Here is a 125,166-nt window from a genome sequence, read left to right as displayed (position 1 = left end):
ATCCAGTGCTACTGCAAAAATGTTAGTGTTACAGTATAATCAGCAGGGACTGCAGCTCTCAATGTGCAACTAACAATTCTACCCATCCTACATAGAGTGATGTGGTGCAAAGAACCTGGGCTTTTGAGTAAGAGGAATTCTGTTCAACTATCCTTGTTACTAGAATTAACAAGTAAATGCAAACTCTGTGACCAAAAGCTTGGTCCTTAAGTTTCAAATTAAATGTCTTTCTATTAAAAATGTAGTAGGTAGATATCACCTTCTTCATTGGGTTGCCATGAGGATTGAATCAGACAATGTTTGTAGAGTATTGAGACATAGTACCTGCTCTTGCCGGGAGGCCTTTAAATCCAGTGTTAGTGCTTAGTCTCCATCTTACTCAACATATGTCAGCGGCATATGACATAGCTGATCACATTGTCCTCCTTGAAACACTTTCTTTATTTGTACTCTCAGACCTCTCTTTCCTACCTCCTGGATCTTTTCTTATAGTCTCCTTTGCTGGCTCTTCCTCATTTCCTCACCCCTAAATGTAAGCACACATCAGGCTTCTCTATCAACCTTTGCTACTAGATTATCTCATTCGGTATCATTGTTTTAAATGGCAACATTAAGATGATTACTCCAAAATTTACATCTCCAGCAGAGATCTCTTTTATGAAGCCTGGATTCATATTTGCAGCTGACCGCTTGACTTCTCCATTTGGTTCAATATTAAGCATATTCAATCTAATATGTCTCAAACTGAACTTTTCATCTCCACATCATCCCTTTTTTGGTAAATGGTAAATCTACTCTTCAGTTGCTCAGGCTAAAAAACCTTGAAATTATCCTAATTTCTCACACATCAGCCTACTAATAAATCCTTTTGGTTTGGCTCTCATCTGTTATATATATCTAGAATCAGACTATATGTTACCTCCCCTTCTGCTGCCAGTCTAGTGTGGGCAACTGTCATCTTCCATCTGGACCACTACAGTAGTCTCCTAACATATCTCCCTGCTTCCATTTTACCCTCTCTCCTCACAGCAGCCAGAAAGATTTTTTGCAGCATAAGCATAATATTATGTCACTTGTTACAGGTTGGGTTTTCCTGGAAGGAAACTGAGGTAGAATTTAGTATGTGAAACCTTTTTAAAGAGTGTCCTCTTTTAAAATGAACATTTATGAAAGGGAGGGGAAAAGATCTGGATTGGGCCAATAGATAAGTCGAGAGGTTATGCAGGCCCAAAGACAGGCTTAGTCAAACACATGTTGACCTGTAGAGCTAGAATGACTCTTTAGAGTCGTTTCAAGTTGGACTAAGATGGCCAGTCTTTATGGTCCCTCATCAGTCAGTCATGGATGTGGTCTGTCCTGTAAAGGATGCACTCTTAGGCAAGATAGCCTTCTGCAGCTGTGGCAGCCCCTGAAGGGGTTGTCAGCAGTCAGCCAATAGCACTCTCAGACAACAGGCATTTATCGAAGGAGTGTCTGAGCAGGACAACACAATATCCATGATTCCTATACCTATTTCACTCCAGTAACTTCCCTTCTCACTCAGAATAAAAGTCAAAGTCTTTATCATTTCTCTCTGACTTCATCATCTACCACTGTCCCTTCCTTTACCCCCAAAGCCACATTAGCCATCTGGAAGTTTCTTGAATCCCCCCATATCCTGCCTCCTACCAGTATACTCTCATCTCAGCACTTGCTATTCCTTCTGTCTGCAAAGTTCTTCTCCCAGATTTCTACAGGTTTGGCTCCTTCACTTTATTCAGGTCTCTGCTCAAATTTCTCTTTATCAAAGTGACTTTCTCTCACTAGCCTATAACAAACAGCACACTCTTCTTTCACTCTGTTCCCTTATTTCACTTAATTTTTCTTTTTAATACTTACATTATGACCTAATTGATTGATTGATTGATTGATTGATTTTCCACTCACTACTTATATCCACTTGGATATAAGCTCCAAATACCGCTGTCTTACTAAAGCAGAGCCATACCCCAGGTCAGCAGATATGGTTCACGGTCACTGCAAGTGACATCAATCGAACATAAGAAAATCACTGCTTTTAAAGAACGATGAATTATTAGCTCTCTTTCCAAAAAAGACAGGACTTTATTTTTATTCACTGCTAAATGCCCAGTGGCTATAACAGTGCCTGGCACATAGTAGATGTTCAATAAATATTTGTTAACTGCAATTATTTTGGGAGTGGGGCAGTATTCCATAGTAAGTAAGAGCTAAAGCATTGCTTTGAAACCAACCTAGGTTTTATTTGTGGTTATAAACTTATAAACTATGAAATGTAGGATGTTATTTGTTCTCTGTGCATCTGAGTTTTCTTAGTTGTAAAATATGGACGTTATAATATTATACACACAATAGGTTTTCTGGTGAGATCAAATGGAATAAGGTGTGTAAAGAACCATTAAGCACCTGATGGATAACACCGACAATCTAAAAATTGCCTATAAGCATGTTACCTAGCATGGAGTAGGTGCTCAATAGTTGGTAGTTTTTTTTTTTTTTTATCATTCATGATAAATATATGAAATGATTCGTGGTTACAGTTGATTTTGATGAACCTGTGATTGTTTAACTAACGCAAATAATTTTTTGGTTCTTCGCTTTAGAGTGCCTTTTAGGCAGCCTGGGCTGATTGATATCTCACTCTTTTCAACAGGAAGAAATTTGGTTTATTTTATGTCAGAAAGTTTCAACACTAACAAACATATTAATATGTGGTGTTGGAGAACATTTTCATTAAATGCGACTTCTTCACTTTACACGTGTGTTTATACATTATGTCTAAGTCCATTTAGAGTTGAATTTTAAGTGGGGGAAAATTACTAAAGGAATCTTGTGATTTCTTTTGCAAAACAAATTATCTTTTTGTAATAAGAATCATTAGCCTGTTTCGTAAATTTGAATGTTTGCATACTTGATTTTCTGAAATTCATTATGGGACTTGCTGTAATGCTTCTTTTAATGTATATTTACTGCATAAAAGGCTTCTTTAGTTTTACCGATGGTGAAAATGTAGAAGGGAAGTCAGAAAACGCGTGATTTAAGCGCTTGTCAAGTTGCATCCAGAAATAATTTAAATTTTAAAAGAAGAAAAATATCTTTGCAGATTTTGTTACCTCACAAATATACAAAACAGTTTTTACCTAATGAAAGTTCTTCTGGCCAATAGCAGCACGAGGTTAAAATGTGAAGGGCATAAAAAACGAGAAATAACTTTTAAGGTCCACTGTAGCACCCTCACCTTGCCCCCGCCTGGAACGGATTAGTTTAAAAGCAGGCGGGAAGGAAAGGCTCTGTGAAGTCGGAAGGTTTGCTGTCTTACTAAAGCAGAGCCATATCCCAGGTCAGCAGATATGGTTCACGGTCACTGCAAGTGACATCAATCGAACACAGAAAATCACTGCTTTTAAAGAGCGACGAATTATTAGCTCTCTTTCCAGTTAAGTCTTAGAGTTCACCATTCTGCGTGAACATTAACGAGAGATTCAAACAGCGACAGTAGAAAAATTAATGTGGACTACTTAAACCTGTAAGGAAAAGGCAGGTTTTCCGAAGACCGGAAAAAGAAACGGCATCCAATCGGCGCCCGTTTCTCAATGGCCAATCAAACTCTGTCTTACTTTGCGGAGCTGGGAAAAAAAAGACCTGAAGAGGTGCCTCCGGGGTTTTGCCGCTACTGTCACCTGGAGGGCGGTGCACCCCTGAGGCTGCATTTCATACCTGAGCAGTAAGGGACAAGCAGTTTAGCCCTTTTCTATGCTGGCTGGATCTGCTTGTCTTTGTTCCTAGTCACTGCTCATGTAATGCACTCCCTTAACCAGGAAATTAAAGCATTCTCCCGGAATAATCTCAGGAAGCAATGCACCAGGGTGACAACGCTAACCGGAAAGAAAATTATAGAGACATGGAAAGATGCCAGAATTCATGTCGTGGAAGAAGCAGAGCCGAGCAGTGGGGGTGGTTGTGGTTATGTGCAGGATCTTAGCTTGGACCTGCAAGTTGGCGTTATTAAGCCATGGTTGCTCCTGGGTAAGTATATCGATTTGTCATTGAGTCCTTTTAATCATAATACTTTCTCATTATTTCCCTTAATAGGTAATAGTTTTTACTATCAGCTATCCTGCCAAAAAATTGAAATGTTTCCTTTTTTGGATATGGAACTTCATTAGCTAGCCAGAGATGTTCCTGTCCCCACGATGTAAGAAGCACAGGTTCTGGTAGCACGTGGCACCTGGTATTTGCATTTTAGAAAAGACTTCGTCCTGTTTTTCTGACTTCTCTGGAGTATAACACATTGATGTTGTGTATTCTTGGCTTATAAAAGGATATAGCTGTTTTTTTAAATCATCTAATAAAAAAGAATGTTTTTATTAGTCAAAACTGCAAGTGACAAGTGTTAGTTATAGAAAGGTTAATACTTGAAATAGTCAAGTGCTTGTTTGCCCGCTCTGCTCTTACAAACCATATGAAATGCATGCCTCTTGTGGCCACATTTGTTTATGGTGGGTATTTATAGAATGTTAAGGAAAAGCTGGACTTTTAATTTATAGCTGTGAGTCTGATGGTTTTATGATATTTTGTATTATGGAATATTGATTTTCTAGACAAAACATAGTCTACAAATAGCAAACAAAACCGTTATAAAAGTACAATTTGTTAGTTTAGCAAGAATATGATATTCTTTTAAAACATCGACAATGTTTTCAAGTAGGTTTGAATTACTTTTTATTTATGAATAAAGACTTAGAAAGATTAATGATTTGTCAATATGCAGCCAAGTCATTCTTGAGTAAAAAGAACACTGAATTGGAAGTCAGAAATACCTTGGTACTATGTCAAGTACACACACATCTCACTCCTTTAAAAACTCTGGAAGGAGGGATTATCAGTTCCATTTTACAGATAGGAACTGGATTTAAAATTGGTTAAGTAAATTGCACAAGGTAACATACCTAGTAAATAACAGCTGGGCATCAAGATCAAGTCTGATCGACTCTTACTGTTCATTCATAAATAGACTGCCTTAGGGAGTCCAGGTTTTCAGCCCTGCTCTGCCTCTAACTTATCATTTGAGCTAGTGCAAGTCATTTATCCTCTCTGGTCCTCCAAAAACTCATCTGTAAAGCTGAAGTAACAGTGTCTGCTTATCTCATAGGGTTGTTCTGAGGTCGTTGTGAAAGGTTTTTTGAAAGAAGTCAACAGCAGTGTACATAAGTTGTTATTGTATTGTGTATTCTATGAATTGTTACATGAGCTACCTTTAAATTCACCAAATAAATATCTTCAACTAGTTTCTGCGGCCCAATGAAAATTTAAGTGGGTCATGTAGGTAGTCTGGAAGGTTCACCCAGGACTTACACAACATTTCTAGAAAAGAAAATATGTCCAGGCACAGTTTTCAGTTATTTGGCTTCCATTGTAATAATAGTGGTTTAAAATTATTGTAGAATTTTAAACTCTGCCTATTATTATTGTTATTATTATTATTATTATTATTATTATTATTATTTATCTAGCTTATCCAAAGTAAGATGATTGAGGTAGTGTTCTCAAATGGACATTGGAACCCTTGCCAGGATCCTGGGAGGGTTCTGGAAGGGGCCTGTGAAACTATTCCTTATATGGTCCCCTCTCTGGACCAGGAAATAGGATATTTTCATAAGGCACAACCGCCTTTCTTCTGAAAGGTAGATGGACCTTTTTCTGCCTAATTACAAGTGCCTTATTCCCAAGGGACTCATGAATGGTTACATCTACTGTTCTTCCACATGAATGATGCAGGGGTTGTTTCTGACCAGACTAGGTTTCTTTCTAGAAATGGGGGCGTTTCTAGGTTGCTTGGAAGAACTTCCTTCACCTCTTCAAAGCAACACAACTCCAACCCTGCACTACATGCCAAAGAACTTTTGTTTTTGGTGGGGAATAAAGACAATGGAGAACTGTTAAAATATAATCTTCTTCAGTTAGCTTATAAATTTAACCAAGTTTCTGCCTTTCAGAAATCTTGCGTAGGCCCTTTAACTATCTAACAGGTTGATAAAAGGTCTTAGTGAGCATTTTTTGTCCTAGGCTTTGTAAATTATATTTTACAACAAAAACTTCTAAGACTTTTCTTTAACTTGATTTGGAAAAGTAGAAAATTCTAATTCTCCTGGGCAGTTAAAAGATGCACACATTATTTGTCATATCCATTCTGTTAAGAAGTCCCAATTAGTGACATTTTGAGATCTTCAATTCTAAGTGAAAGTTTGGGATCTTTTATAAGGTTATAGAGGAGTCCGAGATCTAGGAAGCCTGATATTTGTGGGGGGCAGATAATACATTAAATTTGTATAGCTCTTCACAAATATTATATTACCTCGTTCTCATATTAATTTATAACACTTCTATCCATTTATGAATCTTTGTTCCTACTAATTTTCTTAAATAAAAAGATTTCTCTTTGGAGGATCATTTATTTCCCTTTCTGTAATGTACTAATGTTTTGTTTTGGTTTGGTTTGGTTTGGTTTTGATTTGTAAATTAAGGTATGCTACATCAGAATTTATAAAATACTTGCTATTTTAATAAAAAGGATCTCTTAAAAAATAGAAGCAGGATTCTAGAGGTCTTATGTATCTTGTTTTTTATGATGCATGTATTATGATTGCGAAACATTAACGTTGTTAGAAGTCTCAACTATAGCATGTAATATATATTCTTTCTAAATCAGCTATCTCATCTGTGTTTATTTTCATAATAAAACCTGGCCAAGATAATGAATATTAGTGATTTGTGTTAATGTACAGTATAACTGTTAATTGTTATTATTGGACCTCTTTGTTTAGTTGTATTCCTATTCATCAATGTTTTTATATTTTTAAAATTGTAATACAATAAAATTGACTTGGTATTTAGTTCTGTGAATTTTAACACAAGTATAGATTCATGTAGCCGCTGTTAAAATCATCAAAGTCTTAAAATTGATATGTTTTTTAATCTTAAAATAGTTTATAAAAGGATAACATTCTATTTTTTCAAAACAAAGATTTTTAAATAATATATCATAATGTATGATATAGTGTTTATTTCTTTCAATAATAAATGTTTTTCCAATAAAGTTTAACGTAAGACTGCAACATAAAGCAACCATTTAAAATTGGAGAAAAGCTGATGTTTATGTCTAGAATTTAGAGAGAATTAACTTGAACTGGGTACTACCAACTATTAGATGAAACGCACAAACCGATTTCCTGAAGTTCGTTTGTTTTTCACTAAAATTGTTCCCTTATACCAGGGGTCCTCAATACCCGGGCTGCAGACAGGTACCAGTCTGTGGCCTGCTAGGAACTGGGCTGCACAGCAGGAGGTGAGCGGTGGGTGAGCTTCATCTGTATTTGCACCCTTTCCCCAGCACCAGCATCACCGCCTCAGCTCTGCCTCAGATCATCAGGCATTAGATTCTCATAGGAGCATTGCACCCTAGTGCCAGAAAGGCTGGGGACTGCTGCCCTACACTATTAACGTTCTTATAGTTTTATTGTTCGAAAAGACAGAGCATACAAGCTGCATTTTTTAGTTTAGAGAATATAATAAATTTATGTCAATATAGTCATATTTGGAAGTCGCTTTCCAAATATGGCAGGCAACTCTGAAAAATAATTGACCTATTCCTTTTGAGTGGGTGTGTGTGTATGTGTGTATGTGTTTAATGAACTGAACAAAGTATCCGGCATTGATAAATATAATAATGACAGCCTAGGATATATAAAGGAAAGAATTTCATTCATGCATGTTTTTTTTTTTTTTATCTGAAGGATAAGGCAGAATAGAATTATTATTTAAAATACATACATATTAAACCACCAAATTTCAATTTATTTGATCCCATTTTTTCCTCTGAAGATGATTAGGACTTCTGATAGAAAACTGAAAAAATTTTCTAAATTATGAAGTACTTCAAATGTGTAGAAAAATATCAGATAATAATATAACAGATTTATCTGTCCACCATCCAGCTTTAATAAATGTTAATATATTGATAGACTGACTTTTAGGGAGAATACAGTCAAATGTAGGCTCAGTAAGGAGCCTGTGAGCTTTGTATTACCAAGAGTATAGTGACCAACCAGCAGCATACTTACTGGCCTTTCAACTACCTAAAATCATGTCATAAAAGGTGGCAGACTTCCAAGAAGGGTAAGGTAAGAAAACATTGTTTATCGAAATGGAACTTAATTCAGGAAACTAAAATACTTGAAATCTTTAAATAATTAACGCATTATTTTTTTCAATTGCATAATACACCTTAACTAATTATTCTTTTCTATGAACTTGCTTATAAAGTAGAGTAAATTTCCAGGTATGAGAAATCTGGAAAGCCAACTTTGACAAGAAGAAACTATAAAAAGAGTACAACCCCAGTGGTACATGGGATATAGGTGGAATTCTATAGGCCAACAGTGTTTGCTTTAAGCTACTGGGTGTTCCCAAAGCAGCTGGGACTAAGCCAGTTTGTGTCTTTTTAAAAATATTTTTTAAATTACAAAAAAATAGATATTTATTGTAAAGATTACTGGTGAGCATAAAGAAGAAAAAAAATCATCTATAATTCCACTGTTAACATTTCGTTCTATATACTTTCTGTCCATTTTAAGCATACAGATTTTTTGTTTTTACAAAAATGGATGATAGTATTTTGTAACCTGCTTTTATCACCTAACATATTGGGAATATATTTTCATGCCATAAATATTCTACATTTATCATTTCTCATACCTGTATATATTTCACTACATAATTGGACCATCTTTTATTTAACCTAACCCCTATTATTGGGCTTTTTTTGTGTGTTTGTTTTTAACAGATTAAAAAATAACCTATTATTGGGTTATTTTTTGTTTGTTTTATTTTTGTGGTATTACAAACAATACTATGATGAACATCTTGATGGCTGGTCTTTGTGACATCCAGAACTTTTAGGACCAATTCCTAGAAATGGGATTTCAGATTCCAAGAGTATATATAAGATGAATATTTGTAATGAATATTTCCAAATTGTCTTTCAGAATGTTGGTTTGAGGTCCTCTCAAGGTGTATTTTTTAAAATAAATGAATAACTAACAGAAATACTATAAAAAATGGATTAAAAAGATGATTATTTTTATATTCAAGGTGATATGATTTATTTTTTATAGGGTCACAAGATGCTGCTCATGATCTGGATACACTGAAAAAGCACAAGGTAAAAATGTTCAGGTCTGACACCATGTATAGGAAATATTTTAATTGTTACATTTATTTAGGAAAAACTGTATTGGTCCATTTCAGAGTTTAATTGATAATGTTTGGGGTTATCATTTTAATAAAGTTGTGAACATTATTACACCTAACTCAAATGTGTGTATTTATAATCCACGTTTTCAGTTTATATTCTTTTAATCTCCCTTCATGTAACCTCAGGAACCTGATTTGGAGGCACACGTTCTTGACTCTGCTCATGTAGTTCCCTTCTTCTTGTTTTTCCCTTCTTCTTGTTTAAGTCCCACCCAGGTCTTGAGTCTCAACTCACATATCACTGCCTCTCAATGCCATTTTCCTCCCACCCTCCTCCATACAACTAATGTAATTTGTTACTTATTTCAATATTTACACACACACAAAAAATTTTAGCCCTCTACTATTTTGTCAAGCACTGCTTTAGGGGTATTGAATTGCTGTGGTGTAAGGAATGCAAGAAGTTCTTGTTCACATGATGCTTATGATCTGAAGGTCAGAGAGGGGAGAAAGACAAATAAGTAGCTCCAGTGCAGTGCATTGTTGTGCTTTGATGTGGAAGAGCAGGATGCTGTTGGAATGCTTAGGAGATAATGCCCTTAATCCATATTTGTGTTGGGTTGGGCTTGAGATAGGAAGGACAGGGAATTCTTCCTGGAAGAAGTGATATTGAAGTTATGCTTTGACGGGGAATGAGGAGAGAGCAGATAGAAGAAATGGTTTATGTAAAGACCCAGAGACAAGAGAAAGGTTGATGCTTTCAGGTACAGAAAAGAAGTTCAGTAACCCTGGAATAGAAAGTGGAGAAAAACGTGTATCAGGAGACACAGCCAATCTGTGTAAACCAGTGTAAATTATTTGGACTTGGTCCAAAAGACAGTGGAAAGCATTGAAAGGTTTTACCCAGGGATCAAATACGCATTTTAGCAAAATTGTTCATCAGAGGCAGTATGGAAAATAGGTTGGAGGGTTGCTCAAGCTAGAGATGGGAGACTAGTCATGAGACTTGCAGTAATCTAAAAGAAGATGATAGTGGTTTAGATTAGGATTCAGTAGGGATAGAGAAGTAGATGGATTTGAGGGTTTTTTAAGAGAGTAGAATCCTCACAATTTAATGATAAATTACCTATGGAACAAGGTGAAGGGAGGGAGAGATTGAGGAAAAGGAGGAGTCAAAGCTGATATCCAGATTAGAGTAACTAATACGGTTGGTGTCATTTCATGAGATAGGGAACAAAGTAGGGAAGAATAGATTTTAGAGGAAAAACAGTGAGCTCAGTTTTGAACATTTTTAATTTCAGATACTATGAGTAATCTAGCTTAAGTTATTCAATAGACAGTGTGGACATATAGGGTCTAAAGTTCAGGAGAAGTAAAAATATAGATTTAGGAATCTTCAGCTTATAAGTAGTGATTGGAATCATTGGAGTAGACAAATCACTTGGGGAAAGTATAAAGTGAGTGGAGAAGAGGGCCTATAACAGAACCCTGAGTAACACCAAAACATGAAGAATGGTCAAAGGAAAAACAATTTACAGCCAGAAAGGAGGATCTAAGAGAGGTAGTAGGAATGTCAAAAAAATGTGGTGTCTTAATGTCACCCTGAACATGCCTGATCTTGTCTGATCTCAGAAGCTTAGCAAAGTAAGATCTGGTTGGTATGTGGATGGGAGACCACCGAGGAATACCAGGTGTTGTAGGTATTAAAAAAACAAAAACAAAAATGTGGTGTTTTAGAAGCCAAAGAAGGAGAGCATTTTAAGGAAGAGTCAATGATGTCAGATGCTGCCAGAAGTTTAAGTACAATTAGCACTAAATTACATCTATTGGACTTGTTAGTGATGTTTGTGGGAACAGTTGCATTTGAATTCTTGGCCAAAGCCAGCTCAGATTTCAGAAGAGAAATGGAAGAAATGATGGCAGAAAAAGAAAAAAAAGAAAGAAAAAAAAAAGGAGAGGAAAATGGGATGAGCCAGAGGAGGGAGATATGAGAGTTTTGAGCATGCTTTAAGGCTGATGGTAGAGGAAGGAACTGAAAATGCAGGAGAGCAAGAATTGTGGCTAGAGAGATGTGCCAAGAAAGTAGTAGTCATTTTGACCCTAAACAGAGGTGCCATAATGAGCATTATAAAGGATGTGGGAGCACATCATCCATTGCAGTAAGAAAGCAGAAGGAAAAGGTGAGTTCAGGTGTAGGCAAGTTTTTAATTCTGATGATAAGATGTGTGGGTTTCTATGATGGCTCCTCTGTTTTTACTTTAAAGTAGTAAGTGAAGTGATCTGCTAGAGTAAGGAAGAGATGGCACGGTTGAAAGTTTGGGGGAGGGGAGTGGGGGAAGTTTGAACAAGCTGTTATGAGGAATGAGAGAGAGCACCTACTAGGGGAATATAGTTGGTTAGCATTGCTGAGGGTCCAGTGAAGTTGGCTCTCATAAATTTATGGTCACAGTAACTGAAATATTGTGTGACTTTTCTCCAGCAATGCTTAGAAATCTGGGTATAGAGTCAATGTTTACTAGACAGGTGCAAGAGAAATGAACAATGGACTATAAGCTGAATAGAAAAGAAAGTAAAAGCAAGAGGGGGCTGATAAGAAGAAAATAGAAAGAGTTGACAGTTCTTGTGAAGTCTAGTGGGAGAGCTGAATGGAAGAGCTGGACCAATAAGAGCGGGATGCCTGAATATATGGTATCAGCCCTGGAGCAGTGTTGGGCATTGGCTTTAAAGGAGGGTGAATGATATGGAATGATGATGGAAGTCATTGGAAATGAGGTTGTCAGGAAACTGTTAAACCCAAGTGGAAATCGATGTTCCCCAGGATAATGGTAAGACTTGGGGTAGGGCACAGCCATCTGAGAGTCAGATGGAATAATGAGCAAGGATTTTTTTCTAGAGAGTAGAAAAGAAGTGATTTGGAAGAGGCAGGGAGTCGCCAAAATAATTTAACCCTGCATCTCACCCATGAGGTAAATGAGTGCTAGGCCCCTTTCTAGGTTCAGGAGATATAGAAATGAACAAGGAATAAGGTCCTTGCTCTTAAAATATGATACTTCGAGATGGGAATACATTCTTTGAAAGAGCTGAAACAAGGCAATGGGAGGAGTTGGGGGACAGCAACATGAGTTAGAGTAGGCCTTTCTAAGGGTATTTCATTTCAACCGAGACTGTATGACAGTCAGCCATGTTGGATCAGGGTGAAAAAACTTCAGGCTGGGAGAATGGCAAATATGAAGGCCTGTGGGGGAGGGGAGAGGACAAGTTCAGTAATCTATTCCTCCCTTCTGGTCTCATAACTTTGCTCTCCTGTAGCTCTTTATACCTGTACTTTGTGTCATTACCCTCAGTGGATGTGTTTTCCTTTCCTCTATTATTCAGCAAACTTATAGAAGATAGCTAGTGACCTTGTCCTACTTACTTTTATTTCCCACAGCCCTGAGAAAAAAAATTTGATTAAACTGAAGTTAAAAATTATGTGATATATACTTGTAACTAATTTCTCCAATTCATTAACTAATTTGATATGTTTATTTGTCATGTTTAAACTGGACTCTCCTTTTTTGTTACAATAATTTCTACCTGATAATAAGAGATAATGGTCTGGAATTGCATAAGGATATGAGAATTACTATAGTTCTTAACAGGAACCCTCTTAGATCAGTATCTGAACACAAGCAGAACAAGATTCAAAGTCTTACACTAATTAATATTTCTTGGTAAAAATGAAAAATAGCTGATAAATTTGTTCATTGGCAAGTGATATTATTTATCTCCTCTTCAAATACTAGTTCAAATCCCATTTTGTCCTGATGATATGACAAGAGACTATTTAAAAGATCCTTCTTTCTCTGTATTTATGACCTATTGAAAAGATAAACCTAAATAGAGGATGTCTAGAAAAATTTAAGGATGCTACAAAACAAAATCGTTGATTTAAATACATGGTACATTTCAAAGGAATATCCTAGCATTCAAATAAAGTGCTGTAACTAAAAGTTCTCTTGAGGATAATTTCAGAAATTTCTATAGGAATTTTATTTTAGCATTTAAATATGGTAATAATGGTTGCTTTATTAATAAGGTACTTGAGTGCCTGGTGTGTGCTGAATAAAGCACTGTATAGGACAGAAAACTGGGTGTGACATAAAATGTTCCAAGTTATTTATGGCAGTATTGTTTATGATAGCAAATCATTGAAAACAAACCATGTGTCCATCAATAGAGAATGGTTACATGAACAATAGTACACTCATATCATAAAATACTACAATATCGCTATGAAAGAACACAAAAAAAATCTCTAACTACTGATATGAAAAGATTTCCAGGATGTATTTAATAGAGGAAAAACTCTAAGGTGTTGCTTTTGTGTAAGAAAGGGAGTAAATAAAATATTTGCATAAACATACTCTAAAAGAATACACAAGAAACCAATAAAGGTGGTTATCATTAGGGTGGGAGATAATGAGGTGGATACAGACAGGGTGAGAGCAAGATTTCTTAATATTTCTTTTGATAATATTTTGAACTGTGCAAAAAATAAAATTTTATTAAAACTGGAAATTATAATGCATAAATATGAGGACTAAGGTAAACTCTATGCCTAGCACATACTAAGTACTCAATTAAGGGACTGTTCTTACTGTCTATTGTAAAGGGCATCCCAAGGGCAACCATTGTTAGGGCCTCTGCGACTGCATTTGGCAAGTATGCTTAATTACTAAAAGGGCTTTAGGCTGGGTTCTTGTCACTACCACCACCTGTGACTCAGTAGTACCATTCTTTTTGATCAAGACCATTCAGAGTCATAAATTGCATTTCCAAACAGTAAAACTACCTACACATTGGGTAGTTTAATAGTCCACAATATTTGTAATGCACTTTTACCTTTCAACAGGTTTTCCCAAGATTCTCATTGAGTCTTCTTCATTATCCTGTGATGTATAGGGAAGATATATAGGTAATACATATTTAATATACATAATGACATATATATATGTATATATATATATATATATAAATTCTGGACATGGAGGTGGTCAGACTTTATTCTTCATCTTTTGGGAATGTAGAATATAGTTGTAAAGACAAAGTAAACACATCAACATTATAAAACATAGGACTATATTATGTAATTAAGGGTAGAATCATACCATCCTTCCAGAAGTATACTGGGAGTGACATAGATTTCACTGGGGAAAGCAAAAGGGCATTTCAGATTTTATTTTCTGAAAATGTCCTTCCTTCTTTCTAGCTTCTCCCTCCCATCTCTTGTTTAAGAGTCTGGAATAGACATTTGAGGGTTTTTTTTTTTTTTTCTGTTGCCTTTCTTCCTCAGGGCAGTTAGGTTAGTCAATGGCCTATGGCTCTCTCTTCATGAGGTCTAGCTCTGAGTGTCTTAATATTCTTTTGGTTGGGAACCCCAGAAACCTGAGTAAGGAAAAAGAATGTATGATGGTTTAGAGGGATCTCTGGCACCGAGGGTAGAGAGTGGCCATAGAAGGCCATTGAAAATAGCCCCTCTCTCCCACTGGCGTCGTAGCCCCTCGTGGCACTTCTACTCTATTCATCTCAATTGGAAGCAGGAATTTTTCAGCTTCTCTGAGCACTTAATAGAAAATGACTGTCTTAAAGCTCTCAGGTTTGTGGATCATTCTAGCTGTCTTTTATGCCTATTTTTTAAATTTCTGAAGATAATATGATTAGCCTAGCTTAAGTCAGGTGTCCACCCGAATCCAGTCGGCTGTGCTTGGGGAGTGGTTGGGGGTGAAGAGGGGTGCTGCCAGAGACATACTTGCGAGGGTAGTGGGGCTAGAGAGGCAGGACTGGACAAGCACTCTAACATATGTGTGAACTACATAAGAATTTTGAGGTCAGGCAAAATTGAAGACACACACTAAGAATAAATACAATGAGAAGCATGTCATGACAAGAAACAGTGACTCATTTTTCTCATGCATTTAGCCTTTGGATTCTCTTAATGGCTTTCACTTTCCATGCCTCCTTCCATTATGCTTGGTGGACTCTAGGAAAGGGGCTCAAATGTGTACATGGAATAGGAGGTTGCTTATGTGTACCATTTGAAAGAAAATCTTTCATGGCTCTCGTGCTTTTCAACTAGACTAATTTGTCAGAACCTCTGGATTTGAGGCCTTGTGACATTGACATTTTTTAAAAAGCTCACCAAGTGATCCTAATGTGAAGCCACGCTTGAGAGTCATGGTACTTACAAACAATATGAAGGAAAATTGGGAAATAATTATTTAAAGGGAAATTTGTGCTGCTGATACACTCCTCTTAAGTTTTTTATGTGGACATTTAGTGATTTTTTTTCAACAAATATTTTAAGTACTTACTGTGCTAAGGTCACTGCTTATTGACAATGTTACTTATAATAGTGAGTATGTTAAACATGGTCCCTACCTTCATGGAGTTTCTAGTTCAGTGAAGGACAATGTCTAAGTGGTAACAGCTGTGATAGGGGAAGTAGAGGTTGCTATGGGAGGATAAAACACTTCTGTTGAGGGATGAGGCAGTCAGAGAAGCTTCCTAGAGGAAGTACTATTCAAGCGAGTCATGCTTAACTTGTTTATTCTTGTTACATATCTCAACATCCAGTCTCTTTTTAAATAACCTAATTCACGAGAATTTTTAAAAATTATCTTTTTCTCTTTCTTTAAGGTGACTCATATTCTCAATGTTGCATATGGGGTTGAAAATGCTTTTCTCAGTGACTTCGTATATAAGAACATTTCTATATTGGATCTGCCCGAAACCAATATCCTGTCTTATTTTCCAGAATGTTTTGAATTTATTGAACAAGCAAAAATGAAGGTAAGTTTTATTTTGATCCAACATTCTTCAAAAGCCGAAATTTTAAAATATGGCTTTATTAATCAATCTTTGTTCTTTTTGTAATGAATATTAAGAAAACTATTATGAAATTGCCCATCAATAATATTTCATTAATTCCTACTACAACTATTTAGTTCTCTAATAGCATTTTTTCAGTGAGATATTTAAGATTAATTTCTCATCTTCTAATATCTTCTTGAAAAATGTTAGGAGATAAAATTCTTCACTTAACTGAGTTTTTTTTTGTATATGTGTACTTGATTTCCTTTGACAGTTTATAATTACCTGACATTTGACCAGTTGCATAAAGATCAGGTGGACCATGGGATGAATGCTATTCTAGTCCTTTTACTATTTATGAGGATTAATATGCATTCATTTTTATGGCTGAGGTGGGGATAGTGATCTGTGCATTTTTAGTAATAGATTTTTTAGGGCGCTGTAAGGACTAAATGTATATTGCTTTACCGAGGTAGTATGAAAATGCAGATCCAAAGCTGTCTATTGGTTCTTCGACTTTAGAAGACCAACAGACAGTATAATACTTTGATCTTGGTACTGGATTCGGGTCAACACTCTGACAGGCAGGATTTCTAGGTTGGCTGTTACCAATGATAATACCTTGAAATGATATCATTTTTAGTCAGTATGTAATTTTCGCAAGAGAGTTAACTCTCTTGGAGCACCTGACAATTAGTGACAATTAACATTAGAATCCAGCTTAATTGAATTATGTCTAATGATCTCCTATCTTTTCTCCTCTTTCTCTCTCCCTCTCCCTTAGGCGGTTCTTTCACTTAGTAATTCATTAAGTGTCATATGTGCCCAGCACTGTTCTAAGTGCCTTCTCTAGATTACCTGGAAAATATAAAACTGTTCAACCCTACCATTCAACTTTATTTAATAACAGATATTTGGATGAAAGAAAAGAAAGAGGTTTTCTAATTCAAAGCCTAATATTGGCCACTTTGTTCTCCTGTTAAAAATTTGATAGGCTCTACATTGTAACATTCCAGGATACCAGTAATTCATAATAAAAGTAAAATGATAGTGTTTTACTTTAAGGATATGTAGAATATGCCTTTAGGCCCCTTTTTGTGTGTGAAAAGTTTTGTTTGCTAGTACGAAAATGTGTATTTGATATTCCATGTTTACTGTATTATTTGTTTTACGTGATTTTTAAAATATGATATAAGTAATCTTTATGGTTATAGAAAAATTGGAAAATACAGGTAAATAAAAATGAAGATCACCCTATTTTCGCCATTTAGACATTACCACTGGTAGCACTTAAATATATTTTTTTGTAAAACAGAAGACTTATTTACAAAAGGCCTGAACTTGGCTCAGTTAATCTGTCAACAAATATTAATTACTTATTCTGAAAAGATATGAGGACTCATATTGCTGCCTTCAAGAAGCTTGCAATCTAGTTGACAAGCTATTAATAACAACACAAGAATGAAGAAAGCTTGATAAAATGGAAATACTGTAACCTAATTATTACCTGCCCATAGCAAAATTGTGATTTGAATTTATAAGAGAATGCTTTCTTAGAAATGAAGAACAAACCTAATTTATTTGATTAGCAAACACATATGGAATATCTACTGTGTGCCAAAAATTGCACTAAGTTTGAGGCATACAAAGATGGCTAAGATAGTTCCCTGCCCTCATCTCACGTAGCAAGAGATAGCCTTCTTAGAGCAGAAGCCAGAGTTAGCTGGAGCAAGACAAGGAACAAAGGCCTTCCAGGCATAGGATAACAACAAGTACAAAAGAAAAAAATTGCTTTATAAATTATTTAATTTTCACTATTTTGAGTTCTGGAAAGGGGATATAAAGCCAATAAATTTTCTGGAAATACTTTAAAGGACAGCAGGATACCGAAGGAATAATAACAGGTAAATAGGTAAATTCAAAGTCTATGGAAACTAACAGAGCTAGCTGTCACATAAAAAATATGAGAGAAGAAAATACCAACATTATTAAACCTTAGCTAAATCTGTTTGCACAGTGTGTAAGACTGAAAATAAAGCTAGTTTCTTTTTCAGAGGCATAGGTATGGTTCATAAAATACAGGTGTCTAGTATGTAGTCAGAAAATATGTAAAATGACACAAGGGTATCTTATTAAGCTTATGATTCTAAGTTTCTTTGAAATATCGAATTTGTTTTGAGTTAAAAGAAGTTCATTAATAATTTTCATCAGTTACTATAATATGATTTTAAAATGTATTCAGTCTCATAAAAATGAACTATAGTACAAAATAAGAAAAGTTTCATATATGTGTAGTGAATATTTCTGTTTTACTTTTCTTAAACAGAAGATTAATATCTGAAAATTACTCAGAAACATGTATAAAATATATATTATATGTAAGAAAGCAATTGAAATTGTCTTTTTATATAAGGATTTTCAAAATATTACTGATTTTATTGTTAATCATTTGACTTTCTTGAAATGAGATGCATTTGCAAATTTGTTACAGCAGATCTAGGAGAGGAATTTTGCAGCATATTTATGAATCTGAGAAAACTGCCTTGCAAAAGTAAAATAATCCAATGAGCCATAAACATAATGCTGTTAATGTATGCTTTGGGTAGAGAGTTATAAATTTTGGTTTTTTTAGTTATAAGTTTTGTTTTTTTCCCCTTCCCTTGTTACCATCTTTCTATTGTTGTAAGTTTTTAGTTATAAGTTTTGTCTTTTTTTCCTTTCGCATGTTCCCATCTTTCTTTTGTACTATACCAAAAGAAGAATCAGGAAATGAAGCAACTAAAATGTCTAGTTCTGTAGGGTGTGCTCACAGTTCACTACATTTCATTTAGATCATTAACTTTTTAAAAGCCTGAAATAAGCCAACCTGTATCAATGGTGTTCCATCAGATCTATCACATTCATTATTAATGCAATATTACCCCCTCAGCATTGGTCTTGCACTGTGTACCTTTTCACTTGTAAAGTATCATTTGCAAGTTACCTGAAACGTTTTTTCATTTATTGACCTCATGCTAGTGTCTAATTACCTTTTCCACTTCACATTGTCGTGAGCTATTTGTGTCATCATTTTACTACCTTATAAGTTTAACTGTTTTTTAAGTTACTTCCCTCCAGAACAAATTACTTCTAAGGGGAGAAAATTCTTTCCTTGCTAATCATTCTACATGTAGATTTACAAGGTAGTGACACTAGTTTCTTCATGGGAACACTGTGTGTACTTAGAATGTCTCAGGCTTTCTGTTTAGTTATGATTATGGTTTTTTCATGTTTCCACATATTTTCTGTAATTTTTCTTTTTTTTATAGTCATGTGGCTGAGTTACTACGCTTTTATATATACTTAACTAGATTACTTCAATTTAAGAATGATACTGTTGTAGAATTATAAATACATCATCGAAGCATTTCAGTCCTGGGGGTTGGGAAGAGGAGGTATTGGTTAATTTATTGATTGTTTTTTTCATTCTTTCCTTACAACAAATTGTATTTTGATAATTGAATAAATCGAATTAAGTAAATTGATAGAAAGAATATTTTTATTTTATAACGTTAAATAGCATAAGAATGTATGATCGATTTAATAATCTTTCTCAAATGAATAATGAAGTTTTGTTTGATTTTATTGCAGGGTGGAGTGGTTCTTGTTCATTGTAATGCAGGAGTTTCCAGGGCAGCTGCAATTGTGATAGGCTTCCTGATGAATTCTGAAGAAATCTCATTTACCAGTGCATTCTCTTGGGTGAAAAATGCGAGGCCTTCCATATGTCCAAATGCTGGTTTCATTGAGCAGCTTTGTATATATCAAGGGGACAAAGAAAACATTAAGTGTGACAAAATACAGGAATTAGAAGGGGACAACAGTTCATGAGTTACATTCTTGAGATAATGAACAACTGTAATTTCTGACTTGGCTTCTATAGCTACCTTTCCCCTTTTTGTGGAGATTAGATGAATAAAAACTTCCTTTCTCTTGCCTTTTTTCAAGTGGAAATGGAAGTCAATTGATTGTCCCGTGTTAGTGTATAAATAATTTAAAAAATAATTTTATGTTTTCTTTGGTATGATAATGTATGATTAAACACTTCTTTGATTTGCTAAGGGAGAATAACAATGTATTACCAATAATTGATTTATGTAGAAGGAAAAGGTTTAAATTTGAAATCTCTGTTAGAACGTGGAAAGATTAAATCGGTTGATTAAGATTTAGTATTTTTCTGTTCCACAAATGTTTCCATGAAGGAAAAAACATGAAATTCTACTTGACTTACTGTTTAAGAGGGAGATAAATTTCTCTGTAAATAATTTAAGATTAAACCTTCCAAAGAGATAAACAAAGTATGAAGATTTACACTATATTTATATAGTGGTTACCATGGTCACAAAATTTTTATTGTCCTTTTATGAAAATGTACCCACTTTTCATTTTCATATTTTAAAAATCTGATTCTATCCCTTGCATTTATTTTTAAGTTTTTATATAGATTTTCTTTCTTATATAATTATGAGCTTATGGTTCTTTAATTAGGTGATCTAGTCTCCTACACTGTGTACTTTTTATCTTGGGTCCCTAGCATTCTGTTTTTGGGTCCCATGTCATTTTTTGATCTCCTTGGATCTGTGAGAAAATGTTTTATAGATCATTTTTCAGATGTAATTTGTTCAATGATCTGTTTTCTTTTTCAATATTCTACTAGAGAACATATTTTTTAAGGAAAGAAGGGTTATGGTTTTGTAAAAAAAAAAATTAAAGACAATCTTAGAAAGTATAAAATCATTTACAATTTTATCTCTGGCCAGAGGCTTTGAATAGTTTCTTTCTATAAAAAATTCAGTCTCCATAGTGGCAAGGATGAAACTGACATCATAAATTTGCTTAAAGATATTATTTTTTCAAAATAAAATGTACTTAAAATTACCTATAATAATTAAGATAGGATTTAATAGCTTTCAAGTAGCCTTTCATGACTTAGAAAATATCATTACCATTTAGATTGTATTAGGAAGGTCCCGGGCTCTTCTGAAATATGTATTATAGAGAGCAAGCATATTCCTGTACATAAGTGGGAAAGTTTAAATTGAGCACGTCCATGCATTTGATAAAGCAGGCTTTCTTACACTGTCAGGAGCAAAAAGTAAAAGTGATAAATGCAAAGTATGTTTCGAGATTGCTTATAGACGGACAAAACGCCATCACATGCAAAGCTATGAACATTGCTTCTGTTGAGAAGCAGCATAAATGTAATCAACCTACAGTGAGCTATTCGAGGCCAACCAAGGCAGACAGAATCTTCTTTATGAGACTGTATAATGTTGTCTCTGTAGTCAATATTGCTGAGGGTTTGCAGAGTGAACCTTTTCCATTCACATGACAACATTTATTTAAATACATTTTTTTTTTTTTTTTTGCTTGGTGCTGTTTTAAGCCATTAAATGTGACATGAAGCACTGAACAGAACTTTTTCACGATGGATAATGTATTACTTATGTCTGTAGCTTGTATGCTTAGTTGTTGCCTGTAATGATCTGGTTATGGTGTAAGCTCCTATCTTCTGAATTATTTACAGAAGTGCTGTGAACATTGAACATAGTAGTTTGCTGTATCTAAAATAGATCAATGAATGCAATTCAGTCTTTTAAATTAGGGGTATTATGTAAGGAAATGATGGGTTATATTTATAATATGTTTATTGTTTTCCTATAGATATGTCACCCTGCCATACCTATTTATAAAAAGGAATTTCACCATTATAATTCTTTATGTCACATATTATAAATGAAAAAATATATACCAAATATAGGTATGTTTTCAGGGAGAGGGAAATATTTTGAAGAGTTTTTCCTCTTTTAAAATAGATTTTCTGCCAACTTTATGCTTTAGGATAGGTGTATAATGACATATAATTTTAACTGAAAACCAAGAAATATTTAAATTTTTGGAAAAACTAAAGAAATCTTTTTTTAGATTCTTTAGGATAAAATTTATACCATTAACTCAAGACACAGAATCAGAGGAAATGGAGTACAGTATATGACATTGTTGCTGCAATTTTACTTTTGCATCCTTTCTTCCCCATTGAACCTTGATTGACATGTATGAATATAGCACATTGAAATAGTATGAATATGTATTACGTAACCTAGGGATTATACTTGGATTCTGATTGATAATTTCTGTGGTGATGGGGAAACCCTGAACTTGTTACATGATCTTAGTAACTAAGATCGGTCAAATGTATGTAGCAAGTCCCTCTTAAAGATAATTTCTTAAAGGTCCTTGAATGTAGCAAGTATAAATCAGACCTTATAACCTTACCCAGTGAGTTAAGCAAAGCTACAAAACATTTAAAAATAACATATATAGCACAATGAATTATTTATTTTTCCAAGTGACTCTAAATAGTTGATTTTTCTGCCCAAAGGATCCTGAACATATTTAGTCACTCTGTAGTTATTTAAGAATTTAAACTCAGAAGATGAAAAAGTTTTATATTCTTGTACAATAGAATTTACAGTTAACAAATATATGGTTTGTTTTCATTGATATACTTTAAAAATAACATAACCTTTCTATTTCAGGTGAAGTTTGACTTGTTTTGTATGTACCCTGTTTATAATGTACCATTTATAGTTTCTAAGTATTGATATACTTTAATAAAATGATAAATTTACTATTTCTCCTGTTAATATCTTTACTTCTTTGAGGTTGTTATAAAGATTTGACATTTATTTGCTGTTAAATCCTGGGCTAACAGATTTTTTGACAGGACACAAAATGGTACATTTTGCAATATAAATTAGTTTAAGGTCTATGGAGATTTGTTTGCGCCAGCCACTTCAAGCAATGAAAAAGCTAAAGTAAGAGCTTATAATTGGCATTACTGTGAATAAATTGTCAATGAAAATTCAATGGAACATCCAAGTATTTTAAATGGAGAGAATATGCTGAATTACTCTCAGATTAAACTACTGAGTATTCTAACCATGACAGCAGAGATTATTCCAACATTATCTGGCACCTGGCTCCCACACACGTTGTTACTTCTCCGACCTTGCTCATTGCTGATTGCTTTCCCTCTAGTTTTCTTTGTTTCAACCAAACAGGCCTCTGGGCTTTCTATTCCTTGAAAATGCATAATCAGGGCCCCATTTCATTACTTGCTGTTCCCTCTACTTGGAACACTTTCCCCCAGTAACATTAGATCTTTGCTCAAATTGCCATCTTGATAGAGCCTCCCTGACCACCTTATTTAACATTGCTCCTATTCCTAACATGTTTTTCTCCTTTCATGTTTTATTTATGGTATAGTCCTAGTTATCATCAAAATTCTACATATCTTACTTATTTTTTTTTGTTTTTGCCACCAAAACTTGAGCTCTCCATGAGGGCAGAGATTTTTACTATAGTGTTTATACGATCTATAAGATGTTTAAATATCTTACTATGTTTTTTATCTATTATGTACCCCATAATGGCATTCAAAATTGTGTTGGAAGGGAAGGAAGAAGGAAGGAAAAAAACTGATGCGTGTCTCCAAAAGTTATATATAAGTTTTGGTATTACTTTTTCACTTCCAACAGATACTAAGAACCATTTAATTGGTTAAAATGTAAGGAGCATCAGCTAAACTGATGTTTCCTTTGATGTCTGGCTGCCCCCTTTCTGCCAGTTGTTTGCTATAATGAAATAATTAGAAAAAAACTCATAAATTTACAAATGTAATATTTAATTTATATGAAGACATAGCTTCGTTCATAATTATTTATAGAGGTCAGATAATGCAAATAACTAATGGATTAGTATTTTTTCTGGACACCATTCCTACATCTTAAACACCACGAAACTCTTTTAGAGTTTCACTTGTCCCTCGGCTATGAAGTCATGGTTCCTCTGTGTGCTCTATGTGACATCACAGTCTAAGCGACTGACGATCCATGCTATACCAGCTGCCAGAGGCTGAGATGTTGAGGACATGAGTGATAAGATATTCCTTTCCTTGCTCTCTTTCTATTCTTTTCCTGAAGTCTTACTAAAGGTGGGTATCTTTTTTCTTCACTTCATTTAAAAAACAATCCTTTTTATTTTTAAAGTAGACTGAGAGTGGGATTTTAAACAAGTTGGATTTACTTTTATATACAAATATTGCATCTTAACAGACATAAATAGGTTGATGAGTATTCAGTATACATGGTAGTATACACAAGTAGTTTGAAAAAAATTTTTGAGGTTTCACATGACTTTGTAAAAATTTGTTTTAAGAAGAAAATTAAAAAATTTTATCTATCTATCTATATATATATATATATATAAAATTAGAAAGTTATAAAGTGGTCTTTCGGGAATGCTATAGTAGACAGTTTCAGGGGCAAGAACCCTGAGTTACTGGGGCTTGCATTCTTCCTGTTTTTTTTTTTTTTCCCAACAAGAGCAGTTCTGTGGTATGTATTAAGTACTGCACAATACTTTGTTTAAAGAAAGTGTTCCCCCATCTATATTTGAAAATCAATGACCTATAATAATAGCACTTTGAAGAAATCTTATGTCAGAAAAGGAATGGGAAACAGGTGTTCCACTTTGTGTGACATTTTATTTAATATGTTCAGAATAGGAAAGCAAGTATTGTAATTAAGATAATAATACTCATGTACAGAAGAGCATGGTGAACACACAATATTTCTAAAAATTATAGTTTAACAAGAAATATAAAGAAGTAAAATTGTGCCATACAAATATTTCTAATTCAAAATAATCCAAATTATGAAAATTTCATTTTACAAAGAATAATTAGAACTACAAATGGGTGTACATTTTATAATACATAAAAACTTCTAATAGAATTACTGTACAAAATTATAATTTAAAAAAATCTGAAGACATGCAAAATTACATCAAATAATTTATGTCTGATAATTACCCTTTATTCAATGTTTATTTATTTAGAGCTTGTCATTAATTCATTTATTTTTTCACCATATATTTACTGAAAGTGGTCTCTATCCTCAAGAAAATCTATCTAGTGGGGTATAAAAGAAAACTTACAAAATGAATATCTTAAGCAAATGAATTGCAGAAATTATACACTCGAAATGGAAAGATGACTGAGGGCTGGCAGGGCTAGGGCAAGTTTCATGGTGGAAGAGCTGCTACCTGGAGGAAGGACATGACATTATAAATTGGGGTGGAAAGCAAAGGAATGCTAGCCAAGCAGATTGCTGTGAGCAAGGAGTACAATGTGAAGATCTGTCACAAGAAACCGAAAGTTTGCAAAAGGCCATAATGGGAGAATTGATTGGAGCAAAAGGTTAGGGTGAGAGAATGAAGAGGCTTTATTTTTGAAGCCAGGGTTTTCAACCACCCTAGGTGAAGGTAGGTGACAATGTGTATTCCCTTTAGGGGTGCCTGTGGAAATCTCTAGAAGACATCCTCCTACCCTTATGTCTCAGTCCATTTGCATGTTGTAGCAGAATATTATAGAGTGGGTGACTTATAAATAGAAATTTATTTCTCAGAGTTTTCTAGAGGCTGGGAAATCCAAGATCAAGATACTATCAGATTTAGTGTCTGGTGAGAGCCTGCTTCCTGATTCTTAGATAGCAGTCTTGCTGCTATACCGTCACAAGACTGAGGAAGCGGGTGGAGGAACTCTCTGGGGCACTAATCTCATTCATGAGGGTTTTACTCTCACGACTTACCCACCCCAAAGTTTCCATCTCCAAATACCATCATATTTCAACATATGAATTCTGTGGGACAGCAATAATCAGTCTGCAGCACCTTCCACCCTGAGAGATTCTGATTTTCCCCTTCCCTTGCTGCCCAAGTGAAAACATATGTATTGTAATGAGGGGCTTATTGGTTGGCATGTGCTGCACATGTGAATTTGTGGAGCTGAAGAAAAGGAGGCTGCTGTAGGGAACAGGAAGTCTGTGAGGCTTTTTGGACAGCTGGGTAATGTGTGTACAGAGAAGGGAGTATTGGCTAGTGGTGTTTGGGATTTGGTGAGAGAGACTGAGCACAAGGAGATGTTAAGAGTGGACTACAACTGTCTAGGAATTAAGTATATAGAGAGACTAGGACTTGGTATCTGAATGTTTGATAACAGGGAAGAGGAGGCCAGAAAAAGCAAAGTGGACTAAGCATAAATGTTTTTCAAAGTAGGTATTGTTTCTACTTTACACAAAGTAAAATCTACAAAGGTATAATATCATTCCTTGTATTTTCTTCTTTTTCTTCTTCCCCTCTTCCTCCTCCTCCTTCTTCTTTTAATGCCTACAGCACCTGGTATTCCTAGGTGGTCTCTCATCCAAGTACTAACCAGGCCCAACCCTGCTTAGCTTCCATGATCAGACGAGATCTGGCACGTTCAGTGGGGCATGGCTGTAGACTCATTCCTTGTAATTCAGATTTAAGTGGAAAATTTAGGCTCTAAGTTCAGGTCTGTTTGACTTCAAATTTTGCTCTAACATACTGTGGTTTTAATTTCTGGTTTCTGAGAGACTAACAGGATAGGGACAACTGGAATGGGGCAGGTTTTAGGGGGTAAGATGAGTTTTTTTTTTTAAGGTTTGATATACTGGTTGGTTGTTCAGAAAGCATTTGGAAAAGTATAATTTGGATTAAAGAGATGGGAGGGGCATACAATGGAAATTATTTGCACAGATGTGACAATTGATGAGGACTTCAAGGGAAACCATAAAGAATTGATGGAGAGAAGACAAAGACTTCACTAACAATACTATGTCCAGGTTAGAATGACATGGCATAGGTATGGAAAAGCTAGGGAAAGAGTAGAAAGTTATGAGGAGAAATAGGAAGTATAGCATCACCAAAAATAAGGAATACATATATAGGAAATGATTATTAAATCTGTTGATGTCAAGGATACAGGCCTACTATGGAACTTAGGAGAAAAATCATTGGAGTCAGTAGTTTCAGAAAAGGATTTACACAGGAGCCAGTGTGTAATGAATTAAAAAGCAAGATAGTGAAGTTATAGAAATAGAACACTAAAGTCTGTAGACCCTTCTTTTGAGATCTTGAAAAGAGAACAAAAAGTAAGTTCTGGTGAAGGTTTTTGATAGAACAAACTGGACACCTTTATACTTTGAAGAGGGAAGAGACAGTTGAAAGGGTAGAAGTTGGAAATGCAAGTGAAGAAGGGAAAATGACTTTCTTAAAAGAAAAAAAAATTAATTGGAAGAATTCTAGAAAGGAGAAAAAAAATGGCATAGATGATAGAGGTTCTGTTCATTCCTCTGGTGACTAAATCAAAGTTGTGATGGAAACGAGGAACATCAAGCAAGGAAAAATCACCTGGGATCTAGTGGAACAAGCAAGCCATACAACTAGGGGGAAGTCCAAGAAATTACCCTGCAATTGCAGAAGGTAGGATGGGCGAGAATGCAGGGCTACCGGTCTGAGCAGCTGAGCAGCGGCAGGCGCCTCTTAAAGGGGCTGGGTCCATGAGCGGACTTTTGCGGTGATGGACCTGCTCAGAGCACAAGTGCTGACTTGGCTACGTGCAGGGGTCACCAGGGACTTACAGGGAGACACTGTCAGAGGGTGGAGGCAAGACTAGCTCTGTACAGAAGTGCTGGCTGTATCCATTGTTCCTTGTTGAGCCCTCCCCGGTCCCAGTGCCGCCATAGTCTTGATGTCATCGATGTTATCAAACTGGATAACAGAGGTCGCTCTGTCAAGAGGAATTCCCTGAAGTCCTACCTCCCCCAACTCGTGGCTCCAGCCAAGCCACATTCTGGTATAGCCTTAGCAAGTCAGGTGCTCCTTGCTGAGCAGCACCTACACTCACACTGGAGGCAGCTGGCCTCCGTTTCTGGTGTGGCCTTTTGAGGCAACTATAAGCATAGCATCTGTGGATTGCTTGCTGAATCTTAACAGGTGGCCCCACAGGGGTAGAGCCTTGGGCTAAGTTTGGCCTGCAGCTGAACCCCTCTCAGGATTGTGCCATTGGACACCTACTTCACAAATCCACACTAATAAGAACGGGAGACTTCAGAGCTTTGCTTAGGACATAGAAACAGACATGGAAAGGCAGCCAAAATGGGAAGACAAGCAGAAGCCATATGACAGAACAGAACAGAGATCCAGATATAATGGAGTCAAGCAATCTAATAGGTATAGAGTTCCAAAAACTAGTTATAAAGATACTCAATGAACTTTTGGGAAGTGTAGATAAATTCAGTGAGAACTTCAACAAAGAGATAAAAAACATAAATATGGAAATGGAAATTATAAAAAGGAACCAGTTTGAAATGAAGAACACATTATCTGAGATGAGAGGTATATTAAATGGAATAAAAAAGGAATAAATAAAGTGAATAAAGAAGAGGATCAAATGCCCTATCTAGAAGACAGGAAAGCCAATCAGGATACTCAATCAGAATGGCAAGAAAAAAGATACCACGACTATAAAAATAATTTAAGGAGGATATATGGGACACTCTTAAGGCTCCAGATATCTGTCTGATTGGCATAACTGAAGAAAATCAAGATGCTGAACAGCTGTTTGAAGAAATAATGATGGAAAACTTCCCTAACCTGGTGAAGGAAATGGACATAAAACCCCAGGAAGCTCAGTGAATTCCAAAAATCAGGGATCCGAAGAGGCCCACATCAAGACACATCATAATTAAAATGCCAAAGGTTAAATACAAAGAAAGAATATTAAAAGCAGCAAGAGAAAAACAAATAATTACCTATAAGACTGGCAGCTGATTTCTCGAAAGAAACTATGCAGGACAGAAGGGCTTGGCAAAAAATATTCTACAGGATGAAGACCCAGGATCTACAACCAAGAAAAATTTATCCAGCAAAGCTAACATTTAGAGTTGAAGGATAGATAAAGAGCAGCTTCACAGACAAAAATAAGCTAAAGGAATTTATCACTACCAAGCCAGTATTACAGGAAATGTTCGAGGGGCTTCTTTACAAAGTAAAAACATGTATCAAAAACAGGAATAAAGAATGGTAACAACTACATTCCTATCAATAAGTACCTTAAATGGAAAAGAATTAAGTCCTCCAACCAAAAAATAAGAGTGGCTGAAAGGATAAGAAAACAAGACCCCTACATATGAAAAGGAAGGAGATGGGAAAAGATATTGCTTTGATGGACCTAGAAGGCATTTAAGTCAGACAGAGAAAGATAAACACTATATGATTACACTTATATGAGGGATAAAAAAAACTAATCAAAAACAGACTCACAAATATAGTGGACAATTTGGTGTCAGACAGAGGTGAGGGGGGTTTAGGGGGTTGGGAAAATGGGGTGAAGGACTAAAGAAGTACAAATTAGTAGTTGATGGATGGTTACAGGGATGGGGAGCACGGCATAGGGAATGCTGTTAGCATTAATACGTTGACTAGGTGGAGGGTCAGGGGAGGGAGGGTGCAATTGGGGGGACAACTCTATAGTTGTCTAACCAGTCAATGTACTATATACTTGAAACTAAATAAAAATTTAAAAAATAATACTAAAAATAATAAACAACACGATCAACTGCTAAAAATTATATTAATTAAAGGCCTTCCTTAGTCCCTCCAATTTACAAACCCCTTTCCTACTCCATCTTTCCTAGTAGTTTGTCACAAATGTTTTCTGGTTTCTTTATTTTTTAAACAAGCATCTCTGTGTGCTTACACCTTTTTTGTTAAAATAAAACAAAGCCAATGGCTTCTTTCAGTATATCAACCCTGAAAATCTTTCTAGGTCAATAAAGACACTCATGTCAAATCCATCTTATTCTTTTAAATAGGTGCATAGTGTTCTTTTGTTTAGCTAGATCATAATTTACATGGAAATTTATTTTTTAATTAAGCCCACCACACCCAACGATCTCCTTAATTCTGAAAAGGAGATCGTTAGGTGTGGTGGGCTTAATTAAAACCACAAAGATATCCACACTCTGATCTCTGGAACCAATGAACATTTTCTTATATGGCAAAATATACTTTGTAGATATGACGATTAATTTAATCATGACTACTAGACATTGAAATGGTAAAATTATCCTGGATTACCTGAGTAGGCACTAAATGTGATTACTAATATTCTTATAAAAGGGAGACAGAGGGAGATTTTACTACAGAAGTAAAAAGTCATGTGATAACAAGCAGAGAGAAGCAGTGTTAGAGAGATGTTATGCTATTGGCTTTGAAGCAGGGAGGACAGAGGCTCTAAAAGCCAAGGAATAGAATTAGCTTCCCAAAACTACAAAAGGCAAGGAAACAGATTCTCCCCTCAAGTCTAAAGAAGAAACTAGTCTTGCTCACACCCTGATTTTAACCCCCATAGACTCACTTTAGATTTCTGGCTTTCAGAACTGTAAAAGATAAATTTGTGTTGGTTTAAAACTCCAAATTTGTGGTACTTCACTAGGACCTCATCTGAACTTAACTATATCTTCAAAGATTCATTTCCAAATTAGGTTGTATTCAAACATACTGAAGGCTAGGACTTGCACATATATTTTGGGGGCACATAGGTGAACTCACACATCTGTAAAGAAAGTCAATTCATCTATCATTGGTTTTAAATTTTGATCTCTGGGAACTTGTCATTAAATGCTGTAATTGTTATTGGCTCAGTCCAATTACAAATTCTTGTTGGATCTGAGATTTCAGGAAATCCCAGAGAAAATAGTGAGGGAGGATGGGTATTTTGAGGATAATGAGTTTGGTACAGATCGGAAACATCCCAGAATATATACATGTAGCATCTCATTTTTATAATGAGCAAAACGAAATAACTTATTTTTGGATACACATATATAGAATGTGTGTGATATTTTGAACACGCTCTAAAACGCAGTATAGTTAGGGGGGCGGAGCAAGACAACGGGGATGAGCTAGGGAGGAGCGCAAGGATTCTGCGGTGCGATGGGTTCACGAGTGTTTATTATTAGCCACCTATATTTAATATCTTTTGTATGTATCAATAGTAATAAAACGGCAAGTATGAATTATGCTTTATCAAATTGTGCCTATATAACACATTTTTAAAAATGGCATAGAGATGCTTTGAGAATGGAGCTTCACGAACTAAGCACTGAGATTGACATTGGAAAGCGGCATCAACCGTTTCTTCGAGCCAACTTTACCAGGTGTGACATTGGAAGGTGACAGAGCACTGGCTAAACTCACGCTAATTATCAAACCTTGAGCAAAAGAACTTATCCTTCAATGAAACTCAAGCACCAAAAAATTAGGAGGCTCACGGCGTGAAGAAAAGCATTCCCAGAACTGTAGTTTTAAAGCAGGTTCATCACCTACCCACTGAAATCCTCCTCCGAGATGCTGATTCTGCGCAAAGACTTTTGCCCGATTCCAAAATGACGGCCCCGGCGCCTGCAATTTAAGCGTTGGCGCATATCCGGAAGTTGCGCAACCCCATAAGGCAGCGCGCTCCTACCCGTGGGGAGTTTCCGCCATTTTTGAAAATTGGGAAAGTCCGGAGCTAAGTGTAATTGCAGTCGCGATGGCAGCCTTTGCTGTGGAACCCCAGGCACCCACGCTGGGTGAGTGAAAAGCTGCTTTTCCTCACTGGTACTGTGATCCACGCCGTAGGCCTGGAAGCGGGCAAAACTGAACGGCAGTAGTCATCATGCTCTTATCCGCTAGTTTCAGTCGCGGAGGGGGAGCCCTTGGCTCACCCCTCAAGTTCCTACTCAGCCCCCTGCTCGAGTCATCGCCACCCTGACGCTTCCAGAGCGGCTATAGGAAAGTGCGGGCCCTGGGGAGGCTGAGGAAATGACCACCGAATGTTGATTGAGCCGTTTAGTGCCCCTACACGCCTTACCATCAGACCTGCCCATACCTGCGACCACCCGCCCCTCTCCCACCGCCCTACCGGCCTGGAGGCGGTGCTGAGTTTGGGGATCTGGGGAAGCATTGGTGGGAAGGGTCTTAACTGGCGTACACGTGGGTGGGCGGTGCCCTGGGGTGAGGTTAGAGACTACCGCTCTTTGGTCACCTGGGCTTCTAGTTCCAGTTCGATTCCTTCGATTCCTGTTGGGCTTTGCCGAAGGAATCTTATTAATGGACGCGTGAATCGTACGACGTTTAATTAACCAGGTGATGGCAGCCATCGAGATATTGGCCATAGTAACAAGCCAGAATTCGCACGATTTCTCCCGCCTTCATCTTAAGAAAGTGATCAGGTATTGTTGGAGGTATTTTCCTCAAATCAGTCACATGAATTTTTAAACATTCATTCCCATTATGAATTGGGGAGCATTGCTGAAATGTGGCGTCGTTGGAAAAAAAGCTAAAAAGTTAATAGGGTGTCGATTTCCTTTTTGTCTGGGACTTGTGAGAATCGTCGAAGTGTTTGAAAATTAGGTTACAACTTTCTGAGTTTGGAGAAAGAGCAAGGGTGATATGACCTTGTATAATGAGGTTTTGTCTTTTTTAGATTGGAAGGGTATATAATACTTTCCATGTTTTGTGCAAAATAAGTTTCTTTTGAGAATAGAGTAACGTGAACTGCTTTAGTATTAGTCCTAAACTAAATGCATAATGTCAAGTGGAGAAACTGTGCTACATTTAAGTACAGATGTTGATCTAAGTATGTTTTGTACTATTTTAGAGATCAGAAAACTATACATTTCCAGTTCCAGTTTTCTACTCAAAACATTTTGGAGTGCATATTCCGTGGGGTTACAAATGTGAATAAACCCGTCCCTGTTTATTGCCTGGGCAGAAATCTGACATTAGCTGATATTAATCAAGCCCACATATGCAGATATTCTAGGTGATGAATAAACGTTTTCCAGCACCTAACTGTGTATTAGAACTAGGGGTTACTTCAACAGTTCTAGTGGATTAAGACTTGAACGATTTACTCTTTAAATGAAATTTAGCTTGAAGGGTGGTTAGTGACAGTTGGATTAGGAGTCCTTTGTTGCCCTCATTCTAGTGCTTTCTACTGTATCACAGTATATGTTCACATGTGTCAGAACTTTTCTTGACTTAATTATTTTTATAATTGCCATATTTTTGTTTCCTTCTGGTGGGTGGGAAAGTGAAGGTAGTTTGGCAGTACCTAAAACTTTGTTATTGCTGTGGGTTTTTAATATCTGTTGAGAAAATGTTTTCGTTTAGATTTTTGGTTTGAGTTTAGTGTACATTCTTTGGAAATCATAATGGCACCATAGTAACATAGTAACTAGCACTTTACAGTAATTACAATGTAATTATAGTTCTTCCTGTTTGCTTTATCTTTTTCCAAATTACTTTACCTTTTTTCTTTTTTATATAGTTGGATTGTTAAGACCTAGGTCTACTATAACAAGAATAAGAGGAAGAATAAAGAATTGACAGCATTTGAATGCAAGAAACAAATTTTTGAGGCTGTTTTAGAGTTAAGTAATAATTAATAAAGATGATATAAATAACATGCAAAACATTTGATTTTTCTGAGTGCCATGAATCACATTCAAGCTTGTTACATAGTTGAAAAATTAAATTTTCATAAGCAGAAATTGTAAAAATTTTCATTTATATATTAGTCACTCAGTTTTGGCTATTTAAGATACCATTGTAATAATAACTAATACTTGTTGAACATCTGCTATATATCAGGCACTGGGTTAAGTGCTTTACTTGCTACTATTATGCTGGTTTTACTTAGAGAGTTGAACCCAGGTCTCTGACTCCAGAGTCGATACTTAGTCTCTTTACTGTGCCATTTTGCTCTGAAATTAGATTAAATTATAGCTTCCTTATATTCATAATAGGAATAATAACAACCCTGTAAATTGTGAAGATTAAGTTTGGATAGATGATTGTAAAGTATCACTTCTCTTTTAAAATTTATTTTGTGTCAGACTTTTATCAATTATTCTTAACTTTAAAATGAATGGTCTTAAAAAAAAACGATCCCCAAAATGGACTTCCCAAGCTTTTTATATGTTTCTTAATTTGGATGCTATCATTACTATTGTTTCGTATGTGCTCTGTGTGCATGATTACACTTTTATTACAAAAACAACTTACAGTTTTTGTGGAGAAGAAAAAAAATAGGACATATTGCAAGCTAAACCCGTTGTGTTTGATTTTCTAAGACTTTGTGTAAGTGGCTTGTGTACCCTGTCCTTGTTTTTGGTTGTTACATAGTAGAAGCTGACCCAGAAAAGGAAAGAGGTTTTCCTGTATGTATTAGGGATTTTTTTAATATAGTAAATTAAAATTTTTTAATTTAAAAATAACTTGATTCTTAAACCTGTGAAATAATGTTAACAAAAATGGGTTAATGTTAATACAAAATACTCATATTTTTCTAGAAAAATTTTATTGGTTTTTAATAATAATAAATTTTACTGGTTCTGTAGTATTTAACATTATATTTTCAACATTATGCTAGATACTTGCATCTTTTTGTTAGATATTATAACATTAAAGTTCTTCCTTTTCTTTTTTTGATTCGTTTAGGATCTGAACCAATGATGCTGGGTTCACCCACATCTCCAAAGCCAGGGGTTAATGCCCAGTTCTTACCTGGATTTTTAATGGGGGATTTGCCAGCTCCAGTGACTCCACAACCTCGATCAATTAGTGGCCCTTCGGTAGGAGTAATGGAAATGAGATCACCTTTGCTTGCAGGTAGGTAAATAGCTTAAAATAGTTTCATAGAACTGTCAGTATATGTACTAGAGTTTTAAAAAATAATAGTACCTCTTTCACCTTTATCAACCCATTTATTAATTTAAAAATTAAGTATTTTTTATTTTAAGACTCTTGGAATAGAGATGTAAGCAGTAGTCCATGTTCCAAGACCCCCCAGTGGATACCTGAAACCACCGATAGTACCAAATCCTATGTATACTGTTTTTTCCTATACATACATATCTATGATGAAGTTTAATTTATAAATTAGGTACAATAAGAGATTACCAATAATTATAAAATAGACAATTATAGCAACATATAATAAAATTATGTGAATGTAGTCTCTCAAAATATCTTATTGTACTGTATATACAGTATAGATACACTAGACAAAGGGATGATTCAAATCCTAGGCTGGACAGTGAGAGACTTCATCATGCTACTCTGGACAGTGTGCAGTCTAAAACTTACGAGTTGTTTATTTCTGGAATTTTCCATTTAACATTTTCAGACTGGGGGTAACTGAGACCACAGATAACAAAACCATAGTTAAGCAGGGGACTACTATAATTCCAAGAATCACTCATTAAAAATATGCGTACTACATTTCATCCAATCTAAAAGGCCATCGATTGTAAAACTGTTATTCTAAGAACCACTAAGAAAGAAAAACACTAAATATAATACAATGCCAAGATCCATTTTTTGTAAATTATCCTTGTTTCAGAGATATTAAAGTGTATGTGTTGGTGGGGGGATGAAATTTGGTTGTTGAACTGAATTCGGTTTAAATAATTTATCTTAAATATAATAATAGTAAATAGTCAAAAGAATTATAATTTGAACATTTATAGATATGAATTCTATTTCTAGTCTGAGTGAATTAAGATTCTCACTTGTAGTGTGTTTAGTGAAAGGACTTCACAGACTACAGGATTTTTTTTTTTTTACAGAGAATGTGCAATTGTAAGTACAAAATGTTGTTACTTAAATGCAACATGTATCTTTTACAGGATGCCTTTAGCAAAGAAATAATTTAAAAGATAACTTTAAAGTTTTGACTATGAGTAGTGAGAATTAGCTACAAAATGGTGGAATTCCAATGTAATCTAATATTATTTCAGTAGATATTTAAATGTAAAATCTTATTACTTTAATCGTTTTGAAGATACTATTTGGTTTAAAGGGTTTATTTTATATAAACTACGTTTTTTTTGTATGTCTGTATATATACACATAATCAATGAGAATTATAAATTGTAATTGAAATAATTTGCTTAAAAATATTCTGGACAGGTTTTTGTTCTGTATATATTTCAAATATATTATTATTTTAGCTAACATATATTGAGTATTTATGAGCCAGGCAGTATGCTAAGTATTTTATGTTATTTTCAATCTTTTATCTAAGGGATACGTAGTAGTATCCCTATTTTTCAAAAGAGGAAACAGGTTAAATGCAATAAAGAACTTGCTGAAGTTTGCTTGTGACAGAGCAGGAGGTTAAAGCCCAGGTCAGTTTAGTGTCGTAGCCTGTGCTCTAAATAGCTTATGCTGTACTGTCTAGGCTCAAACATTAGTCTTACCGAGGGCATGGGCTGTTTCACTATTTGACATTGCTGATTTTCTGACTTCTAAAGACATTTTTATGTCCCTAAAAGTTGGTCCTTTTCTTATGTCTTTATTATGTACTTAAATCCGTTTTTGCTGTGAAAAACATGAATGGGACCTGTTTAATCTTGGCAAACTCCGCATTAGGGGATTTTGTTTATTCAGGTATATGCGTATATGCACACGGAGCTATTTAATGCCGACTTTCAAGTGAGAAATAAGATCAAGTTTTGTATTGAGATGTTAAGCATTTTGTAGAGAAAGCCAAAGTTGTGTGTGCTTACTAAAAACTAAAATTTCTATTTACTGATTCTGGAATCTTTTGCTCAAAGTTCATTCTGTGGATCACTAGCATTGGCATTACTAGGAGCTTGTTAGAAATTCATAATCTCAAGCTCTACCCACACATTCTGAATCAATCTGAATTTTAACAAGATCCCCAGGTGACTTTCATATTTATTAAAGTTTGAGAAGCACTGGGAGACAAGAGTTTAAGTCAGTGCTTTAAAAATATAAATTTAAAAAATCTTACCAGAAAGATTTAAGTCTTCTTTGTTTTCTCACCTAACTCTATTTTTATACATTGTAGGTGGGTCACCACCACAACCAGTTGTACCAGCTCATAAAGACAAAAGCGGAGCTCCACCAGTTAGAAGTATATATGATGACATTTCCAGTCCAGGACTTGGATCAACACCTATAACTTCAAGAAGACAGGTGATACACATACCTTCATTCGTGATTCACTGTTAATAATTTCATGTTTTTATGTGGCTTTACAGTGAGGGTCAGTAATTTGAAGTGTTTCCTTGAGGTCTATTTAGTGTAATTTTGTTGCACAGGATACGCATTAAGGACATTTATCATAGATAGAATCTGCTTAAATTGTGTTTATCATGAAATGTACTTAAAAATGTAATAAAACTCCAGATTATTTTCTCATATAAGTAATTCTATAGACACTTCACCTGTCCATGCCCCTAACCTATTTAATGTATATATGTAGAAATGATTATGGTTTAAGTCATTCCAGTTCTTTAAAAAGTTCAATGTTTATACATAATTCTATGAAAGAACGAGTGAATATTCGGGGTTTTATCCAGATATAGGGTACTATGTAGTGATGTGAAGTGTTTGTTTGAGGAATTGTTTTTAATATAAGACCACTGTCCTTTTAGAGCTAAGTTCACCGTTTACTTATTTTACAAAAAACACTGCCTCCTGCATATTTATGAGCTGATAGTTTAGTATGTTTCCAGGTTAGGTGTTCTGATGGTGATGTTAAGGTTTGGTTGGTGTAGGTGTTCTGGTGGTGTTATTTTTAGTCATAGATTATACAAGATAGAGATTCTCTGTTTTGATGGGACTGATTGCTGCAAGAAAGTATCTGATACTTATGAAGTTCCTATGGTGTACAGGTCCTGATCTTACAGTTTAAGTAATTTGTCAAGAGTCAGGCAGCTTGTCTAGCAGGGCTAGGCTTTCAACCCAGGGAGTCCTGAATCTAGAGCTAATGTTTGTAACAACCATGCTATGCTAATACTATTATGATAACTCTTGATCGTCACGGGAAAGGTAGTATGGATTTTTCTTTTAAATAGGAGGTTTAGTAGCTTTTATAGTAACAGGTGTTCTCTCCTATTACTATTGCACTTAGGACATATAAACAAAGTATGCCAGTTAAACTGATAAATTCTTTGTATTAAGATATTTTTACTGTTTAATTTGGAAAAATGTTTTATGGCTTTCCTTAAATCAAATATAACATAGTTGTTGGAAAGCTTAAGAAAGTAGAAAGCATTTTCAGTAAGTTTTGACTATTTATAGACTTGATATCCCTGGCATACTAGGCCTACTCGTCAAGCAAAGCAAAATTGTGTTAGACAGATTACTTTCTATTAGTTTGGTATGAAAACCCCTGGCTTATAAATTTATGTTAGTTTTCATTACTCTGATGATATATGACAAAGGTAGTTTACAGTTATTGCTATGTTCAAAATGTTAAAAGTCTTGTGGGTCAATTTATAGAGAATGTTTTTGACTTGAAACTTGATAAGAATATTATTGTTAGATTAAAGCCCAAATTAGTTTTGACCCCTAAGACTTTGCCTACCTAACCTCTCTAATTTTAAAAGGAGTTGGCATTAAAAAATTGAATGATAGACATTTTTATCTCTCTTAACATTCTTTCAACATTTGATTCTGGTTGTTAGATAATAGTAAGATTTTGATTTCCTTAGTTTAATTAGTCTGTTAAAAATGTATATTTACTTCTAGAGAAAGAGTGTCGTCATTCTTGATATTGCTTTTGTTTATAGGACTTTTAACTACTTGAGTCTTTAATTTTCTCATACTTAAAGGAACTATTATTGATAATTTTCCTGCTTTGTAACTTTTGAGTAGTAGAGGCTAAGGTATGCTGTCTTATATTGTATAGACTGATTTGAATCTGTAGTACTTCATGGTTTGTAAATGTTTATTTAAAAATAAAATTTTGCCATATTTCTGAACTTGGTAATTTGAATAATCACCATTATCTGTTACTCCCAGTATTGTACCTTAGGAACTAAAAGCAAATAGCACTGTTACTTTCTACTAAAAATAATGTCTTTTTTACCTAATGCAACCCAATTTATTTTAAACAAATAATATGCTAAGGGTCTAGCATACTTTAGATTAGTACTGTTCAACCTAAAAAAAAAAGTTGAATACTCTTTGATTTTGAGCTAATTAAAGATATGTCTTGTTATTGGTAGACATTCAGTTGTCTGTCAAATGAAGCCTTCTAACGCTTATTATGCTTATGTTATTGTTAGACCTTTGCAGTTTTTCTTTAATGCTTCTGTTTTTATGTAGCTAAACATGTCAGTAATGCAGAGTCCTCTTGTTGGAGTTATGACAACTACTCCTGGAACAGGTAAGCAATGCCTTTTAACACCAAAGACTGTTCTCTGCTCTTCAAAGATAATATAAAACCTTTGTTGATAAATGCCAACATTTTTTCTTTTGTATTTCAAACTTGGAGATGTTATCAAATGTCAGTAATTTCCTTAAGGAAGGAAATACTTTGTATATTGATTCTTTTCTGAATTTTAAGATAAGCTATGATGTTCTACTCATTGAACAACTGGTTTTATCCAGAAAAAATGGAAAACAAATAGGAGGAGGTTTGCCGTGTGTGGTAAGAAACTTTGGGGTAAGGGTAAAGGTGAAAGCAAAGAGATCGGATAGGAAGCTACTGCATTAATCCAGGTAAAGGATGGTGGTGGCTTAGATATAAAGGAAGGCAGGACAGGAAGAAAAGAGGAACAACAACAACAAAAATATGGAATGAAAGAAACAATAGAAAGAGAGTAGATTTAAAATGAACTAAGTCAATAATTATATAAATCAGAATATACTAAATACTGTAGTTGAAAGACAGAGATTGTCAGAACGGATAGCAAAAGCAGTATCCAGTAACAAATGAGATCTTTTTATTCTACAAATCTAGATTTCTTCAGTCTGTGAATCCTCACTGGCACTGTCCTCAAAGTCTAGATTTCTACTTCCAGTTTGTTCAGGGCTTTTTGGGCTTTTTTTCTGTCATGCTCCTTAAATTTCTTCCAGCCTCTGCCCACTGTGATCCCAAAGCTACCTCCACACGTTTAGTTATTTGTTATAGTAGCTCTGCATTTGTGGTACTAAAATCTGTATTACTCGTAAATTGCTGCCATAGCAAATTACCAAAAACTTAGTGGCTTAAAACAACACAAATTTGTTACCAGAGTTTCTGTAGGTCATATGTCTAGGCACAGTTTGGTCTTTAGAGCTCAGGTGCCAGCAGGGCTGTGTTCCTTTCTGGAAGCTCTGGGGATGAACCACTTCCAAGCTCATTTAGGTTGTTGGCTGAATTCGGTTCCATGTGGTTGTAGGCCTGAGGTCCCTTTGCTGGCTGACACCTGGAGGTTGTTTTCAGCTTCTAGAGGTTGCCTTCTTTCCTTGGCTTGTAGCTCCCCTTCCATCTTCAAAGACAGAAAATGGCAGACATGTCCTTTTTCATGCCTTGAATCTCTCTGACCTCCTCCTTTTGTTCGATCTCTTTGATTTGACTTTTCTGCCATCTGCTGCTGTTAGGGTTCATTTTATTACATTTGGGCCAACAAATTACAGGTTTCTGTTCCTATGAAACTTTTTGAAAGCTGAAATGGTCTAAAGCAAAGAAGCAATTATGTATCTCAGGACATGTCTTGCTAACGTATGCACAAAATAAATCGCTATAAAGCACATATGCTTATAGACACAGTTCAAAACTAAGGCTGTTTGATGCTGAGATGCTAAGTATAGTTCCCAGGGAAGGAGCTTGGTGATACAACTCTCACTGCTGCTCTGGTGTGTGCTGCCTCAGTAAGGGCTTGCTGCAAAACAAACGCTGGATGCTATTTTCAGTTTTTGCATTTTTCATGAAGGCGACCTTCTCTTTGGATTTCTTTCAGTTAGCAAAAACCAAAGTGGCGTACAGCAAACTTGTGAAAAGTGGAGATGCCTGTAATCTATGGTCATTCCTTATTTTAAGATCAGCTGATTATTAACCTTAATGCTACCTGCAAAGTCCCTTCACAGAAATATCTAGATCAGTGTTTGAATTACCAGTCAATGAAACTAAGGAACAGAAACTTTGGGTGGATATCTTTAGATTTCTGTCTACTACATATTTCTCTCTACTGAAAAATCTAGTCTCATACTTACATACTTGAGGTAGAATGTTTTAGGGGAATTAGTTCAGGTTTTAACAATCTTCATCTGATCAAATAGGTAGATGACAGTGCTTTGTTATGTGGCTGTTACTAATAGTGACTATTTAGCTGTTTAAAATTGAGTCAGTAAGTGATCGATCCCAAGGACTTTGAAAATGCAAAAACATGAAATGTTAAGTAATGTATTTAATGCTTTCAAGGATCTCTTAGGTGTCTGAAAAGCAAGCATTGTAATATTCTTAGTGATATTAAGTAAAAGAGCACAGGATTAACGTTAAGTAAGTTTCCTTTTAACTTATTTTTGTCTAATGTAACTTCTATGAGGTTCCTGTCATTTTGGAAATCAAATATGAAAATACAAGATAGGAAAACATACCTATCATAAATTGGCCACTGGGGGGCACTGCTGCTTCTGCTTTGACTTTAAGGAATTTTGTATAGAAAGTCTTAATGGAGCATAAGTGAAAAAGAATATTTTTGAAAAGATCTGATGGGCATGAGGACCTACCATTGCATGGCCAATAATAGTAAATGTTGACTTGAATAGATTGATGGATCTAAGTTAAAAGGGAGTTGAATGGTGGGCCCCTAAATTATATGACCACATCCTCATATTCAGAACCTCTGAATATTACTGTGTGGCCAGAACATAAGATTAAGGATTTTGAGAGGAGGATCTCTCAAGGAGTGTTAGACAATTAACAAAATAGGAGGAAATTAATCCTGGTAATTACCTGAGATGTCCTTAAATCCAGTATGTGTCCTTATAAGAAAGAGGTGAAGAAATCTGACACAGATTGGAGAGACATACAGAGGAGAAAGTGATGTGAGCAAAGATTGGAGAGTTGTTGCCACAAGCCAATGAACACCAAAACATGCCAGCAGTCACCAGAAGCTAGAAGAGACAAGCGTGGATTCTCTCTTAGTACCTTCAGCAGGTGTTTGGCCCTGCTGAAAACGTGATTGAACTTCTAGCCTCCAGAACTGGGAGAGAATAAGTTTCTGTCATTTTAAACCACCCAGTTTGTGATAATCATAGGAAACTAATATTATTTATATGTAGTATTTTTAGGCAGTGACATTCCAGCACATATATATAGTGTTTTGAGGCGATGACATTCCAGCGCCAAACGAGAGAGGATATGTGTCCAGCTTGTCATGAAATAGGTTTTCTTTAATAATAATTAAAATAAACACAACTTTATTCTAGATTACGTTGGTTTCTTATTGCTGCTGAAACAGTTTATCATAGATTAGTGCCTCAAAACAACTCAAATTTATTATCTTAGAATTCTGGAGATCCAAAGTCTGAATTGAGTCTTTATGGACTAAAATCTAGGCATTGGTAAAGTCGCATTATTTTCTGGAGTTTGTAGAGGAATATCCTTTTTTTTTTTTCTTTTTCTAGCTTCTATAACTACCCAGGATTCCTGGCTCATGGCTCCCTGCCATCTTCAAAGCTTGTACTAGCCAATTGAGTCTTTCTTAAGACTCTCTTTTCCCTCCTTGTTTTAAAGACCTTTGTGATTATGTCAGATATACTGAGTTAATCCAGGATAATCTTATTTAAGATCAGATGATTAGCAATCTTAATTCTATCTGCATCCTCTTTATTTCCTATTTACCATGTAATGTCACTTATTCACAGCTTCTGGGTATTAGGACATGATCATTTTGGAGGGACCATTTTCTGCTTACCACATAGACTTTTAAAAATTAGCCACCAAAATTTACTTAGTCTCATTCTGGAATAACTATAGTACCATTCAGTCGTCTTTAGTTTTGGTAGGGGTAATATTTTATATTTTAGTCAAAACAGTTTAAAAAAATAGTACTTAAATACTTATAATGAAATGCAGCAGTCTTTACTGTTATTTCTCCAGAACTAACCAGGTCAGATCTTAGAGGTATTCCTTTCAAAATTCCATTTACTTGAATGAGGTGCTGTATTAGTTTCTCGTTTCCACAAATTTAGTGGCTTAAAACAACTCAGATTTATTCTCTTACAATTCTAGGAGACAGAAGTCCAAAATCAATTTCATTGGGTTAAAGTCAAGGTGTTAGTAGGACTGATTCCTTCTAGAGGCTCTAGGGAGAACTTTTTTCCAGCTTCTAGCAGCTACCTTTATTCTTTGGTTATGGCCCCTTCTTTGATCTTCAAGGTGTATTACTCCAATCTCTGTTTCCATTATCAGATCACCTCTGTAGTAAAATCTGCCTCCTTCTACCTCTTATGAGGACACTAGTGGCAGTGTTGGGGGCCCAGTTGAATAGTCCTGGATAATCTTCCCAGCTGAAGATTCTTAATCACATCTGCAAAGTCTCTTTTGCCATATAAGGTAAGGTTCCATGGATTAAGGCTCTGGGGATGAGGTTCCAGGTATTATGATGTAGTCATCTTGGAGGGCTATTATTCAGCTATATATGATTATATTCCTAATTCTTGATTTTCAGTTTTTAAAATTGTTATATTTAAGGTAATTGAAGATACTATATCTTATCTCCACATTATCTGAACATAATTATATCAAATTTCATTCCTTTGTTTATATTATTATGACTGTAAACACTATCAGTGCTGAACCAAGTAGAATCTTATAATTTATCCTTTCTGTAAAATTTTAATTTTTCTTTAGTTAATAATTGTCACTTCTTTCCATTTGTCTAATTTTCTATGTGTTATTTGCTCCTTTTAAGTAACTGTTCTGTTGCTATGATACATATCTAAAAAATGCTCATAATTTCAAACACATTTTTTTTGTTGTTTTAAACTGAGAATTTCTCTCTTAGCCTTTCTTTTGGCTGTTTCCTATTTCAGCATAGAATACAACTATCATCCTAGGACTTGTCTTAGCAAGTTTCTAGAGCTGAGTTATTTTTCCTAGATAACATGTTTCTTTTTAGTGTATTTCCCCATTTTGGTGAAGAACATATTTGAGTAACTTTGTAAGAAAGCTCGTGTGGGAAGAAGTGAAGTTTAAGACCTCATGTCTAAAATACTTTTTTTTTTTCTATCTGTACACTGAATTGCTAGCTTGGACAGGTATAGTGTTTTACATCAGAATCTCGGAGGCATCATTCCATTGTCTTCCAACTTCTTGTATTCTTTGTAGTGATGATTCCTGAGTCTTTGTATGTGGCCTGGTTTTGAAAATTTAAGGTCTTTCTAGGATTAGTATTCTCAATTTCATGAATGTGCCTCGATGTGGGATTTTTTTCCATTTGTTTTTCTGGGGATTTAATGGATCTTTTAAATCAAGAAACCTTTAGTTCCGGGGTACTTCCCTATATTTTTTTGATAATTGTTCTCCCTCTATTTTTTTCTTTCTTTCTCCCACCCTCCCTGCCCCCTTCTGGAATCCCTTCTGATTGTGAATACTGTATACTTTTCTAATTTTCTACCTTTTCTCCCTTATATTATCTTTTACATATATATTATACTTTCTGAGAGTTATCCTCAATCTGTTTCCAACTCTTATAATAATTTTTTCTTTTGTCATTTTCATTTCCAAGAAGTTTTTTTTTGTTGTTTTCTGAATATACTTAAAAATGTAGCATCCTGTTCATGTTTCATGGGCATAATATCTTACCAGTGAGATTGATGCTGGTCTTTTTATTCCTGCTCATATTGTCTGTTTTCTTTTCGTTCTTATTTTTTATTTTTTTCCTACCTCTACTGTCTTTCTTATTGGAGGCATATTTATCGAATGAGGCACTGAAAAGCTACCTGGAATCTGTGTTTATATTTGCATCAACATTGGCAGGAAGGGGAAAATTGGTGGAGAAGGCTATTTGTCTCTTATTGGGCTTTACTGTGAGGGGATGAGACAGTTAGCTAGATTTTTGTTGGGAAAAATCTGATTTCAGCATATGTAGGTCTTTTTTCTTATAAATCTTCCCAAAGAGGAATTCTTTAGTATTCACCCTTAACGTCTAAGCTGGTATTCTGAATATAGAAAGGGAGAGGTATCCTTTTTAACATCTAAATTTTCACTTAATCAGTCTCCTTAGAGTTCTCTTCTGTGACTGGACTCTGAGTCCTGAGCTGTTTAGATTCCTTTTCTTCAGAGTTTAAGTCCTTGGTCTGTTGTGGGTGGAATGGATGAGTGACAGTCATCTGACTGCCTAAGATGAGGAGCCTGTCATCTCACCCTTCATTATACTCACTTTTAAACTTGTCTTCCTGGATTTCAACCAGCAGCCTCTTTTATACCTTTTATAGTCTTTGTCCTCCAAAACCTGAGACCTTATAGAATGACTGTCATTGTGTGTTTCAGGGGATTAGAGATGAATACAAGTGTTTAGTTCACATTTGATCACATGTTGTATTCATTGTTAAACATGTTTTTGGGTACAATGAGTTTGTCAAACTGAAAAGTCTAAGGAAATAGTCCCCACAAGATTACTCTCACTTCAGATGCCCGCCACAAATTTGGGGTTACCCAGAGCTGCCCTCACTTCTTCAAATTCAGGGCTTCCCCAATCCACCCTAATGTTTGATAATTTACTAGAAAGACTCAGAACCCACTGAAAATAAGTATGGTTATAGTTTTATTATAGCAGAAGGATACAAATTATAGCCAAAGAAAGAAATGCATAGGGCAAAGTCTGGAAGGGTCAAAACACAAAGGTTTCATGATATATTACCCTCCGGGCATTGATAGATGGCACTGTACACAGTGTTGCCAACTAGGGAAGTTCATTGGAGCCTTCATGTCTAGAGTTTTTATTGGGGTTTCATTATGTAAATATGATTTATTGAATCATTGATCAAGGGCTAAACTCAATCTCTAGCCTCCTCCTCTCCCCAGAGGTGGGATGATATGTGGCTCAAAACTCCATTCTTTGTATCACATGGTTGGTCTCTATAGTGAGACTTGCCCCCATCATGAGTCACCTTGTTACCATAAACTATCCATGGACCACTCTTAGTCACCTTGTTGTCTAGTGCGCTTGAGGGCCTACCATGAATGACAAAAGCACTGCTTTTGCAAGGGAAATTCCTAGGGTTTAGAGGTTCTCTCTCAGGAACTTGACAAAGGGCTGGCCTCTTTTTGCTCTGAGGCCTAATTCTTTATTATACATCGTACTACTTCGTTTCATGGAAAGAAGGTGACAACAGTGCCAAGGACCTCTTTTTTTCCCTGTTTCATATGTCATGTGTGTGTTTAAAATATACCACTTTTATCTCTTTTGTTTTCATTTGGTTTATTGTGAATAATTGAATATATTCTTTAATTGAGGACATTTTCATAAAGAGTAATAAGGTCTTTTGACCTCCACTTTAATCCAATTTTGTGAAGAGTGTTTGAATTGTGATTTACCAAGGGAGACATATTACAGTCCAATTTGATGTGGTTTGATAGGTGTACTTTATTTTCATCTTATAAAGCATAGCATGTGAGTACCAGAAAGCTGATTGAAAGGAAGTAGAATCAGTGGAGCAATTAAACATTAACGAGGTGGGGGGCAATTATGCTAAACTTATGTAAATAGTTTTAAATTATGTATAAGTAATTATGTTTTTCAGAGTAGTTGACAGGGCAAAAATTAGATTGCTTATTCATTTGAGACTTAATTTTGATTTGTTTTATTTTTAAAGGTCATAATGATTGTCTCATTTTGAGCCTTCATTTAATTTCTTGCTTGAAGGTTATTACATGATGTTGTATAATTAAATTGTACCTTCTTAATGTTAATACAGGACATAAAAAAATTTGAATTGGCTTCAGATTTTATGCTAAAATGCCTTTTACTACCTTTTATGTGTTAAAGCTTTGTCTCTGTAGTATTTAAGAGTATCTTTTATGTGCTTCTGCCTGTTTCTTAAAGGGATAGTTGGGAAGTTAGTTGATAAGCAGCCACTTGTCAAAATGGGATGTTTTTAATTTTAAATGAGACTCATTTTAGAAATATGTTTTACCTATTAAATGCATAATGCATTTGAATATTTGTTAAATGTATCATAGTATGCAGTTTGATGTTCATTTCAATGATTTACTTTGTATTCTCTTTTTAAAAACCAACATGACCTCAGTTTTAAAAGTTAGGTAAATCTATAGGACTGAGCTATATGGTAATCCTTGGATTGTTTCCTTCCTGTATACCTTTGTTTTCTCTAGAGCTAATAATTGTTGCATATCATCAATTGTCTGATTGCTTTTATAAAAATATTTGAATATTTGATTCTCAAGCTTGTTGGCTGATGAATTGTTGGCCTATTAACTTGATGACTAAAATAAGCAGTCAATCTTGAGCAACTTTTTTTGTTTTCTAGTAGGGTATAAGATAGTATTTTGAATTAAATAGATTTTTTAATAAGTCTAATAGGTCTGAGGTGATCTGAAACAAATTTTTTTTGGAAAGGCTGCATCAACTGGTTAGATTAATTGTGGTTTCTAAATTTGAATCTGAATGAAGTAAAGGGATTCACGTTGTGTGGATTACTTAAAGAGTTAAGCTTAAGTTTTGAAATCCTTGGGTGACCATGTATATATTTTTCTCTTTAGTTAGGATCACATCGTTGCATTGTAATTTTTACTTGATGGTTATTTTTAACTTTTGAGACTGTCAAGGGTGTAGTTTTGGTTTGGTATTGCTTGTAGGCAAGAGATGTACATCATTCCTGCGAGTCCTTTAGGCTTGACTCTGAATATGTTTGTACTGTTAATGCAAAAGAATAATTGTACCAAGTGCATTATTTATGTTGAAGTTATCTATTGTTAAAACAGTTAACTTTTTTGAGTTTTTGTCGACCTACTGTTTCATTTGATCTTTGGAGTTACAGGTAAATCTTGTGTTACAGGTCAATGTATGGATATATCTAAGGGAAACTAACATTTTTTTATTACAAGTTTATTGAAACATAATTGACATAAAATGTTGTTTAAGATATACAGTGTGATGATTTGATGCACTCACATGTTGCAAAATGATAATGGTGTAAGGTAACACCTACTTATTTCTTTTTTGTGGTGAGAACATTTAAGATCTATTAAGAGCTTTCAAGGATATAATACGGTGTTATTAATGATAATACTGTGCTGTAGCTTAGATTTCCAGAACTTAATCATCTAATGGCTAGAAATTTGTATCCTTTTGCCAACAGCTTATATTCCCCAGTTCCCAGCCCCTGGTAACTACCACTCTGCTCTCTGTTTCTGTGAGTTTGAGGTTTTTATATTCCACATATAAGTGAGATTTTACAGTAATTGTCTTTCTCTGATTTCATTCACTTAGTATCATGAACATCATGTTCTCAGGGTTCATCCATATTGTTGTAAATGGCAAGATTTCCTTCTTTCTCATGGCTGAATAACATCCATTGTATGTATGTACTGCATCTTCTTTATACATTCATTCATTAATGAACACTTAGATTGTTTTCATATCTTGGTTATTATGAATAATGCTATAATGAACATGGGAATGCTGCCGCCTCTTAGAGATTCTGTTTTCATTTTCTTTGGATATATACCCAGAAGTAGGATTGCCGAATCATGTAGTAGTTCAGTTTTTAATTTTGATTTGTATTTCCTAGATGTTTAGTGATGTTGAATGCCATTTCTTTGTACCTGTTGGTCATTTGTGTATCTTTGGAAAAATGTCTATTTAGTTCCTTTGCTCATTTTTTACAATAGGATTGTTTTCTTTGCTATTGAGTTGTATGAGTTCCATATTTATTTTGGATATTAACCTCTATCAGATGTGTGGTTTGTAAGTATTTTCTCCCATTCCAGAGGTTGTTTTTTCATTTTGTTAATGGTTTTGTAGATGGCTTTAAGAAGTATGGATATTTTAATATTAATTCACCTTATGCACGAACACATGATATTTTTCCATTTGTTTCTGTTTTCAATTTGTTTCGTCTGAGTCTTGTGGTTTTCAGTATAGAAATCTTTCACCTCAAATTTGTTGTTTTTGATGTTATTGTAATTGGGATTTTTTTTTTCTTTTCAGATACTTTATTGTTAGTATATTAGGATTTTCTCTAAATAAAATCATGTCATGTGCAAACAAAGACAGTTATACTTCTTTCTTTCCTCTTTGAGTGCTTTTTATTTCTTTTTCTTACATGATTGCTCTGGGTAGGACTTCTAGTACTATGTTGAATAGTGATGAGTAGGCACCCTTTTTATTAATGATCTTAGGGGAAAATGTTTCAACTCTTTCTCTATTGCATATGATCAGATGTAGGCTTGTTGTATGTGGCCTTTATTATGTTGAGGTATGTTCCTTCTATATCCAGGTTGTTGAGCATTTTTATCATGAAATGATGTTGTATTTTGTCAAATGTTTTTTTCTGCATCTATTGAGATGGTCATGTGATTTTTATCTTTCATTCTGTTAATGTGGTACATCACATTTATTGATGCTGAGTATGTTGAATCATCCTTGTATTCCAAGGGTAAATTCTGCTTGACCATGGTGTGTGATCATCTTAATGTGGTGTTGGATTTAATTTGTTAATATTTTGTTGAGAATTTTTGCATCTGTATTCATCAGGAATGCTGGTTTCCTTTTCCCATAGTGTCCTTATCTGGTTTTTGTATCAGGGTGATGCCGGCCTCAAAATAGAAACTAACATTTATTGAACCTCTTGAACATACTCTCTCAGTTAATCTTAACTAAGTTAGGTTAGATAGGCATTTTATGTATGTTTGTGCTTTGTGGTGTTCATGTAAAATGGTTATGGTAGTTATTTCTCATAGAACTGCTTTTAGAATTCAATATGAATACTATAGTCTCCCCTTATTTGCAGTTTTGTTGTTTCAGTTACCCACAGTAATTGGATCGCTAACATTCTGCAATCCAGACAAGTGTTCAACCCTCCATCTTACATACCTGCATTACAGGACTTAAACACAGCCGTGGTCCAAAAATATTAAATGGATAATTCCAGAAATAAACAGTTTATAAATTTTAAGTTGTACATTGTTCTGAGTAGCATGATGAAATCTTAGCCGTCCCACTCCATCGCTTAATCTCAGGACATGAGTCATCCATTTGTCCGGTGTATCCATGCTCTGTATGCCACCTGCTCGTTAGTCTCTTAGCTGTCTTGGTTATCAGATTGACCGTTGCAGTCTTAAAGTGTTCATGTTCAAGTAACCTTTATATTACTTAATGAAGTGCAAGAGTAGTGATGTTGGAAAGTCAGATGTGCCAAAGAGAAGCTGCAGAGTACTTCTTTAAGTACAAGGAAGAGTACAGTACAAAAATATATTTTGAGAGAGACCACATTTACATAACTTTTATTACTGTGTTTTGTTAATAATTATTTATCATTAGTTGTTGTTGTTAATCTCTTACTGTGCCTAATTTATAAATTAAACTTTATCTTAGGTGTGTATGTATAGGAACAAATATACAATCATGTGTTGCTTAACAGTGGGGATATATTCTACAAAATGCATCGTTAGGTCATTTTGTCATGTGACTATCATAGAATACAAATCTAGATGGTGTAGCCTCCTACACATTTAGGCTATGTGATGTATAGCCTGTTGCTCTTAGGCTACAAATCCATACAGCATGTTATTATACTGAATACTGTAGGCAGTTGTCACAGAATGGTAAGTATTTTTGTATTTACACATATCTAAACATAGAAAATATATAGTAAAAATATGTTATAAAAGATAAAAAATTAGTGCACTTGTATAGGGCACTTACTCTGAATGGAGCTTTTGGGACTGGGAGTTAGTTACTCTGGGTGATTCATTGAGTAAGTGGTGAGTGAATGTGAAGGTCTAGGACATTACTGTAGGCTACTGTAGACTTTATAAACACTGTATACCAGCATCACCACAAACACTTAAGTACTAATGTGTTGTGCTATGAGATTACAATGACTATGATATCACTAGGCAAAAGGAATTTTTCAGTTCCTTTAGTAATGTTATGGGACCACCGTCATATATGCAGCCTCTTGACTGAAATGTTGTATGTCACGTGGTTGTAATATACTAGGGTGTGGTATTACCCACAGTTTTAGGCGTCCACTGTGAGGGTCTTGGAATGTATCCCCTGAGAATAAGGGTACACTACTGTATAACTGTTGAGTTTATGCTGGCAGTCATTATCATTAATATCGTTACTGTTTTTTTTTTCTTTTTTATGGTAATATTTGGGAAGTGAGGCTTAATAACCACCGTTAGTTGTTTTAGCAATAGAACTGCAACGTGAACCGACTACAAAGCATATTATTTTTCCCGCTACATGATGCTCTCTGCCACGGTGAATTATTGGCCCAGGGCTAGCATTGCTATCTGCTGTCCAAGCCAAGCCAATTCTGGGCTCCTGACACAATTACATGTTGCCTTCTAAAAGCAAGGTTTAGTGCCGCCTTTCTCACCCCCCTATACTTTAAAGATATTTTCATTATTTTTTGTAATGCAGTGCAGTTGGAACATGAAGATCTCGAATAAAGTACTAATCTCCAAAAATAAATTATTGGGACCTATTTAATTTTTCACTTTTTAAAATTTTTATTTGACCTTTTGAGTGTTATATCTTGTGAGTAAATTGACTCTCCAGTCCTTTGGTATGGGTTAATAGTGGTCTCTGAGTCACCGTGACACTCTATTAGCTTGTTTGTTAAGAGAACTTATTTTCTTTTTTGTATGGTTCTGAGGAATCATTCTATATTCATTAATAGAAAGTTAAAACTCAATTGAAACCCTTTTTCTATCTCAGCTTTGGATATGAATAGTAGCTTTATTATTCATTTCTTGATAGGCTTGGTCCCTGTAAATTCTTGTGTTAGTCATGCATTTATAAGGCACATAGGAGGCACTTGACACAGAATCAGCATTTATCAAAGTGTTTTATTGAGGGCAAAATGTGGTCAAGTATAGTACAGGAAATTTTGAGTTGAAGGCAGTTACAAATATTTTAGATAGCCTTTGAGAGTTTTTTATATACATTGTAAATCTACCGTCAGGACAATATTGTATACAGCCTTTCATAAAACTTTTACCACAGTACCTTCCCCCTCCTTCTGTAGAGTATTTTTTTTATTTCTTAAGAATATACCTGAAAAAATCCATTTGACTATAAACAGTTTGGAAGAACTTGGGTGATTTTCAACTCAGTTAAGAAAAAAATACAAGGCAACAGGTTTATAGGTAGAACATGTTGAGCAGAGAGCCTTCAGAAAATTAGTAAACATGGAGTGTGAATCATGTGTAAGGTCCTATAGAACAGTTTTTCTCTGAAAAACTAAAGGCCAAAGAGCTTTGGGATTGTATATAGCTATTGATATTTACTGCATTAGAAATTACAATTGAGAACATTTAAAAATATATATTAATTCATTCAAAAATAATGTTTCATATAAATATAAGTAACCCTTTTAAAGTGAAAAATAACTTTTTGAGAAGAAAAGATTTTCATGAAAAGAGTGACATTTATGTTTTCAAATCTTACTTTCTGGCTTAAAATACAACTGAATTTTCATATCTGCTTCTTTTATATTCAATCTGAATTGATTGAATCAAATCAGGTAGCCTCTGGGCAGGTGAGAGTGAAAAAAAGGCAAATGAAATCTTAAATTAAAATGAAAATAGTTTTGGATTGGCTGATCCCATGAGAGGTTCTTGGGGAGCCCAGGATATATGGACCACACTTGCTTGTACAGCTGCTGTTGTAGTAATTATAAGTATTAATATTAACTAGATTATTGACTAAGAGTACATGGTTTGAAATTGAATTGCCTAGATTGGAATTCCAGCCTCCCTTCTGGATGTTATTTAATGTTACCCTGTTGCCTAATTTGTTAAATGGAGCTACTAATAGGATCTGTTATATAAGGTTGTTAGAATTAAATAAAATATACATGTCAAGAATGGTGTTATAAGCACTCAGTAAAATGCTACCATTCATTATCATTTCAAAATTGCAGTCCTGTTATATCATCCTTACTTACAATTTACCATTAGCTTCCCAGCTCATTTCAGATAAAAACCAAAGTCTTTACAGTGGCCTGTGAAGTTGCTCTTTATGGTCTGACATCTTGTTACCTCTCTGTGCTCATGTACTTGTTCTGACCTCAAATCTCCCTCCTCACTATGAGAATACTGGCCTTTCTCTTCATCAGACACTAATCATGTCCTTTCTCAGGGCCTTTGTACTTATTTTTTTCTCCACCTAATATTCATGTCTTCAGATATTGGAACGTTTTGCCTACTATCTCCTTCAGGATTTTGTTTTAATGGCACCGCAATGTATTTTCTTGTTGTTAAGCCTTTCCACATACATACATATATATGCCTTATCTCCCTTCTGTGCTTTATTTTTTTCTATAGGATTTTTTTGTTTTGTTTTCTAATATACTAGGTATTTACTCGTTTGACTCTTTCACTAGAATTTAAGTAACTTTAGAGATAGTTGGGGTTTTTTTTAAATTGTTTTTGTTTTTGTTTTATAATCTGATTTTTACTACTGTATTTTAGATACCTGAAAGGATGCTTGGTGCATATTTAAATGCTGGAGTAATATTTCCTTATGAGGGAATCACTACTACTACTCCACAGGCTAAAGAAAAATGTCTCTGTGCTCAGAAATATGTAGTCTTAATAGGACAGTGCCTCTGGGATAAAATAATCACGTAAAGCATTTATCCTGGTATATTAGATATATAGAAGGACTCAAGGATTAGTAGTAGTTATTGAGGGATAAGAGAAGAAAGGACAGAATCAGAAATTTCAGATAGAAATGACTCGAATCAAAACAAAAAACCTGCATTCACATCTGTGGTTAGGGTAAAGAACGTTTAGTGGCATATTGGAAAAATAAGAGTAGAACTATATTGTGGAGGCCAAGGCATTTGGATTTTGTTCTGTGGCTAATGAAGAATTATTGAATATTTTTAAGGCAAAGGTGCCATGATGAAAGTGGTAGGTTTGGATGATGAATCCAACAGAAGTCTTTGAGGTTGACTAGAGAGCTTTCTGGTGTAGGGTTAACTGGAAATTAATAAAACATTTGCAAAATTGTGTTATTCTCAATTATTAATGACTTCAAATTGTATGGTAGTATGCAATTATTCTATTATAGTTGTGTTTTTAAACTATGCAATTGCCAACTTTTAATATGCTTTTTCATTGAAAACTAAAAGCTTTGATAAAAAAATCAAGATGTTCATATTGGTAACTAACTTATTAAATGTACTAATATAGGGCAAAGTATGTTTAGTCCAGCAAACATTGGACAACCACGAAAGACAACGTTATCTCCTGCCCAGTTGGATCCTTTTTATACTCAGGGAGATTCTCTGACTTCTGAAGATCACCTCGATGACACATGGGTGACTGTGTTCGGGTAAGGTTTCTGGATTATTTACCATAAAAAAAAAAAAATCCTCTCCTATAATGAATATTATAAAACATGCAAAAAAATTAAAAGAATTGCACAGCAAACACACATATAACCACCACCTAACTTAACAATTTGCTACATTTATTTTATCTTCCATTAATTCATATTTTTTTGTTGTTAGTACATTTCAGAATAAGATAGACATTAGTAAAGATCACTCTGACACTTCAGCATGCATATTAAGTAGTATTCAATATGATTTATAGTTTTTTAAAATCATCTATGTTCGTCTCTTCTCAGATTATTTTCTCTCCAGCATATTTGCTGGAAATTGGGTTATCCCTTTAGACTTTAGGGAGCTCCTTTCTCTATTTCTAGTTAGTGACTTTCTTTGCCTATAGTGGACTTAATCATTTTGGAAGTAATTGAATTTCATTTGTGTATGTATTCTGTGTCACAAGCATAATACTTTCTAGTCACAGAATATTAAATGTTAATAGAAATTGTGCATGACAGGCCTAGATGCATTTTGAATAGATTTTTTAAAAATTACTTTAAAGCATCTTAGAGATACCGCATCATTTACAGATGAGGAAACTGAGGTGTAGATAGATGATTTAGATATTATATCTAGTTATTAGTAAAGCTTCAGCAAAAACTTAGGTCTTCTTATTTTTAGGCTGTTATATGTCACTATGGACCTAACTATATTTAGTTTGGGGGTAAAAATATAAAAATAACACATGAGCTCCTTGAAGGGAAAACAATGGAGAATAAATATTAGTGGACTTTATATATTCAATTTATTTAAAAGTTAAAAATTCAAAAGAATATATAAGAATATACAGTGAAAAGTTTTTCTTCCACTTTTGTCCCCAGCTACAATTTTCCTCTCTTGTAAAGCAATAATTGGCACCTATTCTTTATGTAGTCTCCCAGAGAGGTTCTATGTGTTATTGAAGCCAACAGTCTTTTTTTTATCTATAGCAGTTGGAGGGGTGAGTGGGTAAGAGGGTGTGTGTGTGTGTGTGTGTGTGTGCGCGCACGTGTGTAAATTTTTGTATCCTTTCATGAAATGGCTATATGTTTTTGAATTTGGGTATTCACTCTCAAGTTTGTTTTTTAGGCTCAATAGCAATGGTGTCACTTTTAAGATTCCTTATTAATTGGGTAAATTACTTACTTAAAGTACTTCTAGTCCTTTTAAGACATACGCTTTTCCAGCTATTTTCTTTTGATTTTGTGCTTTAATAACTATGTAAGAACTAAAACTTTTCTTCTAAGGGACAAAATATGTTATATGTGTTCTTTGATAATTTATCTTTTTCTGCTGACTCAGGGTCATCATGAGATTCTATTCATTTTTTAGGGTGATGTTTTTATAGGGTATTGGAATGCTTCTACTCTAAGTAGTCCTAGAGTCTTAAAATTATGTTTTATTTTCAAGTACTGCCTTTGTTTGTAACCATTATTTCTCCCCTTCATTTATATTTTATTTAGCTTTGCTTTGTTAGGCACCCTACCTCATTTGTTGGTTTTCTTTGGGGTTAGAAATCTTATATTCAGGTTGGTATAACATAAAATTATGGTCTTGAATGCAGTATTTTACTCACATAGATTTTAATATGTGAAGTTTTTCATTTATTTTTGTGACTTAGATTTTTCAGGGAGGTGGGAGGGTTCTAATCCAAGCTCCAGAAAACTACTGGTTAAGAGAACTCCATAGATTTTCAAATTGAAAATAGTTTTATTATTTGGACTGTATAAGTATTAATGTCTTGTAAAATATTCAGATTATACAAAACTTTATAAAGAAAGTACAAGTCACTTAGGATTTTCACATAGAGTGTATGGCTTAAAATTTTGGTAATCATCCTTTTAAATGTTTCTATACCATTGATACTGGTACTGACTTTTATTTTTGTTTTGAGACTAAATTTATGAATTTTTAGGTAGTGTTCAATGTATAATGTTAGGACTATATAATTTAAATTTCTTTTCCTTTTAATTACTGTAACATACCTAAGTATTTCTCTCCCTACACACATACCCTTGTAAAATAAATTATATACAGAACTGTAACTTCATAGTTCTTTTCTAAGGGTTATGATAATGACAGTAAAAGTGGAATTTTAGAGATTTTAGGGGTGGAATCAAGGGATTGCGTAGAATGGCTGAATCAAAACTAATTTTAACATATTTGCTTTTGGGTGATGGGCAGTGATAGATTTATCTGATGGAAAAACAGGATGATCAAGGGTCTCCTATTTTTCTAGACAATTGGGACTAATTTATCTTGAAACACTTGTAAGTATGGTAGTTTGCATTTTTATTTATTGTGGAAGATGACTTTTTGGACAACTCTTTTTTTCAGGTTTCCTCAAGCATCTGCTTCCTATATATTATTACAATTTGCACAATATGGGAATATCTTAAAACATGTGGTAAGGCTTAATTCTTTTCAATTCAAGATTTAGGTTGAGGAAAGATAATCTATGAATTGAGGAAATCTTTGCTGCTGAATTTTGTCTGTTTTTTCTTTCTTTCTTTTTTTTTTTTTTTGAGTGTTCATAGAATGTATCTGTTGGAGGCTGGAAGGCTGGAAGTTGCATAGTATTTGTCAAAAAGGGATAAAGAGAGAAAATGAGAAAGAGAATGAGAGTTTCAGACTCCCCTCATCCCTTTTCTTAGTTTATAGTCTCTTAAAAAAGATAGATTATGCCAAAATATTATTGTTTTCCAATTCGACCTTGTTCTATTGGGGATAAAGGAAAAGAGAGAAGTTCCTGACTTCTTAGGGCTTTATAGCTTATAAAGAGCTTTAAAAAATACCTTGCACAACAAGTTATAAATAACAGATCTTTTTTTCCATTACTAGAGATTGACTGATTAACTCCTACACAAAATCAGGTTGATGAATACAGTTTTTAAAAATTTCAAGCAAGTGTTGATAAGACCTTTTTATGAGAAACAATTATCTTTTGAGAATTCCTTTACTTTCAGAGACTATTTACCACCTATTCTTTATATTAGAGAATTAAGAGCCAGATAGAGATGATTGAAATTGTCTAATGTGATCTTTGTTGAATCCTAGTATATAGCTTTTTACAGGGCATCAAATAAAAAGTGGAAGCAGATTTATCTTTAGGTATTTTTGTTTTCTATGTATTCATTAAGTTTAGAGTTTATGTTTTTTTATTTTAAGAAACAACTTCATTCTTAACAGATGTCTAACACAGGAAATTGGATGCATATTCGTTATCAATCTAAACTGCAGGCTCGGAAGGCCTTAAGCAAAGATGGGAGGATTTTTGGAGAGTCCATCATGATTGGTGTAAAACCATGTATAGATAAAGTAAGTTACTGCTGATGTAAGGAAAACAACTTAATCTGTATGAAGTGCATAAGTCTAAGTATTGACATTGGTGGTTATGTTACTTTGCTTCACTGTGCCTCTTTTTCTTAGTTTATAAAATACGATATTGTTATGATACTCTTTTCATGGTAAGCCAAAGATATTTAGTCCCAAGGCTTTAAAATTTAGAGATAATCCATCCCGACCCTTTCATTTTATAGCTAAAGAGTCCAAGAGGACTTAAGTAACTTATCCAGAGTTATTAAAGTGAGGCCTAGATTCTAGGTCTCTTAACTTCTTAACTCATTCTCTTGTGCAAAGCAATATCAGATTCTTTTAAGTACTTTAGAGAAATGGTGCTATTTCAGAATGAAATATTTTATATGAGGGTTAAACTTAAATGGCTGAAGCTTTTTATTATTTCTCTTTTAAGATATTTAAAAATTATTAAATATATACTTATAAAACAATACTGAGCACAGTTTAAACTTTGTGGCTTTAAAATCATCATGATCATTCTTTAAGTAAATGTGAACTTATACCTGCTAGGGACTGTACTTGGTGCTTATGTATACACTAGTGCACAAAGCAGACATGGCTCCTATTCTTATAATCTAGGATTACTGTGTAGTTGTATAAGTATTATATTGTGCTGCATCAGATGTTCGTAGAGGCTAGATGAAAATTTGAGGTTACTGGGTACTAAGTACCACTGGACTTTGATTTTCCTCTCTCCCCAAATTTTTCCAAGAATTCTCTTTCTCTTTCTTGATGATTTTCTATAGTATTTGTTAGGAGATTTTTACTCTTGTGAGTCGTGAGTCTCACAAGAAGTTAGATTTCTGGCTGAACCTTAGATCCCAAATGCTAACTGAGAAGCATATATTGTTTTATCAAGCCTAAAATTATTTAGACGATTAATTAGATCAAATACAGTATGTTTCTTTTAATAAAGTTCTCTTTGTAAGTAGGATGTAATATTGGGAAATATGTATTATGTTTGTAAACAAAAATTTTTATATCTTTATTTCTCTAGAGTGTTATGGAGAACAGTGACAGATGTGCTTTGTCATCTTCACCTCTGGCCTTTACACCACCAATCAAAACCTTAGGTACACCAATACAACCTGGAAGTACTCCTAGGATTTCTACCATGAGACCTCTTGCTACAGCATACAAAGCTTCTACTAGTGACTATCAGGTATTTTAAGAGTTGAATACAAGGGATATACTTTAATGGCTGAAGTACATAGCATGTTTAATTTTTTCATTGGATTGATCTGTATTTGTACGCCATTAAATATTTCCTACTGTAGTGATTACCTTGTTGAAACCTGTAAACTTTACATTCTTAAATTTCCTATTTCAACATTTAGGATTTTGGCCAGTTGAATTAAAAAAAATTATTGCCATTTTAAAAATATTTTGAGAGTTTATTTTAATTTTTTTCTAAGTTATATTTGCATATGTAAGAATTATGTTAGTGAACATTTCTGACATGAGGGAATATTAAAAAGCTTGTTGATGACTAAATCTGATGGTATCACAAATGAAGAACCTCAGGTTGGAGTGGCCTTTCGTTATCAAAAGAAAACATTGACCAGTTCACATTCCAGAATTGTTTCAAAAAAGTTTAAAGGAAGAGTATATTATATTCGTTGAAGAATGGTAGAAGTATTAATGACTCTCATTCAATTATTGTTTTTTAATTAATTAAGCAGGGGTTCCGAACTTGCCTACCTACAGACATAGGTCTTGAAACAGGAAATGAGAGAGTCATGCTTTAGTAGTGCAGGTAGTAACAGTTTAGACTTCCCCCTGAAATTTGGAGATCATTCTAGAACTGCCTTTTTTACTATTAGTTTTTTTTGGGTTTTCTTATGAATATTTTAAAGCCCTCATCTCTTATAGCTTTTGTGTTGTTTGTTCAGTTTCCTAATTTAAGAAACAGATGCAATTTGCCTTGTCAAAGAAAAGAGATTTTCCCATTCTTAAGTGCTTAAAGATGTCTCACTAAAGGTGTATTTTCATTTGTAAATATACAGTTTAGTTCTACAAATGGATTTTTGTGTTTGGCTCTTTTAAATTAATCATTAACTCTAGAATTGACTATGACACTGAAGAAACCATAACCTAGCAATTATGTGTGTGTTTTTTCACTAGGTCATTTCTGACAGACAAACGCCAAAAAAAGATGAAAGTCTTGTTTCCAAAGCAATGGAGTACATGTTCGGCTGGTAGTGTAATAACAGCTAAGAACTGAACTACAAAGGAGGAGGCTGCTACACTAAAACAGTTAGCAGAGTACTGCCAGGTTTCCTTGGGTTAATTATATAACCACTCTTGGCAGTATTGGATAGCTATCTCATACTTTCTTTAGAAGCCTTTTTCTTTAAGGATACAACATATTTGTAGCTCGCACTTTAAAAGATGATTGAGATATGTTTTAAAGAAACAAAAAAATCCCTGTAAACAGGATTTTGTACTTTCCATAGTAGTGCATGCTTAAGCACAAAAAACTCAGCATTGATTACTATAAAGTATATAATTGAGTTTGAGGTGAGGCCTTGTAGTCTTCATGAGTTGGTGAGGAGAATTTCATGAAGGGTAACTGTACAGCTGCTTCTAACAAGACAGATTATAATTAACAATTTGAATTATGGCCTTTTAATTTAGGTATTATTTAATATTTTAATTATTCTTGTTTTTATTTGTCCTATCGCGGACTGTCATCTTTCAGTATTCTTAAAAAGCCAGAACAGTCTTTTTAAAAACCTACTAAAGTTCTTGATAATAAACTTATATGCATTGAATGTTTTTTGAAAGAGTGATTTATTTTATTACAAAAAGTTCTAAAAATGCTTTTTGAAGTAGAGAAAATATGTCATCAGCCTCCACATATATACCTTAATGCAGCTCTAATAACCATCCATATTTTGTCATACCCGTTTCTTCCTTTTCCCTTTTGTTTAATGACTTCAAATGTGATGTCATTTTAATCTGAATACTTGAGCACATGGCAAAAAAGAACATTTCCAAAAGTAATTACAATGTCAGAATCACACCTAACAGAATTAATAATAATTTGTTAATATCTAATATCCAGTCCTTTTAAAAATTTCTCAGTTGTCTCAAATGTATTTATAGTTAGTTTATTTGAATCATTATTTAGACTAGGTGTATTTGTCTGTTTGGTCATTTTGTCTTTGGAGTGTCTCGAAATCTAAATTAGTTTCCCTTCTCTTCCTCCCTGTCCCACACGCTATGACTTGTTGAAGGAACCATGTGAGTTTTCCGTAACGTCCCATAGATTGAATTTGTTCTATTGTTTTCTTGTTGTTCATCATTTATCCTATTTCCTAGAAGTTAGGTCTGGAGAGAATTAATTAGATTCTGATTTTATGTTTTCGAGCAAGAAAACTTTATATTAGTATGATGAACTTTATATCATATTAAATAAAGAGGCATTTAATGTTGTTTGCTCCACTTTTAATGATGTTCAGATTGGTCATTGGGCACATGGGCAGAAGTCTGACACCATCATTGGAAGGTTCCCTGTAATCTTTTTACATACTATTTTTAAAAGCATGCATCATTAATGCCTGCATTAGGTATTTCATTGAGTTTTGCAAAGTGATGATTTTCCAAATTTGTCATTCCTGTTGTATTTATTAGCTGGATTTTTTTTTTTTTTTTTTAATATGTAGAAGAACCTTGATCCACTAGGGCTGTTAGGTTATAATTCATACCAGAATAGCAGAATAAATATTTACTCTTTTTCCTTTATAGTTTTCAGAGTAATTTTTGGTGCCCTGGCAACCTTCATTGATGTCTTGTGAGTTAAAAGAAGTGTTTTCTCTTTGATATCACTATGAACTTATGACCTTTTTTTTTTTTTCCTCTCCTTAATTCACTGTTTCAATCGCTTGCAGTCATTATTCTTCTGTTCAGATTATCTCCTTTGGTTGGTAAGAACCTCATCAAGGTACCTCTTTGTATGAAAAGAAGGTTTTTAATTGAAATAATATTTCACCATAGTACATATATTTAGGTAATCTGTCTCATGTTTAAAACATCTTTATAAAGAATAACTGAAATAATACATTGTATGGAAGCAAGGTTTTGATATGCTTTTTAAATCACAGCAAACTACCATTGAAGACTTGTTTATTTCTCTGAGACGAAGTGATACTGAGAACTATATACTGGCATGGATGAAAATCAATTTATCATTAACATTTATAGAGTATTTTTCATCTAAAACTTTTATACTGAAGTCTTTCTCTTTCAACTTAAAATAGGATTATATTTTATGGTCTGTTTCATTACATGCAGAACTCAATTATTTAAGGTAGAAATGGCTATTAAATCTCTTTAAACTCTCTTGTATTTGTATTTGAGTTAGACACATTTTTGTAAAAGGATTAGGCTTTTTGTGTTTTGTTTTTTGAGAGGGCAGTTTTATTTCCATATACCTCTGTGGAGTATGAAGTTTACTTTCTGACTAAAAATATTTGTTTGCTATGTTTGGGTTTTTTTTTTTTTTTTTACCCAATCAATATTGTATCTTACCTATTTTTGTATGCATCACAGCATTTCTTTAAAAAGAGCTAGGAAATATATAAATGTTTGAAACCAACTCATTGAACACATCAAACTTACACAATGTTATATTTCAATTACATTTCAATAAAAAATACAATAATTAAGAAACTACTACCACCACCAACAGAACAGAAACAAAAACAAAGAAGCCAGGAAAATCTCAGAAGATAAGCTGCCCTATTTTTCAGTACTATACAAAAACAACAGAAGTGGGACTCTGAAGCTGGAAAAGTTACCCTGAACCAAGCCTCTTTCTAAAAAGTTAAGAAAAGCCTATTTCACACAAAAATAAGTAATATAGAACTATAGTTATACAAAGTTGTTATAGCCTGTAGACATTGAACATACATTAGAAAGGCATGCCCATAAAATGAAACTATAACTTATTATTTAAAAATGAGTTATAAGATGCTTTGAAAATCACATAAAATGTGAAAGAATACCAAAAAACAGAATTTGAAGAATTTGGAAAAATACTAGAACGGGAAAAATTCAGAAGTGAAGACTAAACTAGAATAAACACAAAAGCAGTTGAACAACAGATAATGCCATAAGGGAAATAGCATTTAAAAAGGATGATGGCTTTATAAATCTGAAAAAATATTGAAAGGATTCAGTGGGAAAATGACAGTTTTAGAGATTAAAAAATTCAGAACATATATACAGAACAAAATATGAAAAATATGTTGCCAAAAAAAATTATTTACGACTGCATATTGAAAAAACACCCTTCCTACCCAAGAATATTATCTCACATAAAATATTTGGGTTTAGCTATCTAGACAAAAACAGTGACTTAGAAGAGCGAGACTAGCGCTATGCCAGAAAAAAAAAAAAAAAGATTTTTGTGAAGAAAAAAGTGAGCAAAAGATTGTATACCTAAGAAAATGGGTTTTTAAGTATAAAAACCACTGCTCAGACATTCTCAACATGTAAGAATTCAGGAAACCTTTCCTTTGTCTACTTCCTGAGGAGTGAGCGAGCTGAGGATATGCTCAGGCACGGTGGCAGCCGGGTTTTGGCTTATAGTGACACATCAAGCTCATTTATCTGTGAACCAAGCCTGGAATTTTTTTTCCTTTGAACTCCAGTGAAGTCATAGATTATGAGTTGAGGGAGAGATGTTAGTGTCTTGAAGGTAAGTGACATTAGTTCTGGGCCACCTTTTTGTAAAATTTTGAGCTTCTGGACCAGCGTGGGCCCCATCCTAAATATATCATGGCTTATTACTATGTTGGCTCAGCCTTATGACTTGGTGGATCTGCCAATACCAAGCTTATGATGGGAAACTCTGCCCATCATAGTTATGCTATGATATAATTGATGATTAGGTGCTAAGTCACTTGTTCCAGTGCCCTGTCTTACTTTGGGCCCCACTAAAATCTTCTGAGTCATCTGATAAATGGTTTTGAAGCATTTTCCCCATGTGTATTTTGTGTTGCCTCCAAAATCCAGAAGCCTACCAAGTCAAGTGCTGTATCCCTTCTAGTGGTAGGAGGATCAAGGTGAATAATTTGCCTCAGACCACTGGCTAGAGAGATGTGGAATGAGTCTGAGGCCACATATGGTGGGAAAGGGCCTCCACTAAACCAAACCCAGCCTTTCTGTTGACCAAGGAAGGCATCAAGCATGAGGTTGTCAGACAGCCCTACTGCTAGCTCAGTATCACCAAGAGCCCATGCATATCACGTGAAGCAGAATTACCCAGGCAAGCCTTGTCTTAATTCTTGCTTCACAGGATTTTGAGCTATAATGAAATGATTATTTTAAGCTTAGGTAGGTAGGTAGGTCACATAGCAACTGGAACAAAGGATAATAACAGAACACATAAGTGGCTCGTCTAAGATCACATAGATATATACTGACAGCAATAGGACAGAAACCAAGATTCTTTAGAATGCAGTGTGGAATTAAGTCATTTTATTCAATAATTAGGTTATTTGATTAAATCAGTTAAATTTAAGATGTGCTAGAGTTGAGAAGTGTTAAATGAATCTGAGATCCGATTGCAGCTCTAGAAGTAACTAGTATGTAAAAGAATAGTCGAAAAGTATTAAGAATAACTTATAGTCAAGTAAATGAATTATTTTTGGCCAGATAAAGTTTACTTAAAATTTATAATGTACAAAGGGTTATCTCAACATAAATCACTGCACACATTTAATTCTGAGTATTTAAATATCATTACCATTTGCTGATTTCTTCATATATTTAGTTTGTATTAACATTATCTAAGCCTACGCATAGGGAAATTCTTAAAAAGGCATCTCTGGTCCATAGGACCCATATGCATCCTTTAACTCCAAGTTTCTGCAAACTGGGAGAAATCTCAGGGCAATGTGTTCTGGAGTAGGGGCAGTGACACTAAGACTCAGAACTTCTTTTTAAGAGGTAGGTCAGTAAAACAGGTTTCCTTAGAGCCTTTGAGTCATATCTTAAATTATTAGGTTATTTCTTGGTTACTCAGTGGAAGATAGTTTATAAACTTAAACTACCTATCTCTTCCTGGTTGTTTCTTATAGGTAGATATTAAGCTTTGCAGAAGCAGTTTTTGAAGCATAATTTCAAGTGGAATTTAAACAGATTTTCTATTGAAAACGGTGTTCATGTTCCTAATACTTCAGAAACATTTAACTCAGACTGCAGATGTACCTCCATCTTGTGGTGACTGTCAGAACTGTAACATGAAAAAAGTTAAGAGTAAACTAAAAATAGAAGCTAGAAAATCTGAAATTAAAAGCAATTTCTATCTTTAAGCTTTTGGAAATACAACTTTTTTATATCTTTGTTCCTTTGTGCCTTTTTTTGAGGCTTGGGTTTAGTCTTACTGTACATCTTTACTTTTTATCATAAATGATCAAAAATGTGTTTTGGAGGGAATGGACAGGTATAAATAAGCCATTTCTCTATTTCAAAGTTTTCTTTTGAGTCAGAATGAAAGGTTTTTTGATCTTGAAGAATTGAAATGTGGAAGCATTGAGTTAGGTCATTGATTTAAAAAGAAGAAATTGGAATCAGGGAGATATAATTTAGTATTTCAAGTACCTCTACTGCTTGTTTACATGACCTACAAAAAGAAAATATATTTTATGTACCTATAATCCCCCAAATCAGTCAATATTTGGAAAACTTTGTTCAACTACCAATATAAGTAGTAGTTATTGAGCTCCCAATATGTGTTAGGGTGTTGGAATACATCAAGGAATAAAGATAGGTACCCACTCTTGTGGAGCTAACGTGCTAGCAGAAACAGCAGGACATAATCATGGTAAATAAATTATTGTGTAGGTTAAACGGTAACAGGTGTTATGGGGAAAATGATCAGAAATGCTGGGGTATTAAACAGCACTTGTGTATGCCTCATTGAGAAGGTGAGATTTGAGCAAAAATTGAAGGTCAATGAGACTGTTAGCAGAGTGCAATCTGGGGAAGAATATTCAGGCAGAGAACAGCAAGGATAGAGGCAGGAGTTTGCCTGGTGTGATCAAGAAACAGCGTGGAGGAGGCTAGAGTTGAGTGAGCAAGGGGTAGAGTAATAGAAAAAGAGACCAGAGGTAATAGGGGCTCAGATTACATAGAATCTTCCAGATTGGCTTTTACTCTTCGTGGTAGGCAGAATAATGGCCCCCAAAGATGTCAGTGTCTTAATCCCATGTTACATTAACATGGCAAGGAGAATTAAGCAGATGGGATCAATGGTTTGGGCCTTGAGATGGGGAAATTATCATTGGGTATTTAGGTGGGTTCAGTCTAATCACATTAGCCCTCAAATGGAGGAACTCGCCTCTTTCCAAAGTCAGATAGATAGAGCCTCTGGACTCAGAGGACAGCCCTCATCTGATGGCAAGGAAATGGAGATAGCAGTCCTACAAGTGTAAGAAAATTCTGGCAACAATCTGAATGAGCGTTCTTTCCTAGAGCTTCCAAAAAAGAACACATCCCTGCTGACTTCTTGATTTTAGCTTTTTGAGACTAAGCAAAACTCAGTGGGGCTTGCTGGGCTTTTGACCTATAGGAACTATAAAATAGTTTGTGTTAATTTGATTGGCAGTAATAGAAAATGAAACGGAGTGATTGGATACTTTGGAGGAGTATCATATGATTCCTTTTTATTTATGTAAATTTCTATCATCTCTTGACGACAAATCGTTTTTACAGTTTTTTACTATGGGTAATCGCCTTTCAGCTTTGATAGTTATCAGCCAAGTAATTTATATCCTTGATATCAGACACTTGTGGTAGGCAGAATAATGGCCCCCAAAGATTCTGTATGAAAATTTTGACAGCATGAGAAGCCTTTTACACTTTCTGAATTTCAGCATTAATGTATGTCTTTTTCAGGAAATCCAGATTAATATGATCTGGAACAATTAAATGAATGTAAAGTTATTTGATTCATTTAGGGAAAAATTGATACTTATTAGCAAAACTAAGCCTAAATTACCTCTGAAGCTGATTATAATCTACTTTCTCTCTCTCTTTTTTTTGTTTTGCATTTTTCTTTCCACAATATAAGTTCTTGTTAAACCGAGTTGCTAAAGATTAAGTGAGGAATAAAAAGATATTAAGATTATCTTTAAGTTCCTATCTCAGTGCTTCTTAAAATTTAGGTATATTTTTGACAACATTCCATTTGGCTGCCTCAAGCTGAAGCAGCACCTGAGTTTTTTGTGGATCATGGTGTCCATGCTAAGTAAATAACCATTTGTCTTCTAAATTTGTATGGAATAGTAGCTCAATAAAACCTAACTTCATTTCAGGCAGCACATTTCAGTTTGGGACCACAGAGCTTCTCAAATCAGCTATGGATAAGAAGTTGTAGTAGCCGTGGTAAAATATGACAAAGGGAGACCTTTGGGCCAACATGCCGAAAGGTCAAAAAGGGGATTTAGCAGCTTTTAATAGAGTATTCTTAAAAAGAGATGTCCTTAAAATCATCTGTATTCGGTATAGTATACATATTGATAGAAGTGAATCCTCTGTTGTACTTTTTGTGTTTCAAGATAAATTTACCCAACTCTGCACTGGAAGGCCACTAGCTTAAAAAACTCACCTTTAAGTGATAGAACTATACTACGTAAGCATTCTTAGGGAGAAACTACTGTTCCTCTGGAGAAGAAAGAATTTAATCCTCTTTGTGGTAAAATGCTGGATACAACAGATATGCTATTTCCACACTACTTCCTAAAATAAAAAAGATGAAGTTACTTGACCTAAGATTAAGTTCACTTGTGTACTGAAAATTGCATCAAACATTAAGGCAATTGGTCCTCTAAGGGTTGGTAATGCCTGTTCACATTGCACCTTCAGCATAATGAAATTTCTCATAACAAGTTCCCATTCCCACTGAAACCCCAACCTAAATGTGACATCAGTTAAGACTTTTGAAATATTAATGATTAATATTATGTTTAATTAGGACACAAAAGTTAGTACTATGTAGTACTGAAAACCATGGAGACTGAGGGCTTGTAAAGTTTAATGTAAACTTAAGGAAAATGAATTAAGAGGCTTCCCTACAGGAATTTGTTGGGAAACCCAGACTGTATTGCAGTGATTCAAATCAGACCTAACGCATTCTATATTTTACAAATCAGGACTTCAGTAGGATGCTCATCTAATTCAGTTCTAGAGACACCATGATCAATTACTTATACCGAAGATATCTATGTATGTCATACATTAATGAATGCTTTGGCCATACTACCCATTATGGTAACCATATCAGCTTTGTCTTCAGCGATTGTTACGACTTGGTCCATATCACTGTGCCATTATCCCCATTTAATTTAAGGAGATGAGTTTGATGGTAGCAGTTTCCTCTGTTTTTCCTGGCCTGCAGAAAACAGCCATCATAGAGCTTTAAGGATGCTGGGACTTGCCTCATCAATGTATCTTGGTGAAAGAAGGGTCCTCTTAACCTTCGCAGGGGATATAATTAGGAAGTAGATGAGAAAATTCACTCTAGCATTTGAGTCTACCAAGCCTTTGGATATTTTCCTCTTCTAATTCTTAAAAGTATTGTTTGGGGACTCCTGGGTGTTGCTGAGAGCCCTTCAGGGTGTACATGTGCTCAAACCCTTTTTTCATAATACTGACATTATTTGCTTTTCCATTCTTAATGAGTGTACACTGGAATTTTTCAGAGGCTACATGACGTAATATTATCTCTATGATAGCCAATGGACTATGTGTTTGTATATACTTGTGTTTTAAACTTGAGGGCTCTCAATTTCCAGGAATGTTTAGGGGTCTTGAGACTAAAAACAATGCCCTCTAATATCTCAAGGCTATTCTGTTATTTCAGCTTCATTTAATGTGAACTGTCTTTGATTTCACAGATTTTCTCAATTGTTTTGTATTTTTAATTTCACTGATTTCTGCTCTAATATTTATTACTTCTGTTTTAGGTTTAATTTCTTTGTTTCTTATGGTAGAGCTTAAGCTATTGATTTTAGATCTCTGTTTTTTTCTAATATAGGCACTTAATACTGTAAATTTTTCCGTAAGCCTTGCTTTAGCTGTATTGTACACATTTTGAAATGCTGTGCAGTAGTCCCGCCTTATTTGTGATTTTGCTTTTTGCGGTTTCAGTTTTATGTAGTCAACCTGTCTGAAAATATTAAATGGAAAACTCCAAAAATAAACAGTTCATGATTTTAAATTGTGCATTGCTCTGAGTAGCGTGATGAAATCTTGTGTGGTCTCTTGCTCGCTCCGGCCCACGCTGGATGTGAATCATCCCTGCGTCAGCGTCTCCGTCTATGTACGATCCCAGCTCATTAGCCCCTGAATAGCCCTCTCAGTTATCAGATCTACTGTTGCAGTATCACAGTGCTTGTGTTCAAGTACCCCTTATGTTACTTAATAATGGCCCCAAAATGCAAGAATAGTTATGCTGGCAATTCGGATATGCCAAAGAGAGGCCCAAAAGTTCCTTCCAGTGAAAAGGTGAGTATAGTAAAATAGCATGTTGAGAGAGAGAGAGAGACCACATTCACATAACTTTTATTGTAATATGTTGTTAAAATTGTTCTGTTTTATTATTACTTATTGTTGTTAATCTGTTATATTGCCTGATTTATAAATTAAACTTTATCATAGGTATGTATAGGAGAAAACATAGTATATATAGAGTTTAGTACTATCTGTAGTTCCAGGCATTCAGTGGGGGTCTTGGAACATATTCACCATGGATAAGAGGGAAACTATTGTATTTTAATTTTCATTTAATTAAAAATATTTTAAAATTTCCTTTTTGACTCCCTCTTTGACCTATGGGTTATTTAGAAATGTGTTTACTTTCCATGTATTTGAGACACGTTCCTCTTACTGATTTTTAGTTTTGTTATGGTCTGAGAATGTACTTTTATGATTTCTATTTTAAATTTGATAAGATTTGTCTTACAGCCTTGAATATAGTTTATCTTGTTGTAAGGTTTATGTATTCTTGGAAATAATTGGGAATTGACCGTATGTTAGAATGTTTCAGAATAATGCAGATGAAATAGCATGTGAAATGGTAGGTAAATCACAAAAAAAGCCCAGCTGTTCACCTTGTGTCCATTCCCCCTTACAATGTGACTTTGTAGCTTCTTGCGTCATTGAATGGAGTCTATTTCCTCACCTAGTTGAATCTGGGGTGACCTAGTGAGTTGCTTGCCAATGAAATTAATGAGAATAATAGTGTAAAAGTCCCAAGTCTCTCTCTTGAAACCCTGCCATCAGTATAAGAGCAAGCCTGGGTTTGCCTAACAGAAGCTGAGAGAGTATGTAGAACAAATCCTTGGGTTGATATAAATCAACCCAAGCCTTGGGAAATCAGCAGAGCTCTGCCTGACCCACAGCTGATTGCAAAGGACTGAGTGAGGCTAGCTGATGCTAGAAGAGGCTGACAGACAGACTTAAGAGGAACAATAAATGGTATTTTAAGATTTTGCGTTTTGGGATAGTTTATGATGCTCCATTGTGACAATTGATAATCAATACATGGCCCAAGCCTAAATTTATTTCCCGAAAGTTTGCTTACATGGAAACGTATACAGACACTAAAGTTACAAAGACTTTCAAGTAATTAAATTCAAGGTACCACAAATTATATGGTGACAAGTGTTCCCTGCAAAAGGCACATATCTTCTTCATTCCACCTTTGATCACCAACATTGATAAAAAGACACCCCATTCAGTAATGTTTCTAAAAATAATACATGCTTCCCAAACAGAGACAAATGAAAGACAGTTTAGTGTAATGATTAAGAGTGTGGACTTGAGTCTGATTCCACTACCTGTATAATCCTGGGAGATGATATTAATGTCTGCCATCGAGGACTGTTGAAAGAATTAATTAAATTAATGTATATAAAGAGCCTACAACAGTGCATGGCATCTAAGTAAGTATTATATAAATAAATGTTAAATACACTATTAATATTGTTAAATGCAGACTTTCTATTAGTGGGATATTAAAAACATACTTTAAAAAAATTCATAAAGAGGTCAGTGTTCAAGAAATAATTTTACTAGTGAGTTGGATAAATATTAATGTGTATAAAATATTCCATTTTCAATCACTGTACTCAAAATGCTACTTAGACCAACTTGCTGATAGTATCAGTCAGGCAATAGAGAAGTAATGGCACTTATAGATCAGTTCAAGTAGCAAATGTACATTCTGTTAAGTGTTCTAAACCTTCCCTGAGTGTTTTTAGAGCTATAGAAATTTGAGGTTAGTAATTCTGATAGTACAAAAAATATGAACTTTTAAAGCTTTAAAATATCCTTAAAGTTTTAGCTTTGGTTCTTTGCTGGGCATGATGCTAATTATATTACCATTCAGCTAAAAGGCCCTTTGCATCCTACTGTAGATAGTAATATTTATTTATGTTTTTTTAAGCTTGATAGATGCTACTTTATAATATATATATTAAGATGCTACTTTAAATATATATATAAGATTAAGATTATATAATATATATATATATATATATATATATATATATATATATAAAAAACACTCAGTCTGTGTAAAAGAGAGGCTTTTTCCAAAGTGGGGAAAAAGAGAGGGATTGGAATGTGAAGAGTTAGAAGGAAATAAAATACAGCTGTATTACACAAGTATGTATGTCTATATTTATATTACGGTCTTTTCCAAGAATCATTTGAAATGGCTTCTAAGAATATATATAATAGGATAAAAATTACTTAAAGGGAACATCAGTTGAATAGCACAAAGAGGAAATTATTCTTTTCATCTGTCCTGGCCTTTTTAATGGAATCTTTCAGGTTATATTTACCGAGCACCTACCATTAAGGCACTTCATAAAAACTGTCACTATTCATAAAGCAAGCTTTGTATAATTGTTCCCATTTTACAGGCAAGGACATTGAGACAGTACAGTTAAGCAGTTTGCCACAGGCCATAGTCATGGTAAGGAGTAGAATTTGATTCACACTCAGATCTACTATCTTTAAAGTTAATGCTCCTTCCAGTGGTGGTTGTCAGGTCAGCCTTGCAGGACCCTCTGAGGAGATGCTTAACCAGAGCTTATCTCTTTTTATGTGTTTACACAGTAGGACTTTCACACAAGGCCACTTTTGAATACAGCTTACATGTTTTGAAACACACATTGCAACTTAACAGAAAGGGCACGGAAATGGAAATACATTATGTCATTATTTAACTGTTAAATGTGTTGGCTTCTTGGATGCTAGGTCATAGATAGCTCCTTGAGAACTAAAAGCAAATTAAAAAAAAAAAATCACTTTCATTACCTAGTGTTGTAGTACCTGCATATAGTAGGTGTTCACCAAATATCTGCTCTAATTAAGTAGAATCTAGCACGATGCTTTCATTGAGTAGGTACCATTAGTCCCAGCAAACTAGAAATTGGGGTTACCTGAGGGCAAGGACCATCTGCCACAACTGCAGACTAGAGGGTTAATCTGGCTGGCGGTGGGGGGAAGGGTGACGGAGGATTGAGAAAAACACAGAGACAGTATATACAAAAGCTGGGGCCAGGTAGGACACTGCACTCTGCTCAGATACAGTGACCCTGAGACAAGCGCAGCCAGTTTATTATATATGTTTGAAGGTTGAAGAGAGAGAGGGAGTCTTCTTCTCAGGACTTGAAACTTGCTGGCAGCGATAATTTCCCAAGGCTTGTCTGTACCCGGTTATCTATGCTAAACTACAAGCAGCTGTCTGTTAACTGTTTCGCTTCTCTGTCCTTGGCAGATTATAGCACAGCCAAGCATGGCTTTGCCAATGCTTCAGCCACAGGATCTGCAACACAGTTAAACATGGCCTTGCCAGTGCTTCGATCATAGGTCCAGCTCAGATCTGGCTGTTTATAACCATCAGTTATTTTTAATGTTCCTAGGGCATTTAGAAGAGGATGAGAACTTAATAAATGTAAAACGGTTTTGTCATATGTCTATCATCAATTAGCTAGATTGGGAAATATTTTCCGAAATCTTTTATGTTCAATGTGAAATAAAATAACCACAAATTATTAGTAGAAAAATTTTACTAATGAGATATAGCACAAGAACTACAATGGAATATAAAATTTTGGGTTGTTATAGACCCCATATCATTAAGTTTCTCCTGCTATACAGTTTAAAATTTGTCCATTATAAAGCATTAATATACTATACTACCTTAGCATTCTATCTGACCTTCAGTATTTGTAGTTGAGTTCAAAAAAGTCCACATTCTCATCACAAAAACACATTTAGCTCAAGTGAATTGACTTCCTTCTTCATAAAACAGCTGTACGTGATTAATGAATTAGTCTATTAAACCTTGAACTGAAGAGGAACAATCAATGGAGCAAACATTTTTGATCCATTAGGTACAATGTTAACTCTCAAGTAAGCCTCTTTAGTGAAGCTGTATTTTCACATAATGTTTTCAGTGTGTTTTTTTGACAAGAAGAAAAGTTCTCAGTAAGATTGTGGTACTTAAGTATTAATAAGCATTGAAGTTCTAACAGCATTGGCTGTCAAACCTGTGTGTATTAATGTGAATTAATGAGGTTTTCTTCTCTAAAGAGAAAAACAGGTTGTTAGAGATTAAACAGTGATGAGCAAAACACAGGCAATGTCAGTTTGATAGAAAGCCTTCAGTTTAGAGGAGTGACCTTTAAAAGGGAATACATAAATAATATCAACATAATCACTTGGTATAATATTTTGGGTTTACAGTTTAGGTAGCAGTAAAGCATATTTATTGATTGATTTGATTTTTAAAATTGTGCCGTTTGGGAAATCACATAATTAGAATAAAAAGGCAGTGATGACAACAAAACATGAGCAACTAACTCATAGAATGAAATACTGGTTTTAATGATATACTTACTACTGGGGAAAGTCAGATGTTTTAAACTCGGCTCCACATCACACAGAGCAACTAGAAAATAGTTGATGTGGAAGGGTTGGGCAATTCAACCAATACATTTTCATCTTTAGTAATTCATAATTCCAAGTTGATCCAAGGGTTCTGTTACTTAGATTCGTGCAAGAGTTCTCAGATCTTCTATAATATAGCACAAATAACCCTTCTACCATTCAGACTGAACAGTTAGGTTTAGTACTCAAAAGAAAAGAAGGAAGATGTTATGCTCTGGAAGACTCTGCCAGAGGAAAGTAGAAAGACTTTCTTCTGGTTCTAGAATGTGTGGGAAAGAGGTAATTAGACACAGGTGTGTGACTTATTCTCCAGGCTGATGAATATGTAAGAAAGCAAAAAATAGAGTAGTTTTTGTTCCTTTCTCTTTTTGGAATGTTAGCAGGAGGCTGCCACTTAGGGTGGCTCTGTGTGAACACTGGAGGCAATAGTGTGGCACTGGTCAATGAAGGCAGATAGAAAGTGAGTCTGAGGCAGCATTCCTGGCTCCCACAGAACAGCTGTATCTAGAAGGGATCTTGCTGGGAACGTGCTCAAAGTGGTTTGCTGCAGTGGTAGACTGGGCCAGACACTGAATGGGAGTTGCCTCCAGACTCCATGAGGACATCTTCACAGAAAGCAAGGTCTGATTGGGAGTTGAGCCACTGAGAGTTGGGTGGGGTGGGTGAAGTTTCTCTAAATCAGAACCAAGGAAAGATTGCAGCCCGTGTATTCTTCCATCATGCAGTTTGGTACAAACAAGGATCGTGCCAGCCATCCTATAGCGGGAAGCCCAAGACTAAGGTGTTGGCAGATGTGGTGTCTGGTGAGGGCCCACTTCCTGTCTTGTATATGTCCATCTTCTGCTGTTTCTTCACACGGCAGAGAGTCAGAGAGCCAGAGAGAACAAGCTCTCAGTGTCTCTTGTAAGAGCACTAATCCTATCATGAGAGTTCTTCCCTTATGATTTAGTTACCTTCCAGAGCCTACCACCTAATACCATTACAGTGGGGGTTAGGATTTCAAAATGTGCATGGGGGAGTGATGCAAACATATAATCTATAACATGCCCCTTGAAAACAGCAGCAGCAGCACTATCACATCCTCTTAATGCAATTTCACCCTTCTTCAGTCCCTTATCTCCCTTCATAGCAAAACTTTAAAATACCTCCAGTTTCTCTCTTCCAGTTTATTAAAAAATTCCTGTTGTGTGTTTTCGTCCCAAACATTCCACGGAAACTGCTTTTCCAAAGGTAACCAGTGTGTTCCATATTGCTAAATGCAATTGTTAATTCTCCATCTTTATCTGATTTGATCATCAACGGCATTTGACACAGTCGATCACTCTCTTTTTCTCTTTCTCTTACTTCACTGGCTGCCCCTTCTCACTCTCTTGTTCGCACCACCTCATCTTTCCGACTTCTCAGAGCTGGAGGTCCTAAGAGTTTAGACCTTGAATATATTCTCTTTTTTAACCTATACTCTTTTTTAACCTTTTGTGATCACATCTAGTCTCATGACTTTTAATGTCATTTGTATGCTGTTATTTCCCGATTTTTAAATCCAACAAAAACTGTCTTCTGAATGCCTAATGCCTACAGTAAATTGCCTATTCAACAGCTCTACTGGGATATCTAGTACACACCTCAGACACGTCCAAATGAAACCTTTTCAGTTCATGATAACTCCATCCTGTGCTTATTCAGGCCAAAAAGCCTTGGAGTTATCCTTGAATCTTTCTTTTCTCTCACAATCTATATCAAACCCACCAGAATATCCTAGAATCCAGCTCTTTTTTACTACCACCACTACCATTTTTTACTATTTCACTTTATCTCTCTAGAGTCTATTATGTAATCAGAGTGATGCCTTTGAAGATGAGGCCATGCTACTTCTCTGCTCAAAACCTTCCCATGGTTCCCTGTTACCCTCAGTAAAAGCTGATTCTTATCCTGGTTTCCACATAGTCTTCCGGCCCCTTTTCCCCTACCTTTTTAGCACATCTTCTACCACTTTCTCCCTTGCTCACTCTGCTCAGACTTGTGTTTGAAAAACGGGTCTCCTGCTTTCAGATCTCAGGGCTTTTGCACTTGATGTTTCTTTTGCCTGGAAAGCTCTAACTTTAATATCTGCGTGACTCAGACTCTCACCCTATTTGTTTTTATTTCTCAAATGTCACATACTCAGTGGGAGCTTCTCTGATTACCTTATTTAAAATTTCAATCTCTACCCTCAATCTAGCATTCTCTATTCTTTTTCTGGTTTTGCTTTTCTCATAGCCTTTATGACTTTATTCTATGCAACTTATTTTGTTTATAATAGGGTTCTACTTTAACATGTGAATATGTCTAAGAAGTAGAAGTTGATTGTAATTTGCTAAAGACACAGCATTCAGTTCACAGCCAGACAAGGGCAGGACTAAGTACGTTTAAAAGGAACTCTGCTATCTGGGAAAGTGAGAGGAAACATAATTTGTTTCTTGAGAAGTTTACAAAGGGAAATTTCTAAGGGATCTAAGGAATATTGTTGGTTTATATAGACATAAAACAAAAAGAGACCTCATGCAGAAACCTATGCTCTCTTCATTCTTCCTAGGTAAATTATATTTGCTGTAAATTTAAAGTTTATTGTCCTTTTGCAGGAGTGAGAAAGTCCCACAAAGGTTCTGTGATCCATTTTATTAGTGATATCATACTCTATCTAGACTAAGGCATAGGCAATAGTGAAGAATGCAGCTAAGCCTACCAAACCACAGTAGTTCTCGAAAATTAGTGTGGGTAAAAATCACCTGGAGCAGGCTGGGTGTGGGGCGTGGAGAAGCTTGATAAAAATGCACATTTCTTGGGTCTACTGTAACCCACTCTGAATTGGAAGGTTGGGGATCCAGGTTGGTAATCTACAGTTTTAATATCCTGCTATGGTGATTCTGATGCAGGAGGTCCATCTACCTTCCTTTGTGAAACACTGTCCCTTTGATTATCATTATAGAATTGAATTAGAAGAAATCCGAAAGAAATTTCTAGAGAATTTTATGTTTTGGTAGAACATTGAAGGATTTAGGGATCTAGATGGCATTCTTATTTCTTTCTGTTGATGATTGTTTTCTGTAAGAGAAAATGAGGAAATTGAATCGCTGGAAACATTGGTGATGTCTGAAATCTAGATTTTACTTCTTATATCACTGTTTGTAAAGTCAGAATGATGGAGTCCTAGCAAGGGACTAAGTGTATTTTACAAACACCAGAAAAAATGTGTTTGACTGAAGCTAGCACCTGATCAAAGTCAATATTTGACATGGAGAGAGAAATTTCCTGAGAAGGCTGTAAAACTGTACATTATGTAGTTTAAGAGAAAATGAAGCTGCATGATGGAGAGTGTTTGCAAAATAACACAGTGGTCTTTCTTTTGTTTGAATTGTTTACAAGTATGCAATACCTTTTGTAAGTAAAATATTTAAACAAATACATAGCTAACTAAGAAAATGGGTACAGGCCGCATTTCTGGTCAAGTGGATCACTTATAGGGACATGAAAGTTATCTAAGTTTAGGTTTGCATCCCAGGCAGGAGAAGATTCATCTTGGGACTAGAAATTTATTTCAACCTTCCACTTCTCAAATTCCTCAGCTTAAAACATCCCCAGGGTATCATATTTTTGGACAGAATATCCTAAACCCTGTTACAGACATTTCAAATCTGGAAGCTAGGAGAGCACGCTTCTTAATCCCAACTAACTAGCTGATCAACCTTAACAAATACTCAGTCTCTCTGGGCCTCTGTTTGCTCATCTGTGACATCACAGGAGTAGATTGCAAAATCTATATAAGACTCCTACCTTAAAGACAAATCTATGAAATTGAAATATGCATCTTTAAAATTAATTTCCAGCTCGGAGATAGAGTACATTCCTCTTTTCTTGCCAATCAACTTTTTAAAAATGTTTCTTAAAACTATTGGATGTTAAGATTCCAATTGTATTTTTAAGGAGAATCTATATATCTTACTCAGATAATTTTTTTTTGCCTCAAATTATTAGCTTGTTAATTTTGAGTTCGATATTATGCTTTTGAACACTACTCAATTCTACATATACCCTTTGTAGTTCAATAAAATTAAACTAAGTGTATGTAACTTCTCATGTAGGAATACATAAGCAAGTAAACAATGTATAGTCATGTCATATTTCAGTAGAATTAACTGAGCTGAAATTATTCTTCATGCTGGCACTATAATAGGCTATTGATCTCAGATTGCATTTTTCTGTTTCTTTGTAATTGAATTTTCTCAAATGAAAGAGCATGTTCATTTTCAGGTTGCATTTAGTGAAATAAAAGCTGCTCTGGGATCAGTTTTATCATGTGTTCAATGGAGGACTAAGCCTTTCATAGAATTAAGCATGGAATACTGTAACTATTAAAAAAAAATACACTGTCTTCTCTGAAGAGATTTTTTTCCTCCAAAAAGCTAAATTTTATATGTTAACTGTTTAAAAAATTCTGCACAATTATATCCACAAATCAAAATGTATGGATAACTGCAGAACTTTCCCCTGTGAAAACTAATGGAAGATAGTCTGCAATTACATAAATTAACCCATCTATAGGAACTAAAATAAATTAACATTAAAGAAAATAGGTCACAGAGTATAATAGAAAGACAACATGATCTTTAAGTAGAAAATAGTTGTCTGCTAAAACTAGAAGTGATTTTTCTTAGGCCTAGACCGTCCTTTGGTTTCTTTTTTTAACAGCAATGAGATGGAAATTTTAGTAAGTTAAGAAAAGACTTCTGTATGCCCTTTATTCATATCAAATGCAATGCTTCCAATAACATTCAGATATTAATCACACCACTTTCAGCCCTCTACCTGAAGGTGAGAGTCTACTGTCCACAAAGTCCCGGGTCCCAGAGCTCTTAAGCTACTTGTTGGTTATTGTGTGCAGACAACGGAGGCTCTGATTTTCATCCAGTGGCCTGTAGAGGGCACAGGGTTACTGTTGAAACAAAGCAGGGCATTTCTGACCCTTGTTATTGCTCTCCTTTGGTAGGGGAGGGAAGAGATAAAGTGCCTTAGGTAAAATTCAGTTACAAAACAGTCACTCTCAGGACTCTGTCCAGGCCTCAGGGAAAATGTCTCTACTTCTCCTGCCCTAAATCCTTGAAACAAAATGCCATGAAGGTTGTGTGTTGTGTTGTTCACACTGGAAAGAAAGGAGTTTCAGGACTTGGGGAGGATTTGAACGTAGGGAAACACTTTCTATCAGATAGCGCAAATTCAGTAGATCCCCCCGATGGCACCTGTCATTTTCTTGTTTCATTTTGTTTTCCAATGCGTGATTTTGGAGGTATAAAAGTTAGTGAAGTAGTCTCAATGATTGCACAAGGTTGCTTGGAAATATTTTGTGATAGTAAACAATTCATTTTTTATTCTTAAATTCATATGTATTTATGTTTAGATATAATATACATTAAGTATGATACCACATTGGCAACTGGGTGGCAATTAAAGGTTAGAACTGGGAATGCTTTTATTTTTCTAAAGTATTTCATATTAAAAATATTAGGCAAAACTATTGCCTTTAAATAATTTTGATTTAAAATTGATTCCATTAATAATTGTACCTTTTAATTTAAAAGTAGTTTTGAATATTTTAAGACAAAAATAAACTTTGAACATATATGAGTAATTTTTCAACTTTTTAACATTTACTTTAACTCACATGTTTGATACAAATATATCTACATTCAAACATTTTGAAAACAATGATATTTACTTTTTAATTCTTTAAATCTTTGGGGACTAATATGTCAAAACTGATAAAAATAGAATGAATAAAAATAGAAAAACGTGGCATCTTACTTTTTAAGTACTTCTTTCAAAAGTGAAACTCAGAAAAGAAAAAAATTGGGAAAAAATAGAAAATTTATAAGAGGCAATCTTCTTAAAAATTTAAAAGCTAGAAACACAGCAAAAAGTTTCTTTTGATCATTACCCCCATAAAAATTATAAATGGGCCATACATTTTTATTAGTGATGATTTAATTATTTATCAAGACAAAGAAAATGAGCAAGAAAATTATTCTTATCAAACTCACGACTTGAATACATCATGAAAAGTTCCTAAATTTCATTTTCTTTACTAAATAAATGTTTAATTACTAGTTAAAATTAGGAGAATGTTTATTAGCCTCCATTTGTATGTGTGCCCTGGTTTCTGAAATGTTAAGGATGGATCTTTCTTCCTCTTCCATTCTCTCTAAGCTCACCCTTTTTAGGCTTTTGTCCCCAGAACCCCACTGAAACTACAGGAGGCAGGTTACTAATGTCTTATATCTTCCTAATTCCATGGTCAATTCTCAGTCCTTATCTTACTTGACAAAGCAGCAGTCTATTCCGTTGATCAATTTACTCCCCTCCCCTGATATACGTTTTTACTCTCTTCTAGGACACCATACTTTCTTGTTTTCATCCTATCTTATTGTACTCCTTCTCAGTCTCTTTTGTTGGTTCCTTTTTTTCTTTCCCTCTTCTGTGTTGGAGTGCCCCAGGGCTCAATCCTAGGTCATTTCCTCTGCATCTGCACTCATTCCTTAGGTGATATCATCTCTTTTCATGCTTTTAAACAAGTTTATATTTCTTCTCCACCTTTTCTCCTGAGTTTCATATTCAAATATTTAACTGCTTAATTGACATCTCTCCTGGGTCTTCTAATTGATATGTCGCACTTAAAATGTCCAAAATTGAACTGCAGATATTAACCCCAAAAGTTGCTACCTCCGTGGTTCTCTCAGTTAATAACTCCATCTTTCTGGTTGCTCAGGCCAAGCACTTGTCAATTCTTGACTTCTTATTTTCTTATACCACTCATCTTGTTGATCCTTTCGTAAATCCTGCTAGCTCTATTTTCAAAATATATCAAGAATCCACCTAGCTCTTAATATCCCCTGTTCCAACCTACTATCATCTTTCACTGCAGTAGCCTCTTGACTAGTCTACCTTTACCCTTGGTGGTAGTTTAAAATATATTCACAAACTCTGACCCTTCAAAACAAAGAGTCTAATTCCCTTCTGCTTGAGTGTAAGCTGGACTTAGAGACTTTCCTCTTATGAATAGACTAAGGCAAAAGTGACAGTGTGTATCTTCTGAGGGCCGGGTCGAAGAAGACATTGCAGCTGTATGGTTTTTTTCTTGGAGCACTTGTTCTGGGGTAAACCAGCTGCCAAGCTTTGACGACATTCAAGTAACCTTATGGAGAGACCCCATGGCAAGGAACTGAAGCCTCTTGCCAATAGAGAACCGAGACCTCTTGCCAGCAACTACGTGAGTCAACCATCTTGGAAATGAATCTTCTGTCTCCAGTTGAGCCTTGAGATGACTATAGCCTGGCTGATGTCTCAACTGCAATTTCAGAAGAGACTCTTGTGACTTAGTAAGTTATGTAATGTGAAAAGCACACAGTCCCTTTCAAGTTGTTAAGAAGCGAGTTAAAAAAAAAAATACAGGTTTGGGCTGTGGCAAAAGTGAAGCTCTTGCTATTGCCATTTCATCTCCTCTCATTTACTTTGTAAACCTCAGCAACTGGCTTCTGATGCACTAATTTTTCCTTTCCCTTTTCCTTGCTCCCTTTGAACTTACGTACCTTTTCTATACCTCTGTACTCCTTCCTTTCTTTCCTCCTCCTTCCTCACTGCAGGCTTGCTTTATATGCTATCACAACTTCCTCCATCCTTTCTCAGTGGAACTTCTTAAAAGAGAAGCACATAATTTCAATTTGCACTTCTTCACCTCTTTAGCCTACTGCAAATTGACTTTTGACTTCATCAATCTACTGAAATGGCTCATGCCATTCAGTTCATAAAAACCACATATAATTAGTTTTTATTTTTTTTTACTTTTGACATAAATCTTTTCAGTTTTATGTTAAAATTAAATCATGCACACATTGCACGATTATTTGCTGAGTAATTCATTTTGTGTTAACCAAACAAAATTGAACCTGCCAATCAAACCGCATGGAATAAAAAATAATATATTTTTATTAGCAGTAAATGGAAACTTGTACAATAAAATTTTTGTGTCACTTAAAATAATTTTAATGGTGGCAAGTTTTAAAGATATGTAAGGTGTTTTCTTTCCTTACTTATTTTGGTAGGGATTTTGATTGCAGATAGCTTACCTTGTATTTTTTTCCTTTTGGCTTAACAGTTAAAATACTTGAGCACAAGTATTGAAGCTGTGTTCAATTTGAGACCTCTTAACAGTAAAATAATAATATTACAAAAATTTTTCACAAACATTTTCTCATTTAACTCTTTGAAAGGTATTTAATTTCCTCCTCCCAATGTACTGATGAAGAAATTGAAACTCAGAGGAAGATAAATTCCACTTTCACATTCCACAGGTTGTGAGTATGTGTTTGCTCAAATCTAGGTGTTCTGACTAGATTCTGTTTTGACTAGAGCTGTTTCTAATGAGCTTCAGCTAGTTGGATGCAGTACAAACACACAAGTAACATTATAGATATAGTGACACTTTAAATTTATTTTTTTAAATTGTCATTTTTGTTCAAACATTACAGGAGCATACATTTCCCATAATTTTAAGTTACTTGGATGCCTTATCAAAAAGTTATATATCGAATAAGTATAGATCTTAAATGAGTTTAGGTTGGCAATAAGGAGCTACCACATACTTTATTTAATAGATATTCTTTCGCACAACTCTGCTCTGAACAGACATGGTTCCATTGCCTTTATCACAGACATGGGTGTTTATTACTCTTTGGCAATAAGAAGAGGTTAAAGAGTTTGAGTAGAAATGGTGAAGAAAGTAATTGGATATGATTGTTATCTTAAATATAGCCACCAGGCTGTTGATTTAAGTTTTATTGTGTTCTGAAATATTAATAACAAAATTTCTTGGGCATCCCTGGATCATTAATTAGTGTCTATAAATGTACAAAATACTAATCTATTTGTAAAGGTCGAGATGTATATTACAAACTAAAATCTAAGCTTTCTAGAAACCTTTTAAAATTAAAGTAATAGATATGTAAACACTTAGATTAAGAGAATTGACTTTGCTTTTCCCTGTTTAAATTTATATTAATAAAATTTCTTTTCAAAGGGAGCCTCCTTGAGAATATACACAGCCTACTGGAAATAGTCAAGACAGTAACAGTAAGATTAAGAAGATTAATTGACCAGCTCAGCAAGAAAAGAAATTCAAGGAATTTGATTCTAGAAGGGAACCAGAGCAAGCAGGATGAGCAGCTACTTATTGGAATAAGTTTTTAAATGTTAGGCATATTTAAAGTAGTGAACTGAGTTTTTTTCAGAGCATGATCAAAAACCCGGAGCTGAAAGGATAGTACATGTGGGAGACAATGAGGCCACCTGCCTCACTGGAGCTGATGGGCAGGCAGGCACACCTCAAATAATTACAATTTTTTTTTTTTCCCATGATGAGAACTTTTAAGATCTATTTTTTTAGCAGCTTTCAAATAAACAATATAGTATTGTTCACTGTAGTCACCATGCTGTTCACTGTAGTCACCATGCTGTACATTGTATCTGTTCGGCCTGATCCTGGGTTTTGGAATTTGGGAGGAAGTAGCCAGATTTAGAGAGACCAGGTACTCTGTTTTACAGAATTTTGGATTTCATAGATCAATAAAGTCCCTTAAAAAACTGAGGACTAACATGTAGTTGTCAAATTATTTATTTTGCTATGGAATGATATTAAGAAAAAACATAACAAAACAAAAAGTAAGTTACTACATACTGTTTCCACTATTTTAATATAAAGGAATTGAATTTTAACATCAAATTAGTAGGAAAAACATACTGCCAGAGTAAAGGACAGAACATTAAAATGAATAAATTTGGTATTATTAAAGATTACTGCATTGTCCTTATTTTCTCATCTTCTCTTGTACCAGTAAAATTTTGACACATACCTGCATATCTCCTCATACTGGTGTCCTAGGCCCACTGTGCTAAGAGAATATCATAATTATTCAGTTACAAGATGATGAGAACCTGGGAAAGGAGAAGGAAGAACAAGTGAAAGAAGGAAGATGATGGTGGAAGAATGACAGCACTTGGCGCCAGAATAAAGATAGAAGACAAAGGGAGACAGTGAAAGATAACCTACAAAAATTAAAGTGTGACCTGACACAGTTTTTAATAGTTGATATTGCACGTAACATTGCCCTAATTTCGTCTCATAACAGATCTTTTGATATGTCGTATCAACTGATAGATGTCTTGCTATCTTCTTATATCAGAACTAGAAATGCAATTTCCATCTGTATGAAGGACATGTTTTTTATTAGTGATTGATTAGTTAAAATATTTCCCCATCTAAAGCCTAACTGATCTTGAGTAAGATTTTAAAAGAGGGGAGAAAGTTGATTTTAGAAGAGGTTAGAAAGTTCACTTTGATGAACCATCATCATATAGTTATGTCAAGCTTTCAAAGATTTTTTAAAAAAATTATCAGGATTCTTAGTGTTTATTACTGATGTTTTATTCTTGACTCTTGAGTATTGCCATTTAGCAATTGCCAGGTCTTAACTATGGTATAGTTTCTGATTCTTTTCTTTTTCAGTGGAATGATGTCATGATATAAATAGAGGTATAAGAATTGTTATATTCACTAATAAAACAAAGATGCTTTGTGATATGGAAGTTATTTTTCATAGTTACTCACAAGAGGATACCTTCTTTAGGAAAGGAGGTGAATTCTTTTCTTTCAAGCAGGAGATTTACTCGAAAATAGTTAATGGCAAATGTGTTCTTTGCCGAATGTCGATCTATAGCATTAATTTAAGATATTCTAAATCCATGTTTCTGGAGTTCTTTTAAATGTTAAACTCTAGAAAGGCTAAAGGGACCCACTACACTGCTAAATAATGACTAGTATTATCTTTGCTATAGGGCATTTAAAATGAAATTTTGAAGTATATTGAAAAGTTACCAGTTCACTTACTATATGATAGATTGGTTAATATCTGAAAGAAGAAAAATTCAGTTATATGACTGTGGAGTTTTTTGTTGGAAGTTACAACATAACAACAAAAGGTTTTGGTTTTGATCATAAAGGAAATGAGTCATTTAATTTTACCCTTAATAGTGGTACACAGTTTTAGCACCCAGTAAGAAGTCTGCATGTATTTAAATAACTTAAACAATTATTTAAAGAGAGTTGCAAGAAATAAATGACATTTATGTAAAAAGGAGACTGGGGCTTTAAAATTTCCATAAGAGCAAATCTCAGTTCAGAACAGGATTTAGGATCTAGAAACAATTAAATTTCAGTCCCTTAACCCTTTGGTGATGATTATATTCATTATTTAAATATTTTACAAGGAAAGGAATAAAAATGTTAATATTGATTTCTTTCAGCACTTGAGACTGAAAAATTTATTATATATTATAAATACTTATGGCCCCAAACAAGTATTTGATTTACAATTTAGGTATTGGAATGTAATGAAATATTTTCTAGTGTATTTGTTATCACTGGAAGAGCAGTAGGAATCATTCGTCAAATAAAAATACTTCCTTTTTTGACTTTTCTCAAAGATATTTCAGTCTAAGAACGTCTTTTCCTTTTGTTTGATGTTTCCAAACCTTTACTCATCATCTCATAGGTGATTATTTTCTAAGTTGATCCTAGTCTTGCAAAGAAGCTCTATCTAGAGATTTAAATATATTGTTAACTTAGAAAATAAATTTCAAACTACTCATACTGTTTTACCTAGAATTATTACATTATTAAGAGTAAATATTTTATTAAATTCAATAGGGAGCCATAAAATGAATAAATAAGATCTCTAAAATAATTACCTGAGTGTATATAAAATAACTAAAACAAATAAAAGCTAATAAAATGGGGCAGCTAAATCACATAAGTTAACAAAATTTATATTGAAAAGACCTTATAAATACTTTAATTTTCCTAGATTGCCAAATGGAATTGCTATTATTTGAAGTCAAAACAAACAGAAGGGATATCTGACATTTTATTTAAATTTATTTAATCAAAGTTTGTATCCTGAACCAGCTACAGTTTTTGAGACATTCCAAGTGCTCATACTTATTAACCATTTAATCCTCATAATACCATCATGATCTGGAAACCCTCATTTATGCCCATCTTATAGATTAGGAAGGTACAGCATAGAGCTCCAAATGGACAAATACTGTTTAGCAGTTGTGTGGTCTGGGTCTGAGTAGTGCCACCCATTGAGAGTTATAGTTCATGATTCCTTCCTATATCCTGTATTCCTTTTGTCACCAAGTGCTATAATTTCATCATCTCTTTGGATTGTTTTCCTTTTCTGAGTTTTCTGCACTTGTGCCTGAATGACCATCTCAGGCATCAGTTTAAGGATTTAAGCCATTTTGTGATGAGATTTTCGCACCATCCTCTTAAACCTATTAATCTAGTTCTAGGTTTTAAAAAATAGTCCATACTCAACAGCTATTATTTATTTATTGTTGCAGGAACCACTACTTGCATTCATTTATTAGCACTTACAAGGGCACTTTATAATCTCTTAAATAGTCTCCCTGCATCCACTCTCATTTCCTCTATTTTATTCTTTATTATACAGCAGCCAGAACTCCCTCCCATCTGGTAACCATCAAAATGTTCTCTGTATCTATGAGTTTGTTTCTGTTTTGTTTGTTCATTTATTTTGTTCTTTCGATTCCACATGTAAGTGAAATCATGTGGCGTTTATCTTTCTCTGTCTAACTTACTTCACTTAGCATAATACCCGTAAGGTCCATCAATATTGTTGCAGATGGCAATATTTTATAATATTTTATGGCTGAGTAATATTCTGTTGCATATATGTACCATTTCTCTATACATTCATCTACTGATGGACTCTTAGAATGCTTCCATATCTTGGCTATTGTAAATGATGCTGCAATGAACATATGGATGCATATGTCTTTTTGAATTAGTGTCTTGGGTTTCTTTGGGTAAATACCTAGAAGTGGAATTACTGGGTCCTTGTCTCTTGTTATAGCTTTTTATAAAAACTATTTTGTCTGGTGTAAGTTTTGCTACCCCAGCTTTTTTGTTGTTGTTATTTCCATTTTTATTAAATAACTTTTTCCATCCCTTTACTTTCAGTCTGTGTAAGTCTTTCAATTTGAAGTGAGTCTCTTGTAGGCAGCGTAAGTAAGGGTTTTGTTTTCTTATCGATTCAGCCACTCTATATCTGTTGATTGGAGCATTTAATCCATTTACATAGTTGTTGCCATTTTATTATTCTATTTTTGATTTTTTTCTTTTTTTTATTTTTAAAATATTTATTTATTTATTTGGTGAGGCAACTTTTGGTTGACTTCACAGATTGCAAGGATGTTGTCAGGTTACAATCCCTTATTTTTTTATTTTTTAATGCCTACAATACCTGGTCTTCCTGGGTGGTCTCCCATCCAAGTACTAACCAGGCCCAACCCTGCTTAGCTGCTGAGATCAGACAGGATTGGCCTTGTTCAGGGTAGCATGGACTGATTTTTTTACTTCTTTTTAAATAAGTCCCTTAACATTTCTTGTAGTATGGGTTTGATGGTGATGGCTCCTTTAGCTTTTTCTTGTCTTTATCTCACCTTCAATTTTAATTGATAGACTTGTTGGGTGGAGAACTCTCTGTTGTAGGTCCTTGTTTTTCATCATTTGATGTCAGTCCCTTTTGGCCTGCAAAGTTCCTGTTGAAAAACAGCTGATAGTCTTATGGGAGCTCCCTTGTAGGTAACTAACTTAACTAACTGCTTTTCTTTTTGTTGCTTTTAAGACACTGTCTTTAACCTTTGTCATATTAATTATGATGTCTTGGTGTGGGCTTCTTTGAGTTTATCTTGTTTGGGACTCTGCACTTTTTGGACTTATATGTCTATTTCCTTTGCTAGGTTAAGGAAGTTTTCTGTCATTATTTCTTCCAATAGGTTTTCAATTCCTTGCTCTCTCTCTTCTTTTTCTGGTACCGTTATGATGTGATTGTTGGTACATTTGATGTTGTCCCAGAGACCCCTTAACTATCCTCACTTCTTGGGATTTTTTGTTCTTTTTTTACTGTTCTGATTGGGTGGGTGTTTTCTGCTGCCTCATCTTCCAAATCGCTGATTTGATCCTCTGCTTCATCTAACCTACTGTTGATTTTCTTTAATGTATGCTTCATTTCAGTTATTGTATTCTTCATATCTGACTTTTAAAGAATATTTACTATATCTATTTTTATGTTTCCTATCTCTTTGTTGAAATTCTTACTGAGATCATTGAGTATCCTTATAATCAGTGTTTTGAACTCTGCATCTGGTAGATTGCATGTCTGTTTTGTTTAGTTCTTTTTATGGAGTTTTGTCTTCTTCTTTCATTTGGGACATGTTTCTTTGTCTCCTCATTTTTGCTGCCCCCTGTTTTTGTTTCTCTGTATTAGGTAGCTGCTATGTCTCCCGGTCTTGGCAGAGTAGCCTTATTTAGTGAGTGTTCTGTGGGGCTCAGTGGGTAGTCTTCCTGGTCACTTGAGCCAGGTGCTCTAGGTGTGTCCATTGTATGGTTGTGTGTGCCCTCCTGTTGTAGTTGAGCTTTGATTGCTGTTGGCATGTCAAGTGGCGGGACTGACCCTCAAGCTAATTGGCTCTGAGAATTGACTGTGACTATAGTGGAGGAGCTGTTGTGCAGGAGTTCACCCTATGGAACAGGATTTGCATTAGTAAGGCTCGGGTGACCACTGAGTCTGCCCTGTAGGTATGCTATTTGTGGAGGTAGTTGGGTAGTACTCTGGTGTGGACTGAAGCTGGCCACTAGGTGTGTTGGTTCTGGGGCCTCTTAGGAGGGACTCTGGTGGAGGCCAAGGTCAGTTGCAGCCTGTGCCCTGCCTGGGGCTACCTGGTATGAACTACAGAGTGATCTGCAGATGGTCGCCATTTATGCTGGGCTTGGAGGTAACTGGAACAGGCTAAGCTGTGAACTGAGGCCAGCTGCCACTAGTGCTGGGCTTGGAGCTGCTTAGTATGAGCCAAGACAGGTAGTTTGTATGGAAAAGCCACTGGAAACAGCTTGGGTGGGCTTGCAAGTTGGGTGGAGAGGCATCTCAGGAAATCACCAGGGAGGAGTGAACAGTGTTAACTAGGTTGATGGAGACTCAGATAGCCCCTGGCCTCTGTGTGCAGGCTGGGTTGGGGAGGGCTCAACAAAGGAAAAGTGGCCTCTGACAGCACTTCTGTCTGAGAGAAGGCTGCCCCTCCAGGCCTCTTCCCGAAGCCAGACAATTCGGTTTCTCCTTGTATGTCCCTGGTGCCTTTAGATCTGCTACCCCAGCACTGGGGCTCAGATGGAATGAGTCCGTTAGCGAGTAAGGCAATGAGTGGGCCTTTTAAGAGGAATGCCTGGGACTACAGCAGCCCTTCATCTCACTTGGCCTCAATCTCTGCTGGTTTTCATAGCCAGAAGTTATGGGGACTTCTCTCCTCAGTTCTAGAGCCCTGGGCTGGGGAGCTTGGTGTGGGGTTTGGACCACTCACTCCTCAGGAGGGACCTCCGAAGCTGAGATAGCCCTATCAATTTTTAACTACCACGTGAGGGTGTGAGATCAGCTCATTTCGCTGCTCTGCTCTTCCTACCAATCTCAACTTGTGTGCCCAAGACTTCTATTCAGCTAGCTTTCAGGCAATTTTCAATGATGGTTGTTTTGTAGTTTAGTTGTAATTTCGATGTGAATGTGAGAGGAGGGAAACACAGTGTTTACTTACTCTGCCATCTTGACCTGCACTACTTCATATTTAATTGTCATATACTTTTGAAAGATAATGGTAAAATGTTAACTATCTATATAAAACACTAAGGAGCAGGAGTTGTTTGGCCCAGACATAAAGAGGGACGAGATGATATTAATGTAATATTCAGAGGAAAGAGAAATCTACTGTAGATCTGTCATGCTAGAGTTGAGTTGGCTGATCCTGGTTGGCCAGGCAGGTGTTCATTTCCTCCCATGTCATTCCTGACCTCCCTAGTGAAAACAGTCTCTCAATGAACAGGATAATTGTTTGGGGAAAGATTTAAAAGTAGTATAGTTTTTCAGTATATGAGATTTATCTAGGAATTGTGTGGTTGATAGTGCTAGTTATAATTTAACCTGTTCTAAGAAATGAAGGGTAAATGGTAGAAAAATAATACATCTTTTCTTTTGCAGAACTTTCCTAAAAGAAAGCCATTGTTGAAGTTAAAGAGGTTAAGCCTCTGCATTTCCTCCAGCGAAATCTCAAGAAAAGATAAACTAGGCAGTTAAATAATCCTCAAGGTTAGATTATGTGAGCAGTTCAACTTGCTTCAAGTAAGCATTTAAAAAATTCTTATTAAATGAATAATCTGTTTTCCATTTGTAACTCTATTCAGATTTATCCCCATAATGAATGTTCGGTGAACAACTTTTTACTCTGATGAGTCTTGAAAAGTGATACCATTTTGATCAATGATTCTTCTTTTTTGTCCCCAAGACAAGTTGTTCACTAAAAGATACACTAAATAAATACACTATAAAAGGTGATATTTCAACATCACAGTTTCGGGCACAGACTACTCAACAATTTACTTAAAATAACAATTTCTAGTCAGAAGTTATCATATGGAACACATTTGAATTTTCTGCCATGAATGAATCCAAAACATTTGTGTGTGTAGGAAAGGAACAAATATCTTTTTCCTTTACCTTCCAGGTTCATTGGCTAGGAGGCCTATAAGTTAGACAAATTAACAAGAGAAAAACATAGAAGTTTATTAAATATAAGTTTTATGGCAATTGCCCATCATCAAACTTGCCTGCTTTTCCCATCTTGAGAGTGTATTATCCTTCTTTAATAAGCAAGCAGATCCCTTGCTTGGCTTAAAAAAAATATATGTATGTATATATATGTATATATGTATGTATGTATTATATGACATGGAAACCTTCATAAAAAAAATGATGACCCAAAGAAATGGTGAAATCTGAGTGTTTTTATTAGGTTTGATGAAAGTGGAGAGTAAATGCAAAAATGTGATAGAGCCGACTCTGCACTAAGGCTGGTAAACAGGGAAACATAGCAGGACCTGTTCATACTCCTCTCCATGCCCTTCTATCTTTGAAGATAAGGACTATCCTTTTCTCTGGGTATATGGAGGGCATCTGTCACGTGACAGTTTCATGACCTGCTTCAGGGGAGAAAGGAAGGTCAGAGAGTCTGGCACTTTCTGTTTCTCAAGTTGCTTAAGTTTAAAATATTCAACTTAAGTATTTTAGGGTAGCATATTCTGAACTTCATCATGCACATACTTGAGAGGGATAAAGATGTACTATCTTTTATGAATCTTCAGTCTGTTATACCCTCTCATACTTAGCCTATATTTTGCACAAAAGGTGTTTTTCTGTGATATGATTTTATATAAGTGCAGTTTTAAGTACAAAATAATCATGAGTCCCTAAATCTGAAAAATAAGTAAGGAAAATGTTTCAGAAATAAGATAAAAGGACAATAACAATAACATTACATGTTATGTACAAGCTGTATTTGTTTACTTTCAAATTTCTGTTTATTACTACTATAAACATGTTTTCATTCAACTGATATATTTTTCTAGCTGTGAAAATTGAGTATCTTGTATTGAGATGGAACACATCACAATTTTCCCATTAAATTTAATGGAAATACTTTTTTAAAAAAATTTAAAAGCTCTTTACTTAACAGCAGGGTTTTCAAGTACTAATGAAAATCATTTAGTAAGGGATAGGTATACTTGGAAAACAGCACTTTGATTGGGGCACGTAATGACTGCTAAGCCCTGAAGAAGATCCTGCAGCTTGAGAAACCATCTCTGTAAATGGAGAATCTTGACAATTTTGTTATGTTTCTGCCTAACATTTTATTTAGATTGAATTCCTTTGCCTAAAGCTGTCAGATTTTCCACTCTGCTTTTCTATCTGCCAGTTCTAATGGGCTTGAACAAAAGGAACAAGTTAGTGACATCACCCACTTTTGCTAACTTAACACTATTTCCATTCCAGTTCACTAACAGTTATGGAATAATTCGGATGGTTCAGATTTTTCTATTATTTCCACCATTTAAAATTATTCACCATAGGGGTGCACATATCTTTACAGATAAGTGTTTTCACATTCTTTGAATACCCAGAGTGGAATAGCTGGATCATATGGTAGTTTAATTTTTAATTTTTTGAGGAAGCTTCATACTGTTTTTCATAATGGCTTCACCAATTTATAATTCTACCAACAGTGTATGACAGACTGTAGCATTGTTAACAATAGCCACGATATAAAAATAACCTAAGTGTCCAACTGATGAATAGATAACTATGTAATATATATGTATACATATGTTTATGTGTGTGTGTGTATGTATGTATGTATATATATATATATATATATATATATATATATATATATATTAGAATACAACTCAACCATAAAAATGAAATATGGCCATTTGGGACATGGATGGACCTTGAGGGTATTATGTAAAGTGAAATAAGTAAGACAGAAAAACCAAAAATCGTGACTTTCACTCATATGTGGAATATAAAACAAAAAAGAAAGGAAGTAATAAGAAAGAAACAAAACAAAAACAAACTCATAGAGACAGTCAACAGATTGGTGGTAACCAGAAGGGCAGGGGGTGGGTGGTAGGGGTAAAATGGGTAAAGGGCTTCAAATACATGGTGGTGGATAGAAACTAGACTTTTGGTGCTGAGCATTCTATGGTGTATACAGATATTAAATTATTATGTTGTACATCTGAAACTTATATAATGTTACAAATCAATAAGAAAGTTCTACCTCAATAAGAAAGTTATTCACTACAAATACTTGTTTTCTATTGGTGAACATGTATTTAGTAACAAATTTTTCCTTGATGCTATTTTCTTTTATAAGAAATTTTTAATAAAGGACCAAAATACTTTTGAAAAATCTTTTGCTAATTGACTCACATGTTTCTTAACATATTTTTCAAAATAAAACAATTAAGATACTATATAACTATATATATTTATACATAAATATAGCTATAACTGTAAATGTATATATATTTTAGGTCATATTTTCAATAATCCTGTTTATTGTTTCTGATGTATGCAAATATATCTCTGTAAATCTGGTTTCCTGAGCTAGATTTTGAGGGCTAAATAAGTCCAATGAGCTTTTATTGTGGTTGAATATGAAATGTGCTTTGCTTCTTAATATGTAACTCTTCTCATATGCAAAGTAAGAAATTTTTATTACTCAGGAATAGTGACCATTTTATTGTGGTAGTTTATTTGTACCCCTAATACAACATTCAAGAGAAAATCAAATTATCTCACTCAGTTACTTATTTAATGGCGGAGGAAAGTTAAAGTTAATAATTACCTGGCTTCCTGGTCATAGATTGTTGAATAGCCCATTTTAGGTCTAAAATGTGAGACATTAATTTTATCAAAAATGACTTTAATCAGTGAAGGTATCACCTTGCCTTGTACAAAATAGGCCTTCAATTGATATTGATTTATTGATTTATAAACAAATTTATGTTATCTACTTTAATAGGCATTTTATTGATTAAATTTATTTACATAAAAATGTGAAAGACATTAACCAGTACTAAAATTAAATTATGAACATCATTGTTTAGGTACCAAAGACATGTCTTCAAGTAATTTCATATGATTTGCTTCTGATATTAATTTCATTTAGGGGCATTTTAGGATGTAAGAGTTTGGATTATAAACATTTAGGCTGTGCCTACATGAACTAATTAACTAAAGCAAGGGTGCAAAATACTTTGGCTTTTATCCGGGTAACTTTAGACCAAAATGCATCCATTATCAGGGAAAAAATTTTTCAGTCTAAGCTTTTAGGGCTTATATCGACTGAATTATATCTCATTTTCACATTTATTCATTTATTGTCATTATATCATATGTTCAGAAAACAATATTAACTGGCTGATTAATCCTATGCAAAATCTCTAATATTCTTAAATTTGTGGGTGTGGTTTTTCTGAATTAGCTTTTTATTATTATATAATTAACTCTAGCACAATCACATGCTAAGGACAATATTTTATTTTAATAAAGTACTTACTCAAATTTACACATTATAAATCAAGTTTTTATAATAAAGTATAAAATAGATTATTATCCAAACAATAAGGAAATTTACAGTTGTTTATTGAACACTTGACATTCTACAATCTGACATTTAAAAAATAGAATTATTTCAATTGTTGTTTAAAGACACTTGAACTACTATAATGTATCATTAAGAGTTTTATAGAATAAGAATATTTTCTTCAAAGAATTAAAAAATATCAAGTCTTTTTGCCTGTTATCTTAGAGGATAAGGTAAAAATGGGAGAGGAGAGTTAACTGTAAGACCAATTATGTTACCGTGTTAGAATGTAAATCTCACTTAATCTTCCCACTAGCCCTTTGAGGTAATTATTATCTCCATTTTACACAGGAGAAAACTGAAGTTCAATGTGGTTAATTAATTTGTTCAAGGTCATATAGTTAGTGAATGGTGAAGTCAGCATTTGAACATAGTTATGTGTGATACCGTGTTTTTCACATCTTAACACGTTACCTTCATTCCTTAATTATTGAAAAAAGATCTTTAAATTAGCTTTTGAAAACACATATGTCATTTCATTTCATATAATAAAGAATTCACTTTTTAAGCACTAATCTAAAACAGCCTGGAGAGACTTGCCCAGGTAGGTTTCCATAGCTACTTGTTTGATCCACCTCATTTCACCTCTATGATCCCATTTAGTCTTTAGCACAGCCCTGTGAATTAGGCATTATTTCCCTTTTAGAAACTAGGAACAGGTGAAGAGAGATAAAGTGACTTGTCTAAGGTGGTGCTCAGACAAAAGGCAGATAACTAGGGCTCTAATTGAGGTCTTTTGTACTTACTCCAAAGGCTTTATCCACTTCACTACAGTGGAGACACCTGGGAGAATTAAACACCTGAGAAATGCAAAAACTGAAACAAGTTCCTGACCATTTAATGAACCCACCTATTTACCTGTGGATAAAAATAATAATAAGAGAAATTAACATTTACTGAGCTCACCACTAAACTAAATATCTTCTGTCATCTCTCATTTAATCTTTACAACAAATCTATGAATTCCCCATTTTGGAAATGAAGAAATTTAGTCCTTTAGAGATTAAATAATTTGCCCAAGTTGACACAATTGGAAGAGCTAAGTTTAAAAAAACAAAAGCAAAATTAAAAAAAAAACCAATGCAATTCTCACGTTCTTGCAAGAACAGAGAAACCTATCCTATATTTAACCTCTTATATTCATCCTTCTCAATGATCTCCTCTTTATTAAACAATTTCTAATGGTTCCAACTTGACACCCCTCCCCACTTTTTTTTGTGTGCAAAAAGCTTTATTGTTTCAATCCACCGCAGGGGAGAGGGCTCTAGGGCGGTAAAGAAGCCTGCCTAGCGTTTGCAGGGAGAGAGAGGCTTAGGCACAAGGCCAACACTAGGCGGATGCAGAGGGGCCTCTCAAAAGCCTCCGAGTTCTAAAGGCTCCTAGTTATGCTTGAGGGGGAGCCTTTTGAAGAGATACTCATCCAGCCCAACTTGGGTGCTGGCCAGCCCATGGAAGTTAGTCAGATGTTCGCCCATCTGCTTGATGAGTTTCACCTCCTCCTCTAGGAAGTGGCTTTCCAGGAAGTCACAGAGATGGGCGTCTGCGTGCGCAGAACCCAGGGCGCGCAGATCCCAAAGGTCCTGGTTCAGATTCTTCTCTATGACCATGGCGGGTCCCACTCATATTGGGAAGGCTTCTGTAGGTCCTGGAAGAGAGCTCGGCTGCCACACTGGTTTTGCATCTTAAAGAGACGTCGGGCGCCATCACGTTTATCCTCTGCCAATTTGCGAAAGAAGTGGCCCACGGCTTCCCGAGCCACATCCTCTGGTTGAAATAGAAGCCCAGAGAGAAGTAGGTGTAGGAGGCCTGCAGATGCAGGTTGGCCAGGCGGTTGATGGCGGCCTCCACCTTGGTGGAATGGTTTTTTCAGATTTGAGAGCTCATGGTTCGGCAGCAAGGAGTTAAGCTTAAAAAACAGTGTTGGCTGGTCTGGGAGGCCAAGGATGGCTGAGAAGGTTCTGAAGGTTGCGACTGGAAAAGAGGTTGGAGGGTGGTGTGAGGCTGGAAGAAGTTGTATTTCTGGGCTGTTCCATCAAAGCACTGTTGAAGTAAGAGACAGATCCGGGGGACCGCTGAGGGCACTGCCTGGACATGGTCTTTTTAAACCTATATAATGCTAGTTCTGTTGTATCTGTATTTTGAAGTCTTTTTCTTTTTTGGGCATGGGTGTGGGGGGAAGCGGGGACATGGTGGTGGTTAGTGGTGGTGGTTAGTGGTGGTTATTTGTAATGAACAGTACTATTTGGCATATCATTTAATTTCATAGACTCAAGTTTTTAAAACTCTCAATGAAGTAGAAGCTCACAATAGCCTACTTCACCATAATGCACATTTGGATAAAATACAGTTGGTGTGTCTAACCACTCACTATGCTGTACACATGAAACAAGTATAATATTAAATGTCAATTGCAATTGAAACAAATACAATTGGTGACTGGGCCTCGTTCTTATCTTCTACAGGTGGAAGGACTATGAGGCTAGGAAGGGAAAGTGACTGGGAAATTGGGGTTAATGTCCAATAAGTCCTCAGTTTTCTCCCCAGATGGGGCTGATGGAATGCATATGAGCTAAGTAGGAGATTCCTGGAATCCCTGTCACTGTCCTGGTCTTAGTCAGAATTATGCCTATTAATATTTAAGCTTGCATTTACAACTACTACCAGGTAGTGCCAAAGCAAACTGACACTAGAAGATTTTAGGTTGTACAATTAGCTCTTTTTTTTTTTTTTTTTTAATTTTTTTAATGTCTACAGCACCCGGTATTCCTAGATGGTCTGCTTAGTTTCTGAGATCAGATGAGATTGGGCACATTCAGGGTAGTGTGGCTGTAGACAGTTGGCACAATTAAACTAACAGAAGTCTTGGATGGTTAGCTCTGCAGGCTTACATACTTAATTCACTTCACCATAATGTGAGCCGTGTTTTATGTGATTGATTTTTTTATGTCAGTTATTGCATTATGGCAGGATTTTACAGTATAAGTTTCTTCAGTTTTATTTAAATATAGCATTAAACTCATGTATTTGTTGAAAGATCAAGTGAAATAATTAGTGTAAATTGTTGTGATATAGCCTGACACAGGAAATACTTAATAATTGTTAGGTATTTCTATTATTAGTAATATTTGGGTAGCTGGTCAAAGTACAGATAGGTTTACCAGCGATGCTAGTCAAAATATTTAATAGTGTCATGGACACTATTGATCAGAACAAATATGCCCTAAAGCATTAACCCATTAGTCCCCATGGGAGGGGATGGGTGGTTGGGGACGTTAAAGGGGACACCGATGATTCAGCTGGTATAGAAGTGTTTCAGTATTTTAACAGTGTTGCATGTTACATTTTAATTTGTATTGCAAAAAGTATAAAAATTTCTTTTCCTTCTCACCTTAGTTTTGTTATCGCACATTCTTATTTCTATCTTGGCCAGTTGTACTTGTTTGGTCGTTTCTCAACATTGAAGAATGTCCACATTCTTTTTCTTTTAAAAATTCCTTTTGAAATAATTTCATTCTCTAAAAGTTGCAAAAATAGCACACAGAATTCCCATACATCTTTTCAGAGTCTCCAAAGTTAACATTTTATATACCACAGTATGATAGAAAACCAGGACATTAATGTTGCTATAATACTAATATCTAATCTAAAAAACTTACTAAAATTTCATCAATTAGATAAAGTATTGTCTGTAATGATCTTGACACTTTTGAAGTGCTGGCGAGTTATTTTATAGATTATCACTTCATTTGAATTGCCCTGATGCTTCCTCATGATTGAATTCAGTGAGTATTTTTGGCAAGAGTGCCATGGAAATGTTTTTGTGTTCTCAGTACATTGCATCAGGAGACACATGATGACAATTTATCCCGTTATAACCGAACTCAACTTTTATCACCTAATTAAGGTGGTGTCTGCCAGGTTTCTCAACCATAAAGTTACTATTTTGTAACCATTTTTAAAGATATTTTGAGACTATCTAAATATCTTTTCACACTTTTGGCCTATCAGTTGATGATTTTCTCCCCTCTTTAATTCCGCCTCTCCACACCCGCCTCCACTTCCACCTCTGACCTAAGGATGTTGCCATTTCCTCAAGAACTGGATCTCTAAAGGCGGAATGTCTCCTCCCACATGATCGTGTCATGCACCCAGAGGGCCTGGAGCACCCAGAGGGCCTGGCGTCCCTGGGGATATAGACCATGGCTCCACTGGGTCGCAAACCCAGGACCATCTGCGTGTAAAACAGACGTGCTAACTACTAAACTATGGAGCCACCTCAGTCGATGATTCTTGAGTGAAAATTTACTGTGATATTTTACAAATGGTGATTTTCCATTTCTTTCTTCTTTGTACCTTTATTAACTGGAATTCTACTTTAAAGAAGAGCTATCTCTTGTACTCTTTATTAATTTATGTCAGTCCGATTCTTATTTTATCTTATAGATTATAATCCATTACTATTATTATTGATGTTCAAATTTGCCCATTGCACATCGGGTGGTTGATGCCCCTGAAGTCTCTTTTCATATAAAGCAATCTCCTCATTAGCTTTTCCTCCATGTCAGTGATTCATTGTAAGTACCCTGTAGATTGCCAGTATTCTAGGTTTGTCTCTTTGCCTTCATTTAATGCTATAATTATTCCTCCTTTTCCAATTAGTTCTTGTAAATGAAAGATGTAGAGGTTTGCTTAGATAGATTTATTTTCAATATTTTTGGCTATACTATCTCTTAGGAGGACCTACGTGCTTTCTATTGCATAACATCTGGAGGGATGACATCAGGTTGCACCACCTTTTGTAAGACTGAGATTGATCCTTGGTTTCTGGTGGTAAAAACCTGGTGCCTCCTATTGAAGATTTTACTGCCAACCTGTTACTGAATGGTTTCATCTTTTCATGAATATTGCTTGAGTCAGTGTTTTCATTTGGGTTGCAACATGATAATATTCCAATGCTCTCATTCCTTTGACATTGGTTAGCTGAAATTTATCTATGAGGAAAAACTTTCTCTTATGCTTGAATAGAACTTTCATAAATATTGCAATCCAGTGTAGAAGAAAATGGAATCTGATACTTTTTATTGCTTTGGATGTGACCATCAGTGTTTATCTCCTTTTTCAATATTTAGACTCATGGTGGAGTCTTGGAGACTTTTCTTATTATAAATATCTATACATTAAAAGAGAATCCAGTCTTGCCACTTGGTGTAGTATTTTCCAATGATTCCATTTTTAGAACTGTCCTAAATTTTTCAAATCCATCATTTTTCCTCTCTAAGATGCAAGGTGAAAAGCAATCATCCTTATCTTATTGCCATAACACTTATACAAAGGGATATGGAAACCAGATTAATTGGTTAGATTAGCATATATCATTTTTCTGTCTTGCCTACCAGCTGTCTCCTCATGGAGGGAAATATCCAACATCTTTGCATCACTGCGCCTAAAGCAGCTCTGTTAACAGATGGTGACTTGAAGGAATCCCATAGTTCTTCATTAAATGTGGATGTCAAAATTTCTAAACATGTTGTGAGGAAATTGTTTAATTTTTTTCCATTCTGGGTGCTAACTCAGTTAAAAAAAAAAAAAAAGAAGAAGTGTTACAGGTTAATGTTGAGGGAATCTTAGGGAAAGAAGTGTGAAAAATAGGGACCTGACTTTATGGTCCCAGCAAGTGCTGTTATTCATCCCTCGCATGTCTAAAATCAAACTTCGAAGAAATTACACTATTCCTTGATATCACTAATGTCCTTAAAAACAAGTGAATATACGTGTGTTTGAAATTGTTCCGAGGTTGAGATAGAATAATGTTCTACAAAAGCCTTTTTAGTACAGGGCAGCAGATTGCCAAAAGTCAATTGAATGACTTTTTCAGAAATTAAATCCTTTCAGATAAATAGCTTTAAAATGAAAGTTTCTGGATATTAACTGAACTGCTAAATTTTGTAGCAATGTTCTGCTCTTTCTAAGTCACTGGGCTTCAGTCGTGCTGGTCATTTGCAGATCCTTGAATACGTCAGGCATTTTCTTGTCTCATGGCCTTTGTACACGCTCTTTCCTCAGCATGCCATTATTTCTCCAAAGCATGGTTTTGTTTCACATTTTGTTTAGGTCAAAGGTTACCTCCTTAGAGAAAATCCCTGAGCATGGCTTGTCACACAATTCATTCCCTTACCCTATTTTATTTTTCTTCATAACACTTAAAATTCTTCAGTTGTTTATTAATTTCTTTTCTATGAGAATTTAAGTTCCATGAGAACATTTGCTTTATTCAGAGGACCTAGGGAAGTGCCTGGAAATTAGCCAGCATATACATGAGTTAGAATTGTTTTTTGATTGTGAATTACAGAAAATGTAGCCAAGAGAACCTTTAACTGTAAGGACATTTACTGACTCTTTATAAGAAGAAGCATACATGTCGACTGTCACAGGGTTGGGTGGAGTTTTTCTCCACATCTGTACTGCCATCTTTGGTGTGTTGTTCTTTTATCCTTGTGTTTTTTGACTCTCAGATATAAGTTGGCTATCTCAGTTCTAGGCATTATGTTTATAATTCAGGCAGAAAGAGGAGGAAAAGGGTGGCACTCGCAGCATTTGTCACTTGTATCAGGCAGCAGAGATGTTTTTTACAAATTCCCCAGGTGACTTTTGCTTGCGTCTCATTTAATAGAACTGTTTCACAGCTACTCCTAGCTGAAAGGGAGTGTGGAAGGAGAATATTAAAAATATCCAAATGTCGTAGCAGAGATAAGCAAAGGGGAAGGGTCTTGGCAGTGGCCACTGGGACAAGTAGTTAATAGTACTACCACAGTAGTCAATAAAATTCCATTGAATGAATAAATGTTAATCAAAATGACAAGAGTTGCTTTAGCTCAGGAGCACAATAAATGGCTTAAATTCCTGCTTATCAACTTTAGCTTTTATAAGAAATTTGGATTTTTAGACAGCTAACTAAATCTCAAGAGAATATAACTACCCAGAATCAAAGAAAATGAGAAATGTTTGGTTTTTAGCACATCTATATGAGTTACCTAATTTCTTCAAACCTCACATCTTTCATCTTTAAAATGAAGATAATGAAGGATCTATTTCATTTATGGCTATAAGACTTCAACTGGAAAACACATACAAAATAGTACAGTCTAGCACCTTGCACTTTACTAAAAAAAATCCAAAATTTACTTTTTAAATTAAATAAAAACAACAACAAATACAATTATCCAGATTTACTTTTTGTGATCCTAACTATTCTTTAGAAAATAATATTCTGCTTGGCGTGGTGCATACCCCTTTTAACCTTTCGACTGAAATCTGGTCATATTTCCGTGTTCCTTATATACTCATTTTCGCAATGGCAAAAGTTACTTGAGTAGATTACTGGGCAGTCTTAAGGTAATTCTGCTTAAAAGAACAAATTGGTTGAATAGTTTAAATTATGCAATTTTATTAGGCTAAAAGAAAACAGTAGTCTGTCATTAGCTTTTGATGGTTCATTAGTTACAATGCTTAGATGTTGAATGCTACCTGGCTAAGGATGCATTATATTATTTTCTGCAGGCATGTCTATTTTGATACAGTGCTGACTCTGTTATTCTTGCATCTAATGTATTCAAGTTGGCATAGAAGTGAAAGACATAATTCTCATTACATGTGCTAAGCCAGGCAGCAAGGGAAACAAGCCTGACTAAATGCTTGGATTTTACCCAGTGGTGCAGCAAACTAATGTTGTTTCTGAAAATGAAAACTGTGTCTGTATTTGTCAGCTGGAAATGTCCAGAGCTTTAGAGAAAGTATTCAATAAATGGAGGACACTGTTCACTAAGTTAACCCCCTTTAATTCAAAGGCACTGAGATGAATTTCTCTATGAATAATAAAGGTGTTTGTTATTAATAACATAGAACACTTTTGTGATTTTATGCTGAAGGACAAATTGTGTGACATTTTTGTTTTAACTTGATGCATTCCTTGGCAGCAACAGCTAATAAAATTAGATTTTTAAAAAAGTTTCAGAAACTGTTTAAATAGCTCTCGTAGGTCAATTGTATCGTCTGTAGTTTAAAAATTGGCGTCTTTAAGTGTTTTAGTCATATTTCCTTTTTTTTTTATAAACTTTGAATTTGACCTATTTTTCTGTGATTAAAAAAATCATCCCACTGTATTTGTGGTTAGAGTTACTCTAATTGTAAGTACTGACCTGATTCTGAAATACCACTTCACAATTACACGTTTCTATTTCCTTCTTTGCTTAAAAGATTTCCCATCTTCTTTCTCACTGTCTTGTCTCCCACCCCCATTCACTAAGCTTATAAAGTGCATGATTGGTTATTAGAATATGGGATGTTTCAAATGCCTCTTATTAATAATTACCTATTAGAAAAGTAGTAGGTTTTATTTATGATCTCACAATGAAAACTGATTTCTATTAAAAATTCTTTATATTCCCTTAAAATATGGAACAGTATTGAAATGAATAGTGTAGTAGAATAATTAATTGTACATAAGTCAACATTTTCAATAGGATTAGGACTTTACTATTTCTTCAGGCAATTTTCATTTCATATTAATTTAATAAATCTTTAATTTTAATGTACCTGAACCTCTCTTTTCTAAATAAATTATTCTGAAATTTCATGCATAATTGCTGACATAAGGAATGTTTATATATGTAGAAAATGGGAAAGACACAAATGGTCTTTGACATCTTTAAAAAGAGTCCCAAATTTTATCTTTCGTGGAATGTCATAAGCATTCATAAAATTATCATGACTGGTTGTCTATTGATCCTAGAAGCCTCAGAGTAACTGTATGGAGTAAATGGTTAATGTGGCTCATTACAGTGTTTTGGAGCACAGTTAGTATTCAGCGGTCTTTAGTCAATGCTTCTAAAATCTATGTTTTATGGTAAATTTGTGAGTGGTTGTAAGGACTCAGTTGGGGCCATTTTTATTTACATTTATTCAACTGACACTTATTAAGCACCTATACTCATCTTTGACCTCTATTTGTCATGATACTTATTTCTATTATTTCTCTCATCTATGCTTTCTCGTAATGAATTAGTGAAATGTTTATTTGGGAACTTGAGGTAAATTGTGCCTGAGCTGGACACTTTAGTCTCCTCTCTCCACTGACTCTGGCTGATATGAAGGTCACAGAAAGGTGTCGGGAAAAGTTACTGAATGTATAGTCATGAACATGAGTTTTGAAATCAAATACTTTGGCAGGTTTGAAGATTTTGGAGTTACACTTTAATTCTCATTTAAAATTTTGAAAAATATGTATGGGCATAGAATCGACTGCATTTTATGTACTCAAAAAAAAAAAAAAAAAAAGCTTAGAGAAATCAGAATGCCGAATACCAGTGTGCTTTGCAACACTATTTTTGTTTATAGTCTGGCTCTGTCCCATCATATCTCACCTCCTGTATCACATTACGTTTGGGAATCTCTCTTGCCTGTGCCTCAGGGACCTAATCACCTGCTTTGCCTGTCTTTTGCAGACACATTGCTTCATTCACATGCGGTTCTTTCCCTTTTTGCAACCTAGAATTGTCCTGTATTTCCTGATCTCACCTTCACGTGAACTCAGATTTCTATTTTTCTGGTAGCCCTCGTCTGAGAAAAAGACTTGGGCCTCCTTCTTGTCCTCATGACTAATATTAGCCTAAAAATAAGCCTATGTGAATGGACATAGATTTGAAAATGTATCACATCCTTTCCATGATTAAGAAAAATTGACTAGTTCAAGTATTATGTCAATAGTTGGCATTAGTGTTCTGATGAGGTATTTGGCTTTACCAGATTTTTCCGCGTTCATTATCTTTCAATTGTGAAGATATTAAAGAGAAAAATGAATCTTTAAAAAAGTATCTTATCGAAGATTTCAATATCTCCACATCAATTCTGAAAAAAGAATGTGTTAGAAAACCTGTAGTTTGCCAAAGTTCATTAAAATGATATCAGGAATAAGTGTGAAGAGTCAAGTTTCCAAGGGCTTTTTGTTGTGCAATATAAGGTAAAACACAGCCTTTTAAAATGAAACTGATTTATTTAATGATAGGATGAACAGAACAATAGGAGTCACAGCAAGAGACAAGTGGAGAACAGGTAGCACTGAACTGTATAAACAGTACACCAAATGAAGGTCGACAATGTTACTAAGTCACAAATATCAATCAATGTGTGAGCCATTATAACATATCACAGTCCTGGAGAGGAAAAAAGTCCAGTGAAGGCACCCTCCTGTAGGGGGTGTTGCTTACTTGCTGCACACCCTCTGGCCACAAAATATTGACTGTAATTATTGGTAGAGAATGCTGGAGACAGGTACTTTTTTGTTTGTTTTGGAATAGCTTTATTTAGATATAATCTACATATGATAGATGTAATTTACATACCATAAATCTTACCCATTTAAAGAGTACATTCAATGATTTTTAGTATATTTACAGAGTTGTGCACTCATTTTAGAACATTTTTATTATCCCATAACAGAAACTCTACCCATTTAGCAGTCACTGCCCATTTCCTCCAAATCCCTAGCCTTGGACAACCACTAATCCACTTTCTATCTCTATAGATTTGCCTATTCCAGAAGTTTCATATAATTGAATTATACAATGTGCTTTTCTGGGACTGGCTTTTTAACTTAATGTTTTCAAGGGTCATGAATGTTGTAGCACGAATTAGTAGTTCATTCCTTTTATTGCCAAGTATTATTCTGTTATATAGATATATCACATTTTATTTATTTGTTCATTAGTTGGTGAATTTGGACCTAAGTGTTGGTCAGAGATGCATTCTTTCTGTAATAAAATCAAAGCCAATTTTTAAAGTTGTACTGCAGCTTTATAGAAAGTGAAATGGTTGAGCAAAAGAATGGAAAATTGAAAAGTCATGAAAGTCAATACTTATGAAAAGTCAATAGTTTTTTTAAAACACGAATGTCTGATACTTAATTTTATATTTTCTGCAGTATTGATATGCCCTCCTTCTCACTGTTACCACCAAATGTTTACTGAAAGTCAGTCACTGACAGCTGACTCGAGAGTTATGTTGAGAGCAGGTAATGGAAATCAAAGAGATGGGCCTTGTCCCTTGTTTGGGTTGACACCAGTGAACAGTCTTATAGACTTTTATAGAAAGCAGAGAAGAGAACAAGATTCAGAAGCGGAAGATGACTCAGTGGCACCTCGAAGAAAACCGGGCCTCTCAAATTTCATGGAACAATTGAGGAGGACCTTGGAAATCCCATAGGCCATGAATAAGAGTTCCAGTGGCATTTATCTATATTTTTAGGTTCAGGGAAACCCTAGTTGGCATGCAAGGACCAGTGAATGAGTCTCTCTATGAAATATGATTGAAGTTTAAAAAACATTTATAAATAAATGGAGTCATTTTTTAAAAATTATGTTTTTTCTTTCCTCTCTCTTTTGTGTAGATTATTTTGGTTGGCTTTGAGCATCCATAGACCTGGGTTTGGTTTGGGAAGAATAGGAATAGATGCAAGGAGAACAAAGATAATATTTAACTGTTCAGGTTTAAAATTAAGATTTTTACGGATTTTAAAACCAGGCTATTATCTTCAGAAAGGATTCTCTAAATTCTTTTATCTTTCCTTTAGCTTATCAAGGTTTAGGCCTGGTGGGCGGCTCTAGATGGTGTTATGTACAAGAAGTCTAGGTAGGAAGAGGAAGTTGGAAGGTCCTGCCCCTTCAGACCCTGGGAAGAAAGCAGGGAAGATGTCGATGGCCAGAAGTGGGCTTTAGCTCTGTGGGGTAACATCATTGGCAGAGGAGACTCTTAGAATTGTACCGCCTTTCCCCGTCTTTGTTAGGGCTCTAAAAAAGGCTGTCTGTTGGGTTCCTTCACATAGAACTTAGGGCATAGCCACATGAAAGTAAACTTGATAATAGAATTAGAAGACAGAGTGGAGATTTGAAATTTAGATGCCTCATCTGTCTTCTATCATCAGTTTTAAAAATCTGTCATGCATGTATGTATTTCTTTGTTTATTAACAGGTAGAAACTTAGGACAGGGTCATTATAGATGAAATAAAAGAAATTGCATTTTCTCTGTATGTCAAATTTATATATAGCGAGATTTAAAGTTTGTGTCTCATCTCCATTTATACAACTATCATCTGTTATTAGACTATATTGTAGTTCTGATGCTAATCAAATCTTCCTCACCAGATATTTTGAAATGTAAGGATGTAGCCAAGGAAAACCTGTCCATCCTGTTCTTTTTGTCATTATGTTTTCCTCTTTCATTTTCTAATTTCTGTTCTTAGCTTTCCAGAGCCTAAAGAAACAGGTGGCTTGTAGTACTGATGCACTGGGTGTGAAAGGGAATTCCAAATAAGATAGTTCTCTATTCTGAGACTGGATTTTCATTTCCATAATAGCTTGAAACACTCTGAGACTACTAATTAAATTTTTTTTTTTTTAAGATTGTCTCTCTGCCATGTATTATTTTTAGTAATACATGGGGTAAGTTTTTCTATTTCACTCATTTGAGTATAATCTGTTGATTTTTGGTTGAGTGATCATATTTTTGAAAGTAGGAGTATATTGATTCATAGAAATGCCTGGTTTGGAATCTCTTTTGCAGAAGGTCTGTTGAGTGAAATGATTGGCTATAGACTTTAGGCTCCAGTCATTGTGACTGAGAGACTAATTTAGAACCCTCACAATTTTCAAAGTAAGGGAGATTTTCCTGAAGGTGATATGGTGATGATTATATTCATTTGCTACAGCTCCCAGAGCAAAGTAACACAGACTGGGTGACTTGAACAAAACAAAATCTATTTTCTCAGTTCTAGAGGCTGCAAGTCTGAGATCAAGGTGTTGGCAGAATTGATTTCTTCTGAGACCTCTTTCCAACAAAAGATGGCATACTTTTCTGTTTTTCTTCACATAGATTCTCCTTTATGTCTGTGTCCTAATCTCTTCTTATAAGGACACCAGTCACATCGGATTAAGTCTCACCCTAAAGACCTAATTTTAACTTTATTATATCTTTAAAGACTCTGTCTCCAAATATAGTTACATTCTGAGGTACTGGAGTTAAGATTTTAACATATGAATTTGGGAAGGACATAATTCCCTAACAGTGATCTTAGTTAGTTTTACTCCTTGGAGGAACTGTCATTTCTGCTTTATTCTTCAAGTTCATTAAGGTATTTTGGAGTTCTTGCAGGATTGCTTTGCCAGCCCACTCACACTAATAATCCTTACCAGACAAATCTTACACTATTTTTAGTGGAAAGTTCTTGGGGCTCTAGTAGGATATGAATGCTGCAGACCTCCTAACTGTGCATCTGTTCCAACAGAAGACACCATCTCCTATTAGAGCCTTCTCCTGGATATAAGCTGAACTGTTTTAGTTTTGTAAGGCTGAGTTTAGAATTTCTTTCTCTTTCTATCTTTCGGAAATGTGTGAAAGCATCAGAATATCCTATCTGTAGAAGGCATCTTCTCTTGACTTCATGGTGCCATGGATTTATTCTTTTTTTTTTTCTTCTACCTTTATTATTTCAAAGGAAATTTGGATGGAGGAGAGTATTATGTATGCTTTGTATGGCATAGTGAACCAGAAGTTAACTACAAATTTTAAACTATTATATTTGTATTTCTATTTGTGGTTTATATAGAAATGTTTTATATGTTATTTCTTAATCTTCAAGACAATATTGAAAGTTAGCTATGACCTGGACTGAATGAACTCTCTGAGTTCTAGGCCCTTCTTTAATACATTTAATGATGATCATGATGTTATTCATATCACAGGACTTTTAGGATACAAAGAAATTAGGTCTGTAACATGGCCTGACGCATAGCCAGCTCTCTGAAAATATTAGTTTATTTGTCTGGTGCTAAGTCCTATAGCATTTTTAGGCTCCAGGCAACTCTGCCCGCAGCATCATTATGCTATTACAGCAGATTGAAATGCCCATTCATTCTTATTCCTGAAGTGCTTTTGTGTATAGCTCCCTAGGCTACTGGCTTATTTTCAGGTTGCTAGTTTGTAAAATTCCTCTTCTAAGAATACACTTATATTAAAAAATTTAATACAAGTTCCTGTAAGACATCGTTAGACTACGTTCGGAAGTTTTTTTTTTTTTTTTTTTTTTTTTTGGTACAGATATATCCCTTTCAGTTGATTAAATGTATTATTTAATTGAACTTAAGGAAAAAATGCTCTATTTTAGTATTGCTCTTAAGCTAATCAGATTAGATTCATATTTTTAATGTGCAGGAATCTTGCAAGATGGAGAATTGTTGATTTACAGTGCAGTAAAATCCTTACAATGCTCTTGTGTAATTTTGTTTTATTCGCCTCTTTTGCTCCTTTTTTTATTCCCCTTTATCTTCTGATGTGTCCCATTTTTCTTCTTATCCTTGGGCTTGGATTACAAATCTGAATATACAGTATGGATTTGGTGCCTCGGATCATTTTATGTGCTGCAGTCACTGATCTGCTGTGATATGTAATTAGTGTTTCCAAACCGATTTACAATTGTAGGTGTGAGAGAGAGAGATCTTCTATGTTCAGGGTCATTGAATTTCACAAGAATGAAGAATTAGGTGAAAGCTCAAACCACATCATCTGTTAGATTTTAAAACTCTGAGAATTTCAAAGGAAACATACTCCATATGTATCTCATCTGTTTACAACTTTCCTTACCAAAATGTTATGTTGCTAAGCTCAGAGGTGCCCAGGATCTCAGCTAAACCTTTTAAAGTCTTCTAATTTAATTGTGAGAAAATCATGTTTTGACAGGTAAAATAGACTTTTTCTCTCTCCTGAGTTCTCTGTTCCTCAACATTTAGTAATTTTATCATCCCCAAATCAAGAGATTTGAGATACAGATTCATTTTCATATTGTTATTGAAAATGAGCTAATGTTATTTTAGGCATATGAGAGAGAGAGAGAGACAGACAGACAGGGAGAGACAGACAGACAGACAGACAGAGAGAGACAGACAGAGAGACAGAGAGAGACAGATAAACAGACAGACTGAGACTCTCTTTCACCACTGTTCTGACTTGGGAATTTTAGGGAGAAAGAAAACTGTAGAAAAATGATTTTCTCTTATTTCTAAAATGAGCTTAATTCTTAATTTGTAGGGATGCAGCTTTTACTGAAGTTGGAAGATCTTATTTAATAAGTGCAAACAGTGCTAGAAGACCCTTAAGAAATTCATGATAAATCAACAGGATTTTGCATATTTTACAATTTGGAACTGATTTGGAATAATTTGAATGCCTACCCACCAGCCCTTTGTGTTCTCCATGTTAAAGAAGAGATCGATCGTAGATGAAAGATATCCTGTAATCATTGGTATTGCTTCCAAAAAGATTCTCTCATATCTGTTGCATCTTACTGCCAATACAAATAAAGAAAATCAGAATTAGAATTCAAGGAAATTGGTGATCACCTTTCCTAGAGTGCCAGGAAAATAGTAGTCAGCTTTCAAATTTCTACTGTAAGTTTAGTTCACTCTTCATACATGTCTTATGCATAAATAATGTTAAAATGTTTCAGATAATACAAAAATATACACAAATAAGTTAAACGGGACAAAAATTATTTTATATAGATTGAATTATAGTAAAAAAACACCAGAATTTTCAACTATTAAGACAAAATTCTTAATAGTGTTACTAACTACTTATGAAATAAGTCTCATAAAACCTTTGAATTTTGTTCTATCCCCTGGAATAGTTCTTGTGCATGATTGTAGTCACAATTCACAAAAATACTTACTGTATTGTCCTACAAAGTGTATGCTCAAAAACTGCACCAGAAGAGATGGTATGATTTCAACTGAGATCTTTTTTTAAGTCTCTTTTTTTGGTAAAATCTTTTCAAATGGTGCAGGTCCAAACAGAATTCATTTGTGTCACTGTCTTCTTGTACCCAGGCCTTCCAGATATATGAGTTTTCATTTAGGTTCTGTTATGTGGCATTGAGCATTAAGCAACTTAGCTGAGCCTCTTTCCCCATGTATAAAAATGGAATAGAACTATATGGCTCACGGAGTGTTGTGAAGATTAAATACGATCTCCAGTGCATACTGCTTAGATCATGGAATGGTCCTAACGAATGTAGTTATTGTTATTTTCATTCTGCTACTGATAGGATAGATAGGTAGATATGAGCTAGAGGGAAGAGGACAATAAGAGGTTAACAAGGCCCCAAGATTGGCCTAGCAAAAAAATGTACATAACAGGACATGTGGTGACTTCAGGCGCCTCCGTAGTTTTCTCATAGTCACAGGCCAGATAGAAAGCAAGACACCTGACAGCTTCTGATACGTCCCTCGGTCCCCCATGATCAGTTAATTGTAGATAACCATTACATGACCTTACTCTGGTGGCGCTCAACTGGTATAGGCAAAAGTAAGTAACTGAGAATATGCCTATCCTCGAAATCTCCATGGCTCAGGCAAATGACTTCCCATTTACCAGCACACACTACGGGTGTCCGGGCCAGGCGAGGAGGTTCCGAAGGAGGTGCAAGGAATTCATATCATTGAAGATAGGAGGGACAGAAGGAGAACAGTGAAACCCTATGGCCCACGTAAACCCCAGCCCTCAACGTCTTGGGGCCCTCTGTCCTCTATCGAGGTACCTGCATAGACTTGTCCCAAGTGTCCTCTGCCTAATAAATCACTTCTGGTTGCTACTCTTTGCCTTCTGTCTTCTTTTTCTGAGCTATAGCCTCTACTCGAATCTTTTATGAGAGATTCAAGGACAGAGCCCCCGGCTCTCACCCAATACAGACATCTAAGCTCTGGTAACATAGCTACTAATGATGACAACAAATTCTCCCATTCAGAATGACTGTAATGGCTATGTTTTTTTCTATCATTGAATATAGTGTTACCTGACAGTCACATCATTTCTTTGAGATTACAGTATCATTTTTTGCTTTCCTTTCCAGAGATTATTTTCAGTAATTGTTGATCATTCTTACATTGTAGCTGATTAAAAAAAATAGCTTCTATGATAGAATCAAACTAAAGTTTATCATTATGATGACTAGATTCAAATACAAATTGAAAGGCGATACCATTTTTAAGAGTATCATTTCCACTTCTGTGGTTTGTAATGAAAAGAAATGAGCACCAGTGCTCCCTGTCAACATCGCCTGAGTTCCAAGAAGTTAAAGCCCTTCCTCCTCTCATAACCAAAGGATAATTCAAAAGGAAGAGTTAAAGTGAGAATTTTTCTTTTTATAAAAGTAAAGGAAACAAAAAATCAAATAAAAAAATTTCTGCCAAGGGAGAAAGAGAATTGGAGAACTGTGACAAATCCCTCTGGGGTCCAGATTGTTGGCACAATGAGGAGAAGTTAAAGTGAATGGAACAATGGGAAATCAGTCATGAGCCTGAAGCTAATCATTTGGCTTCTGAACAAAGAGGGGAAGAATATATATTTTAGAAAGGGAAGAAAGCCCAGGGAGCTGGTGCAGAAGTTCCTTTATCCAAGAACAAAAGTCAGAGAATTAATAGATAGTTTACTGGAACCTGAGTGGGGCCTGAGAAAGACTTACATGTTATAAAGGGGTTTCCTTTCCCAGATAGTTGAAATAACGTTATGAAATATTACTTTATGAAAATATTGCTTTATGATAATATATCTTCAGCTTTTTGAACATATTCTTTAATTTCCTTCTTTTCCTTCATAATTATAAACACAAGGGTCTCTTTAAATCCAACGAGTATCTGACTGAAGCTAAAGATGTGTTGTTTTCAGTATGCCTAGAAGTTGTTCTTTTTTTCCCCCTCAATTCCATTAATAATAGTAGCACTGTGTGTATATTTGTATTTCCCATTTCCTCTATTGTGCGAGAGGAAATGTAATAAAATCTTTAAATGGTTACATGATTGTAAAGAAACATAATGGTGATTTGAAAAGCTGCACTGCCATTAGCTAACTTGAAATGTTCATTGGAATATTTATTAAAAATCTGGCTTCTGTGTGTGGAAGGTGTGTTAGAGGGATCAGAGACTAATATAGGTAAGCATAGGTTGAATGATAGCTGAACAATCTTTGTTTAACTGAATCCCGAATGTACCACAGCATTCCTTTCCTATAAAATGTTTCTTTGCATTGCTTTCTAGATTTGAAAATCAGCATTGTTTAGTTACCAATAAAGTGAGATATTTCTATTATACTAATATTTAAATGAAATAATTGGGAAAGGATGGGTAGAGATGAGATTTAAGTGTTTTACTAAGAAACTCTAGGAAAAGTCAGTGTCGAAAATATCAGATTTAAAAATGGTCTTTTTTCTTGCTCAAGATGGAGTGCTCATCTGTTTGAAACCCAAGTTTATGTCACCAGCTTTATGGACTATTTTTCTCTTTTTAATCTACCAGAACAGAGGTCATGCTAGAGCAAGAAAAAAAAGAAAAGAAAAAAAGAAAAAGAGAAACCCAGTCAATTCATGGCCACCTCATACTATACCAGACATAATCCTTAACCATTTGGTTAACTCATTGCAACAAAAGAAACCGAAGACTTTTAATCAACACAGTTTGCCATTAATTTAGCAAAAAATATTTAACCACTAATTTCAAATAGGCACAACTTTGTGTAACTAGAAAGAACAGGGACCTAGGATTGTGGATGGATCCTGGCATCTGGTTTTGATGCTATGTCTAACTTACTGTGGATATTGGAGTAAATCACATAATTTAATGGAGCAAAGTAGGTTGACTGAGGTATTCTTTATGATCTCTTTGAGTTCTAAAATTCTGCGATTCTGTTTTTCATGTTCAAAATGTTAGAAAGTGATTGTCATAAATAAGTTAAAAATAAGGTGCCCTAGAAATTCAGAACTTGCTTCTTTGAGCTTCACGGAAGACCTTACAGATATTAATTTCATACGTGAAGATGAAAGAAAATGCCTTTGCATCTGAAGGAACTGCAAAGATAAAGCAGAAAATGGTGAGGCTGTTACAGAGACAAGTGGTCAAACATTTTAAAAGCATTGTCCTTTTTCCTTTCAAGGGAAGCAGCCTCCTTCCTTCCTTCCTTCCTTCCTTCCTTCCTTCCTTCCTTCCTTCCTTCCTTCCTTCCTTCCTTCCTTCCTTCCTCCCTCCCTCCCTCCCTCCTTCCCTCCCTTCCTCCTTTTCTCCCTTCCTCTCTTCCTCCCTTCCTCCCTCTTGTCTTGTCTCCTCTCATCTCTCATCTCGTCTTGTCTTTTTCCCTCCCCTCCCCTCCCCTTCCCTCCCTTCCCCTCCCCTCCCTCTCCTCCTTCCATCCATCCGTGATCAGCAATGAGTAGTCTCTTTATTTCAAGTCAGTCTCAAAAGATGATTGACATCATTTCACAGGGAAGTAGCCTTTATAAAAAACAAACAAACAAAAACAACCACACATACACAATAATACCTCTCCAATAAAAAGCCTTAAGTAAATGAGAATTAAAGATTAAAATAAAAAGAGATTTTATTTGGGTATCTGAAGAAATATAAGCTCATTGAAGAAAATTTGTTCAACACAAAAATTACAAGAAAATATAACTCAAACATAATTCTAACATGCAGAGATAATTACTGTTAATATTTTGGTGCACTTCCTCCTTATCTTTATTTTATGCATAAATATACATATATTTGTATAATTATGCTTACATTCTATGCATTATTTCATTACCTATTTTGGAACCTAATATATCATACAGAATTGCTCCTGCCTGGCTACTTTTTGGAAAATTTAATTCTGTGCTCCTTAGTCGGCTTTTCCAGGGGTCAGCTTTGTCCTTAATGATACTCTAATCTGTTTCAGAAGGAAGTGGATGCTAAGGTTTGGTCATAACAGGAATATTTATTGACACAATGGGTATTTTCTTCCTCAGAAAATCTACTCATATGGCATTATAGTCTAGGTTCCCGGAGGGCAAGGACAGGTCTTTGGTACCATCAGGGCACAGTACTGGACTGATATAAAATAAATGCTCATGTTTATTGAACTTTTAGCCTAAATGATTCTTTTAGAGGAGAGCCAAATAGAGGATATCTTTCCTGCTTGGAACTAGAGAAAACATTTGTGTATTTGGCAGTTTCTGATCAAAGCACCATTTTTCTATTTGCTGTTTTCCTATGTATGGTGTATATATATGTCGCTAGAGGCATGTCTGTCTATTTAAGCTGGGCCATGGGCAAAATAAAACAAATTAATAGAAATGTATTTATTTTAATGTGTATTAGTAAAATATAACTGACACATCAAACTTGTAATTTCAAGTATATTACTGCATAGGAAAAAGCTAAATTCAACTTAAAAATTTTTAGATTAATAACAGGACACAGAATTATGAGAATATGCAAAAATTGTGAAGGTCGACTCTGAATGACAAATGTTTGGAAACACAACCGCGGTGTTTCCTGGACTAGGCAAGGGGTATGCACACTTTTCCTACTTTCTTTCTTTCTCTCGTCCTTTCATGTAGGAGGAGGTACTTAGTAACTGTATTTAGATTATTCTAGATTGAAAGTATTCTTTGATTTCAGGTTACTTTCTTATTATCATTCAGCAGATGTGAAGGGCTCTTTTCCAGTCTCCGCGAGGACTCAAGCAGTTATTGTCAACATCTTTTCAAGCACCATTTGCTGTTCTCTTGTTTTTTTATTTGTTAATTATGATGCTGTAATTGCATTTGCCTTTCCATCAAGAATTACCAAGTGTTCTGTGGGAAAGCTGTGCTGTTCTAGTAGTTTAAAATATTTAGCAATATATTACAGAGCCACGGGTTCTAATTTAGGCTCTGCATTTAACTAGCTATTAGACCAGGGATAGGCAGTTCTGCTATTGAAAAAATGAAATAGATAATCTCTGAAGGGTTGCTTATAGCTCTAAAAAATTTCTGTGTTCCTGGGTTTCTGATCTATGTGTTTAAATATATAATGAAGTTAAAGTTGTCTTCCTTTGTACTCTTTGGTTATCATGAACTACGTAAGAGTTCCCAGAAGTCACTATGATCTGTGTGATTTTAGTTTGCTCCATTAGATTGAAATCCCATGAAGAGAGAGCATTAGTTTTAGATATGAGACGATAGCAAGTATGCACAACCCCCCTGCCCGTTTTGTGCCATGGGAGGTTCATTCTTAAACTCTGACATTAGTAGGTTATAATTAACCCTAAAGATTATAATTTCCCTGGAGGGGGGAGGGGTCTCCCAATGTCCACACTTTGGAGCTCCTGGATCCAAAATGCTAATATGAAACTTTTGGTGTTATTCACTGCGATTTTTATGTGCAGAGAACATTATTTAGAGGTTTACTTTTGGCTTAAAAAATTCATAATACCTAGTTCTTTGTTAGGCTTTTAAGTTTAGCTTACATATTCTTATCATTTGGTTTATAGGTTTAGAAAATGTTAAACATGTTTAAAGAGGCTTTGATTAATATTTTGTCTAATTAAACAAATTCAAACATGAATTACTTTTATATATTTAATATACTTTATTTTCTTTATATATGTTTCTGTGGCCTAATAAATCTTCCCAAACACGAATTGTTTTTTGTAATTCTAATAAGTTAAACTTAGAAATAAAGTGAGCCTAGATGCTAAATGCTTTGTATAAACTGAGTAATAAATCAACTTAAAATTATTAGTTTAAATCAGTCATTCAGTTATACATTTTAAATAGGAATCATAAGGTCGTCACCCTAGTAGGCTTGATTCTGTTAAATATTACAAGTACAGAAAATACCAAATATAGACAGACTCCTTTCTAACACAAAATATTAATATCATGGTTTTGATTTTCTTAAAAATTTCCATGTTTAATTTTAAACCTTTGAGTTGAAAAACATGAACTTCGTTAAGTCAGATGGTCACTTCCCCTATTGTTTCTTTGGAATACACTAATTAGAAAAAATATATAAAGATGTCAGAATAATTGACAATTTTGCATATTTCTCAGACTACTTGATGTTTAATAAATGATGAAAAAAGTGACAAAGCTTTATTTTTCTCTAATAATAATTAGCTTTTATTTATGCCCTAAGATGTTGCTTTTGGGGGTGGACAAAGCCTAAGTTTAATTATTTTTTGATGAGGTTTACTGTCTTTTAGCTTTCTACATGGTTAGGATGAGTTGAGATTTAGTCTGAGGATGTGGAGGGAATTGACTAACCTGAGAGAGTGATGTCTAGCCTTGGTCATGTTAGCATCAAGGCTTACCTGGTCAGATGCTGTAACACTATTGTTTAGTCTGTCAGAACACAGCTCTTTGTCTAGATCGATTTTTCTTCTTTCTTACAGTTTTTTATTCCTTATTTTATGTCCTTATAATCCTTGATTTAGTTTAGTTTGACAAGAAGTTATTTTCAGAAATCAACTTGAAAAATTTGTCTTTTCTAATTTCGAACTAATTCACACCCCACTTCATCTAATCTCGTACCCTTAAGAGAAAGCATTTTCTGTGTTTTACTGAACAGTTTTGATGTCTTTGAATTCATGTTTCACAAGCACAGGAAAAATAAGATGTCTAAGTAAAAGCCTCAACTACAGCATACAGATTTACAACTTTCTCCTAATGTAGGTAATGTTTTGTTCTAATAAAAGGTAAGGCTTCATTTCAAGGGCACTCTCTGGGTAATGCAGATTCTTGTGTGTGCTTTGTTGAAACACATTATGTGCCTGAATGACTAAAGGGAGAATGGTTGTTTTCATATTGCTCAATGGATGTCAGTTGTAATCAAGTTCAAGTAGCAAACAAAGCTCAAAGTGAATGAACACAAGGCTGTCATCTATCAGCGGCATCTTCATTTTTGAGCTATTGTGCCATCCACAATAAAGGCAACAGACAGATTCTGTTGTAAGTGAACACTGAATATCTCAGTTTAGTTCATTCAGATTATTGTGGATGTGTTACTAACATAGGGGTTACATAGAAAAGAGCCAGATTCTGTGTTCTGTATCTAAAAATGGGTCATTGTGCTGCTGATAATACTGTGAAACCAGTGTAGAACATCATTTATTATGGAAGGACGTAGTCTAAGAGACAGAAAATTCTCAATCTAGATATTAAACAAAAAAATGATTGAGGACTTGTTTCCAAAGCCTCGTTGACTAAAGGACTAGCTTTCTTTCTCTGATCACTTTAAACAAATGATAATATGCTCACTTTTTGGTGAATACATTATTATCACTGACATTACTCAGAATCAAAAGTTAACATAAACTTTATATCATTTTTTTTTCTAGGAGAGGTTCTTAGTTGTAAGAAAATGAACATGTTCAAATAGCTGAAGTGAAGGGAGAGATGGTGTTTACTGAAAAAATACTAAGATCCTATGAAATCTGAGAAGAGTAAATAAACAGGGTTGAGGTTCTAATTCTAACCATGAGGTCAAGAAATGAGCTTCCTTGCTGTGTCTTTTTTTCTCTGTGGGTGTTGTTTTCGGTTCTCTCTGAGTCGGCTTTCTGAGCTTAGTCACGTTGCACCAGGGCCTGCATGGCTGTCTTAACGTGACTTTACATGCTCTTTTATCTCAAATGCCTACGTCTGACAGGCTCAGATTTTCAGTGCTTCAATTTCAAAATCCTTACAGATAAATCTGATTAGTTATTAGTAATGCACTGACTGGACTTAGATTCCCATTCCTGACTAAGCAGACTTGTTCAGGAATTGTGGGGTAAGGTTGAGTAGACTTGGGTGTGGTACTTTCTATTGAAGTAGCTGTGGTTGAGGTAGGCAACGATAAGCGCATCAATTATAGTCCCCCATGGTGTGTCTAAATCAATGGCCTTAAAACTTTTCCCATCATGACTCACAGGTAAAAATACATTAAAAAAAACCTCCATCCCAGAATTAATCTTTGTGTTAATTCTTGAAACAATACTTCCTGTATTATGTGATACGCTGTGGCATTTTCTTTTCTATTTCTATCTCAATTTATTCTGTAAATAAAAGCATGCTGCTCTTGTCTCTCTAAATTGATTTCGTGCTCCACTAATGAGTTGCAACCTTAGTTTCAAAAGCACTGGTCTGTACCTTTCTTTATATTGTTTTCCTTTGTAGGACTTATTATAATTATAATAGACTCTCTTGTTATATTTTGTGGTTTATATTTTGCAGGAGAGATCACAATTAAATTGCCTCCCTTGTTACACTGTAGTCCACTTTAAAGCAGAGATTGTCTGTCTTGTTTACTACTTCCTTCGCAGCACCTAACAGAGTTCCTGGCACATAGTAGATGCTCAATTGAGTAAATACTGATGAATGAGTGAATGAAGACCCAAACAGATGGCATGTTTAATGGGCTCACCTGGTTCTTTGCAAGGAGGAGATTCAGATACATATAAAACTGGCTAATCTGGTAGCTTTGCTGATAGAAAAAGCAGATGGAAAGGCCTAGCAGGAGACTCAGTGGAGCAAGGAGGGCAGGCCAAAGAGACAGGTTTCTGTATAGGTCCGACAGCTTCCTTTACTGTGGTAAGGGGAGAATCAGTGTTAGGCCTGAGCTCAGATCTAACATTTATTTCACCAAACTATAATGTTTTTTGGTCAAATTTTCAAAATTTCATTTTTGACATTTTCATTATTATCTACATAGCTCATAATAGAAAAAGAGAAAGAACCACATAATATCCTGATATAAGACACCGTGGTACCTACTTTCCAATGAGACAAAGACATCTGGTTGGGACATTAATAGCATAAAAGCTCTGTTCCCTCTCTTCTTGATAGCCTCCTCCTGGAAAATCACTGACTCCCAACATCAAGATTCATTTAACTCAATTTTGCAATTTATGGCTCCTATTTGTCTCTAGTAGTTGTTTTAAAAACTACTTCTTATAAATGGCTATTTTTAATGGTATCATTTAATGGTTTAACAAACACAGTGGTTTTATTTATAAACTTGCTGAATGATCTGGGGGTACAAAACTGTATTTATATAAAAAACAGTTCATAGATTGATGAGCTTTCTGTCATAGCTCCCTGGCATCTGCTGAGAGGGCTATTATTTTAACACAGCCAGTTCCATATGTTTCAAAATATTAATTTATAAGGTGTGAATACTATACTTTCAAAAATAGTCCATATTGAGTTAAAATTGTCAAAGTATAATTTAATTCATTATGAATATGATCTGATGTATAAATTTATCATCTATGCATATTTACAACTCTTCTGGGAGGGAGAACTTACATCTTAGGCCAGGGTTTCTCCACCCTGTTTAGTGTGCTGTCTGAGCTGGCAGGATGCAGGGTACAGAGGAATTTCTTTCTGCCATACACAGCCATTCGAACTTTAATCAAGTACGTATGTCAACACATGTAGTAGGTATGAATTCTGTCTACAGTGCGCGAATGAATGCAGTTCGAGGCTTTGGGAAACAGTCCTTTGCTCTTTAATTCAATCCCATTTGGTTCCTTAAGGAGAGTGGATCTACACAATTTGTGCCAAGGTTACAGTGAGTAGTTTTGCTGGGACTGAGATTCTGGGCCTCTAGTGTCCAGAGGCATCATGAAGTAACTTTTATGTGAGGTTTTAGCAATTCTCCTGGCACTCTTTGGGAGCAGGGTTCTGGTTTCTGCTTTATGAGTAATCCACAAAACTCTGCTAATCTATCCTAAGACTCACTGGGGAAAAAATACATATTACTATTTGTCATTCAGGATGCGTTTTAAGCAAAGAGGTAATGAATACTCATACTCATACTTTACTATTCTCTCCCCCCCCACACACACAATATACTCTACAAATACTTTGTTGTTGAAGTTATGTTAAACTAATGAGTTTCTTTTAATTCATGAAAAAGGACATGATATATGTTTCTGAATGTTATTTATCGATTATATAAATATATTAGATATAGAAGTGGAAAAGTTAATCTGTGATATTTTTAAAATGTCTTTTGATTATAGTGTGGTTTATTTTAAAAACAACTATGTTTTAGAAATATATGCTAAAATGTTTATAGAGAAAATGATCTAGTTTATGGGATTTGCATCAAAAATGATATTGAGTAGGAGGGTAATGAGTGGGATTATAGGTGAAACAAACATGGCTAAGTGGCTAATAATCCCTTTCCTTCTGTATATGTTTGAAATGTTTCTAATGAAAAGTAAAGTGCATATGTATTTGAAGTATATATGCTTCTGCCCTCCACTCCCATACTCATAGGGAAAATTGGTGGAAATGAGATGCAAATTTCATGATCATGGAATGCTGCCAATATATGTCATGCAGTGTAAACATGGGGGCCCTCATGCCCCAAGCTGTCAACTTTCCAATCACTCAGTAGCACTAAAGTACATGCATTTATCTCCAGGAGTGTTTGGCCCATGTTTCTAATTCATTTCCTCATCATTAAATCTCAGTTGCAATAGCACAGGGTGCCCCAGCTGAGAGTCAGGTGAAACTTCCTATGAGAATGAATGCAGAAATTCTCAATCATGTTTATCCTAATAAAAGCAAAAGGAACACCTAGTTACCAATTTTATTTTAAGAAAGTCATCAACAGGATTATAGTCCTGCTATCTAACCTGACTACAGATTACTTCGGTACAAAACAAAGCCAGTTTTATTTTTCCCCCCTCAAAGAATTTGCCTATACCGCTCTTTTTGATGCTGTTTTTATCACACTAAACTTTACTCCATAGCACCTAATTATTCTTTCAAGGACCCCATAGACTGACTGTGTACAGAAAACTGCAAACATTTATAAAATGCTGTTGAATATATATAGCTGATATATATGTATGTATATATATGTGTGTGTGTGTGTGTATATATATATATATATGAATATATAGGTGAATATATAAATTATTTTTTTGCCATAAAAATTTTGTATTTGAAGACATGCTTACTAAAAGGTATTTCATTTATAAAGGTTTAAACTTTACTTAGTTTATCAGGGGACTCGTTTTACATTTAACATTATTAGAAAAGCAGTTTTCCATGTAGAATTTTTCATCAAAAATGTCAGAAACTGGGAATCCTTAAGAGAAAACGTATTCTTTCACATCTTTGTTTTTTCACATGCTTTCTCTCATCTGAAATTCAGGCTCATCTCTCCTTTGTCAGAGGGTGAATTCCTGTCCATCCTTCAAGGGCCAGCTCAGCTCAAGTCATCTGCTTTCTTGTCTTTCCAAGATGCTAGAGGCTGCAGCAATGGCCATTGTACTCAGCATGTTTTTAGTATTGTTCTTATCTCATTGTGTAGTAATAGCTGTTTTTGCGTTTTTCTTCTCTATTAGATTATAAATTCCTGGAAGGCAGATATTTAGTAACATTTATTAAATTGCTGGGTTGAATTGTGTGTTCAAAAAGCTGTTGAAATAATGGGTAGATTTCAGATAATAAATACAAAAAAGTAAGAAAATGTCATGGTTGAGGGAAACGTTAAGTGAAAAAATGGTCTATCCCCCAAAGTAATTGCTAAGTATAACTTGCTTTTTGGGAAAGATTAAATCCCCTTGAAAAGAATCATTGACAAGACCATTTTTCCTCCATTGTCACATCCTGTTGGAAAACTGCATATGTTTACATTCAATATAAAACTTGAACTCCCTCAAAAGATAAGTTGATTTTCTTCTTTGCAACAAGATACAAGTTACTTTAGTACTTCATAATAGAATAGAAAAATGATTCAGGTTAACAATATGAAAAATATACTAGGAAAGAAAAAGATTTTACAGATAAACCACAATCCTATACTAAGCCAAAGCCTCACAAGACGCTATTACTGGGTAGAGTAATGTGCTTCCCATATTGAATGCAGTGCAGTTGATGAGTTCTAGTACCATCATAAACAACAAAATTCAAGTTCAAATGATTCACATGAACTTATAATTGAATTTTTAAAGATGTCATTTAATGTAGGAAAGGGAACAATGATAAAATCTTTCAAATATAATAGCTCTTGAACAAGTTAAAAAATTAGTGGAGAGCGAATATTAATACTTGGTAGTTTTCAAGCATCTTGAGCTAGCAAAGCTCCTCATTAGCCTAATTGGACATTGAGAGAGACAAATCCCATACTAGCCTCAGAAAGAGGACTAGTCAGCAAGGAAGATATGGTACAACTTTTACATTTAAATGATAAAAGGAGTCATATTGCTGAAAGCTGTATGGACCTTTTTTTTTGTTTTTTTTTTTTTTAAAAGAATGCTAGATTAAAGCTTTGGGAAAAATAATGAAGCCCAGCTCATAGGTAGAGAATGAAACAGACTTCCGATTCCAAATCTGGAGACTCTTTATTAAAGTATATCAAATTTTATTGCATATCTTTCAGCATTAGGCTGCCTAAAGGATTTATTAATTTGCTGACTTGTGAACTTATTTTACCAAAGAATGAATCCGAGAATGCTGTGTGCCTGCCCATCAAGTCTGTTTGTATGAATGACTTTTGGATTTTCCAGTGTCAAAGTTCAGCATTTGTTGTGGGGTCTGAAGTAACACTGATAGGAGTTTTGCTGTTTTCTCTCAATATCAGAGCAGAGAAGCACTTGGTAAGACAAGATGCAATCGAACTCCATTAGTTCTACAATATCAAGTGCTTTCTAGTGGACCCTCAAGGCATTGAATGGGGGTGTGCTGACATTTTTCACTGTGTGCTGGATGTAGCTTTTTCTAATGGAGGTAGCTCAAATCTTACCCTCTCTCGTTGAGGCTTAGAATGAGAGTCTGTTTCCAAATGCTGCCAGCAGATGGAGCAATTTACTTTATTTATACTCCATTTCCTGCAAAAAGTCTTTAAAGAACTTCTTTATTTATCTATCTATATGCAAATTTAAGTCTATGTTTCGAAACTTTTTGTATATTTGAAACAATATATTATTTCATTTTAGAAAAACAACATTTACTTGTTAGTGTTTTAATCCAAATTTGAATTTTTACCAACTTTGTAGACATTTGTAAAGGAAAACATGAGAGGAGAGCATTAGTTGTGGCAAGAAGTATACCACTTCTTTTCATTGGTGTCATTCTGTGATTCGTAATCACATAACCTGTGAGATGAGAATGAAGCTGATTTTGAAGTGCCTTGGAATTCAGCAACACTTAGCTATAATTTCGACAGTACTGTAATAACAAACTTTAAAATTCTGATTTAGGTAACAGACTCCAATAGAACTTTCAAGTTGAAATTTATGGAATCATTTCAGCTATTAGACTATCCATCCTATCTCTGGTCAATAGAGGATGGTTTCCTGTAGGAGATAACTAATAGCTTTATAGAATTTTGGGATGTAATAGAATGATATTGTCCCCTGGAGGTCATACTTACCAACCAAAGGGTAATAACTTTTATTATAAGCCTGAACCAGTCTATAAATGTTTCCTTAAATCCTTAAAAATGTGCAGTTATTAATTCTCCACCCTCTTTTTGATTTCTGGCTACCACACTGAGATGGATGACATGTTCCTGGGAATCTGGGGAAAATGCATTTGTGCTCAATTTATCACCTGTCATATTTCCCAGTGGGATTATTTAAATGCATGTGGATTTTAGTAAGATTATTCACAGAAAATTTTATTATTCTTTTAAATGCTAGGCTCTACATCTAAACTCTGCCTTAATCTTTCCCTCTCCCAACATGTTTCTATGGATTTACCCTACTTTAGGCAGCAGGTGAAGTGCAGAGGGAAGACGTTGCATTTTCTGGCTTTCTCAGTCGATTCAAAAGCATTTATGAAGCATCTGTCTGTGCAGGGCACTGGCATGGCGCTGAGCTGATTGAGTTAAAAAAGACACAGACAGTGTCCTTGAGGCAGAGAATCTGCCAATTGCTGACTCGAGGGTGAAGTATTTTTATTCTTCAGTGTGGGCAAAGTTGCTGTGGAGAAGGTTATATGTATGTCTGAACACGTAGGGGATGCCCACATCATTCCTGTCATCAGAGAAAACAGACAAAAAATTTCACTTTATCAGACTGCAAAGAAATAGAGCTCACATTTCTGGGAAATTAGAATTAGAGAATACTTGAAAACAAAATATAGTTCTGACTTTCAGGTTCACATTGTAACTAACAAAATATTGCAAAATCGAAGTCCCTTCAGGGCTCAATTTAATGGATAGAGAATAGAATTTGAAAAGGTAATAAACAGGTTCTCATGCAAAAGGTGCTTGGATTTTGCATCTGAATAACACTTTGCTGCTATCACCCAGAGCATCATCCCCCACCCCCCTTGAATCATGAAAAAGGATCTTGGCCTTTTGCTCTTCTTAAGCATCATGACTATGCATAACTCAAAATGTTAGTGCTAGAGTTGATTCTGTTGCAAGCCAAAACTGCATACAAGTCAAAATTACAGGGGTAAGGGGATGCAGAAGTAATGAGTGAGCAGAAAGAGCAAGTATGTGCAGAAGAACATGGAGTAGTTCTTCATGGTAGTACTCCCATTTCAGCAATTGAATAAGGCTTAGTATTTAGTAGGTGCTCACAAAGTATGTGAATAGTGAATGATTGTTTTCAGCAAGGGCTGTCAGTGTGACATACCCTCTAAGAAGATTGTGTGTGCAGGCCAAGATTTGTCAAATAATTTCTTTTAATCTGTTTCTTTTCAAAGTTAATTAAATCATACATATATTGTAAGAGTACATTGCTTATTTATTTATTTATTTATTTTTAAAATGAAGCTCTATGGGGAAGGATAAAGTTTCTGGGGATCACTTTTCCATCCTTATGTCCTCCTCTTCACTCCCCAGTGATCATCCAGATTTGATTGATACATTTGCATACATATATAGGATATATTGGAAATAAAAAGCATTGTTTTGTGATAGATAAAATATTTACCTAATTAGTATCATAGTGTTTAATATTTTATTTTCTCACTTTTAATGTATCTTAATGGTCCAGCCATATTGTTATGATGGGCATTCAGATGGAGAGAAAAATGGGCCAGATCTAGAGGATGGTATGTATCGTCTTATGAAGCACTTGCCTCAATTGAGGCCTCTGCATGGTCTTCCGTCAGGGCAGTGGGTCTACCATCCTCTCACAGGGAGGGGTGGGCTTCTGCTGCAGTCCCAGAGGGTTCTGAGAAGTCTGAGAGTTCAAGTTCTTGAGTGTACCCAACTGGAAATTCCTATCCTTAGAACCCTCAGCAGGGCCCCACTCCTTCCCTGATTGTGTAGATGGCTTGCTGGGGCTTACATGAAATTCTTATATGAAGTTCTCTACACTCACAA

At 34.9% G+C, this 125,166-nt stretch overlaps 2 protein-coding genes, 1 non-coding gene and 2 pseudogenes across 5 annotated transcripts; 2 read left to right on the top strand and 3 right to left on the bottom strand.

Annotated features, from left to right (window-relative positions):
- The first annotated feature begins 3,647 nt into the window (after positions 1-3,647).
- On the top strand, positions 3,648-20,130 carry DUSP19 (dual specificity phosphatase 19). Its single transcript, XM_016149774.2, has 4 exons — positions 3,648-4,044; positions 9,192-9,238; positions 15,949-16,101; positions 19,753-20,130. Exons 1-4 carry the CDS (start codon positions 3,819-3,821, stop codon positions 19,990-19,992), a joined length of 666 nt encoding a protein of 221 aa, XP_016005260.2. The 5' UTR covers positions 3,648-3,818; the 3' UTR covers positions 19,993-20,130.
- Positions 20,131-26,388: 6,258 nt separating this feature from the next.
- LOC118614746 lies at positions 26,389-26,507 on the bottom strand (annotated as a pseudogene).
- A 5,045-nt stretch (positions 26,508-31,552) lies between these two features.
- Positions 31,553-61,267, top strand: NUP35 (nucleoporin 35). 3 transcript variants are annotated; one of them, XM_016149772.2, is made up of 10 exons: positions 31,700-32,303; positions 33,404-33,505; positions 34,576-34,746; positions 36,953-37,080; positions 39,220-39,280; positions 54,281-54,422; positions 56,794-56,863; positions 57,646-57,774; positions 58,811-58,975; positions 59,938-61,267. In XM_016149772.2, the coding sequence occupies exons 3-10, from the start codon at positions 34,587-34,589 to the stop codon at positions 60,013-60,015; spliced, it is 933 nt and encodes a 310-aa protein (XP_016005258.1). In that variant the 5' UTR covers positions 31,700-32,303; positions 33,404-33,505; positions 34,576-34,586; the 3' UTR covers positions 60,016-61,267. The 3 variants fall into 3 exon arrangements, with proteins under 3 accessions (XP_016005256.1, XP_016005258.1, XP_016005259.1); XM_016149770.2 differs by lacking the exons at positions 31,700-32,303; positions 33,404-33,505 and adding an exon at positions 31,553-31,661; XM_016149773.2 differs by lacking the exon at positions 33,404-33,505.
- Positions 61,268-95,369: 34,102 nt separating this feature from the next.
- LOC118613701 lies at positions 95,370-95,874 on the bottom strand (annotated as a pseudogene).
- Positions 95,875-113,274: 17,400 nt separating this feature from the next.
- On the bottom strand, positions 113,275-113,343 carry LOC118614538. The gene has a single exon (XR_004956120.1). It is a non-coding gene; the product is annotated as a small nucleolar RNA SNORD2 (small nucleolar RNA).
- Between the last annotated feature and the right edge of the window lie 11,823 nt (positions 113,344-125,166).

The sequence above is a fragment of the Rousettus aegyptiacus genome, unplaced genomic scaffold (genome assembly GCF_014176215.1).
Source record: "Rousettus aegyptiacus isolate mRouAeg1 unplaced genomic scaffold, mRouAeg1.p scaffold_m13_p_2, whole genome shotgun sequence".
In the NCBI taxonomy this organism is placed as follows: Eukaryota; Metazoa; Chordata; class Mammalia; order Chiroptera; family Pteropodidae; genus Rousettus; species Rousettus aegyptiacus.
This window is presented reverse-complemented; position numbering and strand designations above follow the sequence as displayed.

What these genes read in the sequence shown, in the direction of transcription:
- NUP35 (XM_016149770.2), top strand. Translation starts at nt 31,622, where the DNA reads ATGGCAGCCTTTGCTGTGGAACCCCAGGCACCCACGCTGG. An exon ending in CTATAACTTCAAGAAGACAG is followed by an intron (nt 37,081 to 39,219) that starts GTGATACACATA and finishes GTTTTTATGTAG; the next exon opens with CTAAACATGTCAGTAATGCA. An exon ending in GGAATATCTTAAAACATGTG is followed by an intron (nt 56,864 to 57,645) that starts GTAAGGCTTAAT and finishes CATTCTTAACAG; the next exon opens with ATGTCTAACACAGGAAATTG.
- DUSP19 (XM_016149774.2), top strand. Translation starts at nt 3,819, where the DNA reads ATGCACTCCCTTAACCAGGAAATTAAAGCATTCTCCCGGAATAATCTC. An exon ending in TAAGCCATGGTTGCTCCTGG is followed by an intron (nt 4,045 to 9,191) that starts GTAAGTATATCG and finishes TATTTTTTATAG; the next exon opens with GGTCACAAGATGCTGCTCAT. An exon ending in ATACACTGAAAAAGCACAAG is followed by an intron (nt 9,239 to 15,948) that starts GTAAAAATGTTC and finishes TCTTTCTTTAAG; the next exon opens with GTGACTCATATTCTCAATGT.